Source organism: Diadema antillarum, unplaced genomic scaffold, assembly GCF_040938485.1.
Source record: "Diadema antillarum isolate AM-2024a unplaced genomic scaffold, OU_Dant_1.0 scf00000066, whole genome shotgun sequence".
NCBI lineage: Eukaryota > Metazoa > Echinodermata > Echinoidea > Diadematoida > Diadematidae > Diadema > Diadema antillarum.
The window spans coordinates 1161697-1305875 of record NW_027270955.1 but is presented as its reverse complement, the minus strand read 5'-3'; the positions used below and the strand labels follow the sequence as shown (position 1 = coordinate 1305875).

At 36.1% G+C, this 144179-nt stretch overlaps 2 protein-coding genes, 2 long non-coding RNA genes and 1 other non-coding gene across 5 annotated transcripts; 4 read left to right on the top strand and 1 right to left on the bottom strand.

Annotated features, from left to right (window-relative positions):
* Positions 1-32571: 32571 nt before the first annotated feature.
* LOC139716541 (uncharacterized) lies at positions 32572-78467 on the top strand. The gene is made up of 5 exons (XR_011709902.1): positions 32572-32852; positions 69705-69874; positions 74179-74259; positions 74984-75382; positions 77302-78467. It is a non-coding gene; the product is annotated as an uncharacterized lncRNA (long non-coding RNA).
* Positions 78468-91739: 13272 nt separating this feature from the next.
* LOC139716540 (radial spoke head 1 homolog) lies at positions 91740-98717 on the top strand. The gene is made up of 6 exons (XM_071628079.1): positions 91740-91878; positions 93903-94016; positions 94884-94989; positions 96436-96662; positions 97046-97355; positions 98270-98717. Exons 1-6 carry the CDS (start codon positions 91825-91827, stop codon positions 98440-98442), a joined length of 984 nt encoding a protein of 327 aa, XP_071484180.1. The 5' UTR covers positions 91740-91824; the 3' UTR covers positions 98443-98717.
* A 5703-nt stretch (positions 98718-104420) lies between these two features.
* Positions 104421-104492, bottom strand: Trnae-cuc (transfer RNA glutamic acid (anticodon CUC)). Its single transcript has one exon. It is a non-coding gene; the product is annotated as a tRNA-Glu (tRNA).
* Positions 104493-108522: 4030 nt separating this feature from the next.
* Positions 108523-112849, top strand: LOC139716539 (uncharacterized). Its single transcript, XR_011709901.1, has 3 exons — positions 108523-108678; positions 109194-109268; positions 112775-112849. It is a non-coding gene; the product is annotated as an uncharacterized lncRNA (long non-coding RNA).
* Positions 112850-112877: 28 nt separating this feature from the next.
* Positions 112878-140330, top strand: LOC139716501 (transmembrane protein 145-like). Its single transcript, XM_071628042.1, has 12 exons — positions 112878-112886; positions 114394-114621; positions 115207-115285; positions 121656-121727; positions 125772-125840; positions 129908-130067; positions 131301-131394; positions 132999-133171; positions 134909-135029; positions 135972-136256; positions 138776-138823; positions 140178-140330. Exons 1-11 carry the CDS (start codon positions 112878-112880, stop codon positions 138821-138823), a joined length of 1338 nt encoding a protein of 445 aa, XP_071484143.1. The 3' UTR covers positions 140178-140330.
* Positions 140331-144179: the final 3849 nt, after the last annotated feature.

The following is a 144179-nucleotide window of genomic DNA, read 5'->3' as shown; positions in this document are numbered from 1 at the left end:
AGCAGAAAGCTGACGTGCACATCTTTCAAATCCACGAAAAAGCAGCTCCTGTGACTGAAGAATCTCAGATTAGAACCTATTTCGCGCACAAGACCGATACATACATAGATGTATATGATTATTTGTAAGTCGAGACAGCATGTTTTTGTTAGTATATATTTGTTTACATTTATTAATTTACTCATTACAAAAAACAAAACAAACAACTAAAATGATCTTCTTCTGATGATAAATCATAACGAGGGAAAGAACAAGCATAACATAAAGAGGGAAACGTAACCAATTGAGTCACTTCATTGAGTCATCTAAAACATAACGAGGGAAAATGTTTGCTTGTTGTATTCCTATATACGTTGTAAACGTTTCTGATCAATGTCTGAAATCGTTACCTTGTAATCTATCTCTCTTTATCCATTTTCTGCAATCCTACCCTTGATCAGTGTTGATGCCATATTTTTTACGTCACCATGCAATGAGGAACCAAAAACAGCTGTTCCGCATCAAATGGCTCATCAAAAAATAAAAAAAAAAGATCTTTTTTCCCTCAACAAATCGATTATGATTTATCACGTGCGCAAGGCCAAACATACCAAAACAATAAACTTATGTTCAAGCACACTTTGACAATCGACATGCAATCGTAACAAATGTCGACCTGGTGTATACAAAGTCAGAGCCTTTGTTTGCTGTGACAAAAGAGCAGACGTGAGGGAGACAAAGAGAACTAAAAGAAATTGCTACACTGACAAAAAAAAAAAATGTATCAGCTTTACCGCGAAAATGCTCGCCCTCCGAGCTCTTCGACATTCTAGGAAAAAAAATTAAACTCGTCATATTCCAATTTTTCAACTTCAGAGAGCAATTTCTGTGTCTTTGTCGTTTGCGATTAAGAACTGCAATGCAAATATTGGATGTTAAATAGTGCAGAGTGAAAAAGATAAACTTGATCAATTTGGCAACAAATTAAAATGAATGTATTCATATGTATGTGACTGACAATTAATAATAATGATAATAATAACACTAATAGTAGTAGTAGTAATAATAATAATAATAATAATAGAATAGTAATAATTACAGTTATAATAACAGTGTAATAACCAAATTGTTCGTTTGTATGGTATGAATATAAAAAAGAACTATGGGGTAATGATGAATGGCACGAAGTTCCGTAGCAAACATGTTTCTGAATTATCAGGCATCACACCTTATGCATCTGACTTGTTGTCATTATCCTAATCTCTGCCAAAAACTCGCCAATCGTCTATGATTTGGACTGAAAAAAAAAACAGGCGAAATTTAGCAACATAGGAAATCTCTGCATATTTTTTTTTCAAGATCTCGCCGTAATATATAATATTGGAAAAGGACTGGGTGTGTTGTCAGAGATATAAATTTTGGATGAAAATCAAAGACTTCTGCAATTCAAATTTGCATATTTGTCTTATTAACGCAGTGACTCTTAAAACAACATTATAGATATATCTAAAGCTTTTTAATGCGAATGAGGGGATGGTTAGAAATATCTTTTATTTCCGTTTTATGTTTCATAATTTTCGATTGGTTTTAAACTAATTATATGAAGTCTCAATGGAAAGCACACCATATCATAAAAGTTTTTGGCTGCGCTTCATTTTCCGTTCAGTCCTCTTTCCTTTGCTTTTTCTGCTGTCAATGAGGTGTATTACGAACACGGCGTAAAATTTACTATCGCATTACGTTGTAGAGATGAAGTTGTAGAGAAGTTTTTCTGTGTTACACTTCGTTTCTAATTCTGAATTCTATATTACATTTATACCTAGACTGAGCGGCCAATGATATTCGATAATTCAAGACCAGAACTTAGGGGCTTTAGTACCATTCAAATATATTTTGTGTAAATGATGATAGTGCCAGTTATGTAAAGATCTGTATCATATTCATTTACCTCTTTATTTATTTCCTTATTTAGCATTGCAGGATACCGGTGATTTGTTGAATTCCTGCGATCAGTAAAGATCTAGACATAAAAATTCATTAGCTCCTTTGCTTGTTAAGTTAGTTGGACTTCTGCCTATTGCCACTGTGTGCAATGACATTTTGACTTGGGCCTTGTTGATAAGAGCTGTGGAAATTTCGGAATAACTTGCATGTAGGGATTACATGTACAGTGATATATACAGAATGATCTATTCAAACGGTATATGCCGTTTTCATGTTAACTATAAATAGTGCTTTGCTTTAGAAAAAATGTAAAGCTACTGCTGTTTTTGTCGTAATAACTTGCCACTTCGTCTGTAACATATCATATCCCCATGAATCGATTCAGTGTTAATCTACTTTTCTATGATTACAAAAATCAATAAATAAAATTGTATGATTGAATCAATGAAACTACCGTTTTTCTTCTCTGAAAAAAAAAAATCGCCACCAAACACTCATCTGTTTTCTGTTGAATGGGTTTATCATTTGTGTTCCTTACCCAATACTGTACACTATTTTTGACCTGGTGTCTCCATAGGTCAAAAGTTGCTATGTGTATGATTTTCACCAATTGTATCTCTTGCCACTTTTCAAATTGTTGCCAAATGTGTGTAAATAATGTGAATTTGAGTTGATTTGATAAAAGATAATATGTTTTATATAACCATTAGATGATATCTTTTCTATTTATATTATAAATAGAAAAGATACTGTACACTATATTTTTTGTGTATTGATTTTCGTTGATTAAATTTACTAATGTGGAATTTAGTGAAGTGAGGGATTAGATGGCAGTACAAAATCACATGTTCCAAAAAGACTCATTCAGTGTGAGAGTTATCGCCCCTTGGAACAAGAAGGTCCCTTCATACATTCAGCTTGGTGTGGCAACAATATTCGACCTTCAAACAACACATAATATTCGACTGTTAATGTATACCTTGATTTGATGTCTTGAATGGGCATTTGTCAAGAAAGTCCTAGTAGTCATTATGCCTGAAGTCTATTGGAAAAACCCCATGCAATATAGAACATGAAAACATATTGAGCCCTGAATTATCGGCCAGCAAGAGCTAAACATTGAACGCATTCGATTGTTTTGTTCATCGTCGACCGCTGTCCTTTTAGATGAACATTAATTGTGAAGTAGCCTATAGAGGGGATGTGCGATGAAAACAACGAAATAAAGACATTTAGATAATCCTATACTTGTTTTGAGATTCTGACAGAACTATTCAACAAAATAGCATTGCCGTTGAATTAAAACGAAACCAGTTAAACCAGCCAAATATGTAACTATATAGAAAATAAGACATTAATATTTTATTGTGTTAAGCATTAAATTTCAAGTCCGTTGTGTTTCATTATCGTTGCATTGTCAATGGGGACAAGCAAAAGAAGAAAATTGTAATGATGTTGAAGGGATGATTGAGTCAAAAAAGGATACTTATATATGAAGGACAGATGCTTTTAAAAAGTTTGATAACTTTGTGCTGCTTCGATCTAGAGACATCGTTTGGAGGAGGACGGGGCATGGGGGCGACATGGTCTCGGGTCTTGGTCGGTATATTCCAGCTGCCATGACCACTAAAAGCGCCTGTGAAATGCTGGAGGTTGATACAATATGACACTACCCAGCCTATCTGAGCCGGGATCATGATAAAAATTCCTGCAGAATGAGGGGATCACAGAAATCGCATGGCTCGCCGGTGGCCCCGGCCTTCATATCTGGTGAAGACTTATATATGGAACGGTGTTTCCCCCAAGTTTCCGCCAAGCAATACCACCAACAGTGAAATAAAATGAGGGAAATCATTAAATGTGTTAGTAATAACAACTAAAAATTCACTGAATTCAGAAATCAATAAATATCACCGTTAGTTAGGATGTGCAAAACAAGTAAGCTGTGTATTTCAATTCAGTTGAAATTACTTTTTATGTGTTCCAAATGCTATAAAACAGAAAAGAAGCATATACCCCAAAAACTTTTGCACTTCTAAACATGTATACAATATGTTAACAGCATTTTGAAGAAGTGCTTCTGTAAGGACAAACTGTACGCTGTGTTCTACAATACGGCAGATCACCATCTGGCACAGTTGACTACGGCTGATGAATCAGCGTGGCCATGCTACGGGCAGAAGAGCCCCCGACGCCACCCCGCTGGCGGAGCTGTGGCTGAGCAGATCCTCATACAGATGAATGAATGGAATACCACATCTCAGCAGGGCTCTACAAGGCGCGTGTTGACATCGGACTCAGGAGAAAGTTTTCTCTTTTAGCCTGTGCTTTTCAAAAGAAACTGTCATGATGTATCGATTTCGAAAACAAGTTCTAGTTTGTTTATATGTTGTGTTCGAAGACATGGATATATACGAAGCAAAAGCTATATTCAAAATTGTCCAATATTGCGTATGATAATTTGTAAGCACTAGATGTCCTAAGATTAACAAAGAAGTCACAACTTCTTCATTGAAACAGCGACACGAACACTGTAATTATGCAAATACTTCTCTCGTACGTCATAATCGTTTACTATTTGGTGATTTAGTTCACATCTCATGCTGACAAAGGGGAGTCATTGTGAATAAAACAGATATGGACTTCCTGAATGACATTTGCGAAATATCACATACGTTTGATTCTTCTCATGTAATTGCTACAGTGATGAATGAAGCTATCCAACTTAAAATTTCATACCTTCGAGAGTTCGCATGTTTATGTATATTTATCATATACAGACACATTGTTAAGAGACAGTGTTAATTAGATACAGATATACACCTGCCTTGCCACTGCGAGATAAGATATGATTCTTTAACGAATTTCCTCGAACGGATCAAAAGAAGAATGCTGCAAGGCTCATAAAATAATGCGCTTTAAAATCTCTAACACCAAAAATGTATTCAATAAGTTGATGTGATTAGGTTGAAATGACTTAATCGCTTCCAATGTCACTTCCCACTTTTGAATCGCTATCTGTAAATTGCATCCTTTTCAACCCTTTTAATTCCTGTTGACTCACTCAAAACATCATTTTTAGTAACATATTATATCAAAGCAGCTGATAAGATACTGTCATAGCTATATCATAACATATTTTAGCATGATAATTTTATTTTGTAAAACACAAGTCATTATCATATATATATATATATATATATATATATATATATATATACATACATATACACACACACACACACACATATATATATATATATATATATACCCCTGGGCCGTCGCATCTTAGTAGAGTGTAGGTGAGAGTATAGGAAGAGGCGGTAGACGTAGCTTTTGAATCCTCACAATTTGATTTTAATACTCGAGCTTTCGGGCCTATCAAGACTGAGGAAGAAATCGGACAAAATACAGAACATGGATATTGTATATAATAAAAAATAATGATGATGATCGAGTTTATGCATAAATAAATTGAACATAGGCACAAAAAGGAGGGCACATAAGTAGCATTCTTAAACAGAAACATGTGTATAATAGTGTGTTTGACAACAATCACAGATACAGGAAGGGGAAAAGCAATATATATATATATCTTTATATATCTTTATATATATATATATATATATATATATATATATATATATATATATATACTGTTTGTTAAAAAGCATTAGGGGGCTGCGACAAAGAAAAGAGGTACCGTCGAGGTAAGAGAAAGAAATGTTGAGCCTCATAATGTAGCTTAGTTGTTTGTGAAGTTGATTAGATTTCTGATTTATGGGGAAAGCGTGAGGTTCATAGGTGCAACATGACAGGTCATCCTATGTAGGGCAGGACTGCTGGAGGGAGGTTTTGAGCGTTATCACTTTACACTAAAATCCTCGGGCATATTATGCAGCCGGTGCCGGCACATCAGTAAGCCCGCCATTTTATACACGAGAATGTCTGGTAATCCCTTTATGGAGAAGGTTTTAGATCAAAAACAAAAACAAAACAAATTGAATTGAATTTCGATTTCTTGCCTTTTGGCCTGCAAAACACGAAATTCTCGAATAAAAGATATGAACACTCCTGCATTTATTTGTGTTTTATAAAATGTGCTTTATAGATTCACTCTTGAATTGATCTCTGAACCTAATTCCGTGAGAAAAATCAATGTGTTTTTGTACTGGTTTATCAATTTCGATGAGTTATTTTTGCATTTTTGTATTTTTTGGTAATTGTTTGCGTTTAACGAATGAAAGGGAGGTCTACTTTTTCAAGGTTTTTTTTGACGGACTACATTACCTTCCACCCTCCCCCAACCTCTTCCCGCGTAGTAGGCCTACAAGGTGCGATTGGTTTTCCTTGTAAAATGGGTAACGTCGAAAAGATGAAAGATCGAGCAACTTCCCAATTGTTTGCAATACTCATTCCCATTTAATAGTAATACAAGTAAACAGTGCATTCCAAATCCCATTCTCCACCCCTCCCTCCCCCCTCCCGCCAAAAAAAAAAGATAATATTGACTAATAATTCTGGTAGATATGCCAATTTTTTGCTTGTTTCCCTTTGATACATTGAAAGATTTTTTATGAAGGTCTGAAGAATAGACTTTAACAAAACTTGGCCTCTTTCTTACTTTTTATCTTTTTTTTCTCTCTCTCTGTATGTTGTGTGTGCATGTGTGTGTGCGTGTGTGTGTTTGAATATGAGTATGTATATAAACTTTTATGTAAAGTTTAAGTTTAAAGTTTAAGTCTAAACCTTTTATCAAAGGATACAACGAATAGTATTTTGGATTACCAACAACTGGACCAGCAGTTTCATCCCTTTATAACCGTCATCTGATGTCTTTTACGCAACACTGGATAAACTTAAGAAGTTTTCTGACTTTATATGATTTCACAATCAACAAAAGAATGATGCAACAAATAATGAATGGAGTATATCAACTTTTCGATTTTTTATCTTTCTTTTTTTTTTAAAGATGATAATATATCGCGTTAGGATAGTGATTAGTTGTTTATCATTACTATCTATCATCACTATTTATCAAATAGATTTGTTATTTTCGTTTTACACTGTTAAAAAGTCAAAGAGAATGTCCATGGTAAAGTGAAGCGGCATTCAACCGAATATCTGCACCGTCAGCACCCCGTACCAATCAGCCAAATTGCGGTGGTGGCTGTGTTCCCTGCCAAGATTTCAGGTATGAGAACCTGTTTGTAATCGTGCCTAGAGCAATTCATGTCCCCTGATGGGTGCTGGAAATGCAATAAGCAAAATCTTAGGCTAAAGAATTCACTTGTTCATGGGGTTCATGTCTGCTTTTGCATCATCACACAATGGTACGTTTAGATTATCAATGCATAGCTATTTATTATTGTAGATGAAACAAAAACCCAGATTTACAGCTTCAGAGTAGTTCTAAAATGTGAGCTAGGGATAGAAACAACCAATATAAAAATGTTAGTTAATCATTGTTAAGTATTGCTGATATAAAAAAAAAATGTTAAAATAGTTCTAATAAAATTGTTTCTAGTACAAACCGTCTGAAGTTATAGTTTATAGAGAAAAATAATGATATCTCCTACACAAATGTATCAAATGTGATAACTCGAACATTTTTTTTTTAAATTGCTACTGCAAATGGTAAATAATACCCTTTTTTAACGATAATCATTTATGGCTCTGGTCAAGACATTTTCGTTCGCCTTGCTTTATTTTGTTTCTTTTGAAATCCTATTCTCTTGTTGTCCAAAAGGTTTTTAAATGACACAATAGGGCCTACATTGTACTCACAATGAATATAAATTCTTAGATCGTTCATTGAATCAGCTTAAACCCTTCAATAATGTAGCAGCTGCAGAGTACACAATAAAAAGTGATAAGACAATAATGACACTTCAGCCATTGTAGATAAAACTCTTAGATGGAGCTTTCAACCTGATACAAATTTGGTTTTTATCATTACTCTTCCTGTTTTCGGGTTTACTCAGTTACAATAATGTATTTTAATTCATAAATCTGAATATACTACATGATACATGAAACTAATCAATATTGCAACACGAATATATGTAAATTGATCTATGAGAACTTCACTATAAAAAGTAAAGTGCGTCAAATTCCATGGACCTAAGCAAGGCATTCGACACTCTTGCAGTCCTATGGTGCTCTTGGAATTCCACTTGAATGGTTTAAAGATTATTTGTCGAATAGAAAACAATATGTGTACTATGAATCTGTTAACTCTGAAGTACTACCTATACAATGTGGAGTCCCACAAGGATCCATATTGGGACCGCTATTATTTCTAGTGTATGTAAATGATATTTCAAACTCATCTAAGTCACTGCAATATATTATGTTTGCTGATGACACCAATGTATTCTGTTCCAATTCTGATTTTCATTCGCTCCTAAGAACTCTCAATACTGAATTACCGAAATTATCTATGTGGTTTAAGAGTAATAGATTATCACTTAATCTGAAAAAGACAAATTTTATGTATTTCTATATTAAGAAGCATAACAATGAAATGCAAGATGTAAATATTCTGGTGGATGGTATATTATTGGAAGAAAACGAAATTATCAAATTCCTCGGAATATATATAAATGAAAATATGAAATGGAACGTTCATGTACAAAGTATCTCTGATAAAGTGTCTCGTAATGTTGGTATACTTCAGAAGTTAAAGTATTATGTCCCTCGGAATATTTTATTCATGTTATGTAATTCGTTGATATTATCGCACATCTCTTATTGCAACATTGTATGGGCAACTTCAAAAAGCCACATTGATAGTATATTACTTTTACAAAAGAAAGCTATACGTATATGCACCAACTCAGGTTATCGAGACCATTCAGATCCTTTATTCGCAGAATTAAAAACACTTAAGGTAAATGACATTATTTTTTTTTTTTTGCAAAGCTCACTCTTTATGTTTCGCTTACATAATGGTCAGTTGCCATCTTCTTTTTACTCACTATTTCAATTAAACAAGGACATACATTCTTATCCAACAAGACAATCCGATAAGTTTCATTTATATAATACAAACACAGTGATGGCTCTGAAATCTGTCAGACACACCAGACCCGATGTTTGGAATTCTCTTCCTTCTAAAAATCGAAGTTTAAAGTCCATGTATTCTTTTAGGAAAGCTGTAAAAACAATGTTGTTTTCTGGATATCAGTACTTCCGTTGTCATTGTTAATGTATTATACACGAAATTCTTTCGCAGAAATATCGACGCATTTAATTTATTATGTAATAATGATTATGTAACCGACCATGACCTGTATCGACTGTTCACCCGTACCTCGGTGAGAAAATATTTTGTCATGCCTTGCTAATCAATAATACAGGTGACTTTTACTTTGTATAAACCTTTAGTGAAAGCAGACAAACCACTCCTTTCCCTTTCACCTTTCATCTATCCTATCTCTATGCAAGTCATCCTTCCCTCCTATTCTTCTTCCGATGTACATTATAATATTATGTTATGCTACGGGAGCTGCACGCAAATCAAGCCACGCTTATGCTGTAGCCCCTCTGTATTATTCATTGTTGTATGTTTTGTTGTATTTTTGTTGTGCATTGTACAAAGGCAGTGAACGAGAAAATACTCTGCCAACAACTTATATTTATGTTTGTACATGAATGTGTATGTACAGTGATGATACAGAAACCAATAAATCAAATCAAATCAAAAAATTAGTTGACAATATACCCATCCGTCGTCTTCTTTTGCCTTCATGCCATTTCAGACAATTTCAAAGGGAACAAGCATGACAAGGGTCTTGACTATGTTCTTCAAGCTAGATTTTGTATGAATTGGATATCATCAGTCGAATTATTACCTCTTCTATTACCGATCACTTTCTCTTTCCAAGACGGAATGTAATTACGTTTTATTTCTGGTTTAAACATCATTCGTTATTTCGTACATAGATTGTTGTAATATCCCGCCATTGTTATTTGCATAGTGACAAATTCAAATGGATATATCCAGGCATAATCCGAGAATAATCAGCATAAACGCATGTCATATAATTATATATTTGTATATAATACAACAATTTGCACTAACGCTTAGACAGTGTTAGACAGCTATACTATTGTACTTCAAGGTTGATTTTTCTACGTTATTAGTATTCTTCTTATTATTTTCTCAGGACCTGGGGAGAGCTCTTTTGTATAATCGTCCTGATATCAAACATCTAAGGATTCAGTGAGATCTGCTATTAATTAAGCTTGCTTTTATATAGGCCGTATCATACATTTATATTTTACTTTGTCACTCCAATATTACTGGGTCACTGAACAGTTCGGTATTTGCATCTCTGAAATAAGTGGGTTCTGTTGACTTTACATATTTCTTTTTCTTTTATAGCGAATTGCCGTAAGTTCAGAGAAGTTATATAGGATGTAAGGAATCCTTATTGCGGACTGTCATCCTCTGAGCAAAGACTGTTGACAAGTTTATACACTGTAAGATGCAGAAGCAAATATAGGAATAAAACGAATAACAAACGTGTTTTAAACAATTCTGTGTCTAATCCCCATGAACAAAGTGCAGAGTGAAATATTGTATTTCTATAACAATCTAGAGAACTTACATTTAGCAGGCATTCATCACAAGAGCTGAGTCACGGCTCAAATGAAACTAGCTTTCTCAGTCCTAAGCGTACCTTCGATATCAGGGATTCTTCTGGATGGATAAAGACTAATGAAATGTATTTCCAAAAAAAAAGTTTAATAATTTGAATTAAAACTTGAGCACATCTGCCAAAGCCACATACTGTATTAAAAAGATCTCTTCATATATCTTTCTTTGCTCTCTTTCCCTGTATATTTTCGCGTATGATGGAAGTCAGGCAAATGAGAAATGCCACAAGAAAAAAAAAAACAAAAAACCATGAATTCATTTCAGTTCATATCGAATTTTGTTTCCAATGCCGCATCTTTTTTCTTGTTTTTTAAGATCAAACGAACGCAAGAAATCAATGTGATACATGTAAACATACACTGGGGAAAGCGGCAAAGCAAGTGCATAATCCATGTAAAACTATTTGTTAAAATCCAATATGTTGTTGGGAAAGAGAGACCAACGTAAAAGACTTACAAAAGGATTAAAAAAAGAAGTAAAGTAATGGAAGCACACAGAAACATAAGCACAAAGAAAATGCTAACGATTTAGGAAACAAGGACGTAGACGGGACAAACAGCAAGAAACATTGGCAGTTAGAGAGAGAAGGAAGGGGGTCATCCCACTAGACGGACACCCACGAGTCATACAGCCCACGAGTTCGACAGTGAAAACAGGTCCATGAGACATACAGCTCACGAGTCATACAGCCCATGAGTTCGACACTAGGCAAATAAAGCCCATGAGTTCGACACGAGGTAAAAACAGCCCACGAGTTCGACAGATACAACACGGCGCGTAATGTGTCGGTCTCGTGGGCCTTGTTGGCTTAGCGTCGAACTCATGGGCTGTATGACTTGTGAGCTGTATGACTCTTGGGCTGTATGACTTGTGAGCTGTATGACTTGTGGGCTGTATGACTCGTGGGTGTCGGTCTCGTGACGTGTACCCGAAGGAAGGACTATTGAAGAGGAAGGGGTCAGTAGTACGTACAAATCAATTGCCAGACACTATTCACTGGCATGGATACTAGAATTGACATCAAATACATTATGCAGATTAGCTGGAAAAGAAGCCACAAGAGCTATTCAAATGTTATATAAAAAAAACACATAAATCTGTCCTCAATTTTCGTAGAGATTCATCAAGATTTGGTGCATTTTTAGTTTACATCATCACTAATGATTGATACCAAAAACTTAATTCTGTAGAAACGAGTGTTTCAGAGCGCGAGAATATGCGAAGTGGAGAAAAAGCGAAATTGTTAAGATCGTCTTCCATGTAGGGAATTTATGGACGCTGGCATTTATGCAAAATACAGGTGGGCACGCCTCATGTAGTGTGGTACGTCTACGTCTACAAGAGATTTATACATTTTTGTTACATTTTTATTTACAGCTTATTTTCTTTTTATTCAATTGATTTTTTTTTTGGTGGTCTCATATGAAAGAGAGTTACTCATACAAAGTAATTGTTGTGGAATAGATAATTATATTATAGATGCATGCTCTTGCAATGCAAAGGCAATCAAATAGCCAATATTTGTGTGTGTGTGTGTGTGTGTGTTTTCGATTCATTTCACTTGGCCAATAACGGTATGCAAGCTGTAGGATTCCACAGAAGATGCTGGAAGAGACATCGAAGATAAAAAGTGTTTTGATTAGGATCACAAAAAAATGCTGGCAGTGGACTCAAACCAGACACCTCTGTATTGTGAGTCGCATCATACATCGGGTGGTGCCATAATAAATGAAGTAATAAAATGTGATGAATGCCACGCTGGGTGCATCCTAACTTTAGTTTACGGCATGGCACCGAACAGTATCATTAATGTCTGTTTTCTACATTAACAGATGTCTGATCATGAATGTTCTATATGATATTATGTTACATGGAATATTGCACTTTTTTGTCGTTTGTAATGTACGCGTGCCTTGTTTCTGGGTGAAAGTTAGAATGAATGAATGAATGAATGGCAGAACAATTGAATGAAAAAACAAAACATCAAGTATCTTTTGTCTGTCTTTTTCTTTTCTGAGTGTTTTGTTTTTGGGAATGGTTTTCGCTGATACATTTTGGTATTCAATGTGGCTTTTAATTTTGACGTTATTGCAAGGATTGATGGTGTCGATATTGTCATGTAGAGGGATATTCATTATAGCACAATCGTCATCATTGGTACCCCAAAAGTATCCAGAACAGGACTAGAATAAGAAGAACATGCATATCTTTACATATCAGATTTTTTGTATAATACAAAACATCTGTGGAAAAGGAAACAAGAATTGCCACTAATCTTGGATGTCAATTAAGCTGTCCTTGCTTTAAAGAATTGATGTTATTTGCAATTTTCTTTATCTCCCTTTTTGTTTTGTTTGTTTGCTTGTTTGTTTGTTTGTTTGCTTTGCAACATCTTAAAAGATTTGATGTATATGCGGACCAATTACACAGTTTTCAACAATTTGTACTTCATTACTAGTTTAGTTGAGCTGAATAGGCTAGTCAAGTTGTTTCATAATATTTCGGTGCTTGCACTTGAACAAAGTTGCTAACAATTTGATGATTTTCCCTTAATTGTACTGTAGCATAATCTTACTCATATGAAGGTTTTATGAGCGTCATAGTGAGAAATGAGGAATTTCAGAATAAATTATACATTAAATTCACTGCGAAGTCCAAATCCTTTTGGATGCGTCCTTGTGCTTATGTTGTTGTGCCCAATGCTACCAATTGCAGGTACCCATATTACCATTATTATTATTATCATCATTATCATAATTATTGCTATGATTATAATTCTAGATTAATTCTGTCTTTATGACCAGCATGATACTTTGGTGTTCTTCTTTTTCGTTCATTTATTTATATTTTGTGTTGATGTCCCCCACACATTATAATTTAATTCTCAATACATACAATGATGCAATACATACATACATACATCATGGCTCGACACTAACTTTTTTGTTTGGTGGCCCGATGGGGCCACCAAAATCCTAAATTTCAAATTTTTGGTGGCCCGAGAGAAAAATTTGGTGTCCCGAAAAAAAACACAATAAAAATATTAAAGTCCTTTTTTTAAATGAGTCAAATATTTAAGTTTCATGATAGTAAGAATTAGAATTTGGACATATCTACTCATAAATAAACTTCAACAAACTTGCAACACTCACTCTCAGGCACTCATTCAGTCCTTTTCATCCATCCTTTAAACAAATTTAACTGCTAATTTCCGGCGCACAAAGTTACGAATTTGTTGACATACTTTTCAAAAAATTTTGGTGGCCCGAGGCGGGCCACCAAATTTGCCTTTTTTTCAAATTTGGTGGCCCGACCTTCATTTTTGGTGGCCCCGGGCCACCGGGCCACCGTTAGTGTCGAGCCCTGCATACATACATACATACATTGTGTAAATTATTATGTATCACTAATCATGTAAAAATGTAACAAAAATGCAATGAAATTAAACCATTAGAAAAGAAGTATTAGTAAACTTGCTGAACAGCAACAAAAGCACATTTCTCAGAGGATGATAAGTGATGAGTGCAATGTGTTGTCAACTTCAAAACCCTTTGGTTTGAAGTAGCATGTTACTGTTAGATTAAAAAACTGATCTATCTAAATGTGTACTCTATACTCCAAGTTTAACCTCATCGTTACTGCGAAGCCGATTTTCGTCACACTTTGTTTGCTTTCCTACCTTTTAGAACATTGTAAATAAGATGAGGCAAATTATGTACCACTAACATAATCACTTACACAAAGTCAAAGGAAATCGAAATTCTTCAAATTCAGGAGTGTGACTGGTTATAAATGTAGATGAGCAGTTCTGTTAGTGTAAATGCTTTCTACATGTTCATATGTATATGGATGTATATAACAAATATTTACGCACACATGCATACACACACAACAAAATAGTAAAACGCAAACATACACACATAAATATATAGATATTCTTTACTTACCAGTGTCTTGCCATATTAGATGTTCCCCACATACCGACTGGGTTCCAGCTGAAATAATGAAGCGCTGTTTATTCTCCTAATAATTATGTTTCGTCAGAAAAAATCAGGTGTCGACTATATAGACAATAGTTTTTGAATGCAAACCGGCTTGTGTGTGGAAGAGGCTAGGAACGATGTACGTTAATTCTGTCGCATAAGAAGCAAAAGAAGCATGGATTATGCACCATTGCTAGGCATCATCACTGGATACGAGATAAGAACATCCAGGGTATCAGCAAAAGAGCTATTTCTCGTCTAGCCAGTAGGGGCGGCGTCCAGAGAGTCTCCCCCGAGATTGTGACCAGCGATGCAGCAATATATTGCGAGCACGCTGAACAGATCTTTGAAGAAAAAAAATCTTACATCACCTTTGACGGGGCAGTAAAAGGAATACATTCTACATTAACCAGAGCCGTTTCTGGGTGTGTTGTTTTATGAACGTCTCTATTGCACTTTTGAACCATTGTCAATTTTGCTACAATAACAACCGTTAATTTGTCTGGAGCATGTGGTTCATTTGTTCTCCTATATATCATTGCATTTAAGAATTCTTTACTCTTGCGCATCATTGTCCGTTTTTTGCTTAGCTTGGTCTTAGGTCATTTCAGTGATTCTTATCTTTTTCTTTAAACTAGATTTCTATTTGGACCTACGCTTAACGAGTTTGCTTTTGAGCAGGTTCCATAGTAATTCTCCAGCATTTACTTGAAATTTACTTTGATTTATTGACTACAATGTTCTATGTTAATGATATTATTTTCATTGAACATCAAAGCTAGACATCATGTGCATCATTTTATTTTGTTACATGTCATGTATTTTCATTGAGAAGTACGAAAATATATTGAAATAGAAATGTCTGCATTCCAAATATTAGAATTTTCTCTCCCAAAACTAAATATATGGAAAACAATAGGCACTGATGACATTTTAGGGAAATGTCTCTATAATTTCCTTTAGAGAAGACGGCAAAGAAGAAGTGCTCTAGATCAACCAGATTCATTTCTGCAATGCAAATATTCGAATAATCTCTCCTTAAACTAAATACCTGGAAAACAGGAAACACTGACGATATTATAGGAAAATGTCCCTTGCTCCCCATGGATGCACTTTATGTCCAAGTAATCTGAGGAAAATTTGCTTCGTTTTTATACCTGGATAATTTATCGATTTAAATGACATACTCAGTAGTCAGGGTAATCTATCCGTATTACAACATAAATCGATACATATTGGGAATACAGATGATAATTCCTAACGTTTCAGTAAAAAAGAAACTGAAGTAGTTTTAACTTGAAAATTAAAGAAACGCTAATCATAAAGTGAAATTCCACTCCATGTTTACTTAAGTGTAACAACGAAATATCAATAAAACAAAATAGTAGAGCTTTCACGAAACTCGGAACTAACGTTAAAAAGTTAAAGTATTTCAGAATTCCTCTTTTATCCTGAAGCTTTCATATTTGGGGCAGATCATGTTTCTTCTACCTGCCTATCTCATCTTAAAATATCTCACGTACTTTTTCTTTTATTTTGATTCAATAAAAAATACAAACGTGTAAACATACATGTTAACGTAATCTTTCGAATCATTTTGTGTGTCTATATGTAGGCAACGAAAGAGCAATTTATTATTTTTTTATGGCTGAAGGAGTGTAGTTGTTGAAGTTTTGCACGTAACCATATTATGTATATATTCACAAAATTGCACGTACGTGACGTTTTCATCTGGGAGCAAGATCTCATAACTTCCTCAAACTTAAATGACCCACCATTTGCCTATTCACTATACCTTTATGCCTATGCCTTTTTCTTTGATGAAAACTCTGCCAGCGTTTCATGCGGCTTTCACTGTAGGTATCACATCACTAACAAATTGTGAAAGATATTCTAAGCAAGTACTTGGTGTATAATGGCTTTCTACACTAAACAATGAAATAAATTGGATTCCATACATAAATGCATTTTATAAATACTCGGAACAGAAGAAAAGAAAGAAAATGCAACTAAAACACCAACCCACCGAGTCCACGTTATTAGGTGTGTCTGTTCATCTGCTTGAATATATATAACATACTGTATACATTTTTATGTGTGAGTGTGTGTGTGTAAATATACATGTACTTGAAATATGAAAATGCATACAAATATGCTTTATATTTCACAAGGAAACGACTGGATGATATTGCCAAAAGTATTTCATATTCTGAAGTTATCGACATTAATTACTTTCAATGACTAAGTGCAACGTGTAGTGAAAGACCTCTTTTTGTTTGCTTTGTACATCGTTGAGAAATCATATGGATGTAAAAAAAAAAGTATCCCTCTGGCATTATTGCACATCTTTTTTTTTCTTTTTTTTAGGGGGGGGGGGGGTAGGAGGGTTCCCCATTCACTTTAGGAGGGAAAGTAAGAAATAGAACGTAACAACAAATTTGTGATGGCGCCCTTTCGCCAATAACAACAAAGTCACCAGGATCACGTTTGCGGCGGAAGGAGCTTGAACCTAAATATCTATATGTATATCTATCTATCTATCTATCTATCTATCTATCTATCTCTCTCTCTCTCTCTCTCTCTCTCTCTCTCTATATATATATATATATATATATATATATATAATTCTCTCTGTCACTCTCTATCAAAATTTTCTATGCATTCTTTGATTACTTTATACGTTCGTTACTATTTACGCTTATTGAAACAAATCTTATAGGTGGGACTTTCTTTACTGGGGGGGGGGGGAACAAAATTTCTTTTAAAAGCCACTGTTTACCATTTGGAGGAGTGACTTCAAAATGTTCGAAGTGTGATGCATTGTCTACATAGTTCGCTCGTATCACAAAACATCTTTCCATATAAAAAGTTGGCAATAGAGCCCAAAATATTAGGAGATATTATTAATTCTTTTCTCATAAAGCAATAACTGTAGACGGTTTAGTCTAGAAACAATAAATCTATTGTTTATATTCTATATATTTAAAAAATACCTTACATTGATTTTACTGATTAACATTTTACGTTGTTTGTTTCTATGTCTAACTCACATTTTAAAGCTATTTTAAAGCACTATTTTGTTTTTGTTCATCCGCAAATGATAGATAGTTGCTTTAACATGTTTGATGATACAAACACTCTCTTACTTCCTGTTTTGCACTTAGAAATGAAAGAAAAGAAATAAACAGTAAATTTTACTGTGTGCTAATAAAACTATTACTTCACATTACATACTTTGTAGTCAGTTTCCCTTTTCAGGGGAATCACAATCTAAACACACACACACACATATGTATATATATATATATATATATATATATATATATATATATATATATATATTTATATATATATATATCAAATATGGAAAGACGTCAGATTAAGCTCTATTGGTTATTGTAAACATGGAAAAGATATCAAAATTTATCACAATACTTAAACTAAATGTAAAGATGGTGCTTTATCCTTGTGTAGCCTGCGATGACTCCCAAACTCCTTGAAATGTCTGACAATATTATCACCCTGCAGGATGTGAATTTATCGCAGTTGATGGTGAGAGACCTTGTTTGGTAAACTGATGTGTTTCCGATTTAAATGGCGGGGATACGATCACAGAGGCCAAAAGTTATCAAAGTGTCGTTTATCTGAGTTTAGCGCCTGTCAGTAGTGCAGTGATAGCGCGAGGAAATTGGAGTTTAATGGGAGATAATATGTTGCACAGTCTTTCTTATCCCATGTGTACCTGACTGTGTGTGTGTGTGTGCGCAAGAGAGTTTGTGTGTATTGAACAAAAGTGGGGCGAGAGGGGCAGAAAACATCACCTTTGGAAATCGATAGTAAGAACATGTGATTGTATTGATAACTTGAGATGTTATAAACATGACAACAATGTAAAAACCCCAGAACACTCTTAAGCGGATGTTTACGTATCTGAAAGAGAAAACTTTGAGCTATATAATGAGAAAGAGTTGTCCTCTCTATCAGTCTGTATAAATTTAAAAAACCGTTGAAGTTAAAGTGTTTTGTTGTACATCAAATCTATATGTTATGTCTTTTGTCATTTTTGTTTCTGAGAATACACACATATTATGAAGATATGTGTGTATGTGTGTGTGTGTTAGTGTTATGTGCATGTACATTATACATACAGTGTAGGCCTACATATTATGTGTGTATACATGTGTGTATTCTGTGTGTTAACTCAATATATATCACACTAATCGAGTACCACACACACAAAAAAACATAGCAAACAACCATTATTTTCCACCAACGACATGCATTGTTTTATCACACGTGTCTTATGAATACAATTGAATACATATTGCAAAATCAGTGAATTGCATGTCAAATTCTACATTCTTGAACGTCAATTTTCGGCAAACGGTCTTGATAATATATTAAGTACAATCAAACGAATTGTCATGCTCGAGTACTTGCATGCCGTGTAATGGCAATAAGATCCACCAGAGTCTAATGACTACAGAGACTTGATAGATGTACGAATGATTTATAAGCGTATAACAACACCTAAGTGCCTGATATCTTATTATACTCGTTGGCTATCACTTCCCTGTATTGTGAAGGTTTTAATTACGTCGAGACATCGCATTGATAGATTATAAAGCTAAAGGTCTGACTAGGAAGATTCAAAGTAGGGCGAAGAGCAGTGAAACGTGGCATTTTGACTCCGCCAATACCATATCAGGAAGCCGTGAAGCCAAAGAATGGTCCCCTCTTCACCTCCATAGCTTGACGCCAATTTCACCCAAACCTCGCCAACCGGTGTACCCATAACTCTTTGTTGTCGTTAGCCATCAATACATACACATACGTTAACTACACACACATACACAAAAACGCACACACAACACCATGCATGCACACACGCACGCACACACACACAGACAATAACGCAGTTAAGTAAATTATGCACGCATTATTACATAGGTCTGAACACACACACATACACACCGATAGTCATTTATAAATGTATAAGGCAGACAAACCCTTAAAGTTATGTTTATACAAAACTGATGAACACACGAAAACAAGCGTGTGTGTGCGAGTGCGTGTGTTTGTCTATGATAACAATAGGTCTCTTCCTCTCTGATTATCGCTGCTCATATCTCATTATAGTCAAAATGTAAACCGTCTTACACTCCGATACATTTGGTGGACATTGACCTTGATTCAAGCACTCGCAAGATACTAGTAAAGCGTGTATTCGGATCCACCAGAACGTGCCTTTATCCTGTCCTCCGTTGAATGCTGCACTGCACTGCACTCCCCCTCCCACTCGCCCCGAAAGTTTTGCTTTAAAATCAGCCACGGTTCTTGCTTCAGACGGGGTTGAAGGGGTCACCAGACAAATTATGTCAATAGCAACATTCCCAGACGTCTGCTCTTCCATTGCATTTAGTCTCAAATGCACAGGGCAGATATCGTCCACTTGGTTGATAGAAACGGAAAGGATATCGGATGCCAGCACAAGCCAAGTTCAAGCACACTACGCTGTGTGCCCTTGCCAAGGACCTACAACATACAGTCCGTGATGTTTGTGTCTTTGCTACCAGGTCTTAGGTGGAGGCAACCCTGGGATCCAGTCGCAAGGAGTAGGAGGAGGACATTAAAACGGACGAACACGTGACTGTCGATAATGGATCCCACTGTCTTCGATCATAACAATACGTGTCGCAGGTCAAAGATACGCATTTCCAGCTATCAATAAAATGGAAGTAAGAAACAACAACAAGTGATGTTAACAAACAAGACGAACATCTCTCTCTCTCTCTCTCTCTCTCTCTTACAATTTTGTGATCTTGCTCATAATTGATGCATACATTAATAATATTCATATAATTTCTATGTAGAACATACATGTAACTATTTGATCATATGTTTGTATATATGATTAATGTGTGAATATGCATTTCAGTATACATGGACGTGTATGTATAATCAAAATATGGCTTTGATAAATATGACTTTGATAAAGGTCTTTGACCGAAACGTCAGTCCAATTTCTTGGCTCCTGGGGTGTTTATACGACTGTTTTTACACTTGATATCTATATATATATATATATATATATATATATATATATATATATATATATATACGTACGCTACTGTAAGAGGGCGTGTTATACAATTTTTATAGGTGGAATTATGACGTACTATAATCTCTTCTCATTTTTTTGTTCTTGCAGCCAAAGATACAATTACCTTGGAGTCTGTCGTTGGGTAAAAGGGTTTTTAGTATAAAGGGCTTGCATACTGTGAGCAAGTTTATTAAACGGAATTTAGTAATCAAAAATATTTTAGTTAATCTTAAGAGAAAAGAGGGACTGGGTAGTTGGAAGTTGTAGTAAATTTAACTTTGCCATTCCATACATTTTACTGTAAATATTCATAATCACTCCATAGAATGAAAACGATTACAACCACAACCAATATTGTTAAGAATTACGTCTAATGAAACTATAGAGTATACTAGTACATTACACGTTATTTTGAAATGCATGAACCTGGTCGTTTTGTAAATTACTAGTACTCTTATACAATTATTGTGGTAATAAGTGAATCATCGCTTGTTTCACTTTGATTAATTCTGCTTCTAATGTCAATACTGTCGACAACTGTGATCAGGATATTACTCTTGTCTTCATCATTATATTCTCAGAGAACAACAACAAGAACAATAATAACAACAACAACAACAAGATATCAACAATAATGCTCAAAACTTCCCTACAAGCCGTTCATTGACACCACGAGATTCTACACTATCACTGTGCGAACGAAAAAAAAAATGAACAATCAGGTTTTTTTTTTTTCCTTTGGAAGGTGCCGAATCCCTTTTTCCCCTTTGCAATGTATATACCTTTGGCGTCCATTCGAAACAAAGAACCTGCTGGTATACCGATATTATCCCTTAAATCGAATGTGACAGTCACTGTAATGGGGGCGGCAAAGTATGTGAGACTGTACAGCGAGGGCATGCAATGCTGTCGCTTCCGCTGAATTCTTTTTTTTTCCCCCTCTGGCATGCTTAAAAACACTGCGTCTGTTCTGTTAATGTGCGTTCTTCGCTGTATAGCAAGAGTTTCTTTTGCCTCTTCTTGAGACAGTTTGTATGTTTTTGCCTTTTTTTTCCCATTTTGTCTACGTCCAATGTTCAATTATAGAGTAATGATGGGGTTTTTACTACCAAGCAAGGCGTCCATCTTTGGAGACGATTGCAACTCGTTACTTCCATCCTGAGGATAAATGCAGCTTCATGTGCTCTTGGTATCCTGTAAACTGAGTGGGAATATTAAAGTATGATCTTTGAACTACGATATGGGGGTTGTCTGCAGCCTAGCCGATTGAAAAGCTATTTACACTTTAATGCTGAATAAGTACAAGATATCTGCTGTAATTTTCCAGAGCGTTGTGAACTGAGTTTTTTTTTTTAATAATTTAAAAGAAAATGAATCTATGATCTAATTATTTCTTTGACAGATATGAAATTGAACGTACAGACATTTCTAAATATTTAGTGGAGCAGAACAAAACCCTGCATTTTCGTGACATATCATTTCATTCAGTGTCAAAACAGTTTTTTTCTAATTAAGAATACATGGCAGAGTACATTATTAATCAATTAAAAATAAATTTACAGCTTTTTGCCTTTGATAACTGAACATATAAGGAACGATGATATAATACAGACGTATCATCAAGAGTTCTATGAATCAAATTGAATTTACAGGTCATATTATAAACTAGTAGCTTCGTCTTTCGTAAATTCAAAGGATGGATGTATGTCACGAGACCGACACCCACGATCATACAGCCGACGAGTCATACAACCCACGAGTCAGACAGCCCACGAGTTATACAGCCTATGAATTAAACAGCCCATGAATTCGACGCTAAGCAATTAATTTTGTAATAATGCTGTAATGTTGTAATGCCGAACTCGTGGGCTGTTTTTCATTTTTTTCAATGTTTTATTTCATTTTTCGACAAGAACATATAATATGATCATTCTCTTATGAATAAGTTTTTCCAGGACTTTAGACAAAGAAGATAATAATGAAATTGGACGATAATTATTGATTTCAAGTTTATCGCCCGTTTAAAATATTGGGATAACTTTAGCCAATTTCATTTTATCGGGGACCACACCGTGAGACATTGACAAATTAAATATATGAGCAAGTGGATCAGCAACCGAAGATATAACACTTTTCAAAATAACATTATCAATCTCATCATAACCAGAACTTCGTTTGTTTTTTAATGAAGATACCATATCAATTATCTCATATCTATTAGTAGGAATAAAAAAAAATGGAGTTGGGATTATACTGACCTATGTAAGAATTCAGTAAAATGCTTCTGTGTGGCAGGAATATTTTGAGCATAGGTTTCACCTATTTTTGAAAAATAAGAATTAAAAACATTTGCAATATGAGCAGAGTCATGAATTATTTCACCATTCATCTTTATACTATCAATATCTGAATTTTTACTAGAAACATTCATAGCCTGTTTTAAAACCTTCCAAGTACTTTTCATATCAAACTTATATCTCAATAATATCTTAGTGTAGTATTTTTTCTTTTCATATCGTGAAATCATTGTTAAAGTATTTTTATAAAATGTATATTTATTCTTAGATAACTCATTTCTTGTCATTTTGTATTTATAATATAATCGATTTTTCCTATTAAAAGAACGGAGAATAGATTTTGTAATCCACGGTAACCAAGTTGTCTTTTTGTAATCCGATTTACTCTTTTGTTTAGGGATTATTTCGTCTTAGTGGTGATTAAAAATTTGCATAAAATTATCAAACGACAAATTAATATCATCACTTTCTAACACTCTCGACCAGTCAGTATTATCAAGGGCCACGTCCAAACTAGCTAACTTTTCATTAGACACTTTGCGGCTAAATGAAGGAAATGCACAAGATTTAACAATGTTAAGTGAGGCCTTAAGAGTATTAGGTCATTACTGGAAAATTGTCAGTCATATCTTAAAGAATTGTAAAAGAATCGGAGAGGGGTAGAACATTGCAAAAAAAAAAGGGTAGCAGAGTGAAATGTAACACGCGTAGGTTTGTAAATGAGCGGAAGAAACGAAGAAGACAAAAATGTTTGAAGAAACTCACTTGAGATATTATCATTATCCAGTTTCAATAGATCAATATCGAAATCACCGAGTAAAAAGCAGTTCTTACTTCGAAAAACCGGGGATTGTGCCAAATCTGAAAGATAAATTAAAAAAATCTTTGATACTTGAGTTGGGTGGTCTGTACAATATGCCTACCACAATATTTCTATTTCCTGGGATACAAATTTCTAAAAAAAAAAGTGATTCGACAAAATTATCCATTCTAGAAATATCATTTAGAATAACACTTTCAAAAGTACGTGATACATACAACGCGACACTTCCACCACTCCTATCCGGTCTATTATTGACAAACATATCATATACCCATCAATTGCAAAAGAATTTCCAAAATTAGAAGTTAACCAGGTTTCACTTAATCCAATGACTGCAAATGGCTGATCTACATGATAGCTAACATCAGATTCCAGTAAAAATTTAAAATCACCAAAATATTTATTTATGCACTTTATATTCAAATGCAACAAAGAAAACGTATCTATAGAAACATTATTATATATATCTTTACATTGGTTCTCAGTGAAATAATTACACAAAACATTCTGAGTTAAATCAGAACTAAAATCATGGGGCAATTCATTTGCTGATGAATTCAAATTATCAGCGACAAGATTATCATAAGGGGTAATTCGTGTACTATCTGTCATCTAGTGTCGAACTCATGGGCCTTTTGTACCTTGTGTCGAACTCATGGGCTGTACAATCCATGGGCTTTTTGACTCATGGTCCTTTTTTAGACTCGTGTATGACTCGTGGGTGTCGGTCAGGTGGGATGACCCCTTGCTGACTTTCTTTTGTAGAATTTTTGAATAAATAAGGCATTTCCCAGCAACAAAGGGGACTTTTCCTTTAAACCTATGTGGATTCATTCAAAGCAGAAATTGTTGAACACGCCAAATGCAAACCGAAGGAACATCTAATATTATTAGCTTATTAGTTACATCTTCTTTGAATTTTGGATAATACCAATCACCGGTCTTTCTACATCAGCTTGTCATGTCACACCAGAACGATTATAATCAAGAAAATGAAAGTTCATATTCATATTCATTTTTTTTAAATTATTCCTCAGACATCGAAAGATCACATAACCTGACCTTGGTATGGGGTATGACTTAAAATTAATTGTTAAAATTCTGCAACTCGTGAATGGATTGCCAATATTCGCTGATGTATTCATCTTATCTTTATTATTCTCTGAGTCGACGTCTCTATCGTAAATTGTTCTTAAGTGTTATGTATATTTGATTTGAAAGAAGTCTGTCCAAAAACCCAAATCAAAATCTACAACTAACATTTTGGTAGGGCATCAATGCGATGTGTAGTATTACCTGTCATTAATAATCATACTAATAAATCACCCATTAAAAATGATTTGATGAAATCATATCCACCATGACATTTATTTTTTTTTTACAAATAAATTGAGTTTATTTAAGAGTGTAAAATCATCATCCATCATATTTATGTCTTTCTGTCGGAGATGGAAAAAAATGAATCAAAAAATATGACATACTTATCAAGTATAGAAAACATAAGACATTTTATTCTAAATATGAAGGATATATTTAGGTCTTATTTTTTGTCTAATGAAACTTCAGTGATCTTTATTCTATTATATATATATATATATATATATATATATATATATATGTGTGTGTGTGTGTGTGTGTTTGTGTGTGTGTTTGTGTGTGTTTTGTGTATGCCACACTTGGCTCCGTCTTAGCAAATAGACACAGCAGTCAATTTCACTGGAATCTTAATGCCGATATGAGTACAGAATATCAGTGCCCATGCAGTTTATCTCCTGTAAAATGATATAAGTCCTACCCGAAAGTAATAAGAAAGTCTAACAAGGATGTAACAAATTCAAGGGTTTTGGCAATGATATACCTGATCCAAGCCAGTGCTTTACATCACACTATACATCGAATGTATAATAGTGTCCAAAGTTTCTCTGGTTTTGTACGGCAAGGAATGGATATTGCGTATCTTTGGAATCCTCTTGAATTTGTTTATCAAGTCTGAATTCTCAGACTGCTTTCTGTACCCTAGATCGCGAAGTGCGTGAGGGTTTGTTGTGTTTGTAGACCATCATGATGACTCAACGGGAAAAGGTTGCAAGCTGTTTCAGGGACCCCGTTGTGATGGATTTTCCTGCATCTTATGCTGCCTATGCTGGGAGAACTCACTTTCATCCTACGTACGTGAAGGTTACCAGCGTATCAACGTGCACAATAGAATTGTGGAAACGCCCCTGAGGCGACGCTTATAATAGTGAATGGTGAATGTATATACTCGTATGTGTGTGTGTGTGTGTGTGTGTGTGTGTGTGTGTGTGCATGTGAGGGGATTAGTACTTCGAGGGCGTGTCTAGCCCTTTCAGAAATCTTGTCCTAAACATTTTATGCTGATATTATCCTTAACACATTTCAGTTGATAGGATTGTCAATTTGACTCTTTCATCCTTTAACTCACCTTAAGATAAAGCCAAAAAGCTTCCGTCATTCACATGTACTTCCAAAATTCTGTTTCTCTCTTCTGACATAGTGTCTGATTTGGCTGGTTATCATTATAGGGTCGTATGATGGTAAATGTTGCCAGTGTGTGTGTGTGTTTTACATCTTTCTTTGCATTTAGATTATAAATAGGCTAGATATGGCAATTGAACCTTTGGCCGGGACCTTTGGTAATCCTAATGACATGCCAGAAATATATATTTCGGTTTTGATTTGTATAATCTTTTGTACATAAACCATGTTTTAATCAGTAGATTTGTGTGTCCATGACCAGATAACCCAACATCCTAGAGATATTAAAAACGTATTCTTGGAATAGGTCCGACTCTGAATAACTGGACAACCATTTAAATCGCGTTGAAATATCGGAAACTGGGGGCTAATCCGGGAACTCTTCGGATGTAAAGTATTTACAGGAGGTTGATTGGGACAACACGCTGTTCCCTGCTTTAACAGACGGTTATATATATATATATATATATATATATATATATATATATATAGATATAGATATTATACATATATATATATATATCATATATATATATATATATATATATATATATATATATAATTTGTATTCACACATGATGGAGACTGGATTTAAGGAAATCACTCTCCACATTGTCAACGTATTATATACAACCTTGTAAGAGACCTAATCACAGGGCATCTTTAATAATATGTCAGTGACATCATAAGTATGGGTAGACCCAATGAAGCTTCTTTTCCAAATCTGGGCATACAACCGGGTTAAACATTGCAGTAGCATTTAAAGTGTTATGTGTAACAGTATGACTTTGAAAACACAATTTGTAGCAGTATGATTTCATTTATGTGTAAATCAAGCGTATATATATATATATATATATATTAGGTGTTACAAAAAAAAAAACATTTCCCACTTTCGACCCTTAATATTTCAAAAACTATATATCAGATAACACTGTCATTGATATGAGCAGTAGCTGAATAGTCTACAATTTTGTTGGAGGCAACTTCAAAATGACAGCATAATTCAGTTTCATCAAATTAAACATTAATTTTTCAGTTTAATAGGCTTCAGATTTTTCTCTATTTTCATCCCTCTGTATAAAACTTTAACTTTGCGCAGAAGTCAATTGGTGTGTATGGGAGTGTGTAGTAGACACCCAAACAATGGTCCTGGACAATGACCAAGATTTGAATACCCCATTATTTATTCATAAGAAATTCCACTATCACAGCTAGTCTTTATTCATTCTGAAATGTGGTGTATGCAAGCACGTGGAAACATGTGCTTACTTTTTTCATGTGCATGCATTTCACTCTTTGCTAGGAATTCAGACTAGTAGTGCCTTGGCGATCCATCATGAATAATTGATAAAGCATTCATGAGCCATGGAGAAGAGCTCTGAACAGGTGGTTATCCAGGTCCATTATTCAGGGTCATTGTAAGTACACACTCACATACACATCGTTAGTTCCTGTGTAAAATTCAGGTTTTGTACAGAGGGTTAAAATTTGACCAAAACTTTGAAATTAATCATGGATTTCATGAAACTGATCTGCGTTTTCATATTCAAATCATCTCCGACTAAATTGTACACTATTCAGCTATTACTCATATCAATGACGGTTTTATCTGATATATAGTTTTTGAGCTATTAAGCATCAAAAGTGGGAAATGTTTTTTTAACACCTAGTAAATATATATAATATATATATATATATATATATATATATATATATATATACAATATATGTATAGGAATTATACTTTTTTGGGGTTGGGGGATTTCGAGCTATCAAGCATCAAAAGCGGGATTTTTTTTTTTGTAACACCTAGTATATATGTATATATATATATATATTTTTTTTTTTGGAGGGGGGGGGGGGGTGGGGGATTGCTGCGCAGCCATGGATGTAAATCATACCATCTTAGAGGTTGAGATCCTGCCCTGTCTAATTTGAATGGTGTAGGTCGATTTACGCATTCAAGAAAGAAGACGTAAAACACCCTTCTCATCGTTCTATCGTTTCTATTTACAAACCCCAACTTGTAAAATAAAAATAACATCAGGAGACAGAGTACTTGCCTGTGCAGCTCCAAAACTTTGCAATAACTTGCCATCAGAAAGCAGGAAATCTCTACCTGCAGCAGTCTTTAACAAATTAAGACTCAAAACCCATTTTCTTTTTAAATCTAACCGTACATTATTGTTAAACGTGTCGGGAGCTTTGAAGCGTAGAATATATCTATATAGGTTCTGCGCCTAATAACTTGATATCATTACCATTATCGTCATTATTAATGTTTTTTTTTCTTTTAGGGTCTTCCACAATTTCTCTCTTTCTACTGGTGAGCTGCTCGTCATCTGGAAAATACATTCATGCGCCATCCTTGTTTCAAGCGATTCAAAACTATTTTCGCAGAAGATTTTCACATGGTTCTTCCCTCATGGCGTACATGGTGCGAAGTTTATCTACCGGACGACAGAAAAAAAAATAGAATATGCACATTTCGTCAGTACACCGATTTATCCCCTCCCCAAGAATGTTATGTATGGCGTTTGACCCCGTCTTACTATTTGACATCTTTATTTTTCTCTCTTTCTCTCTTTGGTGAAAATAGTAAAAACTATTATATGACCTGTGTAGCTGTCATTATTTGTCCTAACCGCAATGAACTCAAGCGTATATTTTTGTTTGAGTAGTACAAAGAATAAAGCGTATAAAGGCGTATGATATGTTCGCATCTAGTTTTTGCATCGCTGCAAACTGTTCTTAAACAGAAGATTAAAGTATGAATCTCTATATTGCACATCGCAGCATAGAGAGCTAATCTGCATGGTTATTATTAATAAAATATGCCATTTGACAAATTGAATGGACGAAGCTTTGTATCATATAATCAGATAATCATATAACAGTTAGAGAGAGAGAGAGAGAGGGAGGGAGGGAGAGAGAGAGAGAGAGAAAGGTAGAAGCTCTATAAACGTAAGCACTCTCTTACATGCGTAAAGCCTATTCCAAGTCACCCGAACAAAATGGTGTTTGCTTCATTGAGTAAGAAATTGACATTTGAGAGTTTGGAGGTGTTAAAGTTTCGTAGGTTTTGTCATCAGAAAACTGATCTTGATCTTAACAACACACACAGAGATTAAAAACAAACAAACAAACAAGAGATGGTATCATGGCCTACCAAATCTCGTAATGGTTTGATAATATGAATTACAGTAATAGCATAATGATTTGGGTTGATGATTTAGGCGGTTATCTTTGTTAGATCGAAAAAAAATCTACAATAATTCGACGCGAAAGAAGAACATGTTTCTATCGATTTTGTATCTAAAAAGGGAAGACAGTGTGAATTTGAGAACAGGTCAATTGAGTCTTTTGAGGTAAAGACACCATAACCTTCTCACAGTCGCGAACGTGGGTGCTCCTAAAATTAATGTTTCATGAAAACATGTGGAGCGAAAATATTTCAAGACTTTTTCTTCGATTTATGTCCGATTTTAACCATATCTCTTGCCAACGAGTCCATGTGTACAAATTTCAAACACGTGTCTACTCAGAACATTAATGTGGCATGCAGAAGAGTAATGACCCCTTAGCCATTCAGTTCATCGGATACTTATCCTTTAAATCGTTAAGACCCTGAGAAGTTATATTTCTGGTTGGTAGATTTGCTAGATTTATTCCCAGGTTTGTGTTTGATGTTTTAGTATAGGCCTAAAGTAACATACCGTGTCAGCACATCATGTACATGATCTCGCGGCAAAGAAACATAAAGGGGAAAAACTGAAACTCTATTATTTTACAAATTCCTTTAGTAATCGTAGATTATTTTTCTTTCCTTCATTGGTAATTTCATTCATTCCACCTCACCACTCCATTCTTTTTTTTTTCGCTGTCGCATTTATCCAGTCTAGCAGTGTACTTTTCATTGATGGATTTCCAAACGTCACACTGACACAGGAATCTAAGGCCAAGACACACTGAATGGTTGGGGTGACGTACTGAGCACAGATAAACCCATTTCTGATCCAGACGTCAGATTGCATCTCAAACACCCGAAATCCTACCAATATTCTATCAAAAGCCTCCAACTCCAAAGGCCAACCCGGTTGATGTCTGGATTTGGTGCTTCTTTGTTACTGTTGTTGGGTCGTATACTATCCAGATGTCATTTTTCTTGTAAGAGAGAGAGAGAGAGAGAGAGAGAGAGAGAGAGAGGATGTCATGAGAACAGTTCACGTGTTCGTCACGTTTTAAGTGATTTAATGCTTTCTGCTTCATTGTGAACTGGTAAGCGTAGTGACCATATTTTCACTTTAACTAGAATATACTGTAAAGGTGAAAAAAAAAATGAACACTGAAAAAAAAACACCATCTGAATCACCTATTTTGTCTTAAATAAGGTCAGTAAGTAGAAATCAACTACCGATCGGAAGACCGTCTTAAATTTGGTCCCTTTAAGCCTTAAGTCTCAATCAATCAGTATACAAGCTGAAATCTATGACAATACTTAAAAAAAAATCTAAACTCTAACTCTCTTACTCAAGGGAAAGTATATGCAGTGTGTACATGTTTCTAATTAACAGTGTTCCATAGGTATTCCATATAAAATGTCATTGAACCTGAACCTGAACCTGATTTAATATAGATGTAGTACAATTTTCACTTTCTCCTTTCTGCACGACGTAGTAGACTCATTAACACATCTAATTTGAGCCCTATTTCTATGCACTTTCGATGGAGATTCATTAGATTTAAGACCTGCCAGGTGTTATGCAGCCGGCTGACAGAGAGCTACACTTCAGTGTTAACAAGCCAGGGGCGGATCCAGGAATTCCGTAAAGAGGGGACGTGTTTACAAAATTAAAGGGGGGGGGCGCACGCACCCTTCCCCCATTTTTTCTTTTTATTTCTTTTGTTTCAACAAAAAATAAAGGGGGGCGTGCGCCGGTTGCGGTCCTCCCTGGATCCGCCCCTGCCAGCTCCTTTCCGATCATGATCAAAGTTATGGCTGCCCCCCCCCCCCCCCCCCCCCCCCCCCTCTCTCTCTCTCTCTCTGTCTTTCTCTCACGTACACTCACTTCGAAAAATGTTAAAAGATTCAAATGAAAAAAAAAAAGACCCAGCTTTAGCGCGTCAAAATAGTTCTAAAAATTTTAGCTATGGATACAAATAGCAAATATGAAAATGCTAATCAGTATAATCAGTGCCAAATATTGTTAAATATACAAAATGTGAACAAAAGTTTTATTAAAAATCGATTGTTGAATAAACCGTCACCACAATGGTTTACTGAGAAATTTTGTGATATCTCCTTATATTTGCAGCTTTGTAGCGAAATGCTTGAAAGGTAGGATTTTTTTTTTTTGCAACTAAACTACACATATGCATCAAATGTGATAATTCGAACATTTTTTATCACTGCTCCCAATCCTAAATAGTGGCTTTAAGCACTCTATTGGGAATAAGGATATTCTGCACAATTCATATTGCTGAATGATTTCTCTGCTGTAGCAGTGCTGTCTTCATTAGATTAGTTGAATGTATGTATGAGTTCTGTGATTGGTCCAAGCTCGGAAAAAAAAAAAAACCAAAAAACAATCTCCGCATTTCTTGTAAAATAAACCATTGTGTCTAAAGTTTAGGACTACTGTTTCCCACGTTTTACGTCAACTCAGCTGACTCCTCAAGGCAAGTAGATAGCATTAACGTGATTATGGAAGACAATGGAAACGTGTGAAGAAAACCCCGGTATAATAATTGCAAACCGTCACCACGTCACTAGCACCGTCTGGAACATCAGTAACATTTATTGCCCGGGTAACACAGTCCTCATTATGACTTCTAACATGAGCCCTGGAGTGTCTGCCCAGTTTATGTCTTTCCAGACGGCATTCTTCTCCCCAAGTTCAAGATCGTTCCTCGTCACTATGGTGAACATTCTGTCCCCATAGTTACGCCATGGATTGCCCCCCACTGTTCCCTAGCCTGCTCCCGGAGACTTGTACCGTGTTGACTGTGAATGAAGACACATCCCGAACCTCGCCTAGCTGAAGTGAAATAAAATAACCATGTCATTACGCCTTCTTCACGTGTTTTACAAAAGACACTGCGATTGCGTCACCCATTAACTCATACATGTGTCCCGTAAACGAACGAAAAGCGAAACATCGGAGAAGCACGCGCGAACGCCATTGATGTCTGCGGCGTTAGACTAATAATTAAATGCCGATTTCGCGTGAACATTCGGGTTTCCACTGTGTTTGCCCGACTCACAACATTCGTCTAAGGCTGTGGCGTCGGGCTAATGTTTACAATCGCAAACTCGGCCCGTAGATGTGTAGTGCGCACAGAACTGCTATCACCAGTTCACTTTCATGTTGTGCACGGGTTACCCGTGCTGCGCCAAAATGTCTCGCCAATTTCGACTAATGATGTTTCGAAATCTCCTGATCATGTTGTGCCCTGGACTTTAGTAAAGGCGATCGTAGGGCTTCAGATGAGGATATATTGCGCACTTTACCCGTTATTTCGGAATAATATCTTTGCAGTATGAGCACTACGGTCACAGGTGAGTTATCTTGCATGTACATGTTCATTGTTTCATTTACCCGCGTTATTCGAAGCTAAACTTTATAATTTGAAGCTGGTTTGTATACAGCAGGCATCTGCTCAGCGTTGACTAGAGCTCACATATTCAAAACTACATGCATCATCAGAGGCTTATTTTGGAACAGAGCTATGCAGCTGAACCCTGGGAATGGCTCCTACGTGGTGAATGATACATCAGTCAATGAGGGGTTCCATATTTAACGCAATGCATATTCCAGAGTTCGATGAAATTGTACGGTTGAGTTACCAGTTCCGACGAGCCAAGATCGACGCTAGAAATAACCATTTTCCCCAGAAACCTCCCCAAATGGTAATCTCATTTCTCTTAGAGTGTACTTATATACCTCATCTATCTATTTACACGAAATTTGTGTGGACAATTTTGACAAGAAGTTGAATGCACTTTGTACCAAAAACCGCATACTTCCCCTAAGTCGTGTGGCAAAACAAAACAAAACAAAACAAAAAAACACCTCCAAGCGAGAAGATAGCTTGCTTTCGTCTGGGAGAAGGATAGATGAACTTTGATTTTTGTGGGTCAAGTCGACCAATGATCGTGTTTGCTATCAGCTGAGATCTACTTGTTGATATTTCCTAAAGAGATAACTTTGGCAGGCACCCGCATACACTGGAGCTTGCATTGCAAATTGGCGTGTCACCAAATCATTTAACTTCCTGTCTAAGCAGCCCCACATACTTGCAATAAAAAAGTTGGTTTGTGTTTTTCGTCAGTTAGAAAGAGGTCTGCTCATGATACGTGCCTGACCCCATTCCAGTGATACTGATAAACCTTCGGTATGATTTGCTTCCTGACCGGTGGCTGTGAAACAAATCAACCGCCATCGTAAAGAGTTTCAGACCTCTCCAAGAAGATGACTCTAAAACAATTATAATCCCAGCTAGTACTACTACAAAAGTAGTCCATCGATTAGATACTGGTGCCTTTATTTGGTTGTGTGGAATTACAGACTCCCCCCACACAAGGAAGTAGAGCACAGCCATTGTTTCGAAACCACTTGCATTATTGCCATAATTTATGCACGAGGAAGAGGGCGGATCATTAGTGAAGGACTTTACAGCATGCTTTCTCTGGATGTTGCAATTCTATTTGATTAACACTGAAAGGAAACCAACTTACATAGGAAGCACCCTCTTCCTTCCGATGCAGCACAGGTTGTTGTATTGATACAATTAACACACTTTGTATCTATTGCAGTATATCAATATGAATATTATACACGGATATTATATACACGCATACAATCTCTTAAAAAACATTGCTTCTCTTTGAAATTTTGTAAATATTCTGTCGAAGACGTTGGAGACCATACTCTCCAGTATAGGGAGATCTGAAGGTTTAACTCGATGACTTTATTATGTTAATTATTCCATCTCGTGATGCTTGCAGGGCAAGTTCAGACATGCCCAAGAAGCATCGCGGCGAACATCAACAACAAAAGAAGCAACGACGACAACCATAAAAAAGATAAAACAAAAATAAAGAAAGAAGAATACACTTCTGCTCTAGTTCGAGATATCCAGTGGAAATAGGGATTCTTAAATGTAGCGCACTACACCCTCAAGTAGACCAAAATATAGACCAAAGATGTTAAACAAATGTAAACTATCCAATGATTCTGATTTCCACTGATTCATCTATGTCAACGCCATCTTCATAACTCTTAATTGTGCCCATCTGTTGCTTGCAATTGAAGTTATGATAAGTTGTTCTGAACTTACTCTAGCTAAAATTATCCTTTCGTAGATGTCGTTATTGATTATCAATTACTAAGTTTAAGTACAGGGTACATACACCTGGCCCTCTGACACAGCTGCGACTTGCCATGGTTGAACGGTAATGACTGAGAATCCTTGTACGCCACCCTGAAACATTAATGACAATGTTGATATTAATTGATAAGGAGAAGACAGTATATCTCATTCACGTAAAGGAGGGAGATGAAATGAACTTGTTATAAAGAATTTGACTCAATATCAATAGCTTAAGTTTACAGGTGTATAGTAGAAACAATCATGACGCCACTGTTACCCTGTCGTTGACCTTATGACGTAACATGCTATGAATCGAGATAACTGAAAGGCGCTTGTACGTAGGTATCCAAAGAAAAACATGCCAAAATGTAAAAGTCTCGAAAATCTAATTAGTGTCATTTTCTGAAGACGATTTGTTCAAAGTTTGAGTTTAACTGGGGAGACGGGGTGTGGACAAAACAAAAACAAAACAAAAACAAACTTCGGTGCTTGTAATGATATTGAAGCATAATAATACTTTAAGGTACGAGCCAAATGCGGCTTCTTTTATCTGTGTAAGGACACAATACCATCATTACAATTAAACGCAGAATGTCGACTAACAAAGGGCGCTTTTTTATATTCTCCATTGATGAAAGCTCTCGTGAAAAGGCCCTTTTTTTTTTGCTGTTGCTGTAATTGGATATCGTGCATGGCTGTTTCCTCTTATGATTATAGTGGAATGATTGGAGATCGCCTCTGAGTGACGAGATAACATGGGGATTTCCTGATAAATGTTGATCATATATCAAGAGAAAACCAAAGAAATAACCTTAAGCATATGCAAGAGTAATATCAAACATATATTAAGAATTACACACATCTAAAAATGTACCCACATTATGAACAGCGAAGTCATTAGACTGCAACGTTATAGCACATTAATACTTTTCCATTGGAAACAAATGGACATCGTAATAGTGAGGTTCCGCAAAATGTCGTCAAACCGCGGAACAAAATTATATAAACATTATTTGGCATACATTGTCTACACGCGTGCGCTCTCGCTAGAAAAATAAAATGAAAACTGAAACCCAAAGAAAACAAAAGGCGTTCATGTTACAAACTTGAACACTTGAAGAAAATGTGCAACATATTGTGTGTCTTTACTCTCAGGACACATGATATCACATGTATGCACGTACATACGCACACATGATCCCATCTCTTCGTATGTGTGTGTGTGTGTGTGTGTGTGTGTCGGTGTGTGTCCATGTAACAGACGATCTAGCCCGAAGCATAACGATATTGACTGCTGTCACGTCAGGGGCTTACACTATTTTCTTATCCAGCGTAAGTATACATACATATATGTATATATATATATATATATATATGTATATAATATAAATATATATATATATACAATATATATATATATATATATATATAATATATATATATATATATATATATATATACAATATATATATATATATATACAATATATATATATATATATACAATATATATATATATATATATATATATATATATATGTATATATGCTTCACATTCCGAATTAGTCTGAGGTGTTACAGAATAAAACATTTCATTCATTCATTCATTCATTCATTCATTCATTCGTCCACTTCGTTCATTTCATTTCCAACAAAATTCCAATTGCAAATAGGTATCTGCATACACATAGTATGTAATGATGACTTGTTATTTAAAAAAGCGACTATAATATCCAACCGAATCAGCATTTGTAAGCTACTCAATAGGACACGGGAATGAAATTTCATCGAAAGTAACGGATGTAAACAACCCCTCCCCCCGCACAAAAAAAAAAACAAAACCAAAAACAAAACAAAACAAAAACAAAAAAAGAAAAAAAAGAGGAAGAGGAAGTAAGAAACCTTCGTGAAACTGTAGTAGTGAAATGTGGATGTAAACATAGTAAGGGAGGAGACTATAAGTGCAGCACTGTCAACAACCTCTGAGGAGGTGCAGAACATGCGTGACTGCTTTCCTATATACACATGACATAGCTCTTCATCCCGAGCTACAATGGTAGTCTGAGATTGAGTCTGAGATTCCTTAAAGGCATAATTTACCATTTGCAGATGAAACAAAAATCCAGCATTAGTGCTTTAAAATAAGTCTAAATGTGAGTCAGGGATATAAACAACCACTGTAAAAATTTGAATCCATATAATCGATGTTAAGTGTTGTCGAATACACAAAATGTAAGCAATAGTTACCATAAGAATGTTTCCAGACTAAACCGTCTACAGTTACGGTTTATTGTGAAAAACACTGATATCTCCTAATATTTTAGGCTTTATTCCGAAAATGTTATATGGTTGGATATTTTGTGACACAACAGACCTAAACATATGCATCAAATGTGATATCTTGAACATTTTTGAAATCACTATTCCCAAAGGTAAACTGTGTCTTTAAGCCACCAAGACCCAGAAACCATACTACAGTGGACTCCCGTTATAACGAAATGCTCGGGACCGGCAGTTTTCTTTCGTTATAACGAAATTTCGTTATAACCGAACAAATACAATATATAACGAAAACAAGGAAACCACGTATCGGTATATCATATCCTGTTTGCTGAATAGTCATCACACACTAGAAAGCTATGTGAAATGTGATGGGATAACTGTATTACAATAATAAACGCAAGTTCCCCTCAGAAACTGTGCATGAAACAAGGAGCGAACTCACAGTGGTGTGAAGCGTTCACCCATGCAGAGACGCTATATATGCTTGTTCCGCTACGTATATTTTCGAAAGCAATTCGCATTTCGTAATAACGGAGCACATTTCTTTTGTTTTTCTTTGTCTGTGGAGCTCGGAAAAGACTTCGTTATAACGGAAATTTCGCTATAACCGTGTTCGTTATAAGCGAATTTTGTACCATAGACTTTAATGGTGATAATTTTGGGACCAGAAGATTTACGTCGTTATAACGAAATTTCGTTATAACCGTGTTCGTTGTAACGGGAGTGCACTGTATACCCTTGTGGTGATACCTCTTAATATCATGATTGTAACTTTCGTAATGAGTGAAAGTGCTAGCGTTGATGTTTCATAAAGTATATATCAAATATATGGTAAAATGTTTTCTTTCCTGAGAGCCCAGTATATATGAAATTCAAATGTATTATGTGATTGCTCGTGTCTTGTTCCCGAATGATCAGTATCCTGTTTATTGCTGAATTCATAACTGATTCGTAATTTGGTAATTCATGTATGAAAAAGAAAATGTACGGACAAATTATGTGAGAAGATGTTTACATAAGCTATTATTGAGAACACGCATTGTCAATCTAAAAAAGCCCCGATTTCTCCATGATTTGCATTTTTTTAAAGAATTCTTTCCGAGTTCCGGCAGATTTAATGATTTGATTTATTTCATTTGATTCCATGTATTGTGTATTTTTATCTTTCTCTTTATGATTCAGACGTTTATACTGAAATAATGACAAGGTGACAATTTCTGCAAACTTCTCCACTAATTGACAGAGCCTCCGATAAAAATTAAATGTCAAATTGAGCAAATTTGAACAAAATCATTGCTAGAAGTTTCATAAAAAGGGATTTCATAAGATTATCATGCATAATATAATTTCGCTCCTTTTCACTGGTCAGTGCTATTTTTGCTATAGGATACTATGCCATTCAGATCTTTGTCAGTCACACAAATCAAATTCTGGTGAAGATTTGTGTGCAAGCGAATGGAAGACTGAAAAAATGATGACGTCATCAAGTCATCACAATGTGTAAGTGCGTCTTTAATATATCGATGTTTTATGAAACCATTTGGAACTGTTTTACTTCATGCCCTATTTGATGGTTACACTCCTACATTCTGCTTTTTGAGTACTTATTTTTAGTGGAGTTTGCACTTTAAAGGGGATGGCTAGTAACGGATCAGTGGAAATCAGTGGGAATGCTGGGGGATGATTGTTCCAATCCTTGTGGGATTCATTTAAGAGTACATTATGTATGTATTGTTGTGTGAAGATTATTTGCTTCAGAATGGTCTCATATTCAAGTAATGTGCAGTTTAATGTTTCCAGGTTAGCATGCTTGTACAGTGACGGGGCGATTAAACTGCACATTACTTGAATATGAGACCGTTCTGCAGCAAATAATTTTCAGACAACAATAGATTTATAATGTACTCTTAAATGAATCCCACAAGGATTGAAACAATCATCCCCCAGCATTCCCACTGATTCCCATTGATCAGTTACTAGCCATCCCCTTTACTCTCTTAAAAAAATCGAGTGAAAATATTCACTCGTGAAGGAGTGAAAACAAAAAAGAGTGAATTTAGAGTTAAATTGGAGTGAAATTGGAGTGAAAATGTTTATTTTCACTCTTTTTAGAGTGACCTCAGGGATCACTCCAAAATCTTCGAGTGATTCCTGAGGTCACTCCAAAACGAGTGAAAATGAACATTTTCACTCAAAATTCACTCCAATTTCACTCTAAATTCACTCTTTTTTGTATTCACTCCTTCAAGAGTGAATATTTTCACTCGATTTTTTTTAGAGAGTAAGGAACTATTCGGATGTTCATGCTGGCACGTAGACTCACTGACTGAATCTCTGCAACCGCTACTTAACTGGATGTGCACACCAGGTTCAAGCCGCGGTCAAATCTCATTACGTACTTCAGTGTGATACTCCTATTAAAAAAAAAAACTCCAAAAAAAAACAAAACAAAACAAAACAAACAAACAAACAAACCAAACAAACAAGCAAAAAACCCACACAAAAAAAAACAACAACAACCTACCTTCAAGTTGATCCAGCAAAGGGATAAATGGGCAACCGGACAAGCCATATTATTACTCAACGTTAGACCCCTTCAAGCAAAATAGGCCATGCAATTCTATTTCCGGAACACTTTATCATCTAATTTGTTTTTGTTTGTTTGTTTGTTTGTTTGTTGTTGTTGTTTGTTGTTTTTTTTGGTAAACGTGGGAAAAGAACATTTGCGTCTAATTATGTAAAAGTAGTCCACTGTATATAGGAATAGTGGTTGTATCTATTAGGTTCTTTGTGAAATATGAAATTTCTAATTCAAAAAAGTCTATCTAGGATGCTATTCAGTGATGTGATTCTCGGAGAGTTGATCCACAGTAATTTACCTGATCATAGGAACGGCACATTTAGTTCGACTGCTTTCACTGATCTCGACGTATTCGATATCATATATTGTGCCCACGTACAGGTATTAGAGCTCATTACGATTAAATATCAGTTGTTTTTTTTAAGAATGACAATGACTCCTATCTTATAGGAAAGAGCTGTGCGATTCCGCATGTGTGTGTGTGTGTGTATTTTCCTGATCCAGACATTGCCATTTAGTCGAGGTGGCGCACACTAATGACTCCAATAAAAATTACGTGCTCTTTGGAAGTCGAGCCGGGCATAAAAGACGTGGACGGGATCCTCACGGCTTCCCGCGAAGCCTACACATTGTCACGCCACAGAGCTCGGTCATAAATATTACAAATGAACGTGACGATCAATCATAATGCGTGAAGCCCATCAGCTGGTGCGCCAGGTCACATGACTTAACCGCGCGAGCACTCCCTCTATTGTTGGAATAAAGGGACAGCAATGGCTGATGATGGCGTACCTAAGAAAACGGAAAGACCCTTACAAATGTGTTGTCTCTCCTCCCCTCCGATTCTCATTACAATCTCTGGAGAATTGTGTGTGTGTAAACGACAGTGATGAGTCAATGGGAAGCTGAGACATGGAATGGCGTATTCGAATATCGTTTTTTTTTTCTTTCTTTCCGTTTATCAATAGAAGTGAAAAGCTGGAGTGATTTTGACCATTTGTATGTACGTCACATTTGGTATGGATGTCGGGGATTTGAAGTGCCGGAAATGATGACTGTGCTGGTGATATGACGTTTCGCTCCTGTAAGATCGTCGCGGGGATGAACTTCTTGCGGCTGGAAGAGTTAGCGCCCCCATCGACGAGCTCTATTGAACAAGTCATCTCTGTAAGATGTTCAGAGTTGGCAAAGGCAAATGCTGTTATGTATAGTTCTGCTCTACTCCTACCGACAGTCAAATGAAATAGGATATTTACAATAACAGTAAATGAGCACCGAAACTTTTAACAATCCGTGGCACCTATCTCATACTAAGTGATATGGTGTCCTGACATGCCATACAGCAAAATAGGCAAGGAAAAAAATGGTATGAGAACACTACACAATGGGCAAGAAAAATTATAAAGAATACTACACATCTTTTGGCAAAAGCGTGAGCTGATGTGCCTCACAAAGTATCATGCATGAACGCACTGAATCACACTCTTTTTCTAGTGATTACCCTTCGCACAGTGACGAGATGTGCGCTGACAACAGCTGGAAAATAAACGGACAAATTACCGTAGCGTAAAACATTGACATATCTTTTTTTCACTCCGTCATCTTGAACATGATTGATGCGCTGCTGCTATATGGCTACCGTCGCAATGCACTTTACAATACAATACTCTCCTCAATGAAAACCGCATCGCAACTGGCCATAACGTCTGGGTTTATGATTCCTGCAATAAGCACAAAAGGTTATAGGCATTAAAATCCACTTTTGTGCAACACCCGCAAACCGACATTGTCACTGATCGTAACATGTACCGCATTTCATAAGTTTGTCTGCCGGGGATAGATTTGAGGGGTTTTTTCCCCTTCGCTCTGCAGGTTTTCCGGGTCTTCTCACTCGGTCTAACATCCTTGTGGCAAAACTTGACAATATACCTTGTACTTGGCCCATAAATGGATAAGCTATCATCGAGTAACACTCTCTTCTTCAAAAGAAGATATAAATGTATTCATAACAGACAATACTGTCAGCTGACGCTAAGTGTTTCATTTATATATCAACAGTCTTATAGTATCATGTTTATGATTATGGTACACTTTAAGAGAAGTTATTCCCAAGGAGGGGGGGGGGGGGGGCAAAGACCGAGAATTAAAGGCTGACATAACCTCACAGTGAGCTTAAAGAACACTGAAAGTGTAATGTCTTTCCTTGCATGAATGAATTGTTTAGTCAGTCATGCTACAGCAATCCCCGTCGGTAGAGATAATAGCAGGACTTATTTTTTTTTCTTTTTACTGGGATTTTGGCGGGGGTATAGGAACATGCTGCGTGTTCAAGTGAATGAAATGTCTCGCTGCGAACATGTCTAAATACACCGAGATCAATGGAGCGTGAATTGTGTTGTGGTTTTCCGTTATTTTATTCATTTCATTTGAGTCATAAACGTGTATGTGCGTTTCTGCCCGTCAGGTTCTCTGTTGGCGAGCGTATTTACGATCATGTTGTTGTCTGCCCATTTAGTGTAGGTCACTGCTCCCGCGAATTTCGAGGGTAAATGTATATAATGGTACTGTTGTTGCAGATTGTTTATTCAAATGTGTTCGCACGAACATCGTTGATCCGTGTATCGAAGTCCATGTGTATGCCGCTCCAGTGTTCAAATATCAGGCGTACATTGTGTACACCACTATCCTCACCTATGATGATTATTATTATACTATATGTATCATACATGATATTTCACATTTGAACAATTTGGTCACAAAACGAGATAACCCCTTTCTTGTTGAGATATTTAGGATTAAAAATGATAGAAAGAAAGAAAATGATAAGAAAATATTTGACACTTTTAACCATCACTTCAAGTATATTCTTTATTAGGTAACAAATGGAGAATAATTCCTTGAAAGGATTTGTTCCATCTAAATGATTGATGAACGTTAAAATGTTACCAGAAATGTTAACCTATTTTTGCGATTAATCTCTTCTCATATATGAATACTATATAATGCATGTCATATATAAATATTATATTTACAGTTTGTATGAACATAGTTCTACATGTGAAATTTGTGCACACACATTTGTTTGTGCGTATCTAAAAACATCGAGTAATCTTTTTGCACATTTGCGTGCCTTGAAAATGCCTATATATGTAAATGTTAATGTATTCACTGATGAGGTGAAGGTTGCACTAATCTATTGTTATCATTATACAAATGTGATTCTCTACACCCCCGCTTCTTAACTGATGAGCCGCGAAGATTTCTCAGGTGCTCCAAAATGTCTGAAAAAAATCATAAATCAATAAACAAGAATAGATAAAAAAAAATATTTGTATTCTACCTAACTGGGCCTCGGAAAAAAACCAACAAACATAATATAAGAGCCAGAATAGGCCTCGGGTTAAAAAAACAAAACAAAAGAGAAGCCCTGTTCTACACAACAGTAAGCCGTATTAAATGAGTACGAGAACATGCACAATATCACTAAGGTTATAATAACTTGTAAACACAAGCATATTATCACTATATAATTCACCTCATTTTCCATTTGGAAATCCAATGCTATCGTAAAGCAATGCATCAAAATTTTCAATCAAGAGATTTTGCTTGAAAAAGCCTGTCTGGCATGCAATATTAACCCGTTCCATACGGGAACCTGGTGGCCTGTGAATTAAGTCTGCGGGGATTCCAGAATTCAGTATGGAACGGGTTAAGTAATTCAATGCCTTCTTTTCATTATAGATACTGGTTTGCATTATTATCATAGTATAGGAAGTTTTAGGTGTTTCAACATTTTTTTTTTCTGGAAATTTGGACACCGTGTGTATGTGTGAATACAAATAAAGTAGGCTTGTTCACACTATATGTATGTATGATTATGTATATATATATATATATATATATGCATAAAAATAAAGTTACACATATTCACATAATACATGTGTGTGTGTATTATGTGTGCATGTGTATTTGGGCTATCTATAAGTATGCATATTTCGAGAATGCGTTTGTATTTTGTGATATTTTGTTTATCATGTAGAGAACCCCAATGAGAAAGCGTATAATTATGTAATTAGTATATGAGCAACTGTTGTAGAACTGACAATGAGGAGCCCAGAATATTTTATCTATATTTATGTATTTATATAGTTATATATAAAGGGTTTGTTTGCAAAAACCGATAAGTCCATTTTTGAAGATTTTGAAGTACGAGCTCTGTCATAAAGTACAAAATAAAACCTTTTAAATGATATATTGGCCACTACATATAAATATAAATTTTTGAAGTTATGGTCAAAAGAAGCAAAAATTTTCTTATTATTCTTTTTATTTTTCTTGACCTTTAATCGCAAATATCTCCATTTGGCAAATATGGACTTATCAGTTTTTGCAAACAAACTCTTCATATTTATATATCTATATATCATATATTTACATAGTTGTATATTCATATATCTATATAGTTGTATAGTTATATAGTTATATATTCATATATTTATTTATTTATATGTTTCATATCGCATTTTTAGTAACCGTGTATTATAAAACATTTAACTTAACAATTAATCAAAACTCTTTAAAATGATTCATTTTTGTCAGCTGCGCCCAGAAATTTTCTCCCATTCCAACATGTCCAACTTATTCAGTAACTTGATGATTCGTCTATATACCTGATCTTTAATAACACATCTATTAGTGCATAATCGTTTTAACGTTGTGTAATGTGTCGTGCATCACTTTCTTGAACATAACCCTCTAAATATAGTGAACATGTATGGTATAGACGAAGTTATACTTATTATGTTTTGTAAATCTCTCTATCAGCAGGGAAAAAAGACAGATTTTATTTCCCACATTTTTTTCTTTTGTCGTAATTCCTGTTCAAGAAAAAGGTAACTGCTAAAACTGAAGAGGAGGAAATATACAAACATATCTTCTTAGTTTAAGACTTGGCACTTGAGGTTACACTACACAGACATTTCTTTTTGCGTATTTAATGTGTCACCTCACTATAGGGTTATGCTGGCCCTATTCATGCAAAGTTATGTTCATTGACTTACATTCATTTATTTGCAGCCCTATCGTAACTTCTGTGGCAGTTGCCTTTTGGGAGAAAATACGAATGGAACCTTTTCTTTCAGCATTGTCATGCGCAATCGACAGTACAATCCATCATAGCAAAGCCACGGGCATATCAGCGGCACTTTCGATTATCCTTCCCCGGACTTCGGGGCGGCATTGTACTTCAAAATACGTTACAGACACAACTGCGTTGTTCTTTGCAGCTGCATTCTATTCTGCAGTGTGCGGATAGACGAAGAGTATTCACGGGGAGCTGTCGGCTTGCATGGGTTGTGCAGGGTGTAGCGATCAGCGTGCTCGATTGCGGGACGGAGAGCAGTGCACCGTGCACTTTTCGTTGGCGACGACTTTCGGGGTACCCAGCCTATTCTTTGTGCGGGAAAGAGTGGATAGGCGCGCTGTGTGCGTGCTTGCTGCACTATACTTGCGTGCATCGACGGAATATTAGCCGCGTTGTTCACGTACCTACGGGGCAGTATTTCAGTCTTGGTTTAAGGAGAAAATGAAAGCAGAATAAAGAAACTATTATGTTCCTGCAATACTACATTTTTCGGGAAATTACAACGTGGGTAGTTTTGCATGTTAAACTCGTACGTCACAGTGCCTATAGTCACGGAGGTTGTTTTCTTTCCCCCCGGATTCCAGTCATTATTAGTGATGCTGATTTTCAGAGGACTAACTATCCATTATATCGTTAAAGATATAGAGTCACATTTATTAATATAATTCACAACATCTTAATTTAAACCAAAGTTATGTGGAACAGAGTTTTACCCTATTTTGAAGCCTCGGTGTATCCAAACAGACCTCAGCCTCATTCCTTTATAGCATGCTAATTTCGGTAACTGCAAATGCTTAGCTTATTGAGTGGACAAACCCTGAGTGCGATATATTCAATGGACGGAATCGTATCCTAATCTCATCTTACCAAATGTAATCAGCGTGACTTTTGAAGTTTAAAGGAAAGGTTTAACTAAGCAATTTTCTCTAAATATCTGACAGAAATATTTCCTACCCGCTGGATATGTTGCCACAGTTCGTACTGTCACGGGGTCTCGCGTGATCGGAAGACTCTCGCCCCGTTCGCCCCCTCGCTACGGGAAACAAGCAGGCAGAGTACGCAGCACTGCTGCAGTTGGCACCGGGTCGCTCACCACAACAAGCAACCGATTTCACCCCTAATCCTTCTGAATATACGTCTGTATTGGGCCGATTTCACCCCCTAATTCTTCTGGATACAGCTGTATTGGGCTACATCTCCCCGTTCTCTCGCCTTATGTCCAGGCGCGGCGCTCTTGCACTGTCCGATCAAGACGCAAGTCGGGCATACAGGCGGCAGTAATAGGCTACACAGAGTTAAATGGGATGGCTAGTAACTGATCAGTGGGAATGCTGGAGGGGGATTGTTCCAATCCTCGTGGGATTCATTTAAGAGTACATTGTATATCTATTGTTGTGTGAAAATTATTTGCTTCAGAACGGTCTCATATTCAAGTAATGTGAGGTTTAATGTTTTCAGGTTAGCATGCATGTACACTGACGGGGCATTAAACTGCTCATTACTTGAATATGAGACCGTTCTGAAGCAAATAATTTTCACACAACAATAGCTATATGATATACTCTTCAATGAATCCCACAAGGATTGGAACAATCATCCCCCAGCATTCCCACTGATTCCCACTGATCAGTTACTCGCCATCCCCTTTAAATGGCATAACAAAGAGGACATCATTTTGTGGAAAAACATAAAAAGATCTACACCAAATTTCACAACTCCCTCTTCACACTTATCTATTGGGAATTTTATACAATATAGTTGGTGTTCGTGTTTGGATGCAGTGTTGTAGCCCATTGCTACAACCTATACCCGACTACGTTGGTTGATCAGTCTTGTTCTGTTGTTGAAAAAGAACTTTCGGTCGATGATTACTGGAGGGAACACCGGTACTTTGTGTAATTTAACGTCAAGGAGATAGTTTGGCTTTCAACTCAGCGATGGGCAAATTCTTGAGCACTTTCAAAGTGTATCTGTATCTCTTGTGTATGCTACATCATAAACTTCTGCGGATGAACCTGCGGATGTATAGGTGGTTCGACTGCTCGCGAGCCCGGGAGTACCCCTTGGCTTGACTCTCGGTGCGCCGTTGACTTTCGGCTAGAGTCTAGTAACCGTCTACGATAAAGGTGCACCTAATTCCAGGCTTAAATTTCTAAAGTCTATTAGTATCCACCATTTTTGCTTCACAAATTTCCTTACAAGTCAACAACCAGCAAAAAATCATATTTTTTCGAATGATGGCCTTCTGCTGGACCCTTGCTAATGATTGATTTCTAGATAGTGAACGGCCCACACAAGAATAAGACACAAAGTCGTGATTGTGTGATTCCAAGTGATCTAATAAATTGACTTTGTTCTTGAACATTTTGTTATTTCAATATACCCACATCATTCTATGGTGAGTCTCTTTGAGATTAAGATAATGCCTTCCTGTATAACCGAGATATCTGTCATGTCAAAGGTATCTTATTATGATCAGCTTTTGATGTTATTCGATGTTTTATTCGACACGTCATCCTTGGTTCGCACTCGACATTTGGCCCGCTTCCCAGCTGTGGTTATAAATTCAATTATGAATTTCCACAGTCAACAGTTAAAGTACATTTTACCTTACATGCTTGCAGTGGGTTGCCTCTCAAGACATTCTGACTTCACTCTTATGAAATATTGTACCAGGCTAGCTAAATAAACCACATCCGAAGTCGGTGTAGAAAACATATTTACAGCAATTTCTAAGAATCCCATAAAATTCCGTGTGAAAATCACCTGTCTAAAGCATATATGTTATCTTTGTTTGATCGATGAATGGCGTTCTCATGAGGAAAAATCCAATCAGCTGTCAGGAAATATCTTGTCAAGTGTAGTTCTTTGTCTTTAATGTTTTTAATCAATCTTTTTCTTTTATTACTGAAATGATCATGTGACGTTTGTTGGGTGGGGGGGGGGCGGACAGGTTTCTCTAGATGAAAGTTTGTGTCTTGCAAATACAGAGTGTAATATTCAGAGTTTTTAGACGATCACAGTACAAATAGTATCAATCATATCAAAACGAAAAACTGATACTGATTGGACTGTGATGTTGAAAAGCTAGAACGGGATATTATTTCGTGCAATGCTTTCTGAATGTCTCGAACCAATGATTCTGCCGTAATTAAAAGATAACAGAAATAAGCAGTAAGTGTTCATGGTTGATTAAAATCTCCTTGTATCAGGCCTATGTTTCAAGTCTGAAGACTTAAACTTCGTTGTAACGGGCCTATAATGTTTCAAGTGTGAATAAACATAATTATTTTACCATGCATTGTTATCATGTAAATTTATTCTCTGATATTAAGAAACAAGTTATAAATTTTAAATATGTCCCGGTTGATCCATCATGTTGTAGGGAGGATTGACATGAATTTAAGCACTATACCACAACGTTTTTAATTTAAAAGGAACATGTTTAAACGACAATCATATGAAGCCCGCAATTCGGAACACTCGGCAATGGTGACCAGATACTACTAGTTACTATAGCTGCGGGGCGGACAAAGCCTATTAGATGACATGTTCTTAAGGTACTGGCAAATTGCTTTGCCATGATTTTACCCCAAGTACTCTTAGCACAAAGAAAACATTGCAAGGAGTGATTTTCATTTCCTTAGTATGTTCTTATGTCGAGAGAACATCGCCAAATAATTCCTTATTGAAGCCTTTATAATCATCGGATGTGGTCAATATAAAATGCGCAAAATGCCAATAAATACCTTTATACATTCACTTGGTTCTGTTCATAATATTGTTCATAAGATTAGCATTTGACAGGTAGACGAGAGTATCAGCTCATTTCGAGTGGATATGATGACAGCAATAAATGGGGTTTTGATTTAGTTAATGCGGTATGATACACTTTTAAACAGAATCAGATTAGAAAAGTTGATGTAAGAAATTCATTTATGGATAACACTGAGAGATATGGAACGATAAAAAGGAAATATAAGTAAATAAATTACAATTTCAGGCCATGGCTGCCTTATTTTTCCATAAGCCTTTGTCGAGACATTTCACATATTCCAAAAGAGTTTTTATACAGAAACTGATAATGAATTTGGAAAAACGTAAAAGAAGAAACATACATACCCCCTAAGAAACACCGCCGTTAACTTTCTTGAAAATTTTGATAGGGTACGTATAGACGGAATGTCACGATAAAATAAGTTATATTTGCGTAACGGCGACGATGATATTTATGTATCATATTCTACACAATGTGCCTCATCTAGTACTACCTATAGTGTAATTTCGAATCAAATTATTCATAATGAAAATACGTATACATTTTTCAATTTGTTATGTTCATATGGCTTTTACAGCTGTACTTTAGTATCAACGTACTAACAAGACTAACCCTTATGTCTGCAATAATAGTTGATATATATCTACTTATTTCTTTGATAATGACAATAATAGTGTTGTTTTCTATTTCTTTTCGTTTCTTCACAAGCAAAAGTTGATTGAGAAATCAATGATAAATTTTGTTAAAAAATATTTAAATGTTTTTGATTTAAATAGAAAAGAACATTACATAATTAAGAATCTTATATCCGTGTACTTGTGGGTTTTTTATATATGTTTTTTGAAATTGAATTGAGTTGAATAAGTACTGTTTCTAAGATTTACTCAATAAACATTTGCATTGTATTTTTTTTTAGAAGAATATAATGTCAATAAAGTTTATGAACATGTAAAAATATTGATAGATTAGTTTAATTACATGATTAAAATGTACGACACGTCCAAGGCAAGTAACATTAATACGGGATGATAAATCCCTGAATCACTCTATGGATTTACATCCCAGAAAAACTGAAATACACTTTATAAATCATATATTTCTAATCATCTGAATAAAATTTTGGTAAGTATAAGAAGTATTACAAAAATATGAACGACATTATCCAAACATTCAAAAAGTTATTATTCTAAGGAATTAAAACATGCTAAAGAAAATTAAAAAACCACATGAAATAATTTAAATAAAATGATGAGTAAAGACAAATTACGGTGTAAAACATAAAAACCTTGAAATTCTATTGATAAAGATATTACGCTGCCAAAATTGAACAAGTTTTTACTTCTTCTTCTTCTTCCTTTGCAAACATTTGCCCTGAAATGGCTTCCAAAATACCTTTTCGTCATAGCAATTTTACGTAGCAGCTCTTCGAACCCAATCAAAATACCATTCGTGTAATGCTAACAGACTAACGCGAAATATTTGAAATAGTCAAAACTTTAAAATGCCCAAATGCTAGAGAATACTGAATTGCGCTGAATTGAATTGAATTGAATTGAATTGAATTGTTTTATTGTCCACAATGCGAATGTGGAAATGCGCCTTCCACCAGCGTTACACACAAGATATACAAACAGATATAATTGTTCATTGAACAACATATACGTCACAGATTACGAATAACATGAAACATAAATGTTTTGCAATACTTGTTGCAGAAAAATGAAAATAATAACCGTTATATTCATAATACATATTACATATATCTCATTCAATTCATTCATTTAAATAAATTCTACAATCTGTTATATATGTTAGAATCATAAGTATTGATCGTATAAAGAAAATATTCGTGATAAAGTTTCGCCACTAGAACATTTTCTCCAACTGATCACTTTCTACGGGATACTGTCCTGATCCATTTAAAGAACAAAAAGGATTCTATTTTATAGAAAGAAAAAAAAATGAGGTTACCTTCTTTAAATTTCTCCTTTACCATGTATATAAAAATATTGATAAAATTTGTACATAAAACATTGATTTTGTTTGTCATTGAGTGAAATTATCATTCACGCTCAATTTAGCTTTCGGGAAAATAGTTCTACCAATTTTGCAGTAACTAACCTAGTAGATATGATAACAAACTCTCTTTAATCAGAAAAGTCACATAATTTCCTTATTTATGGCTTTCAGTAAAACTTTCTACACTATCGACCATAATATCTTACTCAATGATTCTATAGTTACGGAAAAAAGTTCGGACATGGATGGAAAGCCACCTCTCAAATTGGCAACAATATATAAAGCTACCTCTCAAATTGGCAACAATGTATTTCTATTGATGATGTAAAATGTCTCACATGAAGTTGCGGGGTTCCATGTGGTTCTCTTTTTCGAGTTATTGATATGTATAATATTATTATGTATATTGTTAACTCTTCCCCCATTTTCTCCTTCATGTGAATTAAATTCGCCAAACATACCAGCATTTACAATTTTGAAATGTTTTCCTCAGTGCGCTTTAGTGCCTTTCTGGCAACTGGCTTTTATATCCATCACGTGCATGTAACAATATACCCACCAAGGCCATTATTAGCACACAAAGCTCTTAGACATCATTGACCTCATAATTTATATGGAACTAATTACCGAATTCTCTCAAACAGATACACCTCTTGACTCCCTTTGAAAATAAGTATGAAAGAAATGTTTTTAAGTCAGTATGTAACAAATTAAACATTTTTTTTTGATTTTATATTGTACTGAGTAAATGTACATATCATCTTATCTTTATATTTCATACATACATCTCATATGAAGACTCCGAAACACATTTACGGGACTAAGCACCACCCCAGGCCTTCCCCATCCCCAGCTCTTCATGCACACGCACTTTCACCTTTTGTATTACGAAAGTAATTAGATAATATCATCTTTCCAGGGTTGTCACGCTTTAAAGCTTTGCTTCTTCTTTTTTCTTTTGCCAATCACCGCAACGCTATCAGATATTCCATAATGAAAAGACGCAATGTATATTGCTCGTTAATAACGATATGCCTGCATTATATTGTACTTGTTTGTATCACAAAAGTGAAAAATATACCGTCAGATTGATTAAAGCTTGTGTATGTATTTGCTTTGCAAAATTTTGTTCTTGAAAAAGTTACAGAAACAAATGCGTAAAACAATTTAATGACACAATTAAATAGTGTTTGATTACAACTTGGGCTAAAAATCTCTTTCGTTTATAACTAAGCGTGTAAGTTTAAGATTTTTGTTCTGAAACAAGCCTAGGGGTATTCTGAATTTTGCATACGATTTTTAAATATTTTCTTGTCTGCATTGGCGTACATAATCATACCCCTTGGTTATTGTTACTGGTGACAAGTTAATTGACATCAATAAATTTGTTTTCATGGAAAGGGATTTATCACCTTTTGAAATCCAGCTCTTCACTTGATGATATCTACACGAATTTACAACGCCGCTAAACTTAAAAAAGCGATGGCAATCAAATTCTAATGAAACACCACCCCACCCCCGATTTTACGCTTCCGGAATCTATCAACCCTAATATTGTTGTCTGACCTCTACTTAAATGATAAACCACACAGAGTCGGTTCTAAATTTTGATCATCAATTCGGCAGGTTTAGACTGAAGTCTTATCCTTCCAATTGATACAAACCCAACATGTGTATCATTATTATTATTATTATCATTATTGTTATTATTATTATCTTTTTAAATAAATGAGGTCCATTGATATGATCACATGACTCAAAAAAAAAGTTTGTAATCTATCTCTCTTTTCCACTATGGTATATCACTCTCTCCCTCAATTGGCATATATGTAATGATTACACATATCGAACATGTTATCAATTTCATATCGGTCTTAATGTCGATTCATCTATTCACATGTTTCAAGTCTTGTTCAAATTCAAGGTAGTCTTCCCAGGATAAAATTTGACAGCATAAGCAGGCAATACTCATTGTTATATCAACGTTTACTAAAGACTTCAATCCAATTCAATTCAATTCTGTTTGCATCTGCAAAAATAATAAATAATACAACCTATGCACTTGTCAAGCCATGTTATTGAGAGATGAAAAAAAAAGAGAAATACAGTTCATGAAATATAAGACAATATATATACAGATGATTATATATCAGGAAAACAATGTACACCGTGCAATAGAAACAAGAATAGATAAAAGTGATTTTTGTGTCTTAGGTATGCATTGTCAAGAATGCTTAAAACAGATGAACTGTTTGATATTTTTTTTTTCTCAGTATGGGTGACATAGTATTTCGTTGCAGGCATACGTAGTGATCACTCTTCCTGATTAAAATGTAAAGAAAATGAAATACAAAAAAAGTATACAAACAAAGTGAATTTTTCTTCAATCTTCACACTAAGGAAATAGTAACTAGACATTGTACGTGTGATATAAAAAACACCCTGTTTTTGGCACACCATTTCTATCGAAAGGTCTAATTTCAAAACATTACTGCACATTTCTTTTTTTTTTAACTTTGAAACATGTCTCCGTACAGTGCAAGGACCACGAATGATATGAGTACCTGAGTGTATATACTCTATGATAACTCTTGTAATATCCCCAGTTTAACACTACCATTAGTAATGATAATTTCATTTGTTATAATTTTCAGCTCGCTTGGATGCATTTTTTCTAACAATTTCTGAGCTGTAATACGAATATCTCCTTTGAAGTAGAATATGTCAAAATTAGATATTTTGTATTAACTAAAATGCTCCTTGATTGCTCCCATTCTGACTTGGCTATGGAAACTGCACTTCATACACTTCCGCATGCAAGTAATCAGAACATCAAGTATATGTTAAAAAAAACCCACAACAAGTATGAAGGCACAAAGAAACAGAAATTAGCCAAGCATTGCTGAATAAAGGACGTATTAAGTTCTCCTTAGAAGGTTGTAGAAGGGACGTTAGTTTTGAAATCAACAAATTTATTTCATTTTTTAAAGAATAACCGATACTGATGGATTACACTGAAGACAGCACCTAGGTAGGGAATGACATGCACAGGGAAATTCTTCATGCAGTGAAACATCGTGTGAGTCAAGGAGGAATGAATTTTGACAACTTAATAAACCACAGAATGCTATCATCCTAATGATGCAGACAGCAGGCACATCACTCCTGTATCATAGGCGAGCTGTGTACGAGGTACATGTAATGTGTGCAGACATGGCGTCGCAACCCGTTCAAAGGTCACTTCCTCCGTGCCAATGTGATGAGCTTGCAAGCCACTTCCGCTCAAGTTCATCGTAGATGGCGCTGGTTCATGCAAACCTTCAAGGACTCCGCATTGTTACCAGGCTATGGCTACATCTAACCAGTGGGTTATCATTTCCCTATTCAAATTGTGTGATCCGACATATTACGTGGACCCATATCTTATCACATGGCGATAAAGCGCCTTAATGAGCTCACGGCTATTAAAGGTGCAACTGTGCATGTATACGTAAACATGAAAACCCCTGCCAATTTCTTTCTTTTATGCAGTGTTCATCAGTTTCAAGATGTCAAAGTAAACGTGTTATGCTTAAGTTTCATCTTCTCTGCATCCAGAGAATTGTTCCTACTTAATATGCACGTTATAGTGAATTCTGCAAAGCTAGACAAAATAGAGAATGAACAGAGACCAGTACTTGTAAAACAACAAAGTGATTCCCATGAGAAATCGATATGCAAGAATTATATTGTTAAGAACAATTGTAGCTCACAATAATATGTATTGTGATATCTTTCGTCTCTGAACAAACTATTTGAATCACTGGCCACAACGCTTTACACTTCATAACTACAAATAAACCTGACAGTAAAGAAAAAGAAATACAGACGGATGCAAAATAGATTTATCAAAAACTGCAAATAGACAGCCGGTGAAACTACGATCAAAATAAGGGTAAACATGCTTTCTTAAAATGCTTTCAATACGACAGCGTTTGATAACTGCACATAGATTAACGGTGAAAATTTCTAGAAGTCGATCAAGCTAGTATCGATTTTTGGCTGCCTTTTTAAAATTTCAGATGTGAGTTACCAAAAATTAGCACGTTTTAAATGCCAGTGCGTGAACTTTTCTCAAGTGTTTCCAGGAAAATGTCATGCTTTTGCTGATCGTTACAATTCGATGTGCACGTTTCTTTAAAAGTGGATCATTTATATTTCCTTTTTTTATAACGCAAAACAAGAATCAAAACTGTAATTTTATGGGGACGGAGGATTACGTCCAGCGCTGAAATATATTTAACAAGGCACACCGCTTTCGAATGAGACGCTTGCTCTTATTGTATTTCACAACGCTCTTGTAAGCTTCCGACATCATCATCACTTTTATTTCATGCTGACGAGCATGTAATCTATAGATAGAAGCTTGTGATGTTTTCCTTCCATAAAACATCCATATGAGCCCATTTTACAACTTTTGCTGGCAGCGGTATTGAGATATGTACAGTATGTTGGCATAGTCTATGACTGGCACAATTACCAAGACTCTATGGATATTGTAATAAAAGACTGAACTTTCACAGCATAAGTAATAAAGAGCAAAATACGGGGGAAAAAATATTTGTCATGCCCAGAGGACGTGAACAGAAATTATGTTCATAAAATGCTTCGTAAGTTGTCGTGTTCTTCACAAAAATTGCGTGAGCACAGAAACTGAATGACAAGGTTTCAAGCAATTTTGTCGTACATCACTAGACCTTGTACTTTTCTTTTTAGTGAGATTATATTAAGTATTCTGGTGACTATTCAAATGTTTTGGAACAAAGAGGGGATACAGCGGTTTGCTGGATTTTTTTTGTCATTCCAAAATGCACTCGAAGAAATAACAGATACCCAAAATGAGCTTTGGGAGCGCGATTTGTTTCTTGGGTGTAACATTTGAACGTTTGAATGAAGCAAACGGTATTACTGTAATGCTTGAGTCGTTAAGAATAGAAATGAAAGTGTACGGAATTATTCTGCGAGGAGGGAAACGTAGTTGGACAAATAAAAAGCAACCACAGGAATATCTGAAAGAAAAAATCCTTCCATAATGCTCCATAGACTCAAGCCTATCCTACATAACCCACATGAAGGTGACACAAGTGTTGGTTCTTGTGAAGGAAAGCCTTTCAAAGATTTTATTTTCTTCTTCTTCTTCTTGAAAACGAAATCTAGATTGTTTTTCCCCTTGGTTACCTCAACTCTTATTCAATTTTGTTGCAGGTGGGCCTTGCATAGATAAACATGTTAACTTGCAGGGGTGCATCTAACAGTAACTGCTTTATTGTAAAAGGACAAATCGCTGTATCTACCATGCATTTTTAAAAAAGAACATAGCCCAAAGAATACATTTCTTGTGAGGAGCAGCTGGTAATGATCACTGTTTCATAGAGAAGTGTCATCATACTATTTATATTTGAAGATATTACTGATCCATGGAAATTTTTCTTAGCAAGGATATTAGCTAATTGAAGTAACTTAAAATAGACACTGGAATGGATTATCCCATTACGGTTTCATAGTGCTGGTAAAAATGGTGCATTGTGATCTAAAGGTTTTTCTTTTCAGCTCTGAGAAACGAATTCTAGGAGAATTATTAAAGAAAATCGTAAACAGGAATACATTTTTGATTATACGTTTCTCGAACACATGGAATGGGAAACAGTTCTATCAATACAGGTTATCTGAGTTGTTAACTGTTTTGCAATATCTTTATGACCTACGAAAGTGATATCATATGCAATTTCGTACACGCACCTTCATATGATAAATTAAGAAAGATTCTACTGATGATAATAATATGCATGGATGTGTAGTGGCATTCAGCAGGTTCAATATGGTAATACTATTTCAAACCACACAAAAAGTGCAGTCCATAGCAGTTGAGAATCGTCCACGTAATGTCTATATTCATATCATTGTCCTATTCTATTACCCCTGAGAAATGATTTATGGCCGAAATTGTAAGGAACAGGGAGAAGTAAATTTACCAAAATAAAAATTAGGCTACCTAAGTGGCCTTCTAGAAGGCAATACTTATTTAGAAAACATTTGCAGCATGGAGAAAATCGCCCCTGTGTTCATCGAATAATAAGAAGTTATGGTTTAATTTTTTACATTTCCGTTTACTGTTTTGTTATGCCATTTACGGAAAGATTCCAAATTTTGTTTCGATAACTTGGCGCAAATCATAGAGTCAGAATTATGGTCATAAAAAATTCCATCGTTGTTATTCTAGTTAATTGAAGCATGTTATGATGGGGTTAATTGCTGACAGCTATAGAAACAAGGAACGTCGTGTTTAGTATTGGACATCCGTTGCGATTGTGTTTCAAATGTCTGTGCAGATTCTGTAATTTCTGATCGATTAAAGTCTCATTCAAATTAAAGCTGCTCGGTGATATATATTCTAAGTGGCACAGGATCGCCGCTACTTTTTAAGTTGTATAAGGTTGTCACTATCTACCATAAATCTTGAGATGCCAATTTACAGAAACAATTTTTTACAATTTTAACATGATAAAATACTCTAACACACTGATAATGCGTGAACTATATGTGAAGTCACTTTTTGTCAAAAATCTAAAGCATTGCCAATTGTCCGAATTGTGCATCCACTGTGTGAATTTTGAACATTGACTATAATGGTTTTTGATGAAGCTGAGAAATCATATGCCATGTAGAAAAAGGGCGGCACAAGAAGAACACAGAAAACGCAACAGTGATAGTAATATGGTACAACACGTCATGGATATCTTTGGAGAAAAAAAAAAAAGAGAAATTGGCTAACGTCTGAAAATAGCAGTTAAATACGTCAAAGAAAATATATTTCTTTCTTGCGACATAAAGACCAGCTGTTAAAGATATTATTTTTGACCATTGGTAAATACATTGTTTGTTTGTTTGTTTGATTTATTTTTCTTCCAACACAAAATACATAAATCAAGATTATTTTCAGTAATATCATATTGGAATATCAGTAAGCAGATTACAAGTACATGACTCAAAGAAGGAAAATCGATGTGTAGATTAATTTCATTAACAAAATATAAATCGTATTACCAATATTCCAAATAATCATCTGAGAAATTATGCGGAAGAATGACTGCCACTATAAGCAAAAGCTTGAGCACGTGGCAGCCCAGGGACCTATCTACATAATACACACACAAAAAAATTATATTGTTTGCGGAATGGAGAAATACTACAAAATATAAAACACTGTAAATACATTATGTTTTTATATTCCTAGTGCATAGATACGAATAAGAGTAACGTGAAATACGATGATGATGATGATGTATGATGATGTTGACAGGGTAATGATGAGGAAAAATGTGATAATGAAGATGAAAGTGATGGTGGTTATGCTGAAGATAATGGGAATGAAATGAAATGATAGACACAGAAACATTGCGTATATTTATTTTCGTTTTAAATCCAATTTACACGAAAAGAAATGTGATCAAACAAAACAAAATATATATTCAAATGCTATATTCATAGATTGTAATCTGACAGTAATGTACTTTTCAATCTAGCCTTGAACGAATATAAAGTTTTACATGACTTAACATAATCTGGGAGTGTATTCCAAAGATTTGCTCCATTATGTCTTATAGATTTTTGTGCAATTAATAATCTGGGATTTACTAAATGAAAATTTTGCGAATTACGAGTGGGATATGAATGAACGGTATAATTCAGTTTAAAGAAATCGTGAAAAATGTTTGGAAGTAAGTTGTTCAAATACTTAAACATAAAAAGCAAAGAATGAAATGTATTAATATCAAATATATTCAGTGTTTTTAACTGATAAAAAAGTGAACTGGTGTGGGCTAAGTATTGTGATCCAGTACAGATGCGAATGGCTTTCTTTTGTAGTAAATAAATAGGGTTGAGTTTAGTTTTTGAACTTGTAGCCCACACTAGATTACAATACATAATATATGGTAGGATTAAAGAATTGTAAAGCATAAAAAGAGTATGTTCAGGAAGATTGTAAAATGTTGCAAGGAGAACTCTTAAGCAAATCGTATGAAAGTGTTCTGACAGACACAGTGAATGAAAAATCGTAACCTATGTTTGAAAGTTTTACCTAACGGTGACAAACTGAAGAAGCATTAGAAATTGCAGGTAAACAGGCTTTATTTGTTTCTTATATCGTTGAATGTAAAATGGTTATTCAGGAATTTCATCAAAATGGATGACACCTAATGCTTAGACGTACCTTTAGTAAAAATTTCTGAATTTGATGCACTTGTGTTCGTCTGCCTAAAATCAACGATCAAAGTGATGCAAAAATTGAAGAAATCACACCTTACGCAAGGATCTAAATTTTCGTAACTCTCCCATTGCTACTTGATACTAAAATAGAAGATACACTATTTGTCCGTGTTTTTCTTGGATCCTGTGGTATAATGGGACCCTATTGCCTCTTGTAAAAGTATAGCAATTCGCGAGTTTCGCATCAGTGTCCCTGCTGTTACTGTGAACCGCTATCACAGTTGAAAATTAACACTTCTTTCGATTTGCGTACGGAACATTGATAATTCGATCTAATGTATATGGGTATGAGTCCATCTGAAGTAGTATATGGTATGATTTAATAATTGAATTGCATTTTCCATGATCATATCAACCAGTTTATCGATTTAGAGTCTGTTGTTCCATTGTGGGTTTTTTTTCACTTCATGGATATTGGTGAGCGCTCTTTCTCATGCTACGTATATGCATGTGCTTCAGCCTGCTGAAAATGTAATCTATTACAAATTTTAGGATATGATTTGACCTCCAATCGAAGATGTGACACTTTTACGAATGCACAAACTGAAATTTGGCAATTATCTGCTGGCGCCACAGGAAAAAAAAATGAATAGCGGTCAGCATTCGCCATCTGAAATTCCAAACTTTCATAACAGCATTTTCGTAGGTGATTCTTCGAAATCTTCGAAAATGTTTGAAGTGCATCCAACTGCGGTCGCTGAAGTTTTGACAGTAAACGTCAGATTATGACGTTTATCGCGATATGACCCAAGGAATTATATTTAGGACTTTGCTTAAGCTGAATTCTAAAGAACATTATCAATTGAGAGGACTTTAGTCATAAGGAAACCAGTGTCAAATGCAAATCTTCCAGTTGTCACTATAGAGATCGATGAACAATTGTTACAATCTGCCACACTTTTGACCCGAAAACCGCACGCAAAATCTCGTCGTGACTTTTAGGAACTTGTTTCAAGTAAGGGAACTCAATCAACAAATTTGATGTGATTTTTATGATGTGCTATCAACAGAAGTCCTACACACAGATTATTAATCCAAAATCATTGGAAGTGATCCATCAAAGTCTCATTTTTTTTTCTATTACAGTAGAGGAGGTTTATGTTCTGAGATAAACTCAATAGGTCTTCTTTTCTGCTAACAAGGTGTCACCTATAGAAGTGTTGAACCATGTACAGCATTGAATGAATAGTCGTCATTTTGTCAATCAAAATTTCCTTTTTTATTATGTAGGCATATCTCTTCATATATATGATATTCTGCTAACAGTGATGAAAGGAGTGAAAGGAGTACATTTTAATAATACTAGTTATTCTAGGTGAATTTCATCGTTTTCTCTTTACTGTTTGTAGTTGATAGAAAACAGTCCTCCCGTGAAGTATGACGTGAATGACAGTTTTATAAGATTACTATCTGATCATCGAAGCTGTTGGCTTTTTTCATATCGTCAAAGGCGGAACCACCTCCAAAAGAGTGATTTATCTCCAATAAAATTGGTTAAAATAGCAATTTGATATGATTATTGTAATGTGGTTTGAAGAGGAGGCAACCACAGTGACGTGAAATTTATGTTTATATATCATTTCATTGTGAAAAAAAACCGAAGTAAATTTGAACTGAACTGAACTGAAGTGTGTTATCCTTAAACCAAAGGAATTTCTCGATAAAATCTCCGATAATGCAAGGTTATCCGGGGAAAATGTGGTTGCTAATAGTATGTTTATGTGAAGTTACACAATTATCTCACTTGTGTTGCCTCTGTTGCTCGTCCCGGCGCTTTTGTTTATGTGCACTTGTCAAAATGCAGTTTTCAGTTTCATATAATTTTAAAAATTTATAGGAGTAAATATCTTGAAAAAAGAAAAGAAAAATGAATGATGCGGGCATGGCTATTTCCGATGCAAACCATATATTACGTCGAAAATGCCACCTAGTGGAAAACATCGTCAGATAATGTGACTATCGTACACGGTTGCAATGAAGATTCCCTTGCAAAATTCTGAACAGGTATATCAGTTAGACACAGAATTTGTATGTATAAATATATTTATGTTTATACGTGTAAGTTCGTTTTGTAGATTGAATTTAGGAGTAAAATTTTCAGTTATGACAACAAACAACAAATTGCTAAACGTGTGCTTGTAAGAACTTGTAAGGACGTGTATAGTACCGCTCTTTATATTGTTAACTAAATTTGTACTACTCGTAATCACTGATGAAGCATCAACTGCAACCGCATCTCTAAAGCAGTGATAATGTGAATGATAACCCACTCTTGATTTACCAATTATTAAGAAATTCAAGTCAGCGAGAATAACCAAACCAAGACGAAGCCATGACTACCGGTACTCCAGCAGAATCATGCGGGGACTGGGCTGGGCGGCAGTGTCAAAAACATGCCGCCTTCGACGTGACTCTACTGGCTGTCTACGGTCTCGGACCGAGCAAGCGCAAGCACCATGATTCACCGCCAGCAGTTCCCCGTGCTTGCACTCCGTGCTGATGGGAAATAACCGCCAACGGCCTCTTAACTTACGGGCTTCATTTTGTCAATATGTATGGCCGTCGCGATTCTCGTATCTCTGTAAATTCAGATTAAAGCGAAATAAGATGGATAGATACTCGATGGAGATACTCTGTTTGTACAAACACACACACACACACACCCACAAAAATCTTATCCTAGAAAACAGCAAATCGCGAATAACACACACACACACACACACACACACATATATATATATATATATATATATATATATATATATGTACATATGAATTCATGCTTCCATTCATATTTTTTTCTATCTATGTGTATATTATGCAGCTATTCGCAATTATCTATATATACGTTTGTGTGTGTGTGTATGTGGGGGCATATCCACTTAAGAATATAAGGTAGTACGTTTTTATGAATCTTTTTAAAAAGGTATTATATCTATATATTTATATTATATACATCCTCAGTGTGACTGATGACATCTGTAAAATTTGAATAAAGCACGGCTTTCCATTGCTATACAAGTATTAAGTAGTGGACATAGCCGTGAAACTTTTGACAGTCAACTGGCCTTGGGAAGAAAACGTTGATTTAAAGCGCGTAGCATATTCGTTCAAGGACAAAAGGTAATAAGTAGAAAGTTCAATTTTTTTTTTCAATTGCAGACCATCTTATTACGACAGCCGATCATAGACCAACAGCTTATAAGAGAACGACAACTAAGGAACAAAGTTGTAATTTTTGTTTCAATTTTTTCCTTCTGGCGGGTATATTGTCAGCGTTGGTTGTGATGGGCAGGGGGAAGTAGAATTTGCTTTCATCTATACATGTACATCAGGATCTCTGAAGTATTCAAGTGCTGGGTGTGAATAAAAATGGAAACAGACACCAATGTAAATTGCTACTTTTCCTCATGCAAGAATGAATCAACGTGAATCGGAACAAAAAGGGACACAAACATATTTATTATTATATCTATAACAGTGTAGCTAAAAAAAATTATATTGCATAAGTCTTGCTTAAAGAACAAAGCAAGAAAAAGGGAACAAAGGTTACGCCCTCCATCAACTTTCGCACACAACAGAATGTTCTTAATGCATTGATGGCGCATTCAAGTTATGACTCATTACACCTTGATTTGTATGGGCATTCACAAGTCTAACCTTGGTAAAGGAACGCCAAGGCCTCCTATAGAGTAACACATGTGATTAAGCAATTTTTAGTTACAATTTTTTATATATTTCCCCTGGAGGTGATTTGAATGTTGCTTTATCCATTTAATATTCCAGTGACTGGTCGATAAATCAAAGGACTACTTGCAAAGTTTCGAAATTCTCGCTAATTTTGTGAGTTAGTGATACGGCCAATCAACTGACCAATCAACGATCGCCATTTAGAAGTCTGCACTGCCACGCGGAGGGATACTAACCGGCCTTAGGGTACCGTTGACATATCTATCCGGGGGTGCGTGTTTCTAGAAAACAGCGGGTATACGTAAATTGCTGAAAGGTCGGGTTTACAGCCTTCCTTCTTTTTCCCCTTTTGTATACCTTTGTGTCTGCTCATGAAGCCATGGTTCTATTGGCTGTTGTAAACGAAATGTGTGCTTGAGTACAATTTAACGGCAGGGGGAAGAGAGAGAGAAAAAAAACTGTCTGGCTTTAAAAGCTGTATTATTTTATACACTATATAGGGAAGTAGACAAGCAGGCATGCAACATAAATAATGATCCCACATATTTTGACTGTCTGTGGTTTTCATCGTACAATAAGCTGTACGTCTGGGGCGTTTCTAAAACGGCAGCTAACAGGATTCGCGAAAAAGAGCCATTTTATTACCAGTGTTACAAGGTGGCCTCTTTAACAGTATATTTCCTTTGTCTAGGAATTGATGTACATGAGTTAGCGGGTTACATGTGCCACGTGCGCCGTTAAATGCAAATTACATTGCTAATTATAACGGATGAATGGCACATAAAGATATCTGTTGTGTACACTTTCTATAAGAATTGCAACTGTAACTGAAAAATAACAGTAGCAGGAATAGATAGTCGTTAGGAGATGTCCATTTATTCACTCGAAGTAGCTTATTCCTTTCAAGGGGATGGCAACTACAATAATGGACTTCAGGATATACAGTTGCTAGAGATCTTCATCCTCCAATTAATGCTACAACTCTCGTAGATAATACCTTCAGTATCACCACCCAAAGTTGACACTGATTTCTGTGACAAACATGTCACATATTTTTAAAAGTGACGAGAGTTTCGGGGCAATTGTAGCGAATAACGTTAGAATTCAGTGAAGTACATCCGTATGTGTAATCTGAATGTGCAGTATACCCTGATGCAAACTGTCAGAGAAATAAAGCGTAGTTTGAAAAAGAAAAGACGACGAATACTTCCGATTTCTGCATTAAAAGACACACGGATATCTACGATGCCCTACTGTCAATTATATATCCTTTATATGGAAAACGCGTTGTATTATAAAGTATGTATCCATTACCTTTTTTTATCCTTGCCCGCTTTAAATTTGATCCTTAATGTTACTTAATATGGCAGAGAGTGAAATCGGAATATGATATGAGTGCAGAAGTATGCAATATATCAACTCAACAACGTATTCGTTATCAAAGCGACTGGAAACTTGAAAATCGAAGTCTCTTAAATCAATTTGCATTCTTTAAAGATTTCAACATAAGAATAGGTATTTTTGTCATATTATACAGTCCGCTTCGAAAACAAATAAAACATACATACAACAAAATTAAGCGTATTAAGCTGATTCAAATCTTCAACTTCTGATTTCAGTAGGTAATATATAGATATATATGTGTGTGTGTATATATATATATATATACTCTTAAAACACATGGTACATGAAGATAAATTGGACAATATACCAATTAAACAACTATATACTCGAATGAAGAAATATATAATCACACGTGCATGAACAGAATGATGATGACAAATTCGTGAAGAAGTGTGCAAATTGATGCATCCACATTATATTTGAAGTAGTCTCCTGTACTTCCTCGCGCAGGTTATTTCTTTACATGCATGTACCATTTTGGATGTATATGTGAAGGTTTGCCAACCACGCAGGTGGGATTTTATGAAATCTGAAATAATCAAACATTTGATATAGGTACCTGAGTATAATTTTATTCAAAAAGTATCACGATCTTCCCGAATTCCAATGTGTCGTGACATCATTTGGGGGGAAAAAAAACTTCATAACCTTGCCAAACGTGTAATATCCGTGATTTTGGCAGTCATAACATCATTGACAAGAGCCATTGATATTTGAACATCAGCATGATCAGAGGATTTCATGAAAGATATTCTTGCTTGAATGATAACTCACACCTTTTATGATTGCATTAAAAAAAAAAAACTGTTGATAAATGCAGATCATCAAATCCTTGTTTTAGGTCCAGCACACTGGTCCTTTGATCTAAATTTGTTAACAAAAATTCCTAACATCATCATCAGTATATCATTATGATCAAGAGCAAACGATATTTACTCGAAGAAAAGCAAGAGACAACTTTATCAATCAATATATTGTTTTCAGCTCATATTGTGATATGTCATACGTATTCACTTCAATCTATTATGACGTTTAATCTAAACTAATGATTATAGTGATGATGATTATGAGAATAGCATAATATATGCACATATGTGTGTACATATTATGCTTGTGTGTGCGTATGTGTGTGTGTGTGTGTGTGTGTGTCCGGACGTAACTCAGACATTAAACCATGGAATATGCTAAATACGGTATTTGACTGAAAATACGGTACTAAATATATGCTCAAAACGAAAGTTTCATTTACAAAATTTCTGTTATCTTTGTTCCAAGGAATGTTTGGATTTTTCATCATTTGAAAGTTTAGAGTCTGGGGAATTCACTCACGTCAAAAATCTGAAAATAATATTCGGCAGCAAAGTTAGTTTTTCATGAGAACAAGACACATTTTCTATGCATGTCTTTCTATATCTTCCTCTGTCTTCATCTATCTACGCATATGTATTTTTTTTATTTACTCTTAAAACCAAGTATACAGGAAATATTCAGTTTGAACTATGAATGTTTTAGGTTTCAAGCTTGGGGTTTATTTCACATCTTTTAAAACGTACAACAGAAATACAACCTTCCCTGAAAAGACAAAATAAATGGGGATTACTCTTTTTGACATAACATGTTTGTTCCATTTGTAGCATTTCTCACTTGACCCTTCCTCATACTCAGTCGTACTGTGCATTCCAAGAATGCTTCCAAAATAGATACTAAACAGGATTTTTAATGATGTCACATTTGAATGAAAATGATAGAGTTTTAAAGTGAAATATGATACATGAAACTGGAACTGCAGGACGTTTTTGAGGGGTTTATATTTACATACATATACTTATGTACTGTACGGTTGTCTCTTTGTTCCTTAGATACTCTTTTCTTTGGTGTGGTTAAGTCATTTTGATATTGGATGTATAAGTCAATCACATTCAGCTTACTTTGGAATTTTCAGTTGAGGTTGTCCATCAAAATATACATCTATTCTAGACTCCAAAAATAACTTTTGCACTTTCAAATACTTTTCTTTATAGTGTATTAAACACGGGCAAGGACAAGTATGCTGTACATAAATCAAAATCAGGGTTATAGGGTAAACCACATATATATATATATATATACATATATATATATATATATATCTGTGTGTGTTAACATTTATAAACATAAACTCTGTGAGCAAAGCCTTACTAAACGTATGATTGTAGGAGTAATCAAGGAAATGTAGTTAGTATTCATTTCCTAAATGCTTGACAGATAAAATGACAGTATGTATGAAAAAAGAAAGAAAGTGGTAACACTTGAGATTGTAGGTTCTCTTCATGTTTATTTACCAGTCAAACCATAGTTGTAAATAAAAACAACGAAAATGTACCTATGACACCAGGTATTTGTGGGGTTTTTAACAATCCCTTCATGAGACACGTTAAAACACAGTACAGAGCTTTGTTTTTCTGATGCAGTCACTGTGCCATAGCATGTTTTTCCAACACTAATACCTCATTTTAGAATCATTCATAAAACTCTTAGTGAAAGATTTCTCATCTCTTGGCTTTGAGCACTGACTTGATGGATAATATGTTAGACAAAAATATATAATCAGGCTCACTAATTTGTCTACTATAGATCTACCGTGATCTCAAAATCTTAAACACTTCTTGTGTTATTTTCATTGAATTGATAATTACTCCATATTCCGTTCTATTAAACCGTTTTTCGGATTCTTCAATTGTTTTTATTACCCCTTTTTTTCAATGTCATGTCATGTATGTCATCGCGATGTTCAAGAAGTGTAATTTCATTAATTATACATAACACAAGTTTCTTACATATAATTTGACAAGAAATTGACCTTGGGGCAGAAGCAATGTTCGTATCATGCTGTAATGTTATTGTCCTCATGCTAGAATCAGCAGTTTAAAAAAAAAAGCGAAACAGGTGAAGAAGAAAATGGGGGAACCTTTGTTTCTTCTTTACATTTTAGGTAAATCAAGAAAGAGAGAGGGTTGACCATGGGTATTTCATTTAAAAGTAGGAAAATAGGTTCGCTGATGCAACAGTATTATTGAAGTAGTCGGTTAAGATGCCACGTACACAAAATTAAGTGTACCATAATCACATCAGTTTGCTTTTTAAGGCAAGTAACAAGGCATGTAATGCGTAATCTACTTCTCGAAAGTTTTAGTGTGATATATACCAGTGTAATAAAATGCAGACGAATTGTGTTCTGTATCTGTTCCAAAGTCTGGGCATTGTTTACGTGTTGAACAGGCGAACGATAGGCGGCTAGTTTACGAGAGCTCATAGGTATACTACCTGTGCTTTTCCAACGTCAGACCTTACATAGATGTCATGAAATATATAGAGAGAGTAAAATAGAGCTTATCTGAGTTACTAGGAATATACGAGAATAATGTCACTCATGAAGCTATATCAATACTATGCTAAATGACATTAGACAGCCCGTAAAGGCGTTTTACCTTAATTTTCCATGTCACTTAAACTTTGAGAAAAAAAAAGTACTTTCGTATGTTCTGTAGAGCAATTTAATATACTAGGTTTTCCAACAACTGAAGTAAGGAGAAAAGGCAAATTACGTCACGAGAGAAAACCGTTACTAATGAAGAACAGACAAAAAGTCTGCATAAAGCTACTTGGAGTAGGGGCTGCTGGGTTTGTACCGGGCCGAATCTCCCCACTTGACGGGCTGGTGTACCGTGGAAGTTGAGCAGCTAAAGGAGAAGTAATTCTGTCCGTTGCATGAAACGTATTAAACAATCGTGACCCCGTACGAGAATGCAAGAACGAATAAAATCTTCGAATATCGTATGTCATTATAAACTACTAAGATACCGGTGATACATAAAAAATTGAAAAACATTTTTCATTTGGCATATAACCTGCTCTTTAGACGAACGGTATAAGCCTGAGTCTTGACACGTAACGTTCGTACACCGAGGGTTCCGGGGCACACCTCATTTCTCGATAAAAAGTCAAATGCTTAAACCCAGTTTATCTGTGGTACAGGTTTCAAGCTGTAATACTTCTCGCTTCAACTTTATCGCGGCATATGTGTATCCAAGAGAATGTCATTCCTTGCGATCTAAGTTTTATTCTGATCCATGTATGTATGACAATGATACGAAAACCAAAAGAATACAACTAAATCGAATCAAGATGAATCGAACATCACGTTAACCGGCACCAAGAGTCAAAAATATCTTAAGGTCACTTCAACGAGCAATTCGGTTGGTTGTGTGTTATCAACGGTTATTTCGTTCCGAGTCTCTTTACCGTGCAAGTCTTTGCAAAAAAAAAAAAAAAAATCAGTGTTAGATGTTAATGTATAAAGTGATATTGTAAATGTGTGATATGGGGACTATAACAGAGCAATCCATCCTGAAGTTTTATTCATTTTCATTTCATTTCATTTCATTTCCGACAATAGTATGCAATACAATATGGCTTTTGCATATACAAAGAATTGGAGAACAATTTGACTTTCGCACATTCAAGCGAAATTGATGCAGATCATTTATTTTTCGAACAAAACATAGGTTTAAGGAAATTCATAGGCAAACTGTAACTGAAACGTATCAAGGAAAAGATGTCGGATATGGAGGGAACTGCTAATATGTAAGGAAATGGAAGGAACTGGTAAAATGCTAAAATTTAGGGAACTGCTAATGTTAAGAACATGTCTGTGTCCAAGACGTGCCTGTAATGTCTGAACAATATACTATTGTGAAGATATAACCTCGACCTCTCACACTCATATCAACGCCGAAAATATTGAAAATAAATGCAATGAAAGTCACACTGCGGACCGAAGTAAACTGGGGAAGAATGTAAAAACTTTTCATTCTAATGCTTCATTTACACAATTAAAGGAAACGATGAGTAGTGTATTCTACCTTTGACTGTATCATCACATGAAATTGGTATTTTATCGAACATATATTCATCGAAGAAGTGTTTGAAATACATTGCAAAGATAATGGGTGATTGATTTTGAAGAATACTTTCACTTGAATTGTAAAAAAAAGAAAGGAAGTGGAATCGAATCAAAGTGCAAATTAATTCAAATCGATATATTAACAAATACACACAAACAAAGCCAAAATCTGCAGTGAAATAATCATGCATCAATTAACAGGGAATTTCAAACTTAAACGTTTTGCAGTTAACCATTAGACCTCTTTTTAGCAGGAAGAAAGAAAGAAACCCAAACGTTATTAGGAAAGATATATTTCTTTCTTAAACACAGACAGACAAATGAGCAGAATAAATTTAATGAATCTAAACATCTCGACATAGTTTGACAACAAAACGTTACAAACTGACGATAATAATGTCTTCACAAACTTCATATTCAACTTTTAGGATACTGCACCATAATGGTTAAATGAGGGTTCATCCACCTGTGCCTGCATAATTTAAAAAAAAAAAATATCTCTGAGCACTATTTTCATGAGGTGATTTCGTCAGTTATGATATTGACATATGTATAATATATGAGTTATGATTTAACAAAAATCATTAATTTCAGTCAAAGTCGTCAGCCTGCAGTGCGTTGAATGTTCATTACTGTTAGAAATATGATAGTGACGAATGCTGAAACAAAATAATGAGAAAGTGACAATTCCGTCAAAATTACATACATTTATTGATCTATCAATTCTCTTGAGTTATGTTGCAGTATCTAAATCCCACTTCATTCCTCTTCTTCGTTTCTTGTTAATAATGTGTTCGTCTATTCATTTCTATGATTTGTTCATACATGAATTTTATGCATGAACTTAAACACAGTTATTCACGTTTGCATCATGATAACACTACTGTTACAGGTCACCGTGGCCGTTTTCACGAAGAAGGAGCAGAAAACATCAACTTTGCATCTTTGTCCGCATATCTAAACCATCTGCGTGGTCAAAAGCCTCCAAATAAAACTGTTGTTTTGCTGGCTGGTGCGCCTTCCTATACCATCTACATGGTCCAAACTCTGCGGTCAAAAGTGGTAGGTCATTTGCCTATTACGTGTATTAGAGGGGATGCCTATACCATCTACATGGTAGGGGGTATAGCTCCTCTGTAATAGTAGGAACGTTGCTTACCTTTGGGCATGCTATCAAGCAATAATATGCCTCTACTAGTAAAGGAATAAAATCCAGGCAAAAAGTTAGTTCCCTTGTAGTAACGTCAAAGGCACAAACCCGCTTCAAACGTTTTGTGTCATATGCATATACAAATCCAATTGGGTATTAATCTCTGATAGGAACCTAGTTCACGTCAGTGAATTAAAAGGGCGGCTGTCCGGTAAAATATTGCAATATTAAGATAGAAAAGGAGACATTGTATTCATCTATTCTCGACAATTCTATTTGGGACACAGGTCTTCCCTTGTTAGTGTAATTAAGTGTATGAACTATCAAGTAACAAGCTCCAAAATGCTTCATGTAAACTACCTTTCGCTACCTTTCTACTGCGTATTACATAAATTGTGGTTTCATTTTCATAATGTACGTACATATACACTCTTAAAAATGAAATGGTAAATCAACATCTTATATGTTACTCCTTCAACCTGTTTGTAAATGTGAAATTTAGCCGACAAAATGTTGTATTTTATTGACTGATTGATTGATTGATTGATTGGTTCCTGCATTATATCATTGCTCATGTAGATACATACACATATATCATAATATTATGCATTGTTGGTGCCATACATATTATATACATAAACATTAATTGTTAACAAAGTAAGTTTCTTCATTGCCTTTACAATGTACAACAAAATATATCAGCGATGCAATGAATAACACAGAAGGGCTGCAGCTTAAGCATTGATTGATTTGCATGCAGCCCTCGTACATAATCCATAACATATAGGAAAATAGGAGGGAGGGATGACTTGCATAGAGATAGGATAGAAGAAGGGAGAGAGGAGAGGTCTGTCTGCTTTCGCTAATACACAAAGTTAGATCACCTGGATCTCTGAATAGTAAAGCATGGCAAAGTATTTTCTCACTAAGGTACAGGTGAACAGTTACAGGTCATGGTCGGTTACATAACATTACGCAATAAATTCAGAACGGCGATATTTCCACGAGGGAATTTCATATAAAATACAATTACAATGACATTATAAGCTCACTGATATCCAGAGAGCAGTATTGTCTTTACAGCTTTCTTAAAAGAGTGCATAGACTTTAAGGTTCGAATTTCAGAAGGAAGAAAGTTCCAAATATCCAAATTTACCATTTGTGAAATGGTAGTTCAACATTTTGAGTGTTAAATCTAAAATTTTCCAAAAGGTTGGAGTGAAAAAAATTTAAAACATTGATTTACCATGTATATATATAGATATGTAGATACATATATGCACATATACACAACAGGCGTCCATATTACAGCATAAACATACATTTGTATATTAGTCAATAAATTCCTGGAATTTCCCCGATTACGTGAGATCTAATTTCTGAATTTGACTTAAAAATCTAGAACCTATTTAGAATAAACATTTGCACGGCTGGACGTTCATGAACTGATAGGATAGCTTGATGAGAATCATGAAAGAAGCAACTATAAAGGAACAATTATTTAATCTTGATTAAAGACAATGACGAGGAATATCCCAAACGGTATGTTAAATTCCTGAATTGTCGTAACTGTTTTCTCTGAACGAAAAAGTTGTGACAAATAGATTATCATCTCTGCGTTCCACGCAGTCTAGGAAAGAATGGAAAACAGTAACGTTTCCTCCACCCCCTTGTCAATGCATAGTTACAAGAAATATCTTTTCTTAAAGGGGAAATCCAGTCCAAGTATAAGTTAGTCTGATAAGAAAGAGTAAAATATTACGAATTCAATGGTATGAATTTGATCGAAATCGGATGAAAAATAAGGAAATTATGACATTTTGAAGTTTCGCAATTTTGGGGGGAAACAGTTCTTGAACAGTCAGTATGAATACGCAAATGGCAAATTGAGCATGTCATTCGCTCACAACTTACCATATAGTTTGTAAATAAAATTGTGAAATTTCCAGTTTTTTCACTAAAACCCAATTATGCCCGAGGCTCAAATCCTCGTATATGTAACTAATCACTGTTCTGAAGTTATTCAGCCTGGAATAACGTCATGTTTTAGACTTCAATGACAGAAACATTGAATTTTCGTCATTTTCTTTTTTACACGATCAATGGAAAATTGTAAGGATGTGACATGGTTAGCTCACTCATTTGCATATTCATATCCACTGTACAAGAACTGTTTTGTAGAAATTAGCAAAACTTCAAAATGTCATAACACCATTATTTTTCATCTGATTTCAGTCAAATTTTTACCGTTGAACTGGTAAGATTTTACTTTTTTGTCAGATTAACATATATTTGGACTGGATTTCCTCTTTAAATGACAATAGAAAGGAATACAAAACGTTAACTGTTTCGCCAAGTTTTGCAGACCTAAACCACATATGCCGTTGAGCAGGTTAATGAAAAGGTGAATTTCATTGATGTGTTTTAAGTTTTCCTCTTGTTTAAACCTTCTTTTTTTAAATCTCTTTTTTTAGAGGGTGTGCTCAATGAAGTCGACTTGGGACATTATCATATAACTGATAAGTTAAGACCAAAGATTTCTGTAACTTGACGTTAAAAACAACATGATTTTTTTTGGGTTACTGTAATCTACACCATAGAGATTAATCTTTTATGGCATGTGCCACGTTTTGATACCTGATCGCTATTTTCGATAGGTCTCTTTCTCCAAAGTAGAACTTGGAGTCATAATTCAAAGCCAACTGGAAGTGAACAGATAAAAACGAACAAAGATGTAATCACAACCATGCAGAAACCGCAGAAAGAGCCTGCACGCATCAAGCAAATAGACGAAGGATTTCTCGGTGCAAGCGAAGAAAATAACAGTCGAAAAACAAAAGCATTTCTTTCCACATTTAAGATCTACACGATTTACCCCTTCATAAGAGTTTATTTGAAAGGAAAAACCCGCTGAAATGGTATTCAAATCGCACACAACATGAATTTCACTTAGCGCCTTCCAAAACAGGGTTCATGGATCACAACCTACTTTTGCTATCACCTCGCTCGTGTGCAGTGCCTTTGTTGTGCAGTACCTGTCTTTCTTCTCTCCCTACACCTGTTGACTCACGCTGCTTTCCAGACTTTGTCGGCGTAGGTTTCCTTTGTTTGGCGGCCGTTGCCGTGACTCGTTCCACTAGAATTTCCTATAGAAACTATCTGTCACTAAAAGTGTTAGTAGTTTTTGTTGTTTCCTTATTTTTCTGTGTGCTAGTGTCTTGTTCTATCTTGGCTGGTGATGCTCTTATACCAAGTAGTTGAATGCATTCAGAAAGGAGCATTTATGAAGTGATTTGGGTTTGAGCCCAGTTCCAAAATGTGTTTAACGGTGTTTAAGTTTACTTTATTAGGTAGACTACTGTCAAAGTAATGAAGCATTAAAGCTTCGTCGACATTTTTGACGTAAAGTAGAAAAAATGTGATTGAGTCCTACCTCTTCGACTTTTTCAACGAATTGTGATGTTGGCATGATCTTGATTATGCAAAGTAGTGGTGTCATCAATTCGCAATTCTCCCATGAGCTAAAATAAGAAATGTCACAAATACACATCTGTGCACTATAACATTTGGAAAACTTTGTAGCCAGTCTTATCAATAAACTTCAACTTAGATTAAACATATTGGCATGTCATACTGGATATAGTCATACTAGATGCTATTTGAGATACATAGGGCATTAATTCTAAATGTCAATTTGACCTAAATAATTTCTTATGTGACGCATGCTGCATTTGCAAAATGTAAAGTTGTACGGTTCCATCATCCTCAAGAAAAGAAAAAAAGAAATTCAAAACGCCTGTAAATTCGTCTTTAGGTACATTTTCCACTTACAAAGGGAAAATGTCTCAGCAAGCAAATACATTGAAGAGTCTCACATTATTTTTGAGTCCTTTGTGTGCACATTAAGTTCCTGTGCATATACATGTGTGTGTGTGTGTGTGTGTGTATGTGTGTGTGTGTGTATATATATATGTGTGTGTGTGTATCTTACGCACATTTGATTCATCGGCACAAAAAGGGGTAATGCTGGCAATATCAAAGTTATAAATTTTTCATGATTTGATACAAACGTTTGCAAACTGAAAATCACTGATGCACTGTCTCATGCCAAGACAGCACACTCATGAAATGAATTAATTGAATGTACTTTTGGAAGGTTTTTTCCTTAGTTTATTAAATCATGACACAGATGTTACACCGTAAATTTTCTGTACAGATTGGCGTACAACAGTTTGAAGCAAGCAAATACGGAAGACTACATTGCATGGAATATACAAGACGAAAGATGGAATACCTGGTCAGTCCTTGAATGGAGAGGTTTTTTAAAGAACATATTGCAAAGTATCTGCCACAAATACGTGGAGGTCTAGAGAGAGCTGTGTTTCTGTGTTTCCATAGTAACTGATATTTCTTTGTGTATGACACATTAAGACACGACAAGTCATTATGCGGAATAAGAAGAAAGTGACCTTAATAGGTTTACAGAAGGTAATTGACTTAAAAAACTCCATAACTTTACACAAATAACATGATGCAATGTAGCGATTTTCAGAAAACAAACAGCATCGACTGTGTTAATGATTCCTTCTCCTCCCAAGAAAACTGAAATTAAAACATTCGGGTGACCTGTGAAGCAACTGCTGAGGTCATGAAATCATCAAAATCTACCATTACAGTAAGGTAGCTCGGACTAGGTGTGTTCAGACATGGGAACATTTACTTGGAGTGCATGATACAATTTATTTTGAAACTTGTTAGTAGTTCTCATTCATTTTATGCACGTCAACGATTTAAACCAGCCCATGTGCAGATAAGAACATTATGTGTCCGTTTGTGTCCGTTTGCCTGTGCTCTCAGCAACATCATGGTTATTTCGGCCTTACCTATTAAAAATAATTATGTTCTTTTTTTTTTATTGGACCCAGATGACCCTTTGATACGTTTTCAAATCAATGCTCCAATTTTTTGAATAAATAGAAATTTAGCACAAAATAATCATTCAAAGATTTTCTTTTCAACAGAGCGGCAAAAGGAGACTATTTGCCGGAATTGGCCTGATGTTCTCCCCATTGCTTTACGACGATTCTTCAAAGCAATTCTTCTTTTTGACGTCATGTGTCTCGCCGCTTTGTTTATTTGGAACTGCTTCAAATTTCGCGGTCGTCGAGGGCTAGTAGGCCCACCGACAGCCCCAGCCAGGGCAGCTCGTCGGGACGCAGCGCACATCGGCTGAGTGGCAGGCTTCCCCCATAGCCTGTGCGTCATGAAGGGGGATAGAAGACGGAAGCCTCACGCGACAGGGGGCGCGACCTAGCTCCGCTGCCACGATCGTTGGAAGCATCTCGCCAGCAGCTCCGGAGAAGCGTGATGTTGTCTTCAACCGGTGATTTCTTCCTTGCAGTTCCTGTGCCTGCTGGAAGGTTAGGACCCCATTTTGTCTACTGTGATCACTCCCTGGCAAACTCAATAAATGACTCCCAGTGTTGGTTTCCAGGTGATGGTAAAATGCTGGCCGGCAGCAGTCGTGCACCTCATGTTACTTCTATCTTCTAACAAACGAGATACACAAGCACACTGGGTAATTCCTTTCCTTTTAACTTGAGATTGGTGTAATAGTTCATCAACAATGAATTTGAGATGAAAAGTATGTGATAAGATGAAGTAGATAGGAGAAAAACAGTGCATGCCAGACCTGTTTTTACAGGAGCATAAATGCTTCACCACAATAAAAGGTATTTGAAGAGCTTGCTTCCAAAAGGCGCTAAATCCATCATTTTGCAATGGCTTTAGCGCCTTTTGGAAGCGAGCTCTTAATTTTGATACACAAGTGACTTTCAGCACCTCTTTGTTCTCCAGTGGGGTTTTTCCGACAGATTGCACTTTATTTTGTTAGAAACTTTTCACAAAATGGGCTTTGACGTATTAAATCATCAAAATAGTTACTGGATAAAAGAATCAAAATATAAGACGAAAAAGAATAAACTTTATTTTGCATTTGTATAACAGAAAACGAAAATTTTCTTATATTTTGTATGAGCTTGCCTTCACTTCTTGTTCTTGTGTTAATCACAGGGAAATTTTGCATAATATTTCGTATCAAATATTATGGCAAATAAATATATGAAAGTCCACATATGAAAATCCACAATATCATATCTGCATTGATAAACATGAACTTCACTGTCTGTGCTGCTGTTGATTTATTTACGAACAGAGACAAAACAAGGTGAACAGACAGTTACTTGAATCAAATGCACAACTATTTTTGGGTAATTATGAAAGACCCAGAATAAACTGAGTGTTCTCTCATCACAATGCCTTGCATCACAGAATGATTTGCATCACTGAATGATTGATATCAACTCCAGAAAATGTGCTGGTTTTTGTTGCCTGTTTGTACAGGTGTGTCATTCTTTTTTTTTTTTTTTCTTGCTGTTGTTCTTCCTTTTGTAAGGAAGATTGATAAGAGCCTGTAACTTTATTTCAGCCACTCTTAGCACAACAAGCGTATCTTTTCTCTAAGAACATAGTCCGGTTTCCTGTAAATTGCTGCGATAATATTTACACATGAATCTGTTCTGTTGGCCCTTCACAGCATAGGTTCGCTACTTTTCTAACTGTTCTCAGGCGAACTTTCTAAGGACACTGGGAAAGATCTGACTCCCATGCTATTCCCACGCATATACCGCAGTCCAGAAAATTCTACGCGTCTCCGTCGTACTCACTGTTGTGAGAAACAGAAGAATTTATCAAAAGTAAACATGTAACGCTTTCGTGTGTATTCACGCCACGAAATATCGGTTGTCCCAATGTTATCAAGCAAAGAAAAGAGATCAGGAAAACCACATGACATGAAGGGAAAGTACAACCAAGACTTGCGCAATGTTTAGTTAAGATCTTTCTGTGAGAGCAATTTGTAAAGAAATGATATTCTTTGACACTATTGGGGGTTCCTGACAGCAGATGCAATAGTAGTTTCATTTCACAAACAGCAACAAGTTCATTAGTGGTCTTAGGCATTCCCCCGAGATTGCAGAGAGATGCACCATTGGAATAATACGGTAAAAGTGACAAGTCAGTGTTGAAGACATTGAGTGTTGATAGCAGACTCTACGCTGATTATGTTATAAGCAAGAAAAAATACTTATGAGCTTGAATGTAAATTTATCAGTTTGAATGACAAGATACTCTGATGTAAACAAAGACAGTGATGTAAGCGACTTTGTTGAAGGTAATAGAGCGTGGCGTTGAATATTACCCGCTATTTATGTTTAGCATTGAATTTAATAAGTGGAACTGTTTGTTTCTGACATAATATGTTTCACTCCATCTTCTGCAGATATAACGAGGAGACAGTTCCACACCTCGGGACCTGCTTGTAGGTGTGGTAGAAGTTTACAGGTGGTAAGTTTCAGCGCATTTTTCAATCAGTTTTTACTCATCCCCATCACAATGTGGATGAATTAGATATTATGATAATATTTCTCTTTATGAACATTTGGATTTTTAATGATTGTCATAAAATTTCTTTATAGCTGCAGCTATAACGTAAATATAATTCCTCTTCGAACCTGAAGACCAAACTTATCGTATGTTTTACATAAAATGCAAGTGTTTCTATCTTTGTGGAAATAATGTAAAGGTTCATTAATGAGGATGATTAAGAAAGGGAGAAAGGTTTTCGTTCGGTTGTACTAAAGCACATCAGTTCCAGCTTCATTGTGTGTAAAATATTAAAGCGGATTTAAAATTCCATTGTAACTACAGTTGAGTGATCTTCAGCTTGCCATTAAACTAGCCATACTAAAAACCTTTTTACGAGTAGTGATTATTGGAAAGTATCCGTGTAACTTCTTACTGTTTTCCTAAATATTCGAAGGATTCTCAAACCCTTTTCTACTATAAGAATGCGGGAGAACAGAGAGGACCAGAAAACCGCCAAACACACAAACAAAATGTATTGATAAAATTCTGTTGTAACTACAGTGGAGTGATCTTCAGCTTGCTCGTAAACTAGGCACACTAAAACCACTTTACGACTCATGATCATTTAAAAGTATCCGTGTTACTTCGTACTGTTTTTCCTTAATATCGCAGGATTCTCAGACCCTTTTCTGCTATAAGAATTGTGGAGAACGGAAAATACACCGGAAAACCAAAAACAGACAAACACACAAACAAAATGTATTAATAACAAAGACCTTTGAAATATCAGCCAGATCATAGCACTTCAGATATGTGATTTAATGTTCTAAATCTTCGGTAAAACTAGAAAATTGTCAGTCCTTCTGAAGGTGGTAAAACCCAACAACATGCTCTATATGCCATTTTGCCCCAACACACATGATATTCTTAGGCCTCTTGATAATGGAAATTATACTTGGGGATTGTAACATGTTTCGAATAAGTATGTATCTTCAAATTCATGAAATTCTTCCGTCGAGATGTTTTCATTGCAACTGATTAGCAAATTGCCCTACATCGACGTAAATATCATATCTTTTGTCATGGCTACTACTAAACACTGATCAATTCAGTGCATATTTACGTCGATGTAGGGCAATTTGTTAATCAGTTGTAAAGTATATATCTTGCCCGTTTCATGATGTTTATACTTCATTGTTAACATATGAAATGTGTTCTTTTCTACTCCAGAAGTTTGTAGGTGTAATTTAGCAAGTTATATCTATCTCATCATCACTGTGAGCTTACTGTAAACAGTGGGGACTCTGTTAGGTATCAGAATGATTAGCATTTTATGTTATTTTCTGAGACATTATCTCTTTATCTCATGTTTATATATGAAGCCAAAATTTGCTGTCCAAGACATTCTCAAAATTACCTAATAATCAAGCCGAAATACATACAGATAATGTTTCAGAAAATAACATAACTAATCATATCTGATACTACCAGAGTCCCCACTGTTTACAGGCTTGATTATTAGGTAATTTTGAGAATGTCTTGGATGGCAAATTTTGGCTTCATAATATTAGATAAACACGCAAGATTGACGTGTACGTTTGAAAAGTATTTGTATGCATTTAGATATTCATACATGTTAAAGAGATAAATATTTGAAAATCTCGCTTTTAAAAAAGCAAAACAAACAAGTATTTTTCTTACATAGAGTGTGAAAGAAAGTTATCCTCCGATTTGATATGTACATTTTTGTTCTGTGAGTAGTACGATTAAGTCTAATTGAAAAATATTTGTATGCATTCAGACATTCATACTAGTTGAAGAGATAAAAATTAGAAAATCTCGCTATCCAAAAAAAAAAAGAACCAAAAAAAAAAAAAAAAACCACGAGTGTTTTTCTTACATAGAGTGTGAAAGGAAGTTATCATCAGATTTGATATGCACATCTTTGCTCAGTGATTAGTAGGATTAATTCCAGCGGACTCAACAACTACAATAATTATGTTTCGCAGAAAGAGGCAAACTAAAGACATTATATAAAAAAAAGAAATACAACTCAATGAAAAATAGATTGTGTATTGCATTGACTCACGTAATTTATTATCTGTTTGATATGAATTGACTTGATTTGATTTCATTTAATTTCGGGATTATTCACTAAGTAAATACAATGTTAAAAACAAATTTCCGAGAGTAATTATACATTGGACAAAAAAAAAATGAATGCACCAATCATACATCATAATATGCGTAAATTGTATAATATACATGAACAACTTGAAAGCCATTGACTATTCAATCAAGTTATTGCCAACAAATGCAGGAGGCGGCTATCTTAAGCTAAAGTGTGGTTTTGATTACGACCTCTGAGAAGAATATATATTTATTATTAATAAACTATGGTCAACTTGCCCTAACTTGTTACAGTATAGAACAGAAGTTAATGTATGAAAATTAAAATATATCATCTTATTCTCTGGTCTCTACAAAACCGAGGGTATTACCCTGTTTGATGTGAAGTTATATTGTTACTAATATACCCGTCATGCAGTTTTTCTTTTGGCTTCTTTTTCTCTTTTTGGTTGAACCGCTGTCATCACAACTGTTTTTCATAATCGATAAATTCCGAATGAAATTTCCGGAAACAAGCAAAAACAAGTGAAGATATGACAAAAGTTTCAAAACATTTCAAACCTACACAAACTATGCACGCATGTTTAATGCTTAATTTCTGAAGTAACCCTTTTTGATAAGCTCTCAGTGTAAATTATGCATAGAGGTATTTTCTTAACTGTATTCAATAAGAGGTGAATGACAAAAAGTGCACATTTTACTTTCAAACGAGATATATCTACTCGTATCAGTAGATTCCTTCGTATCCATGATTATTACACGTCTGAAATACAAATCATCTCTGAAAATGGAGACTTTGTAATTAGCTTGTGATGATTTCCAAGCACTGTAGCGTCTCATAAACATTTTTGCGTCGTTCCTTTACGATTTTCTGCTAACCTGAGTGTTGTGTCAAATTGTGATTCGTATAAGAACATTATCTGAACGGGAATCATGCTGCTTTTTGCAATATTGATATACATTGGTACTGGATCATAAATAGTAACTAAATGGACTTGAATCGTCCTCAAGAAGAGACAGAATAATGACAACTTTAATATTGGAATGAAATTAAAAGGTTTTCCGGTGAAAATGAAATCCGCCTAAATATAATGAACGTATAAGTAAAAATCTTACCAAGAATGTCCATAGTAAGTTTCTGTATATTTCATTAAACGTCCGATAAATGGATGATAATGAGTGTGTGTGTGTTCAGTAATTCGTAGTCCACGTGTTAGTTAAACAACATTATCAATGATAGCACAGAACTTCAAAGTTGGCATGTGTAATGCTGTCAACACCAACAGTTTATTTTAAGAACACACAAACTTTCGGGTACCGTGTCCTTTGTCAAGTGATTTTCTGACAAAGGGCACGGTACCAGAAAGTTTGCGTGTTCTTAAAATAAACTGTTGGTGTTGAAAGTATGATGCATGCCCACTTTGAAGTTCTGTTCTGCAATTGAATATGTATATATATATATATATATATATATCAAATTTGTGCTCATAAAATTATCATTAATCATACAGTTTGCCTCATCAGACCTCTGCATTATACAACACACTCTCAACATGTTCAAGAGAAGTTTTAATATTCCTGCTGAAAGCACAGAAGGTGGTGATTGTTATGCACACACTAACAGCCTTGCGACCATTAGCGTATTAACTTGTTTCATTGCTACACCTTTCTATCCGAGTGGAATTCTAAATGTATTTACCTTTCACTTTTACCCGCACATACCTGATTTCCTGTTAGGTTGTTTGACTTAGCTGATACTTGACTGAAAACAGTGGTTTATCCGTGTCGGCCCTTTGTCACTTTTTTTTTTTTTTTTTTTGCTGAGTTACAACTTTCATTATACTAGTAACTTCTAACCTTTTCAAATAATTATGTTTGTCGCTGTTTCTTGTTATGTCCCAATATTTGTGTGGCTAAAGATGTCACGATTTTCTTATCTAGATTCATACTTGTGTACAGAAAAAAAAAAAGAAATACCAAAGTCTCAACACAACAGAACATAAACACAGAGTTGTCAGTCATTTGTCATTAGTATTGCTTTGCAGTGAAAGTGGCTGCTGTCATATAAGTCATAAGCAGCTATCAACTTTGTATCAGTCGACAGATTGTGAATGATAAAGATATCATTATCACCACAGAATTTTTATGTCTATGTATATATATACATATATATATATATATATATATATATATAGGTATAGATATAGCTAGATAGATCTGTGTATGTATGTATGTTCAATATTATATACCTTTACCGTTCGTCAATAGCTCACGTAAGATAAGAGCGTTAACACCAGCACAATTGAATTTTTATGATAATGGCATGATGCTAATATATTTACCACACCCTTTTTATATCAAAATACAACCATAACAAATGATGACAAGGGATGTTGCAAGATGCCAGCTGGACTAGTTCTGTGCATTCTATCCCGTGCATGCACATAGATTAATGGTTAATTTCTTTATTACGCCATGTTTGTGTACAGACAATATAAAGCTCCAGAAGACCAAGTGTCTAAAGTTTTAAATAATTCAATTGGCATCCTGCGACGTTCTTTGCTGTCATTTGTCACAATTGAGTATATATATATATATATATATATATATATATACATCACGTTATCTGACAAGCTTGATTTACATAGAAATTGAAACTTTGGGGCGTATACGATGGCTAAGTGGATATCCATTCGATATTACACTTATGTATAATGTTTAAAGTACTAAACTAGTGTATCCTGATATACAGCTAAGTTTCCATGCCACTAATATAGGTTGGAAACCAAATCAAGCAGATACAATTTCAGATGCTTTGTTTTGTATGGTCTATGTTGAATACAGGCTGTTCACGAATGGTTGGCAATTTGTTTACCATTTTTTGTTCGACGGGCGTGATAGGCCATTTGAAATAAATTACATCTACAAGGAAAATTTTCCCTGCCTTTTCATTTGTTCTGTCAGTTTTCACGATTACGTAATTTTGTTTCTATTGTTTAATTTTGCAAAGATTTTGAGAAAATGAAGATGGAACATGTCTTATAATTAAGATTGATAACTGGCAAGTGAGATACGATTAATTTGCTGAATATTTATAACTGACAGAAAATACTCATCAGACAAGAGACATTTGCACGCTATCTATCGCCCACACACTCATATACATGCAATCAAACACACACGCACATGCGTTTGGAAGAAAAGTACTGCCAAAACTATCAATAGCACCTACATTTGCACAAGTTACTTTACATACACACGCACACATACACAGACACAGAAATACGGGATGATATGAGAAAATTATTGGGGGACAAAAGTAGTTCATATTTCCGTCATATTTCACACCATGCCCTATATGAATGACTGGTGATCACTTTCTACAACCAAAATGGAAAAGAAATCCTTTCCACTGCCAATTACTGCAACTATAAATATGTGTCGATTTGATTATCAACATTCATGAATGCCAAAAGGAAGAAACGCAAAATATCAAATTGTGAGGTGACTCTTAAAGGGGATAAAAAGTGCCAGTTCATAGTAAATTTCCAAAACTGCATAACAAGTAGTTTTGCGTGTGATTGATGAACGCGTTAAGCGGTGGAAAAATGTCATTATCCGGATGCATGTCTGCAACTGAGAAAAACTACCCCCTTTGTCTGCCATATTGATGTGTATTAGTGTGTGTGTGTGTGTGTGTGTGTGTGTGTGTTTGTTTGTGTGTGTGTGAGAGAGAGAGATTGAAATTGTAACAAAGTTATCTAGTAAAAAAAAAATAAAAAAAAATAAAGTCTGGTCAACGTATGGTCCAGCGCAAGCTGCGTCAGGATGAGAAACAGAAGTATTTACATAATAAAGGGGGAAAAGTACCATTCACTTTCTCAATGATAAATGTGGCAATGATTGCATGGCTGATGAGCATCGAAATTTACAATCAGGAAGGAAGTAAATAGGATCATTTATCAACAGGTGAGCAGCGTATGGGAAACAAAAAACAGCCTTAGTGTGACGAGCACGGCGTGATGTAATAATAGCACATATAAATGAGTGTCAAAGCAACTGCAATCATAGCAACGATGACGGTGTTATTCCAGGATACTTGGCTTGGCTTTCAACTTTGACTATCATTGCTCGTCCAAGAAGCTGAAAAAAATATTGATTAACAGAGAAAAATTATCCATGGGGAAAACAGCCAGTATTTATCAACATTATCACCAATGTCATTGTTCATATTAGAAACCATATGTTAAGCGTCATTTTCGCACGATTTTGAAATATTCAGTAGTCAGAAAGAAAAATTTGTTCTCAGGGCAAGTGAATTCGAGCGACCTCCACAATAACAGTGATTTCAGGTGCTGAAAGAGATAATGCACATTTCTGTTAAACCATTGTAATTATTATTGGCAAATTAATACTTCAACGCAATGGGACATTCTTCTTTATTTCATAAAATCGCTTGACGTTTCAATTGTTATAGTAACAATCATCATCCACTCAGATATTCGGATGTTTTCTGAACTTACAATATCACGAGATACTTACTACCTTGTAGCACTATGCCCATCAGTCTGCAAGTCACGTGAAAATGAATAACGTATCACATGATTAATAGACAACCATGTCATTCACAAATGAACTGCAGTCTATGATATGGCTTGTAAAATATCTTCAAGTCACACGTCCGTTTATTGCAAATATATCTTTGGGCTGAAGTGTGTTTTTTTTTCTTATTCAAAATAATAAATATCATTTTATATCTTTATTTATGATAATAACTCTTTTTGTCATTGAACAAATCAGATGAAATCCGCAGCTCTCATTTCCTGGCAAAAGTTATTGAAAATGTTAGTTGGAAAAATCTTGTAATCTAATGATATTGTAATGAAAATATTGTCCCCATCATTATCTAAGCCAGGGGATCTCACTCAGTTTGTTATTATTTAGTATTCACGTGCTTGGGCCGATTCTTGACTATTTGATTTTCAGATGTAATCCAGCCAAATTAAATATTTCTTACCAAAACCCAGATCAGTTTTTGGAACGATGTCCAAAAGGATGAATTTAAGTTTCTTCCGTTCAGAAGTTTAAAATCTCGCTATGTCTGTTTATGCCATTGAAGACTATTTTGGGGCATACAATTTTTAAGTTGCATTCACAATATTGTTTTTATTCTTGCCATTAGTTCAGCAAATAAAACTTCCAAAATTGCAGCATTTCGCCCTCAAGTAGTAGACTTGTGCCACATGTATAGCACAACATTCTGTAGGTTCAGAGTTTAATACCTATAATTTAACAATTTGAAATGAACTTCTTGTATTTAAGCTAGTCTTAAACATTGCTTTTATGTAGATTGGCGAGCCTACACATGCAGTCTTGTGTGTTCTATGTGGTGTGGATGCACGTGTGTGTGTGTGTGTGTGTGTGTGTGTGTGTGTGTTGATGGGTGTGTGTGGATGTGTGTGTATATTTGTGTGTTTATGGTCTCCATTTTTCATAAAGTCCAGCTTTTCTCATTGTATATATTTTGTTTAATTGTATATTATATAGGGCCCCACTCACAAGCCTGCTTAAGGGGCCCTATACAGCCATTCATATGTAATTTGTATATTTTTATGTATGAATGATTTGTAATCGCAGATATATGTTTTGCTTTTGGTGTTAAATGAATATCAAAACTTTCAAACTTATGGTCAAAGCAAGCAAACAATAAACTGTACCAAATGAAAGGGAAAACCGTACAAGGATCATTACAACGATGCTGATCACAGGAAATCCTAAGGAAAAATCAAGACAAAAGACAATGGACCTATGTCGGGTTTCCAAATGTGACTCAGGTAAGATTTGTTTTTGATCTTATTTCTTTGGTGTGTGCGTACTTAAACATATAGTGCAGTGAATTTGTAGAATTAGAAAAATGAGAGCAGCAGTTTTATGAGAAGGGAAAAATCAGAGAGTGAGTTTGTTCTCCAATATAAGACTATAATGGGTTAACGCGCTAGCTAGAATGTAGAGAACTCTACTTATCATAAACTCAGTTTTAATGGGATAAAAGAAAAAGAAATCAGCGGTACGGTTAATAACTTATTATTGTCTGTCCACATGAAGCACTGATTAAGCCATTTTACTAATAAAATACAACACAATACAATACGATATGATACAAAACAACACAATAATTACGTCTGTATAGCGTTCTTAGAATCTACACGTTGTGTCACAGTGCATTACGCAAATGTTATATTACAGCATCTATAGCGCAACTGCTATTTACATGTAATATATACTGCTCAAGCCTGCTTAATTTCTCTTTGTATATACCCACAAGAATTATAAATTAAAAAAAATCGTATCTAAAATCAATATGTGAATTGAATGTAGCAAAGAGACAAAGGAAATAGATACCCCCTACCAGCACCCGTACGGCGTAGCGGGGATATGACGTCTATTCCATCGGCATTAGGATCTGCATAATTATGTGAAGAGTGCCCCATTGTAAACGTAGATTTAAAGGGTAACATAATACTATTCTAATTAACCATAGCACATACATAATACTATTCGGTAACATTTGATTTCATTTCATCCAATTAGATTAATTGTTTTCTGCATCATCGTTAATACACAAAACACAAATGAAAATCGTCATGTGATTGGAGGAAATACAATTTTTGGTACAATGTTAATGAGAAATAAGCTGAAGTGGTATATATCAGCACAAACGAAGAAGCTAATACTTGATGAGCTTGATGTGCTTGCGGCCATCCTTATAGCAAAAGAATTGAGTTTATGGGTTCGAACTGACTTGTTTCTAGAGAAGAACAGGAGGGCGGAAGAAGAGAGAGTGAAGAGGATGAATGGAAGGAATATTTCTTGCAACTGAAGTCCTAAATCAATATCGTTTTGGCTGAGAAAAAAAAAATGTTAAACTGACCTTGCCGTGATACAGTAAGTTACAAATCTATTCTCACAAAGCAAAACAAAAAACGTTATTGCCATATGTATGGAATTTATGGATTAATGTAAGGCCCTTAGAACCAGAGATCGCAAACTCTCCTTCACTGTAGGCAATTATGGTATACGAGGCCCAGCGTATTATTGGTTTAAAAGTTAGGCATCTGATAGACAACAATTTATATGTATAGGAGGTCACGATTCATCCATCAGGTCATCCCAAAAATACCCGATGTGGAGTCTTCCAAGGCTCAATACTTTGTTCCTCACTGATTCATTCGATAAACGATATATCAAACCCGTCCTCCATTCTCAAGTTCATTGTGTTCTAATAATCTTAATAGTACATAATATTCCTCCTTTATAACACTCTCATACTGGTCATTTATTTCACCGAAGAAAAGTTCTCGAACGAGACGATATCAAAGTACTTCAAATGGCAGCATTTGTGTTTAGATACACGAAAAATTCCCTCAAGCTTTCAACATTATTTTAAAAATGTATTTCTATTCACATTACAGATACATTTCTTTCATATCCAACACGCACCCTCAAAAATACTCATTTTAATAACTCCAGAATGTTATTAGCTCACAAATCCTGAAGACACTATGGACCTGATATAGTTATGAAGTCTACTCCAAAATCATTTCAAGGAATAATTCAAATCTTTCTTTAGATTTACATGGCTCTGTATAGTTTTCTTGAATGGATACAGGCACTGTTTAAAATTTTGATATGAGTAGTTAGTGAGTTCCAGATGTCTGGAACATGCAGCGTGTCTGTAGATTTCACAATTGTCGCAGGTTTGGGATTGCTTGCAAGGTAAAACTCATCTGATTATCTTGTTAGGTAAGAGTGGATATCACTGTCCATTTGGCAAAGTGACAAGAACTGCGTTTGCAGTTGGTCATTTTCAGAAACGAAATATGAATTAGAGCGTTCGTTAAAATGATTGGTATCGATTACTTTTGGTGTTCTTATAAGTTTATGATAACGGATCCCTTTTGTTAGAGTAAGGCATAATAACAGTTATTGCACTTGGTTGAGTAGGGCCATCTACAATATTGAAACTGAAAATGTATGCCATAATTAAGGAATTATATGACAGGTACAAAATGGATATATATTTATATATATATATATCTATAAATATATATGATATTATATATGATACATAATATACTATAATTATAATATTGTTATATTATGTAATCTTATATTATATATATATTTTAATTATATTATATTATATGAAATTATATCATATCATGAGTTTGAATGTAAGAACTGGTAAATGCTATTTTCAATTTTTTTCACTTGTAAGAACATCGTTTACTGAGAACACCAAAATGGCGGGGATTCTTGCACATAATCTTGCAAATATTTCCCATGGTCCTTTCATCTCAGGTTTTCGCATTCAAAGCAGGACATCAAGTCATTAGAGAGGACATCCACCTAAAATAACCTTCAAAAGAAAAAGAAAAGACATTCCCTACAGAAGGATACAAAAATGACAAAATTCGGATAAGAAATAAGGAGGATATGACATTTTGAAATTTTATATCTTTTTCTGAAAACATTACTTGACCAGTCCTTATTATTCAAAATAATAAGCAAGTTGATGGTGCCATGTTTAGCTAATACAAATTAAAGCATGTTTTCATATTGAGGGACCAGAGTTAACATGATTTTTTTTTCATTTTGGGTGGTTTTAAGGCAAGTTCTATATTTATGCAGCTGAAATATGGGACTTTTGTCATTTCTGTATATAGAATGAATGAAGAATGGTCAGAGCATGGGGCGGATTTCCTCTTTGAGCTTTTTCCTTCTTTTCCATAGCAGCAGGACATCCACATTTTAGTTCTGGCTGTTTTCGTTGTGTGTCTTTAGTATACCGTCTTTTCTGTAATTACAAAAATTTAGTCTTCTTAATGTTTAAAGGGATGGTATACCCTTGGTTTAGATGGGACTTCAGGTTCCAACTTTTGGGGGGAGATTATGAGAAACCTCTCATGAAATATTGAACAGCATACAATTTTATTCTAAAAGAGGAATTCAAACTTTATTTGATGAAAATTGGTTTTCAAATGGCTAAAATATCCAAGAACAAAGAGATCGTAAAGTAGGAGGGTCCCTACATTTCTTTAAACTATGCTGGAATCTATTATACGACTTTTACAAATTTGCATGCCGTCAGTACTTCGCCAGAGGGGAGTGATGAATTAAAGTTTTATTCAGTTCGATTCAATTCAACTCAATTTATTCTTTTCCATAAAAAAGAGGACACATGACTAAAAATAAGTAAACATTCTTTCGTGAGTACGTTGGTATACAGACCACAAACATTAACAAAAGTTAAAATATAATTTTCGTGAACACATGTTTATACAGACCATAAAACAAACATGTAAATAAATTCATTCCTGAAAAAAAAGAACAAAAGAATCCATTCTATCATTATGAAAGAAAATATTTAGAATATCCGTGATATTTAATAATCATCTACCCAATCATGTCTTGTTATGTGACGAGTGTATATCCCTGAACAGATTTGATCTTTCCTCTTCCACGACGACTTTACTTTAGAAAATTTGAAAGTCGCGTTTATCTCTTTTTGCATTCAAGCTCTTCATAACATAATATGTTTAATATACTTGTGAAGACCTGAATGTAATAACGACCCAAGTCCAATTTTGGGCCAAACTCACTTTTACATGGGAAATTGTAGCGTCTACATGGGTCCATCTTGTATATAAATAATATACATTAATTTAAGTGCCTAAAATGAATGAGTGAAATCTTGTATGAATGTAAGAATGGCTGGCGCGCTGGCAACGCCGGGGCGTTGCCAGGCCCCAACAAAGCAAAATCACCAATAGGCATGTAAAAAAAAAATCACCAAAAATCATCAAAAATCACCAAATTTGAAAAAGCGTAGTTTAGGGTTCAATTTCAAGACAAATTGATGTCAATAAACCTGTATCAAACTCTCTGCGCGAGTCTCGGTGCAATTTACGTCTTGCCGTAGACACACACACTCAATGCAAAATGTGTGCGATGTGTATGGATCTATGATTGTTTGTGTGTGTTGAGTGACAAAAAGCGCACATGTTATGTTTCTGTACCTGGCATAAGGGGAGACCTTTGGGCAAAATGCATTTTCGGTTCCAGTTATTAGTCAATGGTTTCAAAATCACAAACAATGTTTTAAAAAATCACCAAGTTTCACCCTTTTTGGTTACCGAAATCACCATCTGGCAACGCCCTTAACAAGTCCTGTCCAGAATGGTTGGGTATTCTTACATTCATTATAGCGCCCTCTCTCATCACTCCTTGTCTAGACCAGCTATTCTTTACACACACACATTGTCAATGAAATGACTTGCTGGACAGTGATGAGGAGTTAGGTTGGGAAAAACAAAGGAGTTAATTAGAATGAATTTAGAGCAGTGAGGGAAGGGTACAACAATTTCAAAGAACCAAGCTCCTGCCATTTGAATATAGAAGTATTTAGGGCATCTGATTCTTGTGGAATAGTTCATATTTTCAGTCATGTGCGCAATGTGAGTCAGTAATCGGCCTATAATGTATGGTCTGAATTTAGGAATTATAGACAATTGAGAAGTTTGTTCGCAAAAACCGATAAGTCCATATTTGCCAAATGGAGATATTTGCGATTAAAGGTCCAGAAAAATAAAGAGAATAATAAGAAAATTTTTGTAGTAAGAAAAATAAATGTAGCAATCAAGCCATTTTAGAAAATGGGGAAACTGGTAAAATGACAGCATTTTTACCTGACCTTTGGACCTTTTGACCCTTGACCTCTAGTATGGGCGGCCACACACATGCTTAAACACATACATGCACACACACACACACACACACACACACACACAATATGATGAATTAGTAGCGATGAGGGATATTGTGCTATGATAGGCAATTATTACAATTTTGAAGGCCATATGGACTGAAAACTGGAAAAAGTAACACAACTCTCTTATAATAATTATTCCTTTCACCATACCATGTATTATAGCAGCCTATCCTGTACATATTCAAAGAACGACCCAAGTCCATACGTATGATTAAAAAACAACCCAAGTCCATTATACAAATTGACCCCTCTACGAGTAATGTGAATGTTAATTATGGTAATAATACATATCAATTTGTATCTATAATGTTGCCTTACCATCGTAGTTAAATGGAATATTATTGGAAAAAATAAAACAATATATGAAGTTTTATCTATTTTATTTATTTTTTAGTTTAGTTTACTCGAAATGACTTCCCATGGACTTGGTTCGTTTTTATATTCAGATATTCGATTTCAAATAGACATATTACCGATTAATATGTATAATAACTTATTATAACATACATACTTAAAGGATTGGTATATAGAATAGGCGCTAAATCCATTGAAAATGATGAATTTAGCACTTTTTGGAAGCAAGCTCTTCGATCGAAAATGCCAAAGAAAAAAATTATAAAAAGATCACAATTTTTATTTAAACTTAACTTCTATTTTCATGTTTCCAAACATTGACATTATATTAACAACAAAGGAAATAATGTATCCCTGTCAGGAATCACCATTATCTAAAATCAGGCCAAGCAGACAATCAACTAATGGACTTTTGTGAACAAAACAAACACAGTCCTAAAGATTCTTGCGAGCTTTCCGTGAAATCATAATAAGGAACCAGGACATGTTGCTTGTAAGACACTTGTCTAATAGTAACATGTATTTGTCATGCCTATAGAAATATAGAAAATGAAATGAGAAAGAGAGAGAAAAGAAAAAGCGGGAGTAACAGACAAACAAAGAGAGGGAGACATTACCAGCAAGATGGAGAGATAGCATCGAACTCGAAAATTACTAGTATACTAAGTAGGCCACGGCTTCAAGTTCTGTGAGAGATAGTGCGAGTTTTGGTGAAAAGGAGAGAGCGCCATCTGTTGTGTGGACTGTCGCGACGCCATATGGACGACTCCAATTATACCATAGGTAGGGATCAGATCACAAGCCTTTGGCGTCAGAATCTTCTTGAATATCTGATATTTTCCCCTCTATTTGTGGAAGAGAATTCGATATAAAGCAAATCTTAGAGTTGGGAAGAACTGGAGGGTGGAAATATGCACTCAATTTTAGCTACCTAGGGTGAATGTTATGTCCCCTATACCTAAATGAACTATTCAAGAATGCCTAACAACCAACATTTACTACGAGCTCACAGCATAGCAACCAAGAACCCCCTCACTGGCGAGAATTTTGGCGAAGATACAACGAAACTCAAATAATACCTTTCATTTTCACCTTGAAATTGTCATTTGAAGACCGAAAAAGATGTCAGATCTTGGTTCAGATTACGACGAAGAGGAGCACGGTCCATATTTAGGGGTGAGTTCTCGAAAAAATGTATTATGCGTGGGTTTAACTGGGGCTGGATTAACTGCGGGGAAAAAGAACAGTCCCATATATTCAATATTCCGTTGGAGGTGAAATGCTATAGTTGGGGTGCCGTGGCCGTGGACGTGGTGGGGTCTAACCTAATTAAATTTACGCTTCTAACTGCTAGGATCTAGTGTAGATCAGACATAATTTTCTAACAATAGTGTGTTTCAAAGTTTCAAGCTGTGCATGCTGTGTGGGTGGTTGTACGTGCCGCTGGCGCTGGTTCTGGTTCTAGTCCACGCAAGATAAACAACAAAACAAAACATGAAACGGTCAAAAGTCAAAACAAAAGCGAAAGGGAGAAGGAAGACGGTTCTTTCTTAAACTATTTGTGTTCTCTGTAGATAAGGGACAGTTTGCACCGTACTTTAGAAGCAGAGAGTACATGGTAATTATTTTTTCGCGTAACAGCTATGCTGCAGAAAATGCAATGGGCCGCACTACAATCCAGGAGAGAAGCTGCCATCAAGATAATGATGTACAACCAAAATCACTAATAATCTCATAACATCCATCAACCTGGACACCTATCTGAAACCAATGACCGACATCAGATCGCGGAATTACCATCCTTCCAAATATCAACCTCTGACAACTCACTCCACTATTAGATGTATGTAGGTACTCCTTCATGCCAACAGCAGTAGGCCTAAGGCTATGGAATGCACTCCCTGCAGACGCCCTCACTGCCACATCACTGGATGTCTTCAGGACTCGCATCTCTGCATGTTAGCTCCACACTGGAGTTTTTTTTTTACTTGCACCATGTAAATATTTGCACAACCGTCCACCGGCATCACATACTCAAGTTTCATCCTTAGCATCATATCCAGAATTGGACTTTGCTGAGTACCGACGTAGACGTAGACTTTTGCAATCATTGATCAGCTATCCTGAGGTTTAGGGGTTTGTAAATCATCTAGTTTCTAAACTGATTACAGATTCTATTGTTAGATAGAGGTCTAATTTTAATGTTCCTTCTTCAGAATTTTGTGAACTGCACTGGACAGCAGTCATCATTGCAAAATTTGAGATGTTTAAATTTCATGTAACATGTATTTTAGTAGTGATCCATGTCAATCCATGCTGAAGTTTACTTTGATAAGTTGTGTTATTAATATCAATTTTAAAATTTGTTTGGTTTGTGTGCAGAAATCTTATTAAAGTGGGACAAAAATATGGTTTATAGTGTTCTAGTAACTGTAGATTTCTACAAGGCCTACAGCAATAGACATGGTCACAGCATAGACATGTTAAGCCTTCACAGCCATTGACACATGGCATACAGCCCCCCCCCCCCCCACTCAAATCTTCACAAAATTTCCTCTCTTGAAATGAAGTCCCCCCCCCCCAAAAAAAAAAAAAAAAAAAAAAGTAAAGCAAACATGAAATCAATGTACATGTAGTGTATACTGTGCTATACTGATATGGAAATGTTTGTGCATCTCGTGCAACCAGAAGCTAGTGCAGAAATAAAAGCATGCGAATACATATATTTGCATGCATACAGCTGTATGTTCCAGTAATTAATGTCATGATTCAGTGGAATAAAGAAAATGCAAAATCCATCTTACCCAGCCGAGCACAAGAAATTACTCACATGAAAATATCCACTTTTACAGTTACGTGTATAGATAGAGAAAGATACTGAGAGAGAGAGAGTCTAAGGTCAATTGGGTCTAGAGTCTGAACAAATGTCTAAGGAATGTGAAGGCATTTCAATTTTTGTTATCTTTATTTTTGTGATGTCTTTTGTCTGTGTGTGTGCTCCCGATTGCCAAGATATCTACAGCCATCGAGAGGAGATTGTGTGCAATTTTGCAACTATTCTCTTCTACACTGTTTGTACGTGTATGTGTGTATGACTCTGCTTGTGTGATTGTGTTTATGTGTGTTGTGTGTTGTGTGTGTGTGCCAGGTATAAAAGAGAACCTGACAAGCTATTTTTCCTAACTTTCATTCCATGACAGGAGTATGAAGGAGACCGGAATGCTAAGGAGGAACGCCATGGCAAGGGGAAAGCCACACTACCCAATGGGGACATGTACGAGGGCATGTATGAACATGGCAAGAGGCACGGACAGGTAAGTCCAGTTCTTTTTCTCACCTTCGGTATGTCTTTCAATGTTTGAATTGATGATTTGAAATTCAGTGCTCATCCATAACCCCATAAAATCACCTAGTCAGAAAACAGAACAAGGCTGAACAAAAACAAAGTTCTTTGCAATTGGGTAAGAATGTGTAATGTCTCTGACAGGCCCTTCAGTCAGGCCCTTCAATCAGCCTAATGCCTTTTCGGAGGTGTCACGGCTCAAATTCGATAACGCCATGCTTCAACAAATGTATGTGACAATATGTATGGATCTAGAATGATTCCGTGACAGCTGTTTTAAAACAGCTTTTTTATCATTATTTGAATATTGTTGAAAAGTGCGGGGAAGGGTCTGAAGTATACAGTGTATTTCTTATCCTTGATTTTCAAATTTACGACATTGTAAGTCTTAATCTGATAACACTCAATAGGTCAAATGCAGCAAACATCCAGTTCATGTATCATCTATTTTAATGAAACCTACTGATATGATAGTAATGATGAAAATTATCATCCTATGTGTGCATACAATATACTATAGCCAAGGCACGCTTTTTGCAGGTTGTTCAACTGTTTAAGTTGCATTGTGTTTTGCAACCTTTCTTGATGAAATATATCTGTAGTAATGATAACAAAAAAAAAGTATTGACTTTTATGTCTTTGAATAGGTTCACTGTTGAACTTAGGAGGCATGCCTGCAATGTGCATCATAGCACTAGGAATCAAATGCCCTTATTATGTCCTGCTCTTAAGTTTTAAGCTTTAATCTGCTCTTGGTTATAAAGAAATATAGATCATGTGAATATTATATATTCGGCCCTTTCCAACTTTTGTTTGTTTTGATTTTTTTTTCCCCCAGGGTGTGTACAAGTTCAAGAATGGTGCACGCTACATTGGAGACTACAAACAGAATAAGAAGCATGGTTCAGGCAAATTCATTTATCCTGATGGATCTGTCTATGAAGGTAGATTATATTTTTCCAGACAATTGATGTCATGTTTTTGAATATTGTGGTACAAGTGGTCGCCCCTGACTGCTGACAGCAAACAACAGTTGCCGTTAAGACACAAAAACTTTTGAAACTTTTCTGTGAAAACATCCACTAGCCTTTTTCCTGTCAAGTCTGAATCAGCTCATTAGTAAAATGTAATTCTTTGAGATGTCATTTTCATGCCAATATCAAACACATCCCCCACCCCCACCCAAAGATGCCCAAACACAGAGGAAATTTTTGCAGAATTTAATTTTGCAAAATATTATTGTTTTATTCAGTAAATTCTGAGATCACTTTTTTGCCCTTTAAGCTCTCCTTTTCATTTTTTTTTTTTTTTTTTTTGAGGGCAAACACCTGATTAATTTCTTCCTTCTCTGCTTGAGGTATTGTATTTAGCTTGGAAGATATTGCACACGCCTCCAATGTGTGTTACTACATACACTATAAATCTGTCTCGGTGCTTTCTCAAGACCTAACTGTGAGAGATTGTTACCTGTAATTCAAAAGACAGTGTTGACTTGGTCAGTCCTGTTAAATTTGTCACATTCAACATGTCAGTGACACCTACATGTACAGACTGTAATATATTTACTGAAAGAGAATGTTTAGTCCATTAACTTGCATGCTCACTAACTCTTACCCTTTGAGCTACTTCATGTGCTGCATTTTAAATCACTTATGGCGTACACGGATGATTCTTTTTGGCCAACTTATGTAGTGTTAATCATTTTTATCTTTTTGCTGGTATGCAAGTTAAGCCATTTCTTTTGAGATGATTTTTTTTTTTTTTTGCATTTCAACAACAAAAAAAAAGTTTTATCTGACACATAGTGACAGCAACAACGAAACAAAATTGTGATGCAAGGTCAAAGAAGTTGGAAGAGCATGAAGCACTGTGCATGTACACAGTGTGTAAACTTACATTAAAGTCCATGGGGACATTTTAAGGGTGGAATAACACTCGGTGGCGCTTTGCGTATGGAGTCAGAGTACAGAATAACACAAGAAAACCAGACTCTGCAAACACAATCATGTTTGTTCTTCACTTCCTGTCATGTGACTTGTTACCTTCTGCAGTAAATGTATATACCAGTACAATAACTTCTCTGATTTTCCAAGCCATTTCTGTTGTTTTCTGGGTTTTTTTCCACCATGGATATTGCTTTCCCTTGGTGAAGGGGTGAATAAACCAGGGAACCAGAGGTTGAAGTTGTGAACACTAGCGTTGAGCAAAGTGCATCGACCCCATGCTAATATCTAGCTTCTGCAAAAACCTTTAATGTTCTGTTGTCATCTTCACAGTGAAAATAAATTTAGGAAACTTTGATCAGCAAGTACACTGTTCATGCAAGAACATCTGAAGAATTGTTGACTGTAATTATATCTTTCTGCAAATGATTTGTGTCTCCCCATCAGGTAGCTGGGTCGATGACCAGAGACATGGGTTTGGCATCTACACATACCCCAACGGTGACGTGTACGAGGGTGAATGGCAAAGCCACCTGAGGCATGGGCAGGGCGTCTACACCTACAAGGACACGGGGTCAAAGTACGTGGGGTCGTGGGTCAGCGGCAAGAGGGAAGGTGCTGGCGAACTCATCCACGCCAACCACAGATATCAAGGCATGTGGGTTGGCGATCAGGTGAGTGTAACTTGTTAAGAATTATATCGAATCCTTCAGAGTGATGTTGATTGTAACTGAAGAACAGGTTGTAGAGAGCCTAGTTTTGAAGTAATTAATGTTTCTTTGTTCGTCTGCGGCATGCAGTTAACTGATGGAAAGTGGAAAATTTGTTGCTATTGTTGTATTTTTCCTTTCAAAAGTTGGTACCTGAAAAACTTTCACACAATAAAATTTATGTCACATCCCCCCCCCCTCCAAAAAAAATGTAGAATAAAATGCACAAACGGGCAAACATACTACCTGTTATATTCATGGGGTCAGCAATGTATGTTGTTATGATGATATGTAGTGCAGTGATTTGCTTATTTGAATGTTTGAATCCAACTTGAATCCAATTCCAGCCCCAAGGCAAAGGCAAGTACGTGTTTGACATCGGCTGTGAGCAGCATGGTCAGTACGTGCCTGTGGAGCAGCCGGTGGGTGGCGACCAAGAGGAAGAGGAGGCACAGACTGTCACCGTCCCCAAGTGGCGGGCGGGACAGATCCAGGCCGTCAGTCAGTACAACCCAGCCGAGGAAGCCCTGGCAGCCCAGCAGGCAGAGCAGGAGGCGGAGCAAGGCGAGGGGGAGGAGGACGCTGAGGGAGGCGGAGCTGAAGGTGGGGAGGGCGGAGCCGAGGGCGGAGAACAGGCTGCAGCAGAGGGCGAGGCTGGTGGTGAAGGAGGAGGAGGTGATTACGTCTGTTCTTCTGTAACCCTGTCCATGACTTTTTTTAAAACTTTTTTTTAAGGGGGCATTCCAGACAGCCTAAATAACCTCACATTATGTGGTACATGCATAAATTGATGGTGCCATGTATAAATTTCTTGTAGTCTTTCATCAGATATACCAATACTGTACTCTGAAAAACCCTAAACATAATATACTGATGAACAAGGATGATGACATAGGAGGTTCATATATTCCAGTCATGTAGCAATGTAATTGCATTACGATATCACTTGCTTATCAAGCTCACCTGTGTAGAATTTATGCATGTTTTCTTCATTTGTTCTGCTTCCTTGAGCACCCAAGCATGCAGTCTTATGCAAAACTGCAATGTCGTCATCCTTGTTCATTGTGATTTGCTATGGATTTTGAAAATATTCTTATTCCTCTTCGCAATCACTAAAATTCTAAAACTCTGTACCCAGTATATTAACCAGTTTGTATCTGTACAAATGCTAAAGTCTAGAAATCATCTGGAGGTCTCCTCTAAGTCAATGCTTCTCAACTGATGGGCTTCTCTCTGGTGGGCTGCAATGTCGGCCAAAAATGAATATTTAAGAAGATTCGTATTCGATCGAACTGGGCTGCAAAAAGTATTGCAGGAGCCAAAGTGGGCCTTGGTTTAGAAAAGGTTTAGAACTACTGCTTGAAGTAATCATCGCAAGCAGGTACTCCAAACTAGGAATAAGAAATTGTGGTGAAAACAGAATCATATTAGATTTTAATGAAACTTAAAAGTTTGTTCAAGTTATTTCTTTTGACAGATGTTGAAAAGGAAGTAGAATATCATACAAGTATAATGTACATGACAACTGAAAAAAAAGAGAAAATTGAATGTGCCCTTTTCTCCGTATGCAGAAGCTCCCGCTGAAGGAGATGGGGCGGCACCGGCGGAAGGAGACGGGGAGCAGGCACCGGCCGCTGAGGGGGAGGAGACTCAGGAGCAGCAGCAGGAAGAGGCGGCTCCAGAGGGAGGAGAGGAGCCCGCAGCGCCCTCGCCTGTCCCAGAGGAGACAGAGGAAGCAGAATAGACCGAACTGTTCAAAAGTACAGAGAAGAATAAAACAACAACAAACAAAAGAAGGAAGGAAAGCAAAGAATCCCTTCCGCCGATGCCTCACAATACACCACGCCACATAGTAGGACTGCGAGAGAGAAACAATATGTTTATATCTTCCTGGCCATGGGGACTTGCTACATCTAAATTGTGCTGGACGAAACATTGGATTACGACCCTTGGGATGCGGAAAATGCATGGCCACCAAGCTTCAAGTTCTGTCAGGAAATGTTGCTGTTTTTTGTGTTGGAATACGTAAATGTACCTTGGACTGCACGTTGCAGAGCTCATCTTCAACTTTGAGAGTTTTTCAGATGTCAACAATTTTGACATGAAATATCATATGCCTGAGTTGAGTTTCTTGCAGTCTCTACGCCATGTAATTGTTGCCTAGTGCTGTGACTTTTAAACTTTGTTCAGGATGTCCGTGGAGTCACAATAACATAGCAGTACTAGGAAACAAGTTTCAGTCTTTATGCTCTTAGGCTGGCTTCATGGTTGACTCTTTTAACTTGATTTAAGTTGAGCTGCAGTTGAGATTGTAAAAACAGAATCACACAGGAATCAAACTCTTACATTGACTTCTGAAACCAAAGCGAAAATGTTCTCAGTTCTATACCAGCAACTATGATCATGTATTTCATACTGTTGCTTTAGATCCTGAATGACATTAACTTTGCAGACCTAGCATCATAACATTGTTCTTAATATTTTTTTTCTTCTTGAGATATGAGAAAGAGTTACTAACCACATGACTTTTTTCCCCCTTTGTCATAAGTGGTTTTTTTTTTGCAGTTTGATGGGATACCCCACATTTTCTTTCACAGTAGTCTTCCGACCTTTACCATTTGCACTGTCTTGACAGGTAAATGTACACTAGAATTATTAAGAATACTTATAGAAAATTCTGTAAAACACTCTGTGAAGAAGCATTTAGTGCATTTCCCCGAGCGGGATACTTAGAATATTCAAGAGCACATCAATTAGATAGTACGATTGAATTCCTGATGCTGTGGAATAACGAGCAGAACTGAGAGGGGACAAACAGAAAAAATAAAGTACTACAGAAATTATATACCGACATTCCAGTCCAGACAAAGTTATTTATTTACTCATATAAAGTACATGCAAAATGATACACAAGAGGTGGTGAATGTGCTATGTTTTAGTCTTGTGTTATGCATTCTTGTGGTATAGTCTGATATTGTTGGTTATGACATACCAATCAAAATAAGAGTCCTTGTTTGTGGCAAATGATGACCAAGTCCTTGGAGCTTCATGCAAAAAAAAATAAATAAATAAATGGAACATGCTATCCCTGAATTTATTGCACTTGATGCAAGTTATTCAAAAGTCAGAATGTATTTTTTTTTCTTTCATTTTTGTGTTTTAGTTGAAGTAGAGTCTTGAAAAGTTACAGAAAGATTTGTCTAAAGTTTACTCACGTGTGATAAGCTTTAATGGAAGAAAGCAATATGTCTCGTACATATGTTTAAGTTTGAGTACAACCTCCATTCCTGGAAAATATTTTTTTCTAGAAATGAAGATTATCATGACAGCCTTACGGAGGGACAATCGTTTTGTGTTGTACACCGTGTATTTGGCACGACCAATTTCCTGGTTCTCTCATGACGTTGTTTGACATACAATAAGGGGCTATTGTAATGAGGGCTTGGGGCTGTGATAAGTTCATATCACTTTTGTACAGCCAGGTGTTATCAGCAGCTCATTCTCTGGTTATTCTTCAGAACATTTGTTAAAAATAGGACAAAAAAAAAAATGTTTAGTTTTGCACAAAATTTTGCCTTGATTTTCCTCATTTTGACAACATGAGATGAGGTATTGGATACTGCTTTCCAGGATAACAGTGATAAAGTATTTGTGTGGTTCCATGTTTTATATGTTTTCCAGTGACTATTTGATGTAAACTTTTTGTGTACATAAATAAAATATGTTACTTTCATGTTTTTAACTCTTATGTGCCTGTGTGTTACTGTATTTATTATTTTTTTCTTTTTTTGAAAATGCTTTTGCCTCTTGGGGACATTAATCTGTTTGTTATTATCATTTATGAACAGCTTTAACCTTTTGTCAAGATAGTGGTTCATAGTTCCGTAGTCACTAGTAAATGTCATTCAACTGCTTGAATCTAGATTGAATGAGGTATCAGCTCTCATTATTATTATTATTATCATCATTATTATTATTATTATTATTATTATTATTGACTTTTGAATAGTAATGATGATGGATAATAATGATAATAATAATAATAATGATAATAATACCAATAATAATGGCTGAATTAATGATGATTGTAATTATTATCATTATTATTATGATTGTGTCTTTACTATTATTGCACTTATCATTATTATTATTTTCATTATTAGTTTATTTCCATTTTGTTAACATTTTTGTCATCATTGCTAAAAAGAGGTTAGAAAGCAGACCGAAAAAGAAATCCACACATAATTTTATTCTGATCTTTATTAAGAGAGAGAGAGAGAGAGAGAGAGAAAGGGGGGGGGGGGAGGGAGGCATGGGAGGAATGGAGAAGGAGATTCGGTAATTGGTTGTACATGTACAGTTGACAGAATTTTTCATACCCTTAAAGGTCAATTCCACCGAAAGGTTGCATTTTCTGAAAATCAAACTATTGAGTATAGATGATTAATGAAGCTTAATTAGATAATCTGGTATTGTTTACTCAAAGCAGCCTTTCACAACAGATATTTTGATACCTCATTTGTGAATATCGGTGAACGTGGAGAAGAGTTGTGTCCGAAAAACCTTCATTTTTCATGAAAGTTGCCAATTTTTGCAGAATTTATGTATCATTTCTGATACACTATTATGACCATAATACAGTTTGTGTAATTCTCAGATGGCTTATTTTCTGAATGTGCTTTGGTCATAGATTGGTTTTTATGATGTTCTAGAACTTGTTCCGGCATCAGTAAATATTTTTCTCTCAATCTCAAAATGTGGTAGTTGATAGCGTCCCATAAGTCACGTTTTTGTGTCCCATCAGTCACACTGGTTTTCCCTATCATGCTACTGTACCAATGAGTAGATATTCATACCACTTGGCTCAGGGTAAGCACCAACCCTTTGCTACATTCAGGAAAGAAAATATCTTTCCAGAGACTCTGTGTGTAAGAATATTTCAGAACTTACTTTCCCATGTGAAAAACGGTGGTCCTCAGATGTCCCATAAGTCACGACAGCAATTTTTCGTTGCTGTATGTAATGCAATGATACTTTTCAAACTAAGTATGGTGTTTTCATAAACTGTGATATGATAGATCTAACCATGAACTGAGAAAAATGCATTTGATGCAACTGTTTTCTCAAAATACTGGTTTGAAATTGCCGAAAATTGTCACTTTGTCCCATAAGTCACAATGGAATTGACCTAAATACTTTTTTTTTTTTTGGGGGGGGGGGGATAAGTAAATGACAGAATGATGATACTTCAGTGAGACTTTCATGTATAATTTAGTTGTCATCTATCAATTAAAGAAAATTTGGCTTTAAGTTCATTTGCATAACAATTTAAACATAATGAGATTTTCTTCTTTTTGGCTGTCTTCTTGATTAATTTCTAGGAATGTGAGAACTCTCACTGGGAACACAATGAAATCCATTGCGTTGAATGCTGTTGTTACAAGCTAATGCAGGGCTCCACTTTTTTTTTTTTTTGGTGGCCCGAAAGAAAAATTTGTTGGCCCCCCAAAAACCAATAAAAACATTAAAAGTCCTTTTTTTTTTTAATGAGTCACTCACTCACTGCATGCATTTATGCATTTCCGGCGCAAAAAGTTACGAATTTATTGACATACTTTTCAAAAAATTTTGGTGGCCCGAGGACGGTGGGCCACCAAATTTGCCCTTTTTAAAACTTTGGTGGCCCGACTTTCATTTTTGGTGGCCCCGGGCCACCGGGCCACCGTTAGTGTCGAGCCCTGGCTAATGGCTTGTGATTAATATTGATGACTAATGCCGGAGTTGGGATAAATTCTGGAAAGCCTTGAAGATAAATATCCTTGAATTTCTTTTGTTATGCTAATGAGATTAAATCATAATTAAATCATAATTAAAAAAAAAAAGAAATTTACGCGTATGAATAATTCTACATACAACTGTACCTGTTAGGGAAAAGTCAAATTTTGGCACTTTCAGACAATATCATCCCAGAAAAAAAAAGGAGAAATGTTGACACTAATCGAAACAGTTTTATTTTTGGCAATGTCTAACAAATTAGTTCTACATAATCCTAGCCACCTTACTATCTTTTCACAGACAAACACACAACCAAAATCAAATAGATACAGAATCATACACAGGTCATGATATTTTTACATATTTTAACTAATCTACTATACAGATAGTGTGTGATCTCAAATTAATTTAACTAGCTTTATACGCATGAGAAATTCATTAAAAACCCACTTGCTGATACACTATCCTTGAGGCTGTATATAGGTCATGGTGAAATATAGTGGCACAAGTACTGATTATGTACTTGATCGCAGTGCATTAAAAAACAGTGTACACTATTCATTTTGTTACAGTGAGCAATTAAAGGACAAGTTCACCTTCTTAGACATGTGGATTGGGTGAATGCAGCTATAGTATAGTTGAACACATCTGTGAAAGTTTGAGGAAAATCGAACAATCAAAAGTTATGAATTTTTTAACTTTCTGCTTAGACGATGCTGGATGAGAAGACTACTACAGCCTGTTATGTCACATGTGTAGAACGATATAAAGAAAATAATATAAACAAAAGTCAACGTATTTGTCACTTTTCTTGCATAATAAAAGAACACTGCTTGACTTGCCTCTTTAAGAAGGCAAGGGGAATAATATTAACCTTAACATAGGTGGCCTACGTCAGTGACAAGTCGAGTAAATGTGCACTTTTCTCAAAAAATAGAATTGTGTGAAATTCTCTTTATGTTTTTCTTATATCGTTCCACGCATGTGACGTCATACATTTTAGTAGTCTTCTCATCCAGCAGTGAGTGTGCAGATACTTTAAGAATAACTTTTGAACGGATCGTCCGATTTTCCCCAAACTTTCACTGATGTGTTCTACTAATATTGCTGCATTCATTCTATTCCCATATATCATGAAGGTGGACTTGTCCTTCAAGTATACTGTGAAAGATTGTTTGTTTTTCATGTCATTTCACCATCATCTTTTTTCTTTTTGTCAGAATCTATGGTCCACACAATATTGATGAAAAAGAGGCATGCTATATTTGGCGCCAGTATGATCATTCGAAATCAAGTTATAAATACATTTATTATCATACAAATTGTATTTACCCTGTATTAAATACAGTCTCGTATTGCTGTTGTCGGAGCAGCACCACCTTTGGTAGGTTGTTCAAGCCATGATTCTTAGATGCTACTAGACCCAAAAACAAACAAACAAACAAACAAACAAACAAACAAACAAACAAAAAAGCTAACAAACTAACTAACAAACAAAAGAGTTAGAGGAAGGGAAACAAGGTGAAGAATACAGTAAGTAATGGCAAGCGTAAATGAGGAAAAAATCATTCATAAGGGGCAATGAGGCGATTAATCATCAGAGTCTTGATAAGCTCACATTCATCCCAATACCTTATGTTACTAAAGTTTTTGACTCGATGAAGTGATTACTGCTGAAGCAGTGTCACCTCACGGCAATGTCGTGATCAAAAGCAAAAGCGGTGGCGAATCGTGCTGTCTGCAGGTGCGAAAAACCTGGAAAGGAAGCAAACAAAACATACAGTGATGACAGCCAAAGAAGGGGATCCTTAAATCAAGAAAGGAAACTTGCAGGCTGATAGATTATTGGTGTATGCTCACGACAAAAAAAAAAAAAAAAAGACAAGAAAGTAGGGGGTGGGAAGAAAAAGAAAAAAAAAGTAAAAAAAAAGAAAAAAAAAAGTGATGTTCCCACACCGGGAATCGAACCCGGGCCACGGCGGTGAGAGCGCCGGATCCTAACCACTAGACCATATGGGAGTTACACAGCCAAAGCTAGCACACTTGTGTATATATATCCAATAGTAAAAGCCCCGTTCTCAACGATACATTGAGGCTGCTGACGTATTCGCAATACACACACCGTAGACGCGTATACACACTAATGTGTAGAGATCAATGGGTACACACACACCGTACACACTGCACCATGTACCACACTAATCACATGCGCAATCGACAGTCGGTGTACGGTCTGTACACTCTACAGTACACTCAGTGGTGGAGAGGAGAAAAAATCTCTTTGAATATACTAGAGAGACTACCGGTATTTATTAAGTTCATTTCCATTCAACATAAAAACAACAAGCAATTCATACAATGAAAACAGCTAAAATGGAGATATAAATATGACAATATAAAGAGAAATACACACACATACACAAATACAACAAGAACAAAACCGATGCATGAATTCATGTGAATTGTTGGGGGGGGGGGGTTCAACAGAGAAGAGCAATACAATATTATAAGCCTTGTGAATCGTTGACCCCTAGAAATATCATGTAGGTCTATACATAATATCGGGGAAAGAGCTTAATGCGAATATCACACCATTTAAGATCTCTTGAGCAAAACAATAAAAATTGGATTAAATGAGACGAAAATTAAGGAAGTTTTGAATTTGTGAAGTTTTTTTTTTTTATTAATCCACTCAAAAAAGTCCCCAAGATGCCATATAGGACTAGTTTCTCTACATAATCTTGAAACTTGATTTTTTTTCCCCAACGCAATCATGCCCCAGTTTCAAATCCTGATATATCTGATTGACGATCATTTTCAATTTATTTGGCGAAGAATAACATTATGTTTTACATTTACAATGAAGAAAATTGACAATTTCGTCACTTTTTTTTTTACATAGTCAATGAAACACTATGAGGTGATCACATCATCAGCTCACTGGTTTGCTTGTTCATAATTATTTCATCAAGTGTTGGAGACCTGTTCTACAAAAGATAGCGAACTTAAAATTTCATCATTGGATCATGTTATCGAGGGGACAGCTCCTGATTACCATGTTTGTTTGTTTGTTCGTCAATACCAACCTACACGAACTCTTCGATCCTCAACTTCTGGTCTTTTACATATATTCCGTTTTCTCAAAGAAATCTTGGGGGGAACTGACTTTCGCTCACGCTGGACCAACACTGTGGAAAGTTCACTTCCTCGTGAGCTGAAAGACTCACGCTCCATAACATCTTTAAGGAGTAATTTAAAATCCTATTTGTTTAGTAGTGTATTTTGAAGACAGACTTTCATGTCTTCTTTTTCATCTTCTTCTATGACTGTGTATGTACTTGTAATTTCAGTCTTTTTGTTTGATGTAAAGCGCCTTGAGCATTTAATCAGAGTGGAGAATGGCGCTATAGAAATTGTATGTATTATTATTTTTATTATTACTTCCCTACTTCATATCTGATTTTTCATCAAATTTCCACTGTTGTACTTACAAGATGTTCCTCTTTCTTGTCATAACACCAAATTTTAACTGGTCCAGAATACTCCTCTCACGAAAAAGAAAAAGAAAAAACCCAAGCAAAACATGACAATTGCGGCCATAAATCATGATTTGTGTTATGTTCATCAATAAGTAGCTAAGAATAACATACAGAAAGAAAAGATAACTTGATAGTATAGTATCCAGGGTCATGGGCGGATCCAGCCGGAATTCGGTAAAGGGGAGGCCCACGCCCCTCCCCCAATTTTTCTTTTTATTTCTTGTGTTTTAACAAAAAAATATAGTGGGGGCGCGCACCCGGTGCGCCCCCCTTCCTGGATCCGCTTTATACTGGGGGACATTATAACAGCTCATGCTGATTCCGTATACTAAAGTTGACAGATAGCAGGGAACATGGTTTACAAAATCATATACATGTAGTTAATAAATTAATATACATTCACAGTTTAATTCAAATTATCTTCAACCAGAATATTCGTTGGCACCGTCAAGGTCATGTTTAATGTATATTTCCAGACATTAAAAAAATCTATAATACAATATGGACCTAAATTTTGTAGAATAATTGCCACTGCATAGTCACAAGAATTGTCAATAATAAAATCAGTTTCTTCTAGTATGAAAAATAGTTTATATACTCAGTTGTTATACGTTTTATTACTGCACAATCTATAAATTCAGGTTGTTTTGTTGTTGTTGTTGTTATTTACGCTTATTTTTCACCTCCACAGCAGTGTATGTATCAATTCCTAGTTTTGTCGTTGTTGTTTCCTATTGTTTGGTATTATGTGTTGTATTGTTTGGAGCGCCCGAGACAGGTTACATGCATGCCTCCTCGGTGTGTTATACATTTGTACATTGCTATGCAAGGTTTGACATTGTCATATAGGGCCTACTGATGCGGGCCATTTTCCATAAAGCTTTCACAATTCAATTCAATTTATCTTAGTATTGTATCTCAATGAAAAATTCATGAAATATAACAAAATACGATGATACATAGTGCCCAACTTGTATATGATAAAATATTAAACATCGAGTATGGCGGTCGATATGTCAGAGTTTCAATCAATGTAAAGAAAAAAAAAATGTTTACAGAGAAATACGATGGAACCTGCTTATAAAACCGAGCATGGGTGATAATCTTGCTATGTATATAATAAACAATATCGGATAGATTAACATCATCGCCGTGAGTTAATCTTTTTGACCATTGTTTATGATTATCATCACTATCATTATTACCATTCATTATACACACTGCTGCGATATAGTCCCTATAGTATACTGTCACAATAACTGTCTTATCAACCCCTTTATCATAGCAACAACTTTATTGGCAAATATTTCATCAATTTCGTAAAATATCATCACACACTGTCAGATCGTGAGCCTCATAAGCTGAATTCATTTGTCAAAGTATATATACAGCGTTTTCCCTTCAACAGTCGCCTTTCCTTGTTTCTTGGAAAATATAAAAGTTTAATGAGAAATAGTGTACATGTTTTCTTCCTGATTGGTCACAAACATAAAGCTAGATGTCGATAGTTGGACAGTTGTGACGTCGGTAACCACGTCACAACAGCATTGGCTGAATTGCCCGTGCTTGCTAACTACCACTGTGTTTTTTGTTAAAACCGAAATTTTAAACATTTAAAACTTTGTAAACAATTCTATTCAATATTTGAAAAACTGTATTTAAAATAAATATTGATATCAAGATTTCATGAAACAAAAATTCATAAAAATGTACATGAGTTGAAACATACGGTTTTAGCCCCCAAATTTTATGGAACTGCAACTTTTTAGATTTGTTGATTTTAACCAGGCCTGTCTAACAAGTCATCACACCAATGAGCATGTGGAATTGACAGGTTTTTTTTTCCATCGGTATTATAATCATCTATATATCTATTCAAAGAGGCCTATATAATGTGACACAACTGTTTCTTTACACTTTGACAGGGGTAGTTTGTTTGATTTTTTTCTATCTTTATAATCATCTATATCTATTCAAAGAGATATGTTTACACTTTGACAGAAAGTGTTTTTAATCTTTGAGGTATAATACAGCTTGCTATATTTTGACCTGAGATTAGATATGAATCTAAAAGCCAGGGTAATAAGGAAATTATGTATTTGTGTGTGTGTGTGGTTTTTTTTTTTCATTCACTTTCAATTGCTCAAAATATGTATGAATTTCAAAAGGAATTACTAAGAGATTCAAAGTACGTGTGGATTTTATTTCAGCTAATGGTTTGCATGTAGTCATTGACTGTATGAAGCGAGCAAACATATTGCATTGTCTAGGAAGTAGATGCGAACGGTGTCAGGCGGAGCAACGTACAAAGGCCCATTCCCCATCGCTAACGACGTCGTTGCCTAGAGATGTACGAACGTGACTGTGTGCCCTGCGAAAGAAGACGACTCATGTACGGCAATTACATCATCGATTGTTCATTCAACTGTGGACACGTCCTTGCCGCCGCCGTAAATTCACTCGTTATGTGGTTTCTCTTCTGCGCTCTGCGTCTGCGCATTAACTCGTTAATCTCATAAATTACAGGTGCAAAAAAGATGGCGCATCACGGTGAAGTGAGATACAGGGGAGTTCTCCGTAACTTATTTACACTTTTAATCGTCTTTGTCACATTAATATGCAATTCAGTCGGCCTGTATCAAGAAGGAACAATAGAAACAGAAGAGGTGGGTATTTGTTCATTCTAAATTCTGTCGGTATCGTCGTAACAAGTGGTTTTTGACGTGTTGTCACGGACGCTGTGTCTATGCGCTATCTCAATCATTCTCATGATCTATCTCTCTGTCTATAAATCTACTGTCTATGCATCGCCAATGACGCAATGTAGCAATGTAGCATAGGCTATGCTATGTACGAATACTGTACTACGCCGGTAGTATTGTACGGTACTTTGTTGTCTTACTACACTATTTCACACTCAGAGTCTACAGACTGATTTTGATGTTGAAGGTAGACCTTGCCTAAACAGGTTACAACCTACTAGTGTACTAGATCTAGTCGGTAACGTTCATGAATTAGCTAGTTGTCTGACTTAGCTTTAACTTGTAAGTTGTAAGTGACATTGTCATTGTGTGCATACCCAGTGACAGTGTCATCACAGGCCAAACATGCAGGCAGGGGGACGTAACCGTTAGCATTTCACTTTAAATACAAACCAATTTCTACCTTATTATTCATACAGAAATGGATATTCCTGGCAAGGTTCTGCTTCCTATCAGACATTGGACGGTTACGATTCGAAGTGGAATATCCAAAGGTAAGTAGTACCTAGTAGTAGTAGGCATTTCACCATTTAAATCACACCTTAATTTGTCAAAAGTGTTTTAATTTACTTGTGTGTCTTCCAAGAAATCAAGGTTTGTTTGTTTGGGTTTTGTTTTTTGTTTTTGTTCTTCTCTGTTAAATTTGGAGCAACTTGCAACTTTGACCATGCATATAAATGTATCTGATGGAATAATGAGAGACTACACTGTATAGAGTAAGTGCACTAGTTCGCGGCCATGCACCAGTTCGCGGCCGGGCCAGCGGTCTCCAGTTGATAAAATCTGGCCAATGGGCTGGCAGCCCGGTAACTTGTCACCATTCAACGGAGAATATCCTGCACAACATCAACATACCTGGGACTAACAGCAGTGCGAGGTCTAGTCGCTGTAAAATCTCTTGGAAACCAAGGTGTTCACCGCAAGAGCTTGAATTATAGGTATTATTAACACGTAAGTCAACTATTCTGGACGTAGCTAGACGGCTGTCATGTCCTTATATGTCGTTTTCTTGTTGAAATATTGATCGTAGAGGAGGGTTAGAATGTGATGACTACTCACCACGGACGATACATTGAAAATGACGAATCGCGAAGGAAACGGGGGGAGGTCGCGAACCGGAACACCATAGAGGGCGCTTGCTCTATATCGCGTCCGGGGGTAAAACGCCAGCCAAAATAAGCGTACAGAAATATAGAAAAGCATTTGAAATAGAACAAAAATATATTTTTTATTAATAAAACAAGTAAATTGAAAAATAAGATCACGCATCCATATACTTTGATGACTTGTAAGGGCGTGCCTCATAGCTGTCCCTGATCTTCAGTTCTGCTGTCCCTCATATTCCTTGAAGTCCTCTTCCTCTTCCAATTTGTCAATGGCTCATATTCAGTAATTTGGGGAAAATTTTGAGGAAATAGTTTTATTAATCAAAACTAATATTTATAGATTGGGAAAATAGCATTTACAGTTTGATATGTTTCATTCTTGATGGAAAAAAACAAGTCACTTTGCGCTGGACAAAACCCAAAAGCGCGAGGCGGCCGCGAACCAGAACACCCCGGCCGCAAACCGGAACGCGCTGTACCGGATCGCGGCCGCGGTCTTTTTTGACCAACGGGATGGACATTGGTCTTGCAATGGTGACAATATGGTGTATTGGTAAGTGGTCAATCTCTATGATATAACCTGGATTAGAGCAATCTGCACGTTTGCATTTCAGAGTGGAAAAACCCTTAAGCGGCCGCAAACCGGTGCACTTACTCTATAAGAGTCTAGATGTTGGAAACATGTTCCTCAGTGTTTCAAACTGCAAGTGATTTTATACAATTGATTTTTTTTTTTTTTTGGGGGGGGGGGGGGCTCTTGGTTGTTGTTGTTGTTTTTTTTTCGTTCTGATAGTAGTTCTTTTTCTTACCCTGAAGCACATTTTTAGATGTCTGTTCTTTAGCAGACAACTTGAAACCTTGAATATTGGGAAGAACAAAGAACAAGGAAGTACCGAAATGGAATTAGGGTTTTTCCCACAACTCTGTATGGTCCCCTTAATTTATCCTGAAAAGGGGGGGGGGGGGGGGATGCTCAAAGAAAAAGATTGAAGACTGATTGCATTGTTGTCTGCAATGGAAATTCTTTGTACATTGGATAACAATAAAAAAAAAAAATCAATACATTAAAAGTAGTGTACACCAGAGATGATATCACTGAATGCAATCAAAACTAACTCATAGTCATACAATGGTGCGTACACCATAACAATGTGATACATTAACTCAACATTTACAACTATTCAGAAAAAAACTATCAACTTAATATATATCACTTTTATTCAGTCATTCAACTCATGAATGTATTCATATTCATTCCTGCATCATCACCATGATACATCATCCACATTATACGATAATCAGGAACTCTCCTGTTTCAACAATAAATTCACAAAGGCACAATTGCATAATACCTTTATACAAAAATAAAGTGGGGTTATAACAAAGCATCCCCAGGCACACCACTTTTTATAAGCATAAATCAACATTAAAAAGCAACTTTAGGTGATCACCATATCAACCAATTTCTAAATCACAAAACATGCGCAAAACAGATATCTTTAAAACAAAGTTTAAAAGTGATCCTAATGAAAGGTGATGGGTCCCACCTTTAAGGACCACTATGTTTTTGGATATCTCGGCCATTTCAAAACAGATTTTCATCAAATGAACATTGAATTCCTCGTAGAATTGTATGCGGTTTGATATTTCATGACTGGTTTCTAATCATCTTGCAAAAAGTTAAAACTTGAATCCCCAGCTGAACCCAAACTATACCATCCCTTTAAATTCTATAAACATTAAAACCGTGATAGGAAACAATCTGAGGGGTGGGGACACGAGTACACCATTGCTCTGGTACATTTTGTGCATGTTAAACTTAACAACCAAACTCTTCATGCATGACATAGAAAGATATTTTGGACTAAGAAAACAAAAAACAATGTCCACATGAATATTACTAACATTTGATAATATCAGGTGCAGTAGTGAAATAAGGAGAGAGAAATCTATTGTTGTACATTTTGTGAATTCTTGCTGAATTTGGAAACGACGATTCAATGATTTAAAAAGAGAGTTGCATTAGTTGTGCAATCTACTTTGTAGGTCATGTTGCTTCTGAGCCCTTAGAAGGTATATTTATGTTTGTCAGTGTAACCATGCATACATAACAGTATACAGGATATTCCACAACCACCACCACCACCCCAAAAAACAAACAAACAAACAAACAAACAAACAAATTGCTATAAAGAACTTTCCCTATTAAAAACACTGGAATATTTGCTACATGCACATGTAGCATTCTACACTGTACATGCAGTGGCTATTGACAGCATTGCATTTTGAATAGTTGAGACTATCAGAGTATGCCCCAAATGCCAGTGGAAAAAAAAAAAGAAGATAATGATTCTTTCATTAATTTGTATTTATGTTTATCATTATGATTATCATTTAAAGGTACTTGTTCACAATGAAACAAGAAAGTCCTAACCTTGATGGGATTTTTTTTATTCTTTTTTTTTTTCAGGGTACTTGTTCACAATGAAACAAGAAATTCCTAACCTTAATGGGATTTTTTCTTTTTTTTTTTTCAGGGATTCTTGCCTTTACTTGTTTACTGTTAGAGCTTTTATTATTTTTTATCTATATCTCTATTTGTCATAAAGTAAAGTTTGTTGATACTCAATTGTTTTTCTTCCATGCCCCTGAAGGGGCTGTTCAAGAAATTAGAATCACTGTATCACGGTATAAAGATCACAAGTAGTAAAAAGTGACTTTGGACTGCAGACAGTGTACAATGTTTGTACTTGCACATTGTCAATACTGTCATTCTTACATGAACCATAATTACATGTTGGTGCATACCTACAATTGTGCTGATGCCAAAGTGCATGACGTTGTGCACATGCCTTTTATTATCAAATTTGTTGTCATTTCATTCTACCATACAGTCGTTTGCCACGCAGAATCTAATTCTATACTACGATGAACCCGACCAGTGGCCATCAGTATACCCACCAGACACGGCCCGTCTACTGGTAAGCTGACACCACCATGCATGCTGTAAAACTGAAAGAGAGCATCATGTGCTGTTTAATTTCAATGTACATGTAAATTGTCAGTTGGGAATGATAGGGGTGTTTACCACTTTAAAGGTGCCACAAACAGTATGGTTTTAGTGGCAAGTTAACATCCTTATCACTCTCAACCGACGAAATGCAGATTGGAAGTATAAATCATAATTGTGTTATTATTGTGCTGTGCAGCAATTGTTATGGAAGAGTAATTTAATATCTGGATTGAAATGAAAAGAATGGCCTGAAGAGACCAAATGACGTACATGTAATGAAATAAAACAAAGTGAAATGAAATTTATTCATATTCGATATTGTGGACATTGAATTATGCAATATATTGTGACATTTCCATGCATATAATCACAAATGCAGAGGGGACTACTTAAAAGCAGAGCTTGTAAAATTTAGACCCCCATGGAATAGACAAATGTATAGTTTAACAGTTCGAAAGAAAAAGCAGAGTACTGCAACATAAATACATCATATGGTACATGTATGTACAAGGGCTCAATATGAGCTCTGCATATAGATATAGGGTTACATACGTGTAGTACAGGTTTATACAATCATGCTTTTAGCAGGAGGGGAGAGATATATTGGAGAGAGAATAAGGTGAATGGTTTGCATGAAATGAGGTAACCCTCAGCAGTTGGTTGTGAATGGAGTGGGGGATGGGTGAAGGTAATGATACCAAGAACACATGGACCCCTTTTCATACAAGAGTTGATATACAATGTATTAGAAACTCTTGCTGGAATGGAAATCGTCATGGTAATGACAAGAACCCAGCTTCCTGATTGGCTGTTGTTTTTGGAAGTTGCCATTCCTGCAAGAGTTGCTATCCTGACATTTTTTATGAAATGGGGACCAGGACTTCCCAGTGGAATCTGTACTGTATGCACCATTTTATAATATATCTTTTAGTATAATACAACCTGTATTTAATGATTTCCAGCTTGTAAGACATTATCACATTTTGCAAAACTACTTTACAAGGTGTTCATTTGGCAATCGAGAACCCTAGTGACAAGGTGAGAAATTATACCATCCCTTTTTCAAAATAGGAGAGGTGATGGTGAGACAAGATACTATACGGAGGATTTGTTTTGTGGCAGGCAATTTTTTTTGTGTGTGTGCGAGTTCTTAGTTTTTGCAAATATCAGTCGACACAGAAAAATGTGAAAATGAAAAGCAGCAAAATATACCATATGATAGATTTTAGTTGTGGTGAGGATGATAAGGATATGATGGTTAAAATGAAGATACAGAAGAGTGATACTAGTAGTGAGTTTAGTTGTGATTAACCTTTTCACCTGCTATTAAAATGTAATACAAATCACAAATAACCGCAGTTAACATTAAGATGAAGTGGCATACATCGTGCATTTGTTGCTTTATTGAAACCACTCAGCACTGAATTGACATATAATGAATCATTCATAAGAGGATTTTTCTACTCGACAATAATTGCAATTTTCTTTTCTTTTTTTCAGACATGTGAAGAGAAGGAGTCAGTACTCAAGCCAGAAAACCATCAGGTGATCAACCTCACCACATCCTACGTCTGGTCTGGCTGCGTCCTCGTCGACACAGAGCCGAATGAGGACTACCGCCTGGTGTTCGGCGATGAGCAGAAGTTTGACTGCAAAGGTGGGCGGAGCTTCCGCTCCATCCGAGACAGGTGGTGGTACATTGTACTGGACAACTGCAATGCGAATCAAGTAAGTGTGTCTGTTCGGTGGTTCCATGAATTCATGTTTCCACAATTGTTTCTTGCCTTTCCACCCTGTAAACATTATAGGAAATTGACTTAAAATCAGGGGAAAAAAAATGTACAAAAATTGACATTATTAAAAGTATGAAGCTGTTCAAATTTGATATGAAGAAACAAAACAAAGAGCATAAACACTCATTTAATCATTCAAAGTTATGCAAAATATGCTGTAACTATGAACAGATATGACCATGCTATTAAAACAGACTGAACTTGGAAGAAACAGGCCAATGACATGCTTTACAACTATCCACATTTCTCTGTGACCACTTAACCAAATTGAATGAGGTTTTTTGAGAAATGTAGGTAAGGAGTTATAATTTCATTCCCTGAAATAGCATTTAGATTGTTCAATCATTTTAAAAGTTATCAATGCAAAAATTGATTGCAATTTTTTTTTTAGACATACTCAGATCAGATATTCAGAGCTGAAAGGTGTACCAAACATCATAAAGGGACTGACCCATCTCATTTGCTGGACTTGATTGATCAAATCTTCAAATGGTTTGCTCTTCTTTTCACTTTGGCACAGGGCCTGTTGATGACCTACAAACTGACGATGACAAACGGAGAGGACTGGTGGCATAAACACTTCTCAGCCGATCAGTTTGGTAAGACAGTTAGGAATAGCTTTAGACATGTGACTTATGCCCCATTTTAACAGAGCCTTTCAAACCAGAGTTACTGTGCCACCGTCTGGGCAATCTTTTTTTACCCTGCCTGTTAAATCAGTCCCCGCAAAATGTTGCTCGGACGATGTAACTTTTGCCAATTTCACCCTAGCAAGCTAGAGTAATTACTCCAACATTACCCTGTCATTTCCCCGACAACTGTTCTCTTAAATGCTCTCGCGGAAACATGCCTTTTATACATTCAACACGCATGTTGATAGTCCACACAGAATGACGACACACCATTCGCCGATCACATGCGTGGGTTGTAACCACACCCTCTTTGCGCGGGAATGGGTGGGTTGTTATGGAAACCTATCCAAAGAAGTTTTTGGTGTGTGTCTGTTAAAAGTACCCCTCGCTCTCTCCTGCAGTTTTATTGGCCAAGGCAGAGAATTTCGTTCTCTGGACTTTGTCCCAACGTTGTCGGGGTAAGGTCTGTTAAAGCAAGGCTTAAGTGACAATCAGTCTCACCTAATTGTCTGTACCTTTCAGTATCAAAACTGGATCCACATTGGCAGGTCTGTGTTCAGTTACAAACTGTATGTGGATCCACAATGTGAGTGTGTTGTACATGATATTTCTGGCACCGACTCCTAATATTTTGAATAGAAAGATCATGAGTTCTCCTCAAATGGTCAGGGTAGTATGTTGTTAGCCATTTTGGTTACGATGTAATCCACACCCCCACATGAAACCCAAAGCAAGACAAGAACAAAACCAAGCTTGGCTTTGATGTATACCTACCTTACTTCCAGAAGAACAATGCCAGTAATCATAGACTGTCATAACATGTTACATCCTAGCAAAGCTTCGAATTTTCTGTACAACTTTGCTTTTTGCTTGTCCATTATAGAAAAATCATATAAAAAGTTACATATGTGACCCGCTACAACAAAAGGATCCTAAAGTCGCTGACAGGCGAGCCAAGCATGGCCCAGAAAAATGCTATTTTCAGGCCTTTCCTTTGATCATTTAGCTTCGAAATTTCGGCAGATGATAGAAGATACATTAGACTACAAAATTGTGTAAAAACAGAAATCCGAACGTTTTGACAGATTTTGGTGATCTGACTTCAAACTTGATTTTCTCGCCTCACCCGTCAGCGACTTTAGGATCCTTTTCTTGGAGCGGGTCACATATTGTTTTTCCCAAAGCATGCCTGCCTCGCAGTCTCAGAATAATGTGGCACACGGGATTTACACCGTAGCACATGTTATAAAGAGCTAATGCTAAGGCTCCTAAGCTACAGTGGTGATTAATGGGATTACATAATCCCAATTCATTGGTGCTCCAGCTCAGAGCTCGTTTCTGGACATCTTTGCAAAGTGGTTTAATTAGCAATTACAACTAGAAGGAAGGGTTGAGCCATGTTACTATCAGAAGGACTGTAATATGTAGGCATCACCTTCAATTCTTCCAAACACATTGTCAAAACACAAGTGATTTTATATTATATTCCACATAAAGAATCTTGCTATAGGATTGGTCAAGAGCTGATCACGTGTTAAAGCGTAGTTTTGCCCATCACATCACCTGAGAAGAACTAGGTCACTTGGTAGTACACAGTGCATTGCACTTTCCCTTCAGTGTCGCGCGATGCGCGCAGCAAATTCATCGTTTTGTCATCTATAAAGACAGCTGTTTGTTTTGCTGATCTCTGGCAGCTCATGCAGTCTTAACGCGAGATGAGTACGCGCGAAATAAAAGTGCGTTGCACTGTGGACTATCATTTAACTAGGTCGCTTGATAGTACACAGTGCAACGCACTTTCACTTCAGTGCCGTCCACGGTGCGCGTAGCAAATTCATTGTTTTGTCATCTTCGCGCACACGTATCCTAAGCCCTAAGCTTACCTAAAGACAGCTAAAACGGTTTCAGATGTGGAATAAAATGGGAATTTCTAGGACCCTAGAAATGGAATATAAAGATGTGGAATATAAAGATGTCCCTAGATGTGGAATATAAAGCAAATAATCAACTTTTAGTTTCAGGCAATGAGACAAACTATCACATCCTCGGCGATCTGAATGTGTACGCTATCTTTCCTCAGCTGCGCTTCGGAAAGATAGCTACATCCAGATCGCCTCGGAAGTGATAGTTTGTCCCATCACCTTCACCAACGTTGATTATTTGCTTACTAGATGTATTCACCCAGCATAGAGGCTGTGGCTAATAACCTTGCACATTATCCTCCTACATTGTTGCAATCAAGCCTGCAACAGGGAGTGCATTATCCCCACTCTATGCACAAGGATTGTTTCCTGTACCTGCACAGTGTATAGAAAGTGCAAGAATTGTAAGAGAGAGAGTATGCAATGCATCACACACAGTATAATGTAGTGACCCAGATGTTATTTGTTTTCAGTTGTTTTACTTGTGATAGTTCTATTTATTTTATCAATTGATCTATCTATCTATGTTATCTATCTATCTGTCTCTCTATCTATCTATCTATCTATCTATCTATCTAACTAAGTGTATGTCTGTCTGTCTGCCTGTCTATCTATCTATCTATCTACCTATCTATCTATCTATCTCTATCTACCTATCTATCTATCTATCTATCTACCTATCTATCTATCTCTATCTACCTATCTATCTATCTATCTATCTATCTATCTATCTATCTACCTACCTATCTATCTATCTATCTATCTATCTATCTATCTATCTATCTATCTAAGTGTATGTCTGTCTGTCTGCCTGTCTATCTATCTATCTATCTATCTATCTATCTATCTGTGTTGCATGCACCAATCTTTACAGCATTTTGTGCTACTTATTTATTTCATTTTATTTTTTTACTTGTGCATGGAAGGACCAAGAAAAGAATAGGAAGGCATCATGTTTGTTTGTATGCCTTAAAAACAGCCCGTACTGGTACATTATACACCTTCTTGCATTAAACAACAACTTGTGATTTTGCAGGATATGTGTGTGTATTTTGTGTGTGTGTGTGTGGGGGGGGGGGTGTTGTTCTAATGACAATGCACTAATTTGACATTGCAACCTTGAAACATCAACAAAAACAAAAATCAACAGAAGCTAACAAGCAGCCAATTAACAACAATAAAAACAAGAACAAGAACAACAACACCTTAACACATTACTGTAGCTTATTAATGCCTTCACAGAAATCAATTTGTGGAACAACCCTGTGTGGGCATTCATCATTAATTGGGGAAAGTCATTTTAGGAAAATGATAAGAATAGAATTGAACTTGACGGGAATAATATATTTACAAGTGCCTTTGCTGGTGGTATCATATGTGCTGCTGTAATAATCACCATCACCATTATCAATTAATCTTCATTAGTCACAGAGGCCGTATAGTTGATATCGTCAGCTATTTCATTTTGATACCATTTGATGATTTTTTTTGTTGTTGTTGTTGTTGTTGTTTCCATACTCTTGCTGGTGCATGCAGGTATTGTCTCTATAAAATGCAGCGAACAATGAATGGGCCAAATTGCCATTTTAGCCACATATTAAACTCAACAACTTCATATCACTGAAAGCAGTGATGGATCAGCCAGAAGCACCTTTGCACATATACACATTGTATCATGCACTACTGTATAAGTGGCTATTTTCGCGAGGGTTTATTTTTCGCGAATTTCGCGAATCACAGTTGGATTGCGAATTCAACAACACGCGAAAATGCTGCCATACACTAGAGTAACAATACATGCAAGATAGCGTTGGTGTCAATTGGCAAAATCAACATCTCGCGAAAATGTCTGTCACCTTCTAATTCGCGAAAATATCTGTACGCGAAAATAACAGCAGCTTTCCTATACAGTAATTGTCCATGCCCCCTATGCTCTGCTTAACTGACCTTGTTTTATCTCCCTCTCTTTCTCTCTCTCCCTATCTCTTTCTCTCTCTCTTGCTATCTCTTTCTCCCTCTCCCTTGTAGACATCAGGGTAGTTGCATTTTTTACTATCTAGTTCATCAGGCATGTACATTGTATGAGCAGCAGTCAATTCAATTTTGGACGTTCTGAATGATAAGTCATGCATGTATTTTGTCCCACACTCTTGATTGCACCGTGCATGCTCCCGCTTTGTGAGCGGAGGGAAATTAGATCGGAGTTATAAATTAATACTCCAGTCTCATTGATATGTTTCCCCTTCACCCTCCACCATCACTAAGCATTTATTGTGGCATCACTCCACCATACCTGTGCGTATTTGCCGTAATTAAAGGGAAAGTTTCCCCAAATATTCCTGTGTTTTGAGTGATAGCTGTAAAATTAGAACTTGTGCAAGTGATAAAGTAAGAAAAAAATGTGTACTTTTCATTAAAAAACTATATTTTGCAGAACTTTCATTGAATATTTTCTATTATATCATTGTTTGTCAGTGACATCGAGAATTGTTTTTCATCTCGCGTTGGCAGCATCAAAACTTTGAAATTTCATAACTTTGCAATAGATTGTCAGATTTTGTCTACCGGTATTTTAGAATAAACAGATGTTATATTACACTGTGACAAATTTTCCCACCAGACAAAATTCCCATATATCAGACTTAATGTTGCTTGTAAAGAGGTTTGTGGTTTATTCTTCTTAACTCTTTATGTGCCACGTTCGCACGCCTGACTCAGTCGACGGCGTGCCAACTTCGCATTTTCCGCTCAAACACACAAACTCGCCCCAAACGATCGATAAATCGCCAACTGCTGCATTACAGCATGACAGCGTTTCTTGCGATTCCATTCCTGTTACATTTAACTTGCATTTTATGTGGTGATTGAATATCAAGGGGTGTTCTTTACTGGAATATCAATTACATTCTAAGTTTCTGTCACTATCTTAACCCTAAAAAGGCCGGGGGGGGGGGGGGGTTGAATCAACCCCCCCCTCAACATTTTTCGCGACTTCTCCGCCGCGCGAAATTTTTTGACAGTGCCGTTCGCTGACTTTTTACTTTCAAGTCTCGCGCATCTTTTGACATCATTTTCGTGAAAATCGTGCATACCGTTACGACGCTGCATAATGTTTTATACATGCCTGTCAGGCCGAAAATGGCTCAAAAACGTGATTTTGTGTATAAAGTCTATGCAAATGGAGTTTTCTCTTTTTATTCATAAAGATTTGATTATTTTCACTTTAATGGGCTGAAACTAATTAATTTTAGCATAATTATGCTTGAAATAGGTTCTGTCATAAATTTTGCGGAAAAAAATGATAAAACAAAAAGTCGAAAAAACAAAGAAATACATAAGAAATTGATTTTGATACCAATTTTTTTTTTTTCAAGTACATTGTTAGGAATGGTACAAAGAATGTTTTCACCAAAAATTAGGATTCTAGGAGCTTTAATTTCTGATTTAGAGCAAAATGTATGATTTTATGCATATATTAGCATAATTAATTATTATGATGAAAATTTCCATTTCTTTTTGTATAGCTTGGTAGATTACACCACAGGTAATGCACGTGCCAAATTTCATGGCGATTTCGCGATTGACAGCCGAGATCTCGGGGGGGGGGGGGGGGGGGGTGTTGAATCAACCCCTCCCCGGCCACAGAACACCCAAAAAAGCCCGGCCTGGTTAGGGTTAAGGTCAAAAGCCATGCCTTTTATACAATAATGTAGCCACTGGTCATTAGAAAAACAATCATAAATTTGTTGTGCAATGTACATTAGTGCACAGCTTGACATTTTCCCTACAATTTCGCTCATCATAGCTTCAGGTAGCAGAAATCTATAAAAGTTTCATCGATTTCAAAAACACAACGTTTTCCGAAGGCATAACTACGTTGCTATCTCAGAATAATGTAGCACACAGGGGGTTTACACTATGACACATAAAGAGTTAATGAGCTTGACAAGGAAGGTGACTTTCAAAGGGAGGTTCGTGTGTGGATTTCAAGAGCCTTATACTTTTTAGGCATTGACTACTTCCTAGTATTGTACGTTATACACATAATTGTACCATCTATCTTCTGTTTCTTTCCTAACTGTCCCAAGCTCTCTAGGTATAAGAACAGTCTGACCACCCTTTCGAATGTCACATAAGTTGTCATTATCACAACCTGCACAATATATTGAAACATAAAAGTGTCATTTTCATTTTCCCCTGAAATGTTAATGTTTGAGTGTGGAAATGAGTAGATAAATTCATGTAACGGTCTCATTTTGACATGTTGCCCTTTCGAGGGATTACAACTCTGTCAACCTTTAACTACGCCCTGTATGAGAAATTAAACTATGGAAGAGACAGATACGAAGCATCATTTAAACCCTTATTTTTAACCATCATTTTGTCTCGTTTCATCAATTTCATTTGTCTTGCAGGTATTCTAGCAACAGATTTGACCTTCTTGTTCCTGTTTCTAGGCCTGTTCTTCTGCTCTGTTTATGTCGCAAGTAAGTAACCTTCGTAGCTCTAGACGTGTACTGACATATATCCACTCGACCGCTTCATTGCCTCTATCAAGGTGATACATGTACACAAGCACTTAACCGATTACCCAAGGCAAGTGAAACTCAAAGTTGGACAAGTGTTTTGGAACAGTTAAAAAAGAATGCTTGCCCTAATCGGGCAAAAAAGTTTTGAAGCCACTTTTTTTTTACACTCCCCCCCCCCCCAACAAATTTATGAAGTCAACCATACAGAAGACCAAAGATAATGAATGTTGTTGTGCTGTCGTATATTTGTAGATATAGATGATTTCCAGTATCTGGATTGATGCACATCGCATACAGGCACCCCTTGTGGGCACTTGTATGATACATCTCCAAAGTGCCACTTCTTGCATGGGAGAGAACATCAGAACAATAATGGACTATCTCAGATGTGAAAATCAAACTCATTTGTGGTTTCCAGAATGAAGGACAAAAATATTTCTGAGTTGCCTTTGTTCCCTAGGTGTACCAGGCATTTTCCACTAGCCCTGTCCTTGCCCTGTTGACGACTACTGTAAAACGAGGAATTTTCGCGTGCACTTTAATTTCGCGAATTTCGCGAGCGTCAAGATTCGCGAAATTAAAATGCACGCGAAAGTTCTTGTTTACACTATATGCATTGAACGCCAGTGGCACTTCGCGAAAATTTCATGCCAAGAAAAAGGCTGTCAGCTCCAATTCGCGAAAATTTCATGCCGCGAATATATCATGTTTTGCAGTAGTCCTGAGTATACTCGGGCAGGTATCTATATGGGAAATGTGTGTTAAAGCGAACTTCGCTCGTCCTCAGCGAGTTATTTCAGATTAGATATCAAAGTTTAAATGTATATCACATTAATCTATGGTTATACACAAAAATACACAACAAATAAAGAAGCCAGAAATGTTAGAGATAGAAGTAATTGTTGAAAATTTTGATCATGCTAACAGTGTGGAAAGTCTCTTCCATTATAAGACAGCCCATGATATATTACCGGCGCATGTACTTATAAGGCAAATGCCTACAAATGCATGTGACCAGCCCATATAATGGTGTGTGAACAAGGCTGGCATACATGTATCATATTATAATGCTGGTTTACACACAGTACACTATCATTCAGTTAAAGGACAAGTTCACCTTCATAGACATGTGGGTTGAGTGAATACAGCAAAATAGTAGAACACAACAGTGAGAGTTTGAGCAAAATCGGACAATCCGTTAAAAAGTTATGAATTTTTGAAGTTTTTGCTCAGTCACGGCTGGATGAAAAGACTACTATAGCTTGTGATGTCACATGAGTACAACGATAATAAAGAAAGAATAAAGAAAATTCAACATATTTCCATTTTTCTCCCAAAACAAAAGAACACTCGACTTCTCTCTTTCAGAAGGCAGGGGGAATAATATTACCCTTAACATACGTCAGTAGCAAGTCGAAGAACTGTGCACTTTACTCAAAAAGTAAAGTTTTGTGAAATTCTCTTTTTATTTTCCTTTATACATGTAGCTGTACGCATGTGACATCATATACTGTAGTAGTCTTCTCTTCCAGCAGTGACTGCGCAGATACTTAAAATATTCGTAACTTTTTAACGGATTGTCCAATTTTCCTCAAACTTTAACTGAGGTGTTCTACTAATATTGCTGCATTCTCTCAAGCCTTATGTATGTGAAGGTGGACTTGTCCTTTAAATAACAGTATCAGTGTAGAAGTATATATCAGAATCATTATGGTCGTATCCCACTCCTCAAAAGATGTTTTCATAAAACTGTAAGCATTTTTTTAAAGACGTGTTGGCTCAATTCAGTCTTAATGGGCTGTTGAAGATTAATGACTTAATACCTAGTATTTACGGCCATAGTGCAAATGTGATGCATCATCACGTTACTCATATAAAGCTAGAGATTATAGAAGGAAGAAGATAAAAATGCATGTAAAGCTGACTTTAGCATTACAACCTTCATGAGTTTCTTAATACTTTCTATTATTATTTTTATTTCTTTATATTTTCCTTGCAATGAAGTAGGCCAATTATACACATATTGATGTGAAGCTTAGCATCTGACGAATTCATATCTACCAAAAGCCAAGAAATTACAGAAATGAAATAAAAGATGAAAAATGTAAAAGCTTCATGTTCATTAATTTGCACAGATTCTAGTAATATGTTCCAATGTTGTTGTTGTTTTTTTCCTTTATAGTGAGCATTTGATTTGTACGATGCTGAAGTTTCGAGAAACCCCACAAAGAAAATGCCCTTCTGTGGCACGAAAGCCATTGAAAGATTAATGATCAAACAATTTTGCTGTACAAGGAAATAATCAGACTTTCTATTTTTGGGAATGTATGCCAATGCAAGATCACCTGCTTTCACGGCAGCGATCATACTGATTAAATTCAGTCATGCGCAAAGGTACACACTCATTATAGTGAAGGATGGACTTTGGGAATGAAAATGACAATTATGATATTAAACAGGTACTGGGTATATGTGCCTTGCACTATATTGCACGCACATCACAGAAAAGACATCCACTGCATGTACATCAGTGGTGGCAGTTTCTACATTGTGCAGTCCTATTGACTCTTGGGTTTTAGGGCATACTGTGTACTCTACATTAGCCACACCATATACAGGGATGTAGTTTGGTAATATTTTGTCAGCAGAATGCTGCGGCTGTTTTATAGCATTTCATATGTGACCCTGCACCTCAAAACAAACAAAAAGTCGCCAGACATGAATTTTCAGTTAAGACCATATTCTGAAAGAGCAGACTTTAAGCTTTAAAATGATGTATAACTCAAATCAAATGGACTCTCCTAACCTATCTAAATATTGGAAAGAAAGCACAAACTCAGGAAAAGTGTGAACTGAGAAAAGAGGCTCTAAAGTACAGTGTCTATTCAAGCGCTTAATCTTTACCAAACCGTGCTGGCTGTGCGATGAATGGGACAAAAAAACAGGAAGTAAACCACCAGAGTAACAACAATGAAGGGATTATCAGATTAAACTGAAATTAAGCATGCCTCATTAACACATTCTGTCCATAATTAATGCCAACTTTCAAAGCAGTAGCACTATTCCTTCAAAAGTTATTAGAGTTGAAAGTGAAGAGTGTGGACAAGGTTTTTCAGAAATGAAAAAGGGATTCTAAAGACACACCTAATCACACTATTCTGCCAAAAGTGTTCGATATGAATTGCTAAAAAACACACTTTCCTGCCCGTTTTATGATACCAAATTTTAGCATAACGTAAAAGAAGACCCGCTCTTTCAGAAAGTATGAAAAAGTCAAGTTCGGCTGGGTTGATCCATTTCACTTATTTTCAGTCCTCACGCAAAATCAGTGTGTGCGACTTTATGTTCGTTTTGAGGTGCACGGTCACATATTCTATTTCAGTGATATTCTTACCATATTTCTTTAGCAAATTCATTTGCACTTTCGTACATAGTTTGTTGTAATCTGCAAAGGATCTGAAGGTGATGTTATGCTGTAAGCTGTCTTTTTTGTCTCCAATGTCCTTTTACCCATAACTAGACCATTCTCTATAAGACAGTAAGCCTGATATCGCAAACCCACCCAGTTCTCTCAAATGTTATCATTAATGGCATGCTCTTAAGTAATGCATGTACTGACTGCAGTTCAAAATTCCCTTTGCATTGACAAATAAATGTAAAAGTACAAAGAGTAGGTTTGACTGTCCCCAACATTTAAAATCCTGTAAAACAACATTCTCATACCCAGCTATATAAAGTTACATTTCATTTGTTAAAGGTGAGCTATCACAATTGCTCTGTGAATTTCACACTTTTTTTCTGTATCTCCCGTTCATGTGTCATGACTTGTTGTGTTAACATCATCATGAAGAAGGCATGTGCTGCCAGAGATGCAAGTAATATTACACAGACTGGTGTGATATCATGTTTTGGTAGACCAAGGCAGTAAAGTCGCTTCTCCTCTAAAGGCTTCCGAGGTGTAACAGTCTTTCTTTTTTCTGTGTGTGTTTGTTTTTCTTTCAGATATCCTGACCAACAAATCCCTGTTTCACACAACCTACAAGATGTACATGGTTGTGCTCTTTCTCTACAGTAAGTCTTATTTTCTTTAAAGGCACTCAATCGTGGCGAGTGGTTTGTGCAGCACGGAGACGAACGCAACATTCTGTATTTTGTATCAAATGTAGTGACCCCGAATGAGAATAGCGCTGGCTCAATGTGTCAGCGAACAACACGCTAGACTGCAAGAGCTCTATATGCTACAAATCTAACTCAAAATGGCTGTCCGAGCAAGCCACGAGATCTTCCGAATGGACGCACACTCTCAGTGCGCATGCGCATGAAGAGAGGCCAAAAGAGCCATGTGTCTTCTGGCCTCTCTCCTCACCGCAGCTCGCGGTGACAATGTTTGTGTATGATGCGTACACACACACGCACACACACACACGTGTCTCAGTGGCAGCATTGTCCCACACGTTTATGGATATAGCACCGAGTCTGGCATTGCGCAATTGCATGCACAAACTTCGGTCGTTCGGAGTTTACGTACCATAAGGGATGACGATCGGCTGCCTTTAAAGGCAAGAAATATTTACGACATGAATTTTTTTCTGCGATTCAGAGCCAACGGCCTTTTCACGGCACTAAATTTTCACAAATTGCCACTGGCATTAAATGCATATAAAAGTGTAGACAAGAACCTACACGTCCATTTGAATTTGCGGAAATTTGCTTATGTACATGAATGTGTGGATTATTTCATCATTTGCAGTCTACAGAGAAAGGGAGAAAAAAATGCTTCATTTCTTGATAAGCAGTGGAGTAGGTGACATAGACTAAAATTATCATTTAATCGCGTATGCACATTAGGCGCATCTTGCCAATCTATGTCCGTGAATTTCTCTGCTAGATTCGGCAGCTCGTGAAAGATACATTAGACAAACCTTTCCTGTATGTACAGTTGAACCTCTCTTATCCGGCCTCCCTTTATCCGGATCTCTCTATTATATGGACGCAATCTCACCATATTTTTTTTTTAAATAATTATGGGAGGAAAGGGGGATTCTCAACTCCTTGAGAACTCCTACACAAACACACATTCTTACTTCCAACATGATTAACATATATTACATCAAATTTCCTTCCAAATTGCTTACCTTCAGACATTTTAACATCCCCAAACATCCCCAAATCATTGCAAGAACATGGACAGATTATGCGCTCGAGTCCTCTCATATCGCATTGCCACATATAGGTCCATACACAGCCGTCGATATGACTAGATAGACATGCATTGCTTCGAGTCATTGGCTGAGCAACGAATGATATTGAACACTCAAAATTTTGAAGCGTAGTTTCGTCGACTCGTACTGTTTATTTTCAAGATCTACTTGATACATTTCTTATTAATTATTTAGGTAAATCATCCCAAGAATTTATAAAAGAAAATGATTTCATTCTTGCAAACACGAACCTCTATTTTGGGGTCTGTTACTGAGTGTAACAATGAAAAGGTTGCAGTATAAACGTTACTACATGTGGTACTACAATGGGCTACATTAGTACATGTGTATGTATATGTACATGTATAAAGCTTTGAGTCTCCCGTATCCAGCCAAATCCCTTATCCAGATGAGCCCCGGTCCCGACTTGTCCGGATACAAGAGGTTCAACTGTAATGTCATTGCATCACACAGAAGGCATTTTGAAAGAGATGTAATACGGACTATTACATGAACCATAGCAAGTCCATCAAGTCCGTTGAAGTTCAAGCTCACATTTAATATACTTATGTGGATTAAGTGATTGAATGCAGCAATATCAACAGAATACATCAGTGAAAGTTTGAGGAAAATCTGACAATCTGTTCAAAAGTTACGCATTTTAAAAGTTTATGCATAGTCACTGCTGGGTGGGAAAATTGCTACAGGTTATGATGTCGCATGCATAGAACGATATAAGGAAAATATAAAATGATTTCCACAAAATTTCATTTCATTCTCATTTAAAAAGTACTCATTCCCTTGACTTGTTACTGACATACTTTTCCTTCTGCATCCTGTAGGAGGCAAGTCAAGTGCTCTTTTGATATACAGGAAAAGTGAACATATGTTCAATTTTCTTTTTTTCCCTATATAGATATTGTTCTACACTTTTGACATCACAAACTGTAGTAGTCTTCTCATCCAACGATGACGGCCCTGAAATTTTTGAACTAATTGTCCAATTTTCCTCAAACTTTCACTGATGTGTTTCATTGATGTAGCTGCATTCTCTCAGTCCACATGTACGCGTGTGAATTAAGGAGAACTTGTCCTCTAAAGTCCGAGAAAACCCTCGTATGTGGTTTGGTGCTCTATCCTTCTAGTATCCTTCTATTATGATTTGAAGTATTTATTATACCCCCGCCAAACGAAGTTTGAAGGGGGTATATAGGAATCAGCGGACGGTCGGTCGGGCGGTCGGTCCGTTGCAAATCTTGCGTCGGGAACTACTTCCTCAGTTTTCAACCGATTCCCATAAAACTTGGCACAGATGTGTGCCTTGGGTTGTAGATGTGCAAGACGTATTTTTTGACAGTACCCAAAAGTACGTTGCCATGTTAACGGCATATTATGGGCAAAAATGGGTACAAATCTTGCGTCGCGAACTCCTCCCACAGTTTTTGATCAATTTTTATGAAATTAGGTACAGATGTTCATCTGAATATGTTAATGTGCAAGACACATATTTCCGCAGTGGCAAAAAGTGCGTTGCCATGGTAACGGCATGTTATTGGTAAAATATAGGGCAAAATGCTTCATGGCAAAACTGCTTCATCAGTGTTCTTCCAATTCTCATGGAATTCATATTGAATGTTTGTCTTAGGATATAGGTCAGCATGACACATTTCTTGACAGTGACAAAAAGTATGTTGCCATGGTAACAGCTGACATATTATGAGCCAAAATGATGGAAAATTTTGTGTTGCAAACTACTTCCTCAGTTTTTGCCCAATTTCCATGAAACTTGGTACAGATGTGTGCCTTTGGTTGTAGATGTGCAAGACGCATTTTTCGACAGTACCCGAAAGTACGCTGCCATGGTAACGGCATATTAATGGCAGAAGATCAAGGAAAGATCTTGCTGATTTAACTACTTCCTCAGTTTTTTGACCAAAGCTTATGAAATGTTGTTTTGACCAAAGCTTATGAAATGTTGTTTGGCGGGGGTATAACCAGTCGCTGTAGCGACATTTCTAGTTATGTTTCCTACAAGTATGTGAAGTAAAACATTCTTATTTTGAGCCCTTCCTATCCATATGTGATACAGTCAAATCTGTCTATAGTGGCCACCCAAGGGACACAGAAAAAGTGGCCGTTATAGACAGGTGGCCGCTATAGACAGGTAATCCAACTTTATGTGCATTGCCTATACATGTACATATATCATCGTTGGATATATCGATAAGTATTTAATGTACATGTATACATGCGTAGGCCCTACGTATACACACGTGTGTTTCATGCATTGAACAATGCCGGTGTTTATGAAATTGTTGCACAGTAGCATGTGTACAGTCGTGAAGAAAGCTTTATTATGACTGAATAAGTGATGAATGCAGCAGTGGTGATCACTAACGTTGCCCATGAATGTCTGGCACGGCCACAAATCGGAAAAACACGCTGAATTTCCAGCTCTGTGGCCGCTATAGACAGATTAAAATCTACCGCGGGAAACAAAATTTGTGGCCGCTGGCCGCGTTAGACAGGTGGCCGCTATACACAGGGTCTTTAACAGGGCTTTTCTCTCGGGGGGATTATTCAGTGGCCGCTATAGACAGGTGGCCGCTATAGGCAGGTGGCCGCTAAGGCAGGTTTGACTGTATTCGTTTTGGTTGCAGCATTTTCAAAATCCTCTTTTAACTGATAGATTGTAGTTTCAAGACTTCACATGTAGACATTGACCCACAAAGCACCAAGCACTCCTGACATTTTAAGCCATTTAGTTTATAGGGCAAACACAGACAACTCACTTACAAACTGCAGGGATATGACAGTTCAGAGTTTAATCTGATTTCAGGCATTTTTTACTCTGCCAAGAACCCATTTTTCAAACTTTTTTGTTTGCAATTCAAATGCGTTGAAATTTTCATTATTTGATTCATTGTCTCTTTGCAGTGGTGAGCTTAATATTCTACATCATCCTGTACGCGGACTATGCCAACGACGGTACAGAGCTGTCGGGACTCAAGTTCACGGCGAGGGCGTTCCAGTCCGGTGCCGACGCCCTCTTTCTGCTGCAGCTGATCCTCATGGCGAAAGGCTACACCATCACACGGTAAGCAGTATACATGTACTTCTTAAGGGAATGAAACCCAAAGATACATGTGGATGGAGTGAATGGATGTAGACCAAGACTTCATTATGGAGAGCTTTTGAAAACCTTTGCTATTTCTTTTAGAAAATCTGTGACCAAAGTTATGATGCTTAGAGAGCATTAAACCAGCTGGTCTATTTAAAAGGCATTATTCACCATTTGCAGATGAAACAAAAACCCAACTTTAGTGCTTCAAAATAGTTTTAAAATGAGAGGTAGGGATAGAAACAACCAATGTAAAAATTTGAATCATAGTCAATAATAAGTATTGTTAAATACATGTATACAAAATGTGAGCAATAGTTATAATAACATAAAACATCTGCAGTCATGGTTTATTGAGAAAAAAAGTGATATATCTTTATATTTTAGACTTTATTGCAAAACTGTTATATGGTAGGATGTCATGTGATACAACTGACCTAGACATATGCACCAAATGTGATATCTCCAACATTCTTTAAATCACTGCTCCTAATGGTAAACAGTACCTTTAGCAATTATGGGGTAAAGTGTGTATGCTACATGTGGTAATTCACAGATTTTCACTTACAGATGTTCACTTTTTTTAAAATAGAAATTAAGCATCATTTTGACTGCAATATTTCCCAGTTTGTATGATTTGCACACGATACTGGATGTACTGGCAGTGGCAATATGTATGCATAGGACCATGCTGCTCAGATATTTTTCTTAAACTGAAAGCATCAATAGATGGTGTCCTTTGGTGAGAAAATAATTCCTGGTGCAACCTATTATGTTTATCATTCTTGGATGGTTTTGATAACGATCATTGTAATCATCAATGTGGAAGTTTCTTTGTTTTTGTTTCTATCAGCATCATTATCATTCTTAATTGATTGGGACGTCATAAATGTCAGCACTATGATGTCTCAAAATGATGCCTCAAATTTCGCCTATTTAATCTATGGCTACTATGACAGTGAGGCAGCATGACTTTGTTGCAATACAAACAAACAGATTAGTTGACACCGGACTCCCCTCCTGGTCAGATTTCAGGTACCCAGAGACCAGCCTATCCAATCCTTATGTACAGTTGACACACAATAAAGAAAGAAAGAAAGAAAGAAAGAAAGAAAGGGGAAAAAATCAACAACAACTGTGTAGTGTGACAGGTGGAAATGGCTTATTTCAGGTCCCTCCATCAAACAGTTTTCTCACTTTTGTCAACAGGGGGCGCCTTAGTCATTCTGGCTCTGTGAAGATCACCATTCTCATGGCCATTTACTGCATGCTGTATGCTGCCCTCTTCATATATGAGACATATGTGAGTATCTCTGGTGTGCATGAAATAATTGTGGTGTACTACAATAGTGTGAAGTGTAGGATGTGATGTTAGTGTCAGAGAATATTACCCCACGTATGGTATTTCTCTCTTGGTTGTTTTCTGTAACCTCCCATCGATAAGTTTGTGTTTAAAGGGATGGTACAGTATTGGTGGAGATGAAAATTGGGCTTTTATTAAAGTTTTGCAAGATACCAAGAAAACACTTATGAAATAGTACAGAGCATACCATTTTAAGAGGAATTCAAAGTTTATTTGATGAAAATCGGGTTTGGAATGACTGAAACATCCAAAAACAAAGTAAAACAAAGCGATTGTAATAAAGTGTGGGCCCCACACTTTATTAGAATTGCTCTATTTTAGATATCTCAGCCATTTCAAAACCAATTTTCATCAAGTAAACATTGAATTTCTCATGGAATTACATGCTCTTCATATTTCATAAGAGGTTTCTCATTATCTCACCAAAAAATGTTAGAAACCTGAAATTAGGTCTCAACCAAAACTCTATGATCCCTTTAACTGTACCTCTAACTGTGAGCACATTCCAGAGAATTCAGTCATTCAGTAATTAACTACTGTGTAAAACCAGAAATATTGGCAGCATGAAATATTTGTGATTTGGAGCCAACGGCCCTTTTTTTTTTTTTTTTTTTTTTTTTTTTTTTGTGGCACGAAATTTTCGCAAAATGCCACAGGCATTCAATGTCAGCAGCGTAGACAAGAACTTGTGCATGCATTTTAATTTCGCGAATCTTGGCTCCTCACGAAATTTGTGAAAATTTCATGCATGCACAAATTTCTTGCATGCGAAAATTTCTGGTTTTACAATACCCATCTTGAAACATTTTTCGTCAGACTATTTCATATGCTACATGTCTAGGAGTTTCTGTCATTTTTGAATTGACATTCTTTTTCATCATTGACTTGATGCGATTTAAAGGACAAGTCCACCTTCATATACATTAGGATTGAGAAAATGCAGCAATATTAGTAGAACACATCAGTGAAAGTTTGAGGAAAATCGGACAATCTGTTCAAAAGTTATGAATATTTTAAGTATCTGCGTAGTCACTGCTGGATGAGAAGACTACTACAGTGTATGATGTCACATGTGTACAACTATATAAGGAAAATAAAAAGAGAATTTCACAAAACTTTACTTTTTGAATAAAGTGCACATTTCTTCGACTTGCTACTGACGTATGTTAAGGGTGATATTATTCCCCCTGCCTTCTGAAAGAGAGAAGTCGAGTGTTCTTTTGATATGCGAGAAAAATGGAAATATGTTGAATTTTCTTTATTTCTTCTTTATATCGTTGTACTCATGTAACATCACAACTTTACTTAGTCTTTTCATCCAGCCGTGACTGAGCAGAAACTTCAAAAATTCATAACTTTTGAACGGATTGTCCAATTTTCCTCAAACTCTCACTGATGTGTTCTACTAACATTGCTGCATTCACTCAACCCACATGTCTATGAAGGTGAACTTGTCCTTTAATAGTAATCCCCAGTCACTGTTGATGACGACCTCTTGTAACATCTGACCCAAGTTGATGACATTGTTCTCCCTTCTCTGACAGGCCTTTGATGCTGGCGAGGTGCTCTACCTGTACGAGAGTCCAGCGGGATACTGCCTCGTGGCGTTGAGGGCGCTAACATGGCTATGGTTCATCTACGCCATATTCTTCACGCTGAAGCACTACCCCGAGAAGATTTCCTTCTACGTGCCTTTCTTCTTCTTCTACACGCTGTGGTATGCATTCTTTAAAAAGATGTTATCATGCACTGTGTAATTTGAAAATATTCTTGCGTATTGTGGTCTGCTTAACTGTCTGAGGAACAACATACAAAATATTTGGAGGAGATACAGAAATGTGTACAGTAACAGTGCCATTTGTTGTGAAATCATAAAGAACTGCTTCTCACTTAACTAACCCAGTGTGGAAATTTTAACCAGTTGAAAGTCCTAAGTTTCCAGTTTTCTGTAACATATTATATGGGATAGTTGGCTCATCATGCATGGCATTTCAAGAATTTTGCTCTTCTTAAGATTTTGTTTATGACATTTTGATGAGGGTAGTATGAATTGTTTTAGGCAAGTTTCATGCCTCTGCCACAAATTGTTGCCAGAAACATTATGTTTTTACTTGGTCCGTCCTTCTGTCTGTCCGTGCTACCGTCCGTCTGTCTGTCTTTTCATCTGTCGGTCTTTCTGTCCGCAATCAATTTTGTGAACCGTGTAACTTAAAACCATTTGAGGTATCCTAATAAAACTTGGCATATGTATATATGAGTAGACAAAGTTGTACCTGTAAACTTTTGGGTGCATATGCTCAAGGTTAAAGGTCAAGGTGAAATTCTTGAATTTCACTTTTTTTCACATACTTGTGCAATACTTGAAGGTATTTTCTTGCAACTTAGTGTGTACATGTATTACCAGGTAATTCGAGACGGAATCTAGACCTATTATTGGAACCATGCGATAAAGCGGAGGCATGCCAGTCGTCATAGCGACATTTCTAGTTTCGTATGTCTTAATCTGCCTTGCCTCGAGAGTTGAGTCACACCAACAACACCTGTTTGAGAAATACCCCTGCAAGAAAATATGAAGAGAATGCCTCAAAATTTCTTTCTTTTTTTTTTAAAGTATACATTCCTATGACTTGTTTCTGATATGTGTTAAGGATAATTTTATTTCCCCTCTCTTCTGAAAGAGGTATAAAGCCAAGTGCTCTTTTATTATGGGAGAAAAGTGAAAAAGAATATTAGATTTTCTTTATATTTTCTTGATATCGTTCTGCGCATGTGACATCACAAACTGTAGTACGGTAGTCTATTCATCCAGCGATGGTTACACTGAAACTTGAGTCATTCATAACTTTTGGATGGATTGTCCGATATTCCTCAAACTTTTACTGATATATTCTACTAATATTGCTGAATTCATTCAATCCACATGCATGTTAAAAGGAGACATCCAGATGATTTTCAGACTTTTACATTTGAACAACTATAAATTAGTTATACTGAGTTCAGATTTTCAGAATTTATAGTGACTGGGATAAGAAATAAGAATGTTTTTAAAATGTAATACCAATTGCAATGAACAAGGATGATGACATGGCAGCCTCACCATAAGAATCCGCGAGTTGGGGCTCAAGGAAGCAGAACAAAAGAAGAAGACATGCCAAGATTCTACATAGGTGAACTTCTTAAGCAAGCAGTATTGTAATGGAATGACACCGCTAATTTTTGAAATACGTGAGGCTCCTACATCATCAGAATTGTTCAGTGTGATTTGCTAAGATTTTTCAGAGTATCAGTTTCTCTACTCAAGGACCACAATAAATTCCACAAATCTATACATGGAGCTGTCGATTTATGCACTTCATGATGTGAAAATATGAAAATCGTCTGGAATGCCCCTTTAAGGTGAACTTGTCCTTTAAACGACAGTGACTGTATGTCTTCCCGCTCTTCCCCTGCACAGGTTTTTAGCCATGCCCATCATGACGCTCATCGCTACATTCGTCATGCCCAAGTGGTGGCGTGAGAAGGCCATGAACGCCATCGAACTCATCATCGCCTTCTTAGCACAGCTTGGCTTTTTGGTAAGGAATAGATTCATATCCCTAACATGCATCTGTCTCTGCATCAATTTATGCAAACTGCTACTTTTTGGTAGGATTTTGTACCTTTCCTCCTTTTGTTGTTGTTGTTGTGCCAAATATAGTGTATAGAGCTAGTTTCATTGAAGGTACTGTTTTTACCAATTTGCATTACAATAAATGTCTATTGCTGCAAAGGTTACAGACTGTTAGTACTGTTTTTTGTCCACCAAAAATATGTCATTTTATAGAATGGGTAGCGAGAATCCTGCAATCTCATTGGTCAAGAGCTATGTGTTAATTTTGTACTGGCCGCAAGCTGAGTCACAGTGGTAAACATGTTATCGCGCACTTGTAGCAAGAGTACGCGCACTTGTAACAAAGGTTTGCGCACTAAGCAAGCATTCGCGCACTCAGTACGAGACGCCTATTGGCTCAAACAATCACGCATCAGTTTTTACTGGGTGCATGGTTCTGAAGAAAAACCATGCGTCCGGTAAAAACTGATGCATGGTTTTCGGGCTCTCGTCTATGGCAAGCCAAAAGGAAATGTATCCAGTAAATTTGTCATCGGGTAACACGATAGAAAAATGGGTTTTTGGCAAGAAAATTACCCATTCTATAAAACAGATGACACACATGTCTTTTCGTGCGTCAGTCGGAATATAGTGTGCATGCGGTAACTATGGAATTTATCCTAAACCCACTCGGCTTCGCCTCGTGGGTTAAGCATTCCATAGTTACCTTATGCACACAATTTCGACTGATCCACTCAGACCTGTGCGTCATTTGTGTACTGTTTAAGGTGCAGTAGTGAGTATATTCGTCATACTTAGCAATGATCCTCAGAAGTATGCACCTTTTTTTTTTCAGTTCCTCTTCAGAAAATAGTGCTCAAATTTCATACATGTGGCCGTCACTTTGCCTTTCTTTGCCGAAAACTAGATTCTCACACGTCCGTCGGCAGCCAACCACAATTTCCCTTACCATGTGAGGACCTCCCAGATTGGTGTGCTCAACGATCCTGATGGCAACATGACAAACAACATCGACAGCTACACTCACCACGGCGTGGACGCCAACATCTTTCAGGTCGAGCGCCCGCCAAACTTCACGGAGCTCTTTACTGTCGATCAGAACGTACAGATTAATACGAGGGCCCAAGCATACTCCAAGGGCCACACTAACGGGCACGCCAATGGAATGTCTAACGGGGCAGAGATATCCACGGTATGACTTGGATTAAAACGAGACCAGTTTTCTGTCACACCTAGCTATAGTGTGCAACTTTCAAGATCTGTCTTAGTGCTGGTGTCAGCACTGTCTTTTACACTGATATCATGGAATCATTCCAAACTTGAAATCCCTTTATAATGTCAGTGGCTTTACCCCCAAATCTTGATGTGGTTCTCATAGCTTGTGCTGGTTGAGCTACTGAATTATGTCTACTGAACTGAGCTCCACAATTGGTGTTGTCAATTTGTGTGCTATTTTTTCAATTTGCTAATGCTAATTCTTTGAGATTATCTAATTTGATGTTGGTTTAGCATAGCTAACTGTAGAAAGTCAGGTTTTGAGTAGAAAATGTAATCTGAATTGATTTCAATCTATCAAACTCTGCTTTCTGGCTAGTTTTTCTGACCTGAAGCACTGACATTTGCATTTTGTCTTGCCTGATGTTGACACAGCAACCAAATTTACCCACACATTTTACCATCTTACTCCAGCACTAATACCAAACTTTACATCTTTCAGTATATTTGCTGTCTCAATCCTATTGTGGTTAGTACCATTCTTTTCCTTCTGCTTTTTCTTCTTCTTCTTCCTTTTTCTTCTTCTTTTGCCACTACTACTGTCACTTTCACTTTGTTTACTGCTATTACAGAGACTCCAACTCTCCCGTTTTCGACGGTAGATCTCCCGCCGAAAACCCATTTTAGCAAAATCTCCCGTTCTCCCGTTTGAGATTTAATTTTTCCCGCCCTGGCTCTTTGTCTCCCGTTGGAAAGGATTTCTTACATATTTCTATCGTATGTTGAAAAAAATAAGCTTTAGATAGCACCCGAGAGCATCTAGAACCCTGGGAATTCAACATCAACTTTGAGTCTCCCGTTTGCTAGGGGTTTCAGGCGGGAGAATCTCCAGATCAGCAGGTACTTTGGGTTGGAGTCTCTGCTATTAATAGCTGTGATTCTACTTGTGAAGCTGCTACTACTACTACTACAGCTCCAATTACTTTATGTGGGTTTTTTTGTTGCTCATCTTGTTTTTCATCTTTCCTGCTCCTACCTTTCTTCTTCCCTACCTTTCTTCTTCACTGCCTCTTTTCGTCTCTTCTTTCTGAATCTAGCTTTTCATACGTTATGTATTCACACGCTTCTCTTCTAAATCTTCCTCGTAATCATGTTATGCATGTTCTTATTACTGATTTGTCTCCTCTTTTTCTTTAAGTCAGTGTGGGATTTGATTGTTGTCTAAATGCCAAATTGTATTCACATTTCAAGAACTTATAAAAGATGACCCTAAATTGTTGCAGTTGCAATCGTACAGTGCACTCCCGTTATAGCGAAATGCTCGGGACCGGCAGTTTTCTTTCGTTATAACGAAATTTCGTTATAACCGAACAAATACAATATATAACGAAAACAAGGAACCACGTATATATATCATATTATGTTTGCTGAATACTCATCATACACTGGAAAGCTATGTGAAATGTGATGGGATAACTGTATTACAATAATAAACGCAAGTTCCCCTCAGAAACTGTGCATTACGCAAGGAGCGAACACACAGTGGTGTGAAGCGTTCACCCATGCAGAGACGCTATAACTGCTTGTTCTGCTACGTATTTTCGAAAGCAATTCGCATTTCGTTATAACGGAGTACATTTCTTTTGTTTTTCTTTGTCTGTGGCGCTCGGAAAAGACTTCGTTATAACGGAAATTTCGCTATAACCGTGTTCGTTATAAGCGAATTTTGTACCATAGACTTTAATGGTGATAATTTTGGGACCAGATGATTTACTTCGTTATAACGAAATTTCGTTATAACCGTGTTCGTTGTAACGGGAGTGCACTGTATCTACAAACTGTTAAATGTTTAGGAGAGCAAAAATACATGATAGGCAATACACTAATCAAATGGGCTAGCCTTTCCTTTCAAATACCATGGTGGCTTCATTTTGGGGTAAGACAGCCAGGATAAATTAACCCTAACTAGGCCGGGCTATTTAGGTAGTTGATAGAGCCGGGGGGGCCTCCCAGGCCCCCCCGCGACATCTCTCCGAACAAGAAAATATGTTATTCATTGATTTTAATCAATAAAACACCAAAATAATCATGCATTTATGAAATTTGCCTGTAAGCACAGTTTGCATTGAAATTGTACACGAATTCACGTTTTTGAGCAATTTTTGGTCTGACATGCATGTACATATTTATGCGTAACTTCGGAACCGCGCACCCGGGCGTCGCAAATTTGGTGTCAAAAGATGCGGGAGACTTGAAAGAAAAATGTCATGAAACGTCGCGGCGATAGCTTTTTGCGATTGCGATACATTGCGCGGAACGTCGAGGGGGGGGGGCCTCGGAGGCCCCCCCCCCCCCCTCCCGGCCTAGTTAGGGTTAAGCAATGACCAGACGTGTGACATACATAATGAAGGAATGAATAGTGCTAGTTGATGTACACAAGTCCATCCCTTATTTTCTGTTTGGTGACATTCTTTCTTTAATTTGTCTTTATGACAGACTGTGAGAACAGACAGAGATTTGAGTAGCATGTTCCAAGCCAAATAGGTGAGTATAGCATTGAAGAGATGTGAAAAATCTTCTTTTTTGGATGGTTTGATTTTGAACACTTCATGGAACAAAAGAATACTTGTATGGCCTATGCTATGTCCAGAAGCACCTGTGTTTGTTCACTGCGTATTTTGTCATCTCTTTTGAAAATTTCCAACACAGAGGTCTTCATTTCTTGATTAGTGTGGTTGAATGCTCAGTACGCTCCCTACTACTATATCCAATAATTATGGCGTTCAGACGTACATTCAGATGTGTATTTTCTTTTTTGTTACCCCTCCTCAGTATTTGATCTCTTTTACAATGTCCTATGGCTCCCTTGCCATACTTTGCATCTAGTTTCATATATACGTAAAGTTGTTGCTGTGTCAGGCCAGCCTCAAGCAAGCTCTCTTGTAGTCAGGAACAATTCTGTATTTCTTCTGCCAAAAAAAGTTTACTGGAAGCAGCACTATTAATCTTTTATTCCATTCTTTTTCCTTTATAGTAGTGATTATGATATTCACAAAAGGGACCAGGTAACAATGACAGTCCACCAACAATCGCAGATTCTGCCATGCAGCAGTGGAGATACTGCCAACATGTCGATTGAATTGAGTGGAATATTTGGGGGGAGAAAATGTGTTGATATTTGTGCCATAAAAAAGAAGGAAATATACAGTAGAATGCATACTGAAAGGGAAATAAATATTTTGAACATTGAACATTGTCTTCACACTTTTTACAAACAGTCAGTAGGTATTGGCTGTAACAGTGTAGAAACTGCACCCAGAATTTTGACCTGTTTCAGCGGGGGAAAAAGGTGCAATTTATACACTGTTATTTACAGTATTTATAATTGCTTAAAGGAGACCTCCGGATGATTTCCAGATTTTTACATTCGAACAACTATAAATTAGTTATACTGAGGACAGAGTTTCAAAATTTGTGATAATTGGGATGAAGAATAAGAATCTTTTCAAAATTCAAAACAAATTGTAATGAACAAGGATGATGACATGGCAGGGTCACCATAAGAATGCATGAGTTGGGGCTCAAGGAAGCAGAACAAAAAAAGAAGGCATGCATAGATTATACACAGGTAAACTCGCAAGCAAGTGGTATTGTAATGGAAATTACACTGCTACATTTTTTAAATATGTGAGCCTCCTATGTCATCATCCTTGTTCAGTGTAATTTGTGATTTGGCTTTTCAAAGTTTTGTTTCTCTGCTCAAGAATCGCAATAGATTCCACAAATCTATACATGGAGCTGTTGATTTATGTACTACAGTACGTGATGTGAAATTATGAAGTCGTCTGGAATGCCCCTTTAAGCTACCTGTCATTTTTTGGTTTTGTCTCTCTTACAGAATGGATGCAGTGTCGTGCAGTCTTAGGAAAATAGAATCAACGTAGAGCGAGAAGAGGCAGCCACTTACATCTTCACTGAAGAATGGCAATATTCCGTACAGAGCGGTGACTGTAGGGTTTGTACCCCACCGATCAAAACTAAGCTAAAGTCTGTTGAGAAGTGGTAGTATTGTAAAGAATGCAGATAAATACACTGTGTAAGACTGCATTGTGTTTTTTGCTGATCTCTGTGGTAGCGTATTCAGAAATACGAGAATCATAAGACGTTTTTTGATTTCGTTGAGTTTATGCCACGCGTAGATTTTTGTTTCTGCAGAATCAGTGTGAATGAATGATGTGTGTAAAGAGAGTTACAGATTTTACTATATGTATATTTCAAATTATTGCAGATTTACTGTTCTCATGTCATACTTCCTAGAATGTAATAATAAGAATAGGTTTGGAGCCTGTGTATGCAGATGACCTCTTCCTTTGTAAAGTCTTTCAGCATGAGTATGTTTATTTGTAAAGGAAAATGTTATTTTATCTTCTTCTATTTTTATTTATTTTTTTTTTTCGCCGTGTGTTGCCTCGAGAGATAGTGTTTATTTGGTTGGGATAGGACTTCAGGTTTCCATTTTTTTTTTTTTTTTGGTGAGATAATGAGAATCCTCTTGTGTAATATGAAAGAGCATATACATTCTATGAGGAATTCAAAGTTTATTGATGAAAATTGCTTTTCAAATGGCTGAGATACATCCAAAAAACAAAGAGGTCGTAATAAAAGATGGAACCCACCTTTTCATAGGACCACTTTGTTTTACTTTGTTTTATTTATATCTCAGCCATTTCAAAACCGATTTTCATTGAATGAATTTTGAACTCCTCTAAGAATTGAATGCTCTCTCATATTTCACCAGTGGTTTGTAATTATCTCGCAATAAAAATTACAATCTGAATCCCCCATCTCAAGTAAAACTATGCCGTCCCTTTAACTTCAGAGCCGAAAACCTCATCATTTAGGTGATACAGGTCGAATGCCAAACACGGTAAAGATTCTTTGGTTGAAAGAAACATACGAAACGTCTGTTGTAGAATTCCGGTGGTTACAGTTCAGCAAAATTATGTCAGTTTCTGACTGCAGTATTTCACCAATCCTCTTATCCTGCATACAGATAGTTTTGACGAACGTTAAAATTTCAAACAGTTGATCCTGTTTCACAGTTCCACTCTCCTTATGAATATTCATCAACTGTAAAATTGACAAGGGAGATTATTTTACATGTGTACTGCTTTGGAGAAAAGATTTAAGGGATGCATTAGTACTCATTTGACTTATGAAAAATAATGTGAAACTATCAGTCATAATTTCTTCAAATATAGTAATATCTTGTGCCTCTGTTGGCTGAACTCACTGAAATAAATCATGCATTCATTTTTTTATGTTATCATAGGTTTATTTTTTTCATCTGGTTGGCAGATATTCTATGCAAAATTGTTTTGCATGTTCTCTTACATACTTGGGAGGATAATTAAGAAATAATGAGGCTAAATTGTCTTGTAAATATCAAACGGATTTGAACACGAACATAGAATGTTTGGGTAAAGTAAACGAAAGTGAACACTTATTTATAACACGTCGCATCGACAAAACTACCTTGATCACATCTGATTGATAAATTGCCCTTCATCGACGTAAATAAGCATCGATTATTCAGTGTTTTAGTAGAAGCCATGATAGAATTATTATGGATGTACATACTCGGGATGGACTCAAACCAATGATCTCCTGATTTCAGGCTTATTGTGTCAGTTTTTAGCCACAAATTTTACCACTCCTCGTATCCTGCATACAGAGAGAGGGTTTTGAGAAATATTGTCAGAATCTCAGACGGCTGTCATTATTGTTTCACAGTGTTTCTCTCCTGGGTTGAAATCTCCAACCCGGGTATATATGGCCATGATTTTTTTAATTTTTTTTTTAAATTATTATTATGGCTACTACTAAAACTTTGAATAATCGGCACTTATTTATGTCGATGAAGGGCATTTTGTAAATAAGTTGCAATAAAAACAACTTGGTGCGCGAATTCATTAATTTGAACCACCTTGATTGTTCCTGTACACAGGAACTCGCGTCCTGTCGTTCTTCTCTCAGTTGCTTTTCCAACAACAATAGCTAGCCGTTCCTGTTTGCGCTGTTCTGCCGTGGACCTGTCAAATTTTCGTTTGGAGTGTTGCAAATAATGGCGAGAAGGCTGGAGTGTTTCTCGTCCAAATCTGAAGTGTGTGCCTGGCTATTGTACACAGAAAAATAGTGTTTTATGTAGTTGTAAACAGTTTTACTTTGTTTGAAGAGAGCATAATATTTGATGCAGTGCCATGTTACTACGTCGAGGCTTTTTTCACATCCATCTTTTTCCTGGAATTGGTATATTTCCTATCATGTGTCAATTTTTACCTGATGTGTGTGCACAGATATATATGTATGTATGTATATATAAAGATAATGTTTAGCTGTCCATTTTAAGATGTTATCAAAACAATACTTGTAGAGAGGGAATTGAGATGATAAGTACTGTATTTTACCCTGACAAGTTGATATTCCCCATATTGTGTATGTGTGTGGATGTGTTTGGGTGTGTGTGTGTGTGTGTGTGTTTGTGTGTGTGTATGTTTATGTTTGTATGTAAAAGTCACCCTGGCCACAGAGAAAAAAATTCACAAACCTAAATATTTCTTAAATTTTAGATTGAATTGGTTGTGGTGATTTTTTTTTTCCCCTCAAAGGTTTACAAGAAAACGCTGATGGTTGATAGAATAGCCATTTATTCCAGAAATTTCTGAATAAGTTAGGGTAAACTAGCTGCTCATTCTGGAGAATTCTTACAGCTTTAACCCTGTCTGTGCCAGGGACTTTAGACAGTGTGTACAATGCTATGGGGTTTTCTGTGCCAATCAGCACTCAAAGCTCACAGAGGGTTAAGGAGATTTTTCATTGCTGCCTTGAGTTCCAATGTACAGACTGTTATCTGTGTGTTTAGCTGTTAGTTTCACTGCACCAGTGGTTCACAATCTCTTTGTATAGCACCTGTACATTTCATTGCAGTGCATTAATTGCACTGTGGACAAGTTGAGCTCGTTGTGAACCTTGATAAATTGCACCTCCATGTGTATATTGAAATACCATGTCTTTCTGAACAGAAAGCACGTTTGCTTTAAAGGACAAGTTCACCTTCATAAACATAAGGATTGAGAAAATGCAACAATATTAGTAGAACACATCAGTAAAAGTTTGAAGAAAATTGGACAATCGATGCAAAATTATGAATTTTTTAAATTTTTGTGTTGGAACCGCTGGATGAGGAGACTACTACAGCTTGTGAGTCATATGCGTACAACAGTATAAAGGAAATAAAAAAGAAAATTCAACATATTTTCACTTTTTTCGCATAATAAAAGAGCAATTGACTTGCCTCTTTCTAAAGGCAGGGGGAATAATATTACCCATAACATTTATCGGTAACGAGTCAGGGGAATGTGTACTTTTTTCAAAAGATGGAATTTTGTGAAATTCTCTTTATATTTTCCTTATATTGTTGTACGCATGTGACATCTAAGTTATTCATACACTGCAGTAGTCTTCTCATCCAGCGAGTACTGCACAAAAACTTCAAAAATTCATAACTTTTGAACGGATTGTCTGATTTTCCTCAAACTTTCAATGATGTGTTCTACTAATATTGCTACATTCTCTCAATCCTTATGTTTATGAAGGTGAACTTGTCCTTTAATAGTTATCTGTAAAACACCTACAGAAGAAGTACTTTATGTGCCGATTATGTTCAATGATACACTTTTGTATGAGGAAAAGAGTGTCGATATATCTTATGTTTCTCAATCAGGAATATCAAATATTATTGTGTGATAATATGACGACCGCAAGACGTACCGGTATGCTGTATGATTGGCTGTTGGCTTGTTTTAGGCAAGTAATGCAAATTTGCAAATGTATTTTATGT

Coding starts and splice junctions, on each gene's coding strand:
- LOC139716540 (XM_071628079.1), top strand. CDS start 91,825: ATGTCAGATCTTGGTTCAGATTACGACGAAGAGGAGCACGGTCCATAT. Junction 91,879..93,902: donor AGCACGGTCCATATTTAGGG/GTGAGTTCTCGA, acceptor ATTCCATGACAG/GAGTATGAAGGAGACCGGAA. Junction 94,017..94,883: donor ATGGCAAGAGGCACGGACAG/GTAAGTCCAGTT, acceptor TTTTTCCCCCAG/GGTGTGTACAAGTTCAAGAA.
- LOC139716501 (XM_071628042.1), top strand. Junction 130,068..131,300: donor AAAGGCTACACCATCACACG/GTAAGCAGTATA, acceptor TTTTGTCAACAG/GGGGCGCCTTAGTCATTCTG. Junction 133,172..134,908: donor TTCTTCTTCTACACGCTGTG/GTATGCATTCTT, acceptor TCCCCTGCACAG/GTTTTTAGCCATGCCCATCA.